This window comes from Rhineura floridana, chromosome 10 (assembly GCF_030035675.1).
Source record: "Rhineura floridana isolate rRhiFlo1 chromosome 10, rRhiFlo1.hap2, whole genome shotgun sequence".
Classification (NCBI taxonomy): domain Eukaryota; kingdom Metazoa; phylum Chordata; class Lepidosauria; order Squamata; family Rhineuridae; genus Rhineura; species Rhineura floridana.
The window spans coordinates 15,950,055-16,094,233 of record NC_084489.1 but is presented as its reverse complement, the minus strand read 5'-3'; the positions used below and the strand labels follow the sequence as shown (position 1 = coordinate 16,094,233).

Sequence of the window (144,179 nt, the reverse complement as noted above, 5' to 3'; positions counted from 1 at the left end):
AATATGCATATGGCTCTAGCAGATAAGGTTCTGTTATATCATTTATGTAGAGACTGATTTTGTCAGTTTCATACCTTACAGATGAAAGGAACAGATAAATCTTCCCCAACAAACTTTACTGAGTTAAGAATAAGTCAAAATCTCATCTAGTTTTCCCCCTGTACTGCCACGTCTGTCAACTTGTCTCACTTCCAACTCCCAGTGTGTATATTTTCTCACTCAGTCTCTCTTTGTGTAAAATTGCTCTTTGATACCAAGCTAATGACAAGCCGACATCCACCAGACAAGTGGTTAACAAAACAAAAAAACAACAAAACCAGGAAAAGTCAATATTGTGACTAATTAACTGTAGTGTAGACACATTTATCCAGCCTTAGATTATGGTCTCCTGGCCTTATCTCAATTTAAAAGCAGCGACAACAAAGAAAACATCCCACACCACAAAATTAATCTGACCAAAATCAATAGAAAGCCTGTATTACCTTTCCAGTGAAAGGGGAAAGGAATACATTTCAAGCCAATAAAGGAGGCTGTAGTGCTTTTACAGAGATGCCAATTTTAATTTAGGGAGTTCATTGCTCTAAGAAGTCACCAAGGTCAAGGCCTCCTACAGGAGAGGTTCCCAGTATGGCAACTGCAGGCACCAGTGTGCACACCAGTGCCTCCTATGGTGAACACAGGTCTAAATAAATATCCCTTCAAAAATTCACAATTTCATATTATTTTATTTATTAAATGTATTAGTCGCCTTTCTTCATAAAAATGAATCTAAAGCAACATACAATAAAAAGGTCAAAACCAACACAACTAACACAAATAACAAGTTAAAAAAAGAAAACCACAATACATGAATAAGATGGTGGGACCACCCAACCCCTAAAAGAGGTTACAATATCAAAAGCCCTCCAAAAACCCTCCCCCCAAAAATTAACAGCTGAATGCCTGGGAGAAGAGGAATGTTTTTGCCTGGAGCTAAAGATAGATAATGAAGGCCTCGGGCATGCCTCTGGGGAGGGCATTCCATAAGTGGGGGGCCACAACTGAGAAGGCCCATTCCTGTTTTGCCATCTAAATGCTGAATGCAGGGTCTGCGCTGGTCCACATGGGGAGAGACAGTCCTTGAGGTATTCGGGTCCTGGGCTGTATAAGGCTTTATAGGTCAAAATCAGCATTTTGAATTGAGCCCAGAAACTAATTGGTAGCCAGTCAGTTGTGCCAGAGTCGGTGTTATGTGCTCAGACAGCCTTGCCGCAGTGAGTAATGTGGCTACTGAATTCTGCACTAGCTGCAGTTTCTGAACTGTCTTCAAAGGCAGTCCCAAGTATAATGCTTTGCAGTAATCTAACCCAGAGGTTACCAGAGCATAGACAACAGAAGTCAAACTATCCCTGTCCAGACTGGGTCATAACTGGGCCACTAGCTAAAGCTGATGGAAGGCCTGATCCTTGGCTGGGGTTTCACAGACCAGAAGGGAGGGTAAGGTAATGACCAAGGCTGAAGGGGAACTGTAACAAATGGTGGCAGCGGTGAAGAGAATAACAATACCAGTATTCAGAGTCTCTGGGAATACTAGTATTGGGACGTTACTGGTGGTTGCCTAGCAGGGGGATCTGTTGAGATCTGTGCTAGAGCGGGGAGAGAAATCATAAGAGAGAGCGGTCACTTCGCTCAGCGTCTAAGGCCCTCCTCCGGGTACCAACCCATCGGGAAGCCCGGAGGACAGTTACTCAATCTAGGGCCTTTTCTGTAGTGGCCCCCGAATTGTGGAATAGCCTCCCCGAAGAAATACGCCTGGCGCCGACGCTTCTATATTTTCGGCGCCAGGTTAAGACCTGGCTATGCTCCCAGGCATTTTAATGCGTTTAATGTTACAATTTTAAATCTCTTTGTTTCAGTTTATTTATTGTGATATTTTGTATTTCTGTACTTTTAATCTTTTGTACACCGCCCAGAGAGCTATTCGCTATGGGCGGTTTAAAAATGAAATAAAATAAATAAATAAATAAATAAATAAGGCACTCCTCGCCACTGAGGTCACTTGAACATCAAGTGACAATAATTGAGACTGCATGAGAGACTGTTTGCTCTTCCTGATCACTTTGTGTTTCCACTGGCTGAAGCCCCTCCTACACTGAGCACAACCACATTTCATTGGATGCCAGAACTGGACACCCACCCTCCCTTCTGTTGTATAAAAAGGTGCAAAAAGCTACCGTTTTGTGACCAGCTAGCTGTTCAGAGATAATTTCTTGAGATAGCAAAATTACCCTAGTCCAACCCCAAGTTAAGAACCAAGGGTTCAAGGCATATATGCTAACCACAGAGGAGGCATGACAGGTAGTCATGTGCTCAACAACACAGAATTCTTCCAGCTGATATTATAATCAGCAAAAAAATCTCAAGGGACTCAAGATCATAACTAATGGTTAAAAGGTCACTATCCAGGTTTCCCTACCAAGATCTGGTAAGTCAATTTACCAGCAGATTTAACCTCTGAATATTGCTATTAATGCTGGAACACATGATATATATACTGATGAGCCACAGATATAATAGGGATACTTACGACATGAGCCTGCCAAAGTTAGTTAAGTTCCATTGACTTCAGCAAAAGATGTATCCTTTGGGAAATCGCATTACCTATTTCGCAGTTCCCACCTCCCATTCCTAGTAGAAAATATAGTGATTCCAAGCACACTAATCCCTAGCAGCAAGTTATGGTGATACTCAACCCCATCCAGAGTACCTGAACCTATCCACTGTTAGCATCTCTATCATTAACAGTTGTGTAGAGCAACAAATTTTGACAGCACCAGCTACTCTCATCTCACGCAGCACTATGACACAGAAAGCTGTCCCTGCAGACATTTCTCTTTTCTGCATAACTGCTGAAGGTGCATGATCTATTATTCAGTTCTCCTGGACCTCAACCAACTGTAACTTCTTAATGTAATGATTTAAATGACTTGATTTTGTTGATAGAAATTAGAACAAACTAAAATTTGTAAGGACAAGAATAGGGAAACTGTCACCCTCCAGATGTTGGTGAACTACCATAGGCCGTGCTGACCGGGGCTGATGGGAACTGGAATCCAATAACTTCCCCTCCCTGTTCTATAGCATAGCACACTCCCCAGCCATCTCAGCTGACCTTTGAACTATAACATACCACTTTGGATATTTCCTCTTGCTTGCTTGTTTCAGACACTTAAAAGAGAAAATGCTATTCCTGTCTTTCTTCTAATTAGGTTCTATCACTTGTATGTTTTATTAAAACTGACTCTCCAAGGGAAGGACTGGATTTATATTCTTACACTAATTGCCCTTAACACTCATTTTAATTGGAGACAGCAGGGGGTTATATTACTAGCCTTTTATTTCTTGCACATTTGGAAATCAGAATATCATCTAAACCTCCACACGGAAGCACAGATGGAAACGGATGTGTTGATGACAAATTTGCATTTGCTATACTGTGTGGAATATACAGTATCAGTTTTAGAAATAAACAGAGGGAGGCAAGTTTCCAGGGAATTCCCATTTTCTTCACAAAGGGAGAAAATGTTTCTGTTCCAATGGGAAAGATTTGATTGCATTCATTCAGATTTTCTCTAAAGGTGACAGTAAGTGCCTCTTCTCTTAATTTTTTCCCAGAAGCTTTAGCTTTATAAATCTTACTTTCCCCATCACCAGATCAAGAACATTTTGTAAGATATCTAGGTGATAAAATTCTTAATTCACGGCAATGTAATTCTATACATGTCTACTCAGAAGAAAGCCCCACTAACTTCAATGGAACTTACTCTTGTAGAATAGATGAGGGATAATAAACTGAGCTTGAACCCTGGGAAGACAGAGGCACTGTGGGTGTGTGGTTCTGTAAGACTGGCCATCTGCCTGTTCTGGACGGGGTTACTTTCCCTCTGAAAAGACAGGTGCATAGCTTGGGATGCTCCTGGATCCATCTCTGTCACTTGAGGCTCGGGTAGCATCAGTGGCTAGAAGTGCTTTTTACCATTTATGGCTGGTGCACCAACTACAACCATTCTTGATCAGGAACAGCCTGGATGTGGTGATTCTTGCATTAGTAACCTCAAGATTTGGTTACTATAATGCACTCTATGTGGGGCTACCCTTATGCCTCGTCTGGAAGCCCCAGCTGGTGCAAAATGCTGTGGTTAGATAGTTGATGGGAACAAACTACTGCCAGCACTTAACTCCAGTGCTTAAAAGCTTGGACTGTTAACCGTATTGTTACCGGGCCAGGTTCAAGGTTCTTGTATTAATTTACAAGGCCTTTAACAACTTGGGTCCAGGATATCTTAAGGACCGCCTGATCCATTATATCCCAGCCCAATCACTGAGATCTTTTGGGGAGTCTCTGTTGGTGGTCCCCCATGGCTCAGATGCACAGCTCGTAACAAATGGAAGCTGTGCATTCAGTGTAGTGGACTCAAGCCTGTGGAACTCCCTCCATTTTAAGGTAGTGTTGGTTTTATGATTTTATTGTTTATTTCATGTACAGCTTGTTTTCATATACACCACTCAGAAATTCAATTTTTTTAAAAAAATAAAATAAATAAAAATTCCCTTTTTAAAATTCTATTTGGTCCTATTCTGGCTTTCCAAATTCCTCAGGTGATGAGGAAAAGTGTGGACAAGTATAATAGTCCTGGCACCAGTCACCATTTTCCTCTGTGAGTTGTGAGGGTTACCTTTTGGAGTGGGGAATCTGATCTACACATGGAGGTTCCCCATGCGGTTTAGAACAGTGGAAAATCAGGGCAAGGACGGGGGAGAACTCCAGTTAAGTTCACATGTAAAGAACTTACCTAAGCCACACTTTCTAAAACAATACATGAACTGAAACCCAGCCACCTTTTGAAATTTGCACTTCTGCTAATTTTGCAGTGCAGTTCTCCAGCCAAGCTATATGTACAAAAATACATATACTAAGGTAAAATGTGCATTAAAAATGCATACATTGATGAAATAGCATGTAAAAATTATTTATATTCTGGGAAAATTGGTTTGCAAATATGTACATTAAGGAAAACTGCATAGAAAAATGTGCATACTATAAGAAACACTAAAACACTGATTAATTTTTTTGAGGACTTTTTAAAAAAAATATCACAAACTGATGTGGAAATGTGGAGAACTGAACTTAATAGTGGACAAATAAGAAACTGAAACTGACAGATTCTCCCAGCTGTATCTAAATCATACAGGGAGCCTACAGGAGTAGAAAAGTCTTCCTGGTGCAGATGTTAGCACACCAACTCGTGGAGGGCACCTGAGATGTGCTAGCACACATATCCTCACTCTCCATCATCATCACCTGAGGGATTTAGAATGCCTGAATAGGGCTTTTGAATTGTTTTGATTGTCTTTGTAAACTGCTTTGGAGACTAGCAGAGAGGCAGGGGCTACATTTCTTAAATACATAATAGTGTTGCGTGCCAGTCTCCAAGCACAGCAAGATTTCCAGGGGTTCTTGCACTTACCCATGGTTTGGTTTCCTTGGAAAGGTCAGCGGAGACTATGGTGTCTTACAAGATATATGGTTTTTATTTACACACGTTCTAACCTGAGTTTAAGGTGAAGGGGTTCACAGCATTAACAGTCCATCTGATTTTGCTCCCCATTGCCTAAAGCTTTGGGGGTACAGAGAGCAAGCAAGCCTCTCCCCTGTCGGTCTCCCATTCCCAGCCTTTTCTCAGACTAGACTAAATACACACAAGCCTCTCCTTGGCTTCAGGATGGGGGAGAGGGCTCTAGCCCGGTGATGGGGGAGGAGACCCTCTCTCCTGAAAGTATTCTAAAAAGCCTGCATTGCCTTTCTGGCAGATTCTTACACTTGTTAATGGGGGCACTTGACAGACCCATTAGCCACTCTATTAGATTAACAAAAGAAACTAGTCTGACCAGTGGAGTAGGTTTCTGGCTTGCATATCCCCACTTCAGATATAAGATCACAGGCTTGAAGGGGACACAAAGAAATCATCTATCTAGCTCTCAATCCCATAACAATAATATAAAGCTTCACCATGCAATTCTGGCAATTGTGCGGCATTGTTCTTCGGTTGCAGTCCTATCCCACTAACCTGGAAGTAAGCCTCAGTGAAATCAGTGGGACTTACTTCTAAGTAGACAAGAATATGATTGTCCTGCGAGTGTTTCAGTTCTGCAGTAAACTCTGGATCTGGGCAATATTTTAATGAGAGATGAGCAGGAATTTTGATATTTCAAAACTTACCTGTGTAAAGTACATAGAATGTCTGCCCCAGTTTCCAGATCCATAGGCGAGCTCTACAATGTTGTCTATTGAAATGGAGGGGGGAAATGGATATGATTTGAATTAAACCAACCATCTTCTGAACGTGGAAGCTGTACAGTAGCTTCTCAGTTAATTTAAGAGAGCCTCAAGTAATTTTCTACTTTCAGTACAACAATTGATTTTCCAGCAAGACTTATATGAGGATTAAAAAAAAAAAATAGCGCCCAGATTTGTTCTAATCATATGTTCAAAACGTGATGTGTAGCTAAATGTTATTGTTGTCTAGGAGTGCTTTAATAGTGGGAAGAACATTAAATCAATGCTCCTAACAAAAAGGATTACAGGCTGGAAAAGATAAGACTGCTGTCATTACATACAAAACAGTTCAAATCAATGACCAGCAACCTTTAAGAGAACTGACAGTGTCATTCTAAATAATGCAGTATTTCTTTTTGAAATGTAACTTTTATTTTAAAAATTAAAAAATCCTTTTGTATGTGCAGGTGTTTGGGAGATTCCTTTTTAAGTTGCTACATTTATTGACATTTTGCATTTACAGTCTAATAAGAAAAACTCAAGCAGCACCAGTTTCAGCTCTACCAGCATATGTTCTAAGAACAATCCTGACCCACTTAGACACCATTCAGCAAAAGTTCCATCCAAATACTGGGACTGGGAGCTCCTGAGTGGAGCAGATTCCAGTGGGAGGAATCGACAGGATCAAGGAAATCCCAGGTGTTGCAGAAGTACAATAAATATATAGGGGCAAAACCTGAGAGTGGGACCCCCCCTCCAAAAAAGACAGCCCAATGAAGACCATTCAGTGGGCATGGAATGCTGACTTACTTTTAGGAAATGGGGAGGGACATGGAATGAAGTGGCTGGAATCCTGAATGGAGTGTTCCAGATTGGAACATTTTACTGCAGTTCTTATTTGTTCCTTACTAGTTACCCAAACAACCATCATTTAATTATCCAGGGAAGCTGCCACCCTTTCACCAGCTTGATCCTGTTTCACAGTGCAATCCTAACCATGTCTACTAAGAAGTAAGTGACTGATTTCAGTGGGGTTTTCTCCCAGGTAAATGTGGTGAGGATCGGAGTCTCAGTCCATTAGGAAAAACTTCACATTTCCAATTGTCTCCAAACGTGTAAAAATGGAAATGCATTGCAGCAATCCGTGAAGCTACTGTACTTAGAGAATAAATCTCATTTAAATGCAGTGCAACTAGTGCTTATTCTTCACCTAATAGAAAAACCATTGCTCATGAGGAATGATCTAGGGGGGGAAAGTTGAATTCGACTTGGAGCCACTGGAAAGCAGAACTATCATTTGCCCCTATTGATTGATCAAGCCTAAATGCTTCCTGGGACCGAGAGACTCCAACGCATTATAAATAATAGACACTACAGAGATTTATTCAAAGATTATTTTTAAAAAGAAAATATTCACCCTGCTGGGGGTGTTGGTAGTGGGAAGCCTTCTAAAGGCAGCCCCAGAAGAAAAGAAGCAGTTCCCAATGGTTTGAAAATAAAATTAATTAAGGAGAATTAGTTTTCATTGTTCAAATGAATAGGCAACAATTATCTGATTTAACATATTCACCTATGTGTTCTATTTCTGTACCAGAAAAAAAGGCAGCTAACTTAAACACAAAACTAAGCAGCTGCTTTCAAAAATGACTTTACTGTACATTAATTAAGAATTACTCCCCTTCCACACCTGCAAAGGCTTTAGTGGCAAAGGCAGAAGCATAGAAATCAGATCTGTCCTTAGCCATTCATGCCCTAGACATCTCCAGGTTGGATGACTGCAGTGCACTTTATGTAGGATTATTCCTAGAATACAGTTCAGAAACTCCACCTGGCTCAAAATGATGCTACTTGAGTACTCTCTGGAGTCAGCAGGATGGACAGACCACATTATGCCAATTTTATACCAACTTTGTTGGCTACCAATCTATTTCTGGTTTGAATTCAAGATGCTAACTATATCCTTTAAAGTCCTAAAGTCTGATGTCAGGGTATCTCGGGAACTTCCTCCTCCCGTATGAACCTGATAGAGAACTTTGCTCATCATCTGCAGATATAGCAAAAACACTACCATGAACAAAAAGTTGCCTTAGCCAGCTGTCTAGAGTTGCCTAAAGTAAAATCATACCCCAAAACATGCAGCTGAGGGGGCTTGCTACGGGAGAATCTACTCACAAGAAGGAAACACTAATTTCATCCTGTGCCCTGTCTGGAAGCCTATTAGAGCACAGTTATAAAGCCAATAGCTTTATGGGTCAGCCAGTGAAGGTTCTTGCTTTTAGTTTAAGAGGTCACTAGTTCAATCTCATGTACCGGTCATAGGATTTACACAAGGACATGAACACATTGATTTGTCCTTATCATAGTCAAAATGAGTCAGTTGAAATTTATGAGAAATGACCTCAAAAATCACTTACAGGCCTAATTCTGAGGGAAGCATGTTTGTGGGAACAGACCCACATTGAGAATGCTAGTAGGATATTAAAAAGAATATCGAGTGGTAAATCACCAAGGTGAGTAATTAGCTTTAAAGCACTCAAGCTGATTTCCTGTTCTAGGGATGGCACAGTTTCAAGGATATTAATAAGGTAGTATAGTATGCTGTATATTGCTATTCTATAATTTTATGTATGCCAGACAGGCTTTGTAATTTGTATTTTCTGTTCTGTTCGGGTCTATGACCATAATAAACAAATTGAATTGAATTGAATAAGGTGGTGAAAGAGGGACATGGGCTTTAAACTCACCAAAATTGCCCTAGATTGGGAGCGGAACGTTTTATATAGTACGGTTTTGTTTTGTTTTAAATGACAAAGTGTTTGCTAAAAACAGGAATTGTCCCCACTGAATAGGGATAGCTGACATCTCTTTGTGAAATTGCCTGAGCAATGACATTTTAAAATAGTAACAGGTTTTTGTGTCAGGCTTCTCCCTAATGCATAGACATCCATGCAAATGAAAACCGCTGCGCTTAGTGTCATCTTCATAATGTCTCTTGACTGCATTTGCTGATACAGTTAGAATCATAGATCAGAAGCAGGCAATGTAAGTCACCCAGGCCATATCCACACCATAAATTTAAAGCACTCTTATATCACTTCAACAGTCATGGTTTTCCCCAAAGAATCCTTAGAATTGTAGTTTGCTAAAGGTGCTGAGAGATGGTAGACCCTTAACAAACTACAGTTTCCAGGATTTGGGGGGAAGCCATGACAGTTAAAGTGGAAGCATACAATGCATTTCAATGTATAGTGTGGATATAACCCTAGTCCAACTCCCTGCTCAATGCAGGGAATCCAGGGTTACAGCATGGTTGTCCAGCCTCTACTTGAAGACCTCCAGCAAAGGAGAACTCACCTCCACACTAGATCAGGAGTGGAGAACCATTTTTGTGTTGAGGGCTGCATTCTCTTGGTTTTTTAAACTGTTGTTAGGCACCCTGAATAGTGCATAGACGCCAGAAGAAAAAGATAATGATGCCCCTTGATATTAGGCAGGTGCCTTTCCTGAATTGCAAAAAATGTTCTTGTTTAAGCAAGTCTACCCAGACATGTAAATTTGACATGTATCTTAATGTGTCATTTTATTTGATCATATATATATTTAAAATATATGATGATTTTATTTTGAAATGTTTAGCATCTGATTTTATTGATAATTTTAACTATTTTATTATTCTTTATTTTACTATTTAGAATATTTGTAAACCACACTTTAATACAGAATATCACAGGGCAGTATACAGACTAAAAACACCTTAATGTATATCTTACGTAAACCACTTAGAGATTTTGATGATTAAGTGGTCTGTAAATCCTTTTAATTTTTTTAAAGCAAATACACATTTTTTGTTGTTATGTGCCTTCAAGTCGATTTTGACTTATGGTGACCCTATAGATCAGTGACTTCCAATAGCATCTGCCCTGAACCACCCTGTTCAGATCTTGTAAGTTCAGGTCTGTGGCTTCCTTTATGGAATCAATCCATCTCTTGCTTGGCCTTCCTCTTTTTCTTTTCCAGTGAATCATGTCTGCTCATGATGTGTCCAAAGTATGATAACCTCAGTTTCATCATTTTAGCTTCTAGTGATAGCTCTGGTTTAATTTGTTCTAACACCCAATTTGTCTTTTTGTGGTCCATGGTATCTGCACACAATTCAAATGAGTTGATTTTTCTCTTATCTACTTTTTTCATTGTCCAGCTTTCACATCCATACATAGAGATTGGGAATACCATGGTCTGAATGATCCTGACTTTAGTGTTCAGTGATACATCTTTGCATTTGAGGACCTTTTCTAGTTCTCTCATAGCTGCCCTCCCCAGTCCTAGCCTTCTTCTGATTTCTTGACTATTGTCTCCATTTTGGTTAATGACTGTGCCAAGGTATTGATAATCCTTGACAAGTTCAATGTCCTCATTGTCAACTTTAAAGTTACATAAATCTTCTGTTGTCATTACTTTACCCTTTTTGACGTTCAGCTGTAGTCCTGCTTTTGTGCTTTCCTCTTTAACTTTCATCAGCATTTGTTTAAAATCATTACTGGTTTCTGCTAGTAGTATGGTATTGTCTGCATATCTTAAATTATTGATATTTCTCCCTCCAATTTCCACACCACCTTCATCTTGGTCCAATCCTGCACACCTTAACATGGTGAGGGGGTTGGAGAGTGTCAAAGAAGCTGAGATCAATGCCATCACTAGCCTAGACTAAGAAGCTATCCTAGCAGGGACACCCAAGGCAGAATGGTCAAAGCAGAGACATCAGACTAAGATGCATCCAGACTCAGAGGAAGGCAATGGTAAACCACCTCTGAATACCTCCTACCATGAAAACCCTATGAACAGAGTATCCAAAATGCAACATGAGACACATTTTTAAACAAATAGAATAGACAAAGGAAGGTGGGTGCAGGAGTCCTGCTGTTTTTTGCATCTGGCCATCCTAGTCCTGTCCTGCCCCTCTTATGTTCTGCTGAGCCCAACCCTGGCTACACTATGCTCCAGAAGAGAATTGATCGACTTGTTTCAGATGTTGCCACTCTGATCTACCCTCTCTTTGGCCTGATGGGCTGGGAGTAAACCTGTCATCAACCTTGGAAGCAAGCAAGCCGGTGGGCTGCCCAGTCAACAAGCAGATGGTTCAAAATCCCCTCAGTCCATTCCTGAACCATAAGCTTCTAGGACAGAGCAAGCTACTTTATAGACTAGGCGTGGCCCTGGTGGCCCCCTGTGTTTGTATTCAGGTACCTACCCTGAATAGGTAGCTGCAGTCTTACCTCTGACCATCTGCACTGTTGGCTGGTCAGCAACTCTGGAAAGCTTTCCTTTAGCTCATTGGCAGAGTTTGTTTTGCAGTGCAGGAGTTCCCAGGTTCAATCCCTGGAATCACCAGGTAGGGCTAGAAACAAAACCATGGAGAGATGCTCCAAATCAGTGTAGCCAATATGGAGCCAGAAAGACCAATGGTCTGGCTATATGTTCCTATGCTTCCTGTGTTGGTACCACAGTGGTCAAAGAGCTTCTGGTTTTACATCTGTGGCAACTTAACATTGCTGCACAGATGCAACATTCTGAGCTGGCTCTTGATGCCACCACAATGCCATCAGCTAGGACATACGATGCTGCTGCCCTATGCTTTGTCAGAACATTGGTCCATGTAACCTGATATCGCCTACTCTGACAAAAATTCTCCAGGATCTCAATCAGGAGTCTTTTCCAACACTTGCTACCTGAACCTTTAACAGATATGCAATGCATGGGTTCTGTCAATGAGCTAAGGATCCTTCCCTGCTGAAAAAGAGGCCACAGAACATATGAAACTGCCCTATACCAAGTGCAGGCCATTGCTCCATTTCAGCCTGTACTGTCTACTTTGACTGGGAGCAGAAGCCGCTCGTGGAGTAGGGCATAGACACCATGCTAGCTTCCCAGAAGGTGGGTCACTGTTGTTTACTTGGAGAGGTGAGGTGCGAGGAGGTAGGCGCAATGCAAACACACTACCAGGAGTGACTGGTTCTGCTGGTGCATTTACACCACACTGTCTTCCCTGCCAGATCTTCCTTCCCATTCTCCCTCCAGGTAAGCAACAGTGACCCACCTAGCATTGAGCTAAAAAGTGGGCAGGGCTCCTGCACATTTAATAATTGTGAAGAATAGGGCATTTGAGCAGGATTTGCTTTATTCAAAGAGCAGGGACCCTGTCTTCCTTTGCATCTGGCCACCCTAGCTATGGCCCTTCCACTCCTCTCACTGGCAGTGCAGTGGTGCAGTCACCATCACACTTCAACCTAGTAATTTGTATGCAGGTATCGCAAAAACCAAGATTTGGGCCTCAAATATTATTTTGAAACAGGTAACTTTGAGACAGCAAGGGAGGGAGAGGAGGGAGTAAATATTGGACTCCCCGCGATTAACTATAATCAGGAGTTCAGTTTATCACATTAAATATTCAAGAGTTACTTTGAGGAAGAAGAATAGTTGTTTATTTAAGAGTCGAAATTAATATTTCAGTATTATTTCTTTTAAAACTCTCCACTGAATGACTTGTTTAGTGTTAACTCTAAGGTATGGCAGGGAAAATTTGGAGGGTACTCCATTCAGACATATTTTAGAAATACATGTACCCTTTTTTTTTCTTGTCCAAGTTGCACTTCAACACTGTGATTGAGGGCCAGTTTGAATATCATGGCCACTAACTACCAAAACTTTCACATTTAAAAGACTCTTAGGCTGCAACCTTATATCCCAGGGACAGCCCATGTAGTGCCTTCCAAATGTTGTTGAAGTCCATCTCCCATTATCCCTGCCTATTGCTCATGCTGCTGGGGCTGCTGAGGTTGGAGTCCAATGACATCTGCAAGGCATCACGTTGGCAGTCTCTGCTATACCCACTTGCCTGGAGTCCCATTATACTCAGTGGAACTTACTTCTGTGTAGATATAGTAGTATTCAGTAGTCAATTTATCGATATGCCGCATGTTCCACAAATAGTCTATGCTCATAGTGGTTTACATAGACATATAGTCCAAATGCTACAGCAAAACAATTCATAATAAAAAGAATAATCTCTACAACACTAAAACAATTCAGATAATGTACATCAAAATGTAAACAAGCATAATGCTCAACAACAAAGCTCAAGAAAAAATATCCAAAAGCAACTCCCAAAGCTGATATAACAGTCTCTTCTATCCCCCTGTGCCTTCTGCCTCAACCCAAAAGGCAAGAAGTCTTCTGGAAGCAGCCCCCTTATGAAAGCTCCAAGGGCTGGAGGTGGGGCAAGGCAGGTGGAAACAGCCATCCCCTGATGGCAAACACGGAGTCTCTCTCTCCTCACAGACAATATTGTATCGTCAGTGTGCATGCACCGTCCCCTACATGTGTAACATTTTGCACACCCATGACATATGGCCCACATGGCAGCAATGCAACTGCATATGAATTGGTCGATGAGTGGGCCATGTGCCTTTTAGACAATCCACCAACTCCATGGAACGCTTACACAAGTGGGTGGTGCATATCATGTTGCATTTATCAATGCAGTTAGATGAGGATGATTTCAATGCATCAATTAGAGCAGCAGCTGTTAAGATTCTGATCCATAACTGTGAGGAGCACGTTCTTGTCCATTGTTCCCACTGCAATGGCAGTGGGGAATTCAGAACAGAAGAACTCCACATGTCCACTCCAAGATAAGTCTTGCTGTGCTCAATGGGACTTCCTTCCAAGAAAGTGTGCACAGAGGAATACCCTTAAAGCTCACAACAAAACTGGTCCCTAGCTCATGTTTTTTTCAGAATTCATACAGGTTGAGCAGGTTGAACTTGGAAGCATGCAATGCAAATGGCGAAGACAGGGCAGCCAGATGAAAAAGAGGGCAGAGCTCCCGCACATTTAATAGGTGTGCAAAAGAGGGTAGCTTGTCATGTATGCTATACCTGCTGAAATTCCTCCCTTCTATACAGCTATTAAAGTTGTAAGAGCACTGTCCTCTTTTGCATCCAACTACCCTAGGTGAGATGGACATATAGTCTGACCTGCATAAAGCATCTTTCTATGTTCAGAAAAGTGATGCTCGGATGCTGGCCTATGAGGACTGGTGATGTGTGGTTAGGAGGGCAGGGCAAGGCTGGCTGGAGTGAAGGTAGGCAAGAGGGCAAGTATTAAGCCTGGAAGAGAATTAAGCCCAGAAATGTGGGGTGGTGGGAAGGAGAAGAATTCAGCCTGGGGAAACAAGTCTCGACTGGGGAAATGAGTCTCGACTGATGACAGAATTCAGGATTCCAGCCTATTTAGAGTTCCTATATTTTTCCACATAAATGGCAGAGCATACTCAGTACATGAGATGACCTTCCAACTTGCCTGCCCTAAAGCCAAGAAGCATGAACCAAGATAAGTTCTAGAACAACTTTCCCCAATGTGGTGTTTTCCTGATGTTTTGGCCTACAACTCCCATCAGTGCCAGCCAGGCAGCATGGTCAATGGTCAGGGATTATAGCAACTGGAATCCAAAATATCTGGTGGGTACCAGTTTGATGAAGGCTGTTATAGAACCTTTATCCAGGAATGGCACACACATACATACAGGAACTGTGCAGCTTGGACTATACACACTGTGATAACACACTGTAACGGTTATAACTGGATTAAGGGGAAATTTACCCAGGGAGAAAAGAGAACTGCTGTTACAATTCTGACCTGCTGTTAAAAAGAGAGGGGTCATACATACTCTTTGCAGGGATATAGACCATTATCTTGCTTCCAAACTGGAATCTGAGGTTTGGAGTCACAGGTTTGGAGATGCTCAAGGGGCATCTGAAGTATGGAGGCACATGTTCAAGGACCTGCTTCCCCACTGAGGACAATTCTTTACCACTTCCCCAAAACAATTTAGGACAATGGTGGATAACTCAACCGCTGGTTTGAGAGGCTGTCTCTTGAGGGTCTTCAGTCTCCTCAAGAGGCTCAGGTGGCCATGTCTAGTTCTGAGGCACTGAATCTCTATCCTATCCAGGACCTGGTCATTGGAGACAACTCATGGTATATCTGAGGATGCAGGGGTCAAAGATGCATGGTTCTTTCTCATGTTCCTTGCATTTCTTCTGTACATTCTGTTGGATATTTCCATTACATGTGCGTACACAGTTGCTGCAGGTGCCACTGGCAGTGGCAGCAACAACAACAAAAACGTGGGCAAAAGAAAAGAAGCTGTACTGCTGACATTGTTAATTGTGAGACCCTCCCCTGAGAAATGGTTGGAGAATTTCTCCTGCCGCTGGAGAAATTCACTGAAATTGAATCTGCCCTCAAATAGAGTGGAGAATTTTGAGAGGTCATTTGCATATAGCTCCCGTGTATTACCAACAGACACTTTTTTAAAACCCAGGAGAGTATTCAAAAACATGGCATCCAATGAGCAGTAGTACACCTCAGTCTAACACCACCTCATTCAATGTAATGTGTAGAACATGAAATGGGAAATATATTTGCCCTTTAAGATGAATTTTTGCTGCAATAACAACAAAAATCATGTAGATGTCAAGTTTTAAATGCAGTTGTAGCCAAAACTATAGAGAAAACAGGGTACTTAAAGTAATGTTGTCATGTTAGCCCGAAAGAGTGCTTCAAGATAAGCATCGTTTCAGCAGCAGAGATTTATCCAATTAAATGTTTTACCTTAGCCAATGTTTCACCTGAGCATAGCTGCAGAATATCCTTTCAGTGCCATGGTTCATCCCTGGAACGTATGAGCAGTAGTGAAGGAGGGAGCCTCTGAGCATGCACAAAGTGCCTTCCTCTCACTATTCCCTTTCATAAATGAGATTAGGTGCTTGGGCTTCTGACATCAGAAAATGTGAGTTGAAAGCAGGCTTCGAACTTTGTTTTGTTTCTTCCTCTTTTTTTAAAAAAATTAAGCTCTGACCTTGCTTACTTTGTATCTGTATATGGATAAAAAAATTAAAAGTAAACACAAAGTCATAAGATATCTGTGAAACTAATAAGGCATTATGTGTTCCACTCACTGCCCAGTGCATTATGAATGTGCTCAAAATCGTATTTCAGGTTCTAATTTTAGTCACTACCAAATATCTCTTGAGCTTAATTTGCTTTGCCTTTTACTAAGAAATGTTCCATTTCACTTTAGGCCTCAAAATCTTGTTTGGTGGGTTACCACAAAACATTAACAAATTCCTGGATTTTCACTCTTTCCCCACATAATGCTCAAAGCAGTTCCTGCTCATAAGGCCTATGTGATTTGCTGTGCCCCTTCCCCTCCTTCACTTTCATTTGAGATGTTCCCCTATCAGAAATGCCCTTCCACTTCTCTCGCAGTGACTTAGTGCTCACCTTCATCAGTTAGAATGTTCATGAAAACTCTAGGACAACTAATGACCAGAGAGGGGGGACTTGCTAGTGACAGGCGGTTTTTAGTTTGCCCACTTTTAAAATACGGCAGGGGCTATCTTTCATGCCCTACAGGCAACAGGGTCCTCATAGAGAGGTAGGAAAACCCTGCATTCCGCAACAGGGGCACCACAATCAATCAAGTAGTGGTGTAGCCCATCTTTCCACTGCACCTCAGATAGCCGTGACTCCCAAAGAAGATCCCAGAGTATGGGCAGGCACAGGTGGAGACAAGCAGTCCTTTGGGTATCCTAGTTCCAAGCAATGAAGGGCTTTAAAGTTCAAAAGCAGCAGTTTGGAACTAATGCCAAAAGCCAACTGCCAGCTAGTGTAGTTAGCAAAGCATGTGTGTAATGTGATTATAACAATGAATAGCCTCACATCTGCATTTGGACTCAGTGTAGTTTCCAAATCATCTTCAAGGCAGCCCTATGTGAAATCTATCTCAGTAGTCTAACCTGGAGTTACCAGGGCATGAACTCCTGAGACTAGGCTATCTTTGTTGAGGTAGTGGTTAAAGCAGGACTAGGACAGATCCATAGAATCATAGAATAGTAAAGTTGAAAGGACCCTTTAAGGACATTAAGTCCAACCCCTGCTCAATGCAGAAACCCAAGTTAAAGTATACCCGACAGGTACACTTCAAATTGCTGCTGAGTTATGAAGCTTATTGGATGGTTTAAGGCCAGCCACCAGCTTTCATCCTTATCTTATCCTAATCATGAGGATAAAATGTGCACTGTCATGAATTCCTTAGGAGGAAGGACGGGATATAGATATAACAAGAATACAGGAAGCTGCCTTTACCATGTTGGACTATCTAGCTCAAAATTGCCTACACTGACCGGTGGTGGCTCTCCAGAATTTCCAACAGGGGTCTTCCCCAGCCCCACCTGGAGATGCCAGGGATTGAACCTGAGACTTTCTGCATGCAAAGTATGTGCTCTACCACTTAGCTAATAAATAAATAAGATCTCACTTCAAACAAATAAGATCTCACTCATCAGAGTTGGGGCCTCGAAACCCAATTCCTCTTCCCCAGATCCTTTAAAGCAAGAGTGGCTAATCAGTGGCTCTCCAGATATTGTTGGATTTCAACTCTCATCATCCCACACTGTTACCCATGCTGGCTGGGACTGATGGAGATGTGGTCCAACAACATTTGGAAGGATGAAGGTTCTTAACTTTTGCTTTAAACCAAGGGGGGGTTGTCCCTTCACAGTTTAAACCATGTCACCTGGATAAGAGCGGAAGGCCTTGCAACTAAAGGATTGTGAAGTGTGAGTCACTGGCTCTGACGAAGGACTACGTTCCATAAGACCCACTTCCCTCCTCACTGCAAGGCCTCTTGAAATGACACAAAAAATGTCCTTTGCAGTTTAAAGGACTGTGGTCTAAATCAGACGCACATCTGCATGCTGTTGCAGTCTATCTGCATGTCTTTCAGTTAAATGCATATGTTGGCATTTGTGTGCACATCCCTAGCCACATGTTTGCACTGCCACTCTTCATTACACACACACACACACACCACACACTTCTGCTATAGGCTTCTGCTATAAGATGACAAGGCAAAGTTGTGTAAGAATGAAAGCATGAGTAGTACATTGCATTTATCCAATTGAGTATGCTATCTTATTATGCTCCCCCTCTTCCTTATTACATTACTATCAAATAATGAGGGAGATGAAAGACATTTTAAGGCTGGACCTTTTGAGTCATCTTTTCCGGGATAACTGTCAAGCAACTGACAATTCAGTCAAAGCTGACAGATGAGTAATTGGAAGAAAAGAGAGAGCGAAGCAGGTGTCAGTACTAATTTGGTAATTTATTTATTTTCTATAAAGCCCAGAGAATGGTATGACACAGTCCCTAAGACATCCAAGTCGTGCTTCATTTTTAATATAAAAAAATTAGCTTGATTTCACAACACTAAAGCATTAACTATTGAGCAGCCTCTGCAACTGCAACCAGGAATATTTCATAACGAAGCACCACATTTCTTTTCGATAAGGAATGTGTCAGCTCAGCTTTCAAGTCACTGTATTTATTTATTTATTGTTTATATTTGTAGGTCTCCTCATAAAATAAATTCTCCAGGAATAAATTTCTACAAGAAAATATAACAATAACACAATTGTAGGATATAAATCCATGATAAGCTTAAGAATCCAACCAACGTAAATCTCAAGTAAGCCCGGGGTGGGGAATCTATTGCGTTCCCAGTGTTGTTGGACTCAAACTCCCACCATCCCCAGCTGGCACAGTCAATGGACAGGGATGATGTCAGTCGTAGTCCAACAATATCTGGAAGGCACCACATTGGCTGCCACTGAGCCTCCGTCCTGATTGGTCGGAGGCTAGAGAGGAATAATTTGGCAGTTGGAATGTAGCCAGAAAGGAGACACATCGGAGTTGTTATTGCTGGTCACCAAGAAGTAGTCTTGGAGGTGGGGACAATTCCAGAGGCATGTTGCTTGCTTGTGGGGAAACTGCTGCTACGTTGAAGTTGCTCTCTGTTTGGGTACATAATACACATATGTGCTGCCTGCCACCTACTCCCCCATGCTCAGCTTCTATACTGATATATAGCAATCATAAGGCATCGTAAGAGAATCTAATACACTATCTTCACAAGGAAGGTGACCCTGTAGCACAGCTTTCGCCATCTTGGTGCCCTTCAGATGTTTTGGACGAGAACTCCCATCTGCCCCAGCCAACACAGTCAGTTAAGATAGCGAGGCTGGTGCGGACCAGAGAGCGGACATTTTCGATTGTGGCCCCCACCCTCTGGAATTCCCTTCCTTTTGACCTTCGCCATGCCCCTTCCCTGATAGGTTTCCGCCGGGCCTTGAAGACCTGGATGTTCAGGCAGGCCTATGGGATCTCTGGGGTGGGTTGCTTTTAATATTGGTATATTAATTATTGTTGGTGGTTTTTATTGGTTTTTATTGTATTTTATCATGTACATGTACGTCGCCTAGAGTGGCCGTTAATTTGGCCAGATAGGCGACTCACAAATAAAATTTTATTATTTATTATTATTATTATTATTATTATTATGAAGGGCACCCGGTTAGCAAAGACTGCCATATTGTAATGTCCACTCTGGTATTGGGAACTTCAGGGCTGCAGCCGGTGTGGCAATGTGAACAGGTTTGCTATGATAGCATTGACTGCAAAGTGTGCTGTTCTGCAGCTCTGCCCTACATTTACTGACTGTTAACAGATCAGCTGTATTTGTCCACTTATGATTCTTTCTGCTCTTCTCTGCTTAACAATCAAAAGCTTTTTATCTGATTGCCAGTTCTGACCATCCAAACAAGAGTTTCAATGCCATGCTGATGTTTTTCTTGTCTTCTGCCACATTATAAATCATGAGCATTCTGTAGTCTAGTTTGTGGAACTTTTTAACAATGTTCATGTCTAAACAAGCTCCATTAATAATGAAGTTGTGGTAGATTTTAAAAAATGACCAGGATTGGAACAAAATCCCAGCCTCTCTTGGGGAACCTGTGACCTTGCATATGTGGTGGGAAACCTGTGACCTTGCATATGTGGTTGGTCTCCAACTCTCATCAGCTCCAGCCAGCATGGCCAGTACTGAGGGATGATGGGAGTTGGAGTCCTACAATAACGGGAGGACCACAGGTTCCCCACCCCTATTTTATAGATACAAAGTTCTAATTTTAATGTAATTGTACTGATCTTTGTGATTGGACAGATGCCTATTCATACCTTCTTTAATAAACACACAATAGGAAAAGAAGCAAATTGGACCTTCAAAAGTATTTTATATATATGTATGGCCCATTGGCCCTTATGTTCCCTTCCAGTTAACATACTTGATTGTACAATATGCTAAGGATCACTGCCCTGTTTTATTAATCAATGCCTTGATTTTCTTCAAAGGACAAAGGCTTCAGTACTTGTAGAATATCTGGGAGGTGTTCTACAAAAACAGAAAGGATGTCTTGCATAAAGTTCAAAAAATTATGCTTAGAGGGAATATCTGTGCTCCTCCCATCACAGTGAGAAGTTTCATCTGTACAGTTTCACTCAGAGCAGCAGAGTAGTAACTGGAGAAGTTAGACCTTCTGGCTTCCTTCCAGTTGCCTTCTAGCTATTAGAAAGTGCAAGAATTTTTTTAAAGCAAAACCCTTAGTTTTGCATTGGGTAGAGCAGTGGTTCTCAGCCTTTTTGGTATGGTGAAACACAAGTCCAAATTTACGTGGTACAGTGACCCATGGATTTATTGTCACATGAATTTTAGACCTTAGGTCTTCTTAGCCAGCAGCCACCAGAGAGTGGTTCCAAGGGTGAAAAGGTAAGACTCAAGCCTTTCCAACTGTTAATTGCAAGTGTCAACACAGCATTATAATGCACCCACAAAATAAAAAGTTGTTAGAGGTATTGATCATTATTGATTACAAGCAATAACTACTTCAGGTTCACTTATAAAGCCCACGACCCATTTACACAGGCTTTGCAGCCCACTTGCAACCCACAGGTTGGGAAATGCTGGGTAGAGTAAAACCCTTGAGACCCCAGGTCCAAGCAACCCTGGAAAACACCCCAGAGAGACTCCTCCTGCAGGAACAGATATTGCTGGGAACTTAAATTCCACGTTGCTATACAGTTCCATATCAGTATCGTAAGTATACATGTATTACATTTTAAATCTATACCATAAATGCAATGAAAGCTTTTCTAAGTTCAAAATTCAGCTGCGCATAAAATTAGCTGAGCTGGCTCTGCACTGTTTACTGCAAGGAGGAAACACTGTGTCCAGGCTAGGGATGGATGAGAAATTCAACTCAGTTCACATTTCAAGCCAAATCTATCAAATTTGCACTTTCTGAAACAATATGAGAACCAAACCACAGAGATCCTTCAGAATTCACACTTATTCAAATTTTGCAATGCAGTTCGCCAACCAAACAATGCTTACAAAAATGCATATGTTAGGGGAAAGTGGGCCTAAAATGAATATGAATGCAAATAACATACAAAAATGCATTATATGAGAAAATGCTTGCAAAAAATGTGTACATTAGTCAAAACTGCCTACAAAAATGTGTTTAATAGGAGAAATTCACACTAAAATGCTGGAAAATATTTGTGAGGATTTTTTTTAAAAAACAAATTGCAAAAAATTGCAGATTGCTGCAGAAATGTGGAGAACTGAACTGAAGATTGGGAAAATGAGGGAACTGACATTGACAGATCTTTCCGTCCTTAGTGAAAAGACAGGTCTATAACTGATATCAGTTGGGTCAGTTCAGCTGAGTCAATTCACATATGTATGTGAATGAACCTTCACAGGTCACAGAAGAAAGTCTTTCATATCACATCAAACACAATTAGCATGTTCTAGTCAAAGATGAAATGGGACTTACAAGAGTTTCACTTCTGTGAAATTGTGCCCAGTGCTTTTCAGTGAAGTCACAGTCAACCATGAGTCACAGAGGTCTGGTTCATATATTCCTGGGTGGGTGTTAGGTTTTAACAGCAGCCCTCCCCTCTACCACAAAGAAGACATTTAGGACTTTGGGTGGTTCATCAGAATGCTGATCGCCCCAGAACAGGAATCCTGCAAATGAATTTATTCACAATCAGGTCTTTATACTGTGCCTCCAGTTCACAAGTGACATCTGGTTAATGAAGGGGAAGGACATTCACACTGCTTCTAAAGTACACACATATCAGTTCAGGTACATATGAACTGGGGCTGAACTCTGATTGAGGAATCAAGTGACGTTCATACATGTGTGAACTAGCCCTTTGAATCTGGCCTACAAAATAAAAATGATTTTTTATCGTGTTCAGTGCATGACAGTATTTCCCACACATTCAGCTTCCACTACTTTAATTTAGTGTGCGAGGAATGCAGGCTGAGTGTATCACAACCAAAAATCATATTGAAAGATTGTGTGACAGATTCACTACAAGCGTAACTCACAAGTTGTATTTACTATGCCGTTACTCGACTCACATCCAGGAGCTTTTGAATAGTGCAATAAATGTGCCGGTTTATTTAGTTGTTAGTTGTGCTTATAAGGAATTGGTTGCACAAACACTTACTGTATATGCTCATGTGTCTGGTTGCATAGGCTGCCCCTCAGCTGAGTGTTGTCTGGACTCTGTCAGAGAACCACACGTTCCTTTTCTTAGTACATAATGATGCATCAACCCTAAGTAAAGTAAAAATAACACAACTTACAAGCAGCTAAACTACTCTGTGTGTGTGTGTGTGTGTGTGTGTCTGTGTGTGTCTGTGTGTGTGTGTGAGAGAGAGAGAGAGGTGTTAAGGCATCATGTTCTGAACCTCAAAAATGTGCCACAGACAAGTGTGCTCTCTCAGGACTAGAGTGAAATTACTGAGGTAGCTCTGGGCCCTTTACATGGACATTGCTTGGAAAGCCTGGGAGCAGTAGGGTATTTTACACTGCTAGGTTTTGCAATCCTGCACAAGCCATACAACTTGGCAGTGCTGCAAAACAGATCAGGAGGAGACCACCACTCATCAAGTGCACTATTTATCCTAGGGCCAACCCTGTGCTCCCTCTTCTCCTCTTATGTGCCAATTCCTCCATTCATTTCTGGGTTCTTCTAACAATAGTTTGTCATAATATTCAAATTAGGCAATTATGGTTAATGCTACCTTGCAAACCATTATTTGAAGCCATGGGTAGTATTCTGCCTAGTCCTACTCTGAGTAAACCCATTGAAATTAATGAACCTAAGTTAGTCATGTCTATTAACTTCAATGGGTCTACTCTGAGTAGGACTAGCACTGAATACCACCCCATGGTTTGATGTGAGTTCGCAAACCATGGTTTGGTAGTTTGCGTTAACTAGTTACCTGTTTTTGAAGTTACAGGAATCGATGAACTGATGTGCAAGAAGGGAGGAAGAAGGAGAATGAGGGTGAGCACTAGCCTTCAGTCATCCAAATCATAGCCTGAAATATCATCTGAACCACTGAGGGAGGGAGAGCAAAAGCAGAAGACAGAATGTGTACTAATGCCAGAGGCCCTCATAACAGAGGCCAGATGATTTAGTAAGTCACTTGGCTGCCAGCATTATCACCGTGGCAACCTGCAGACTCTGTTGTATGAAGCTCAGGGATGCATTCTTTGACCTTTGAATGGCCCCAGTACTTTCTTAATCCCCAACTGGGGAGAGCAGTAACTGAGGACACCTTTTGGCATGCAATTACTGTAGCCTGCTTCCTGTGAAAAGATGTTCCCGAGTATTCATGCACCATGACGTGAGGAAATGAGTGTCATCCTTGGAGCAGGCTTTGTCTCATCAGTGTTCATTTGCCCCTATTTTGTGCAGATACACAATATACAGTTCAGGTGGTGAAAGAACATATGAGCATGTTCAATGAACACACATTAGGAGGTTGGGACTGTGGTCAGGTTCCTGCAGAAACAAAGCTTCCAACTGTGCAAAGAGAACCTAGTTTTGTACAATTGTATGCACGTGAGAATTATACAGACAATAACAGTGAATGTGTGCAGGTTGAGCTCCAAATGGAGCTTCCTGCTGCAATCCCACCCCCACGAGCATTCATTTGTGTGGACAACGCTATTCATTTTCTCCTTTTTTGTTCCTATTTTATCAGAGTAAATACCACTGCAAAACAAGCAGCTGTGCATGTTATGCGCAATGTTCCAGCACGCGCCACGCATGTCACTAATCCTAACCCTAACCTGGAGGAAACCATAACTTGTCCTTAGCAGAGTGGTGAGCCAGCCAGCCAGCGGGCGAGGAGGAGTATTACCAGCCCTTCACCATAAGGTCCCAGGGCAGGTCACAGCAATTTAAAATACAACATTAAAAAATGGTTTAAAACAAATTATAGAGAGGGCCACAAAAGTTGTTTCATGAAATGAAAGGCAGAATATTAGGAGTCAGGCCCCCCCCAGCAACTTCTCTCTTCCCCCCTCAAAAAAAGCCAATCAATTTTTGAAGTGGTGGTGGGGAAAACAAAGGGCTGGGATGGGTGGAGAAGTTTGTGTGTCCTGTGTGTGATTGCGATGTGTCCATGCATGTACGCAAGAGTGTGGGTGGCCGAGGCTGAATGTGGCCCTCAGACCAAAAAAGTTTAGCCACCCCTGGATTTAAATTAGTGCATAAGAATGCAGAGGTGCTCGTATTGAAGGATTGTTTGTTTGTTTGTTTGTTTATTAAATGTATATAGCCAAAGGCTGTTACAAAAGCAAAACATAGAACATAACTATACACAAGACTAAAATAAAAACAAGCAATAATTTGCTAATAAAATCAATTACAGCTATTAGCACACTTGACTCTAAGTTTCTTTGCTGCCAAGGCAAACTTAGCTGTAGATAACACAATGTGGGGTTGTACAGAAGATAATAAAAGGATCACTTTCTCGGAACTATTGAGGTCTTTCCTCGTGGCAATCAATGGATTTAAAAAATTTTCACGTGGGAGAGAGAACATTGGGCATACAAGCATATAGTGTACCAAATCCTCAGGTACCTTGCATCCAGCTATGCATAGACGGTCACCAATAGGAATTCCAAAGTATCTGCCCTGTAAATATGCTGAAGGCATTACCTGGAATCTCAGCTCAGTGTATGCTTTGTGCAGGGGGGTCAATGTTAATATATCAAAATAATTAAGGGCTGTACCATTTGGCATAATATTCGGAAATCAATGGGAAAAGGATGAGGTGGCGATCGCTGCTCTATCCACTTGTAGGCCATGTTCGAACATGAAATTACGTAGCGCGTCTGGGTTAAAATTTGCGAGAAGCGTGGGCATCAAAAGATATTGGAAACCAAGGGCAAAAATGTTAGAGGCCCAGCCCCCATTTTCCATTGTTGAAGGATTGTATAATGGCTTCATTATGAGCCTAACTTGCAGATGCATCCACATTTACTGTGCCATTACTCAATTCATTTTCAGCTTAAACGTGAGGGGAACAGATTCAGCTTAGCACTCCACTGTCTTACTCCTGTCAAGCTGTCATCAGAGCTTGGAAGTAACTACTTTTTTGAGTAATTAGTGGGTAATTCCTTTACATTTTGATTGTAATAGAACTAGGAGTAATTTTACTACTTTTGTGGAGTAATTGTAACGTTTCCAGAATTACTTTTGGGCATTACTTGGGGGGGAGCAGGGGAAGTCTTCTGCTCCTCTGATTTGTGGATGAAAATCATGTGCCTCAAACTGGGCTTCTGTGCAGTGTCGCTCTTTCCTCGTGCTCTGTGGGTAGGTAGGACGAGGGAAGAGGTGGAGAGTGAGATGGGGTGGAGTGGAGAAAACAATTATTTAAAAAAACAGACAGTGGTGGTGAAGAATGGAGTGGAGGGAAAAAGGATCCGGAGGTTAAGAACATGGATAAAGGAGGAGAAGGAGGCAGCAGCAGAATGGAGATAAAGAACTGTGGAGGTGAAAGATGACAACGTGTGTGTGTGTGTGTGTGTGTGTGTGTGTGTGTGTGTGTGAGAGAGAGAGAGAGAGAGAGAGAGAGAGAGAGAGAGAGAGAGAGAGAATACTGTGTTTGCACTTGGCACACAAAGTGGCCTCCACCACCCTGTCTGGCTACTGTGCTGCATTTGCAGTATTTTAACTTTTTTGCATCTGAGGGGAAAATGTTTGCTTGGGTGAGTGTCCTTAAGTTGGTGGCAGGGTAGGGTCTGGGAAGTGGTTAAGTGAGAGAGATTATGCTTGCTGGCTGAGTGGAGGGGGTTGCACTTGGTTTGGCATGCAAAGATCTGAGTAGTGGCTTCAGCCTCCCTCCCCACCACCCTTACCAGCGGAGAGACCACCATTGCTATCTTATGAATAAAAATATTTATTCTACTACCTCTGTATGTGTGTGTTTATTTTTAATGTTGTTTTAGGCTACTTAGATGTGCAGCAGCCAAGGCCAGCACCTTGTAGGTGTTTTTTTTAAAAGTAACTGAAATGTAATTGTAGCGATTACTTTGGAGGAAAAGTAAAGTAATCAGCTACTTTCAGAGCAATTGTAATTGTAACGGCAATTACTACTTTTTTGGGCCATGTAACGGTAACTGTAATTTATTACTTTTAAAAAGTAATCTTCCAAGCTCTGGCTGTCATTTATTAATAAAATTATTTTTCCCCTTTGCTGGAGGGGACGCTTAGAGAAGGGTTCCTTCCCCAACATAGGGTGGACATGTGTTAAAATTGTGAGATTTTGGGATATGGTGCTTACAGAAACAGAAAAAAATTACAAAGCAGCTAATTAGCCCTGCTAAATTATTTTTTTAATGAAAACCAGGCTCTTAAGGAAAAAGCTTATTAGCTTTTTATTGGCTACAGCCTGGGCATTAATTGCACGATTTTGGAAAGATTTGAAAGGCATCTCTATTTTGTTGTGGTACAGTAAAGTTTGGCAATTAGCATTAACAGAGAAGCTGACACAGAAATTGAGGATTGCAAAAGCAAAAAAGCCCTGCAAAAATACATGGTTGCAGAATGGTGGACCTTTGTGACATAAACCAATGCAGTAGACAATAAAAAAAAATTCCCAAAGCTTTTCAAAACCTATAGATTTTGTAAAGGTGACCAAATAATAAGAGATTATTTATATGTTTAAGTGCAGGAAAATCTGTTTTATGTATGATGCATCCCGTCACTCTCAGTTAATGCATGATTTGCATTGTCCCTAACTTTATCAATAAAAAAAATTAAAAACCACTCCACTATAAAGCTTGGGTGTCCATCACCAAGCCTCTCTCTTTCAGCCTACCCTACCTCTCAAGAATGTTGTGAGGATAATAGAGTTGAGGCTGGATTCAGAGAAATACACACACACACACTTTCTGAGCACACAGTGTATTTTTTAAAAACAGATTTTTCCTTTCAGAAAATGCTCTCAGCACACACCCAACAGTTTAGAAATTGGGACTAAAGAGCTGTGCTAAAGGGAAGTGCTATGAGTTTGTAGGTACTAAGAACAATGGAAGGTGCCTTATGCCAGGTTTGACTAGAACTGCCCATGCTGACTGGTCAGTGCTGGATTTATGTACAACCTAGGTAAGCTACAGCTTAGGATCTCCAACTTAGGGTCCTCCAAATAAAAAAAAATACTAAATTTCAAGACTTTGCTCTAAAAAAAGTCATGAAAGAAAGTATTTTAAATGTTATGTCATGGGCAAAATACATTAAGTGTATTGCCTCTTCCATTGCTCTTCCAAGTGCTCTTGTGTACATTAAATGGTTTCAAATATGCTAAGAAAGAAATCATAAGGTATTTTCATTTAAAGTTATTTCAAAAGCAAATAGGCTTTGCAAGATACGTGTTTGAATTAGTTTTTAGTTGCAACCTCACCTATATACTGATATATATGCAAGTACACAACTCTATTATTATTGTGTTCATTGTCATTTCTGTTAGAATAATACATTCTTTTCCTTTTCCTTTGTCTTTTGTTTTGTTCGTTTGGTAATGCTCTGGGTTTCTAAAATTTGCCATAGCTTGGAGCTTCAGCATGTCTTAATCTGGCCATGACTGAAAAGGGATTTCAACTCTGGCCTCCTCAGTCCTAGTCCAGTGCTTCCCAACTTTTATGAGTACGGGATCCCCTTTGTAAGCTCAAAAAAATTCATGACACCCCCCCCCCATGGTGGTTGTAATTTTAGTCTCTGGTAATTGAAAAAAAATGATGTATGGCAAAATCACATCTGCAAATATCCCTTTCCATTAAAAGCTCCCTGCAGACAGAAAGTTGTTGCTTTCTTTTCTTAACGCAAAGGTCCAATCAAATTGGTTATACATCCCTCCCCAGTCTGAAGATGTACAGTCCTGTCTCCCAACATCAGTGGGTTACACTGTTGAACTAAGATCAAGGTTCAAATCCCCACCCAGCCATGAAGCCCACTGGGTGACCTTGGGCCAAACACAGTTTCTCAGCTTGATCCATCTCACAGAATTGGTGTTAGGATAAAATGGAGGCGGTGGGAAATATGCACCACCTTCAGCAACTTGGAGGAAAGGTGGGATATAAATGCAATAATAATTAAATAAATACAATTCAGCTGGTGTGTGTGGACCAACCTGCTGAGCTTTTTAATAATAATAATAATAATAATAATAATAATAATAATAATGAAGCAGCAATGTGATAGTGGTGGGGACGCTACATTGTGAAGACAAAAAGGTGGATAGATTGAGGAGGGAAGGCTAGTGCTTTTAGGCCTTGGGATGATCATCAGAACTGATGACTTGGTTAGTATGCACTTGGGGAACAAGAGTGGAGCAGAAGACAGATCAGCGTGCACACACGGACACAAACACACCTGTCCCTCCTGCAAGCATCTGCAAGTGTGCATGCATTCAGGCACATGGGAGGGGGGAAGCCCTCAACTGCTGCAGCGTCTTGGAGAGAGAGATTGGGGGACAGAGGTAGGTGGAAGAAAGTGAAACACACACTTAGCCTCAGAGATGGGGGGCAAGCAAGTCCTGAGCTTCCTCACTGCTCCTTGGCTCCTCTGGGCCAAAGGTGAGATCTGGATGGCTTCGCAAATAAGGATAATTTTTAAAAGGAGATGGCATTGAATCAGGAGTCAAGAAAGGCAGGCAGGCTAGCTACCAGGAAAGAAGGGGGGGAAGCAGCCTTTCCTTGCAGCCTTGCTTCATGGAAAGCCCTCTCCGGTGTAGTGGTTAAGGTGTTTCACTACGACCTGGGAGACCAGGGTTCGAATCTCCACATCATGAAGCTCACTAGGTGACCCTGGGCCAGTCACTGCCTCTGAGCCTCATGAAAACGCTATTCATAGGGTTGCCATAAGTCGGAATCGACTTAAAGGCAGTACATTAACATTAACTAATTCTGAGCAAGGGCGTCAGCAGCAGTGGCACTGAGAGGAGACAGGAGTCAGCGATAGTAACCCTCTGTTCTTCCTGTTAGCTCCGCCCTCAGTCTCTTTCGGCATCTGCCACATTTTATAGGCAGACGCCTGCCCTCGGCATGCCTGAACGAGGGTCTGTCACTACAGCAAAAGTCCTCCCCTCTTGTTTGGAGCAAGGGGGAGGTGTCATCTGCTGTGTTTGTTAAGGGTACTGTAGTTTGTTAAGGGTACTGAGAAGCTACTGGGAACTGTAGCTCTGTGCAGGGTAAGCTATAGTTCCCACGATTTGTGTGTGTGTGCTTTTTTAATGTGCTTTAATGGTGTGTAAGCATCCTATCTGACAATGAGCATTTGCCCCGATTTCATCCTGATTTATTTGCCTAGTAGTTATTTTATTTATGTATTAAATTTATGTCTCACTCTTTCTTCCAGAAGGAACCCAGGGCAGCAAACAAAAGCACTTTAAAACATCCTAAAAACAAAAGACTTTAAAACTTATTAAAACATCTTTAAAAGCAATTCCAATGCAATCACAGACGCAGACTTAAAAGGCTTGTTGAAAGCCTTATACGTCTTCCAGTTTATCCTCCACTTTCTAGTTCGTTTCCCTGTCACTTTCCTAACCTCAACAGGTTTGTGGGTTTCCTAAAGCGGTTCTATTAAATCAGAACACTGTAATCCGCTTTAATTGCACAAACCTAAATTTCCAGAATGAGACTGCATCCCTCCCACAAAATACTGACAGTCCGGCGACGACCTCTGTAAAGCAGGGGCGGGGAGCCTGCGGCCCTCCGGTTGCGGTCAGACTCCAACTCCCATCATCCCCAGCTAGCATGGCCAACGGTCAGGGCTGACAGCAATTGCAGTCCAGCCACATCTGGAGGGCCACGGGTCTCCCCACCCGTGTTATAAAGATAGGTTGTCGAGAGCACAAAGCCGTAGTATGCGAGCGTATCAGTTTTGTGTAAAGCAGGATCCAGAATATACAGAAAGAGCTGGCTTTGGGAAGCGGCGGCCGGCCTGCTCTCTCTTCAGCTTTTACGACAGCTCTGGCCAGCCTCACGGAGTGGCGTGTGGATGGATGCACATCGCTCCCTTCCACTACTGTAAGCGCACATGCTTCCGCACAAGGCGCCGAGCAGCCAACCTCCGACTCCTCCTTCCACCACCACCACCCTCCGCCGTTCCGTGGCTCCATGTGTTACGCTCAGGCTTTCGGCTTCAGCTCGCTCCCCATGCGGATCCCACGGTGGCCTGGCGGTCACGACTCTCCCGCTCCACACCTTCCCCGCTGATGAGGCAGGGAGGGAGGAGCCAAGCGAACCCACAAGCGGCAGCAGGCAGGCAGGCACGCCGCCCCTGGTTGCCGGCGCACCGAGCCATCCGTAACTTGCAGCAGGGTCACTCGTGCGGGGCGGCGGGAGGCGGGTGTGGGAAGGAGGAGGAAGAGGAGGGCGGCCGAGGGAGGCGGCCAGGTTTTGTTTTTTTAAAAAAGGGGTAAGGGGGAAAAAAGGAGATTCCACACTTGCAAATAAGAACCCAGCTGAGCCCGAGGAGAGCTCATCGGCTTCTGGGGAATGGAGAAGCAAGAGCACGTGAAATAAACAGATTCTCTCGAAGCTCTTCCTTGACAGCCAGAGGATTTTCTGACTGTCAGAGGCAAAAATGATTCCGCCAAGCGACTCTACTGAAGTCAGCCTGGAGAACGTGGAGAAGGAAAATGACCCGGAGTGTCCCGATCAGCCCCCTTCGCCGGCATCCACCACCAGCCAAGAGTCAAAGGTACTAAGAATATATCATATATACATAACATTATCTCTCTCTCTCTCTCTCTCTCTCTCTCTCTCTCTCTCTCCCCAAGCATGAGACGTGCCCATCCTCGTTTATCCTTTTTGTGGCTCCTGATGGTTACTGCAAATGTTTGTAAGACGGGATCTCTCCAGTCACCCAAGGGGCCCAAAAGAGTTTGGGGAGAATGGGGGTCGATTTGGGGCAAGGGGCACCTGAGTGTGTTTTTCTGTGTTGTTCTTTTCTGGGAAAGTTTATTTTCATTTTTATTTTCTGGAGGAAGGGGGATAAATTTCAATAAATATTTAAAATCATTACTATATTTGGCACTCAGATTCCTTCAGGCTCATATGTTGATCCCTATTAACTAGACTGTGGCAGATTTATTATAGGAAAGTTTTTTTAAAAAAGCCTTTCCAGGAACTTCACCATTTAACTGATAACTAGGTCAGTAGCTGAAGTCTAACTATGGAGATATTATGGGGGAGGGTGTGCCATCCTTTAATCAACAGTATTCCCTCCCCAATTCCTTTTATAATTGGTCCAGTTTGGCTTACCTGATGGCATAATGATGGCTCTGTTTTTTATCCTACCCCTCAAAATTAAGCAGTTTAACAGGTGAAAAGTTTCCTAGTGGGTTACCTTAATTAGGAACAGAGATCTGTAAGTGGAACAAAGCAGATCAACAGAAGAATGGTGGTGTTCTATTTAATCGGGGCATGACGTAAAGGCAGGAGTTACCTGCAACAACTTGTTAACTGTTAGTGTTGCTAATAAACTTGTCCCTGAACCACAAATTCTTATAGTCCTCGTGTACAAATTCCACCTCAATGGGTAACAGAAGCCTGACCTGCACTGTTGTCATAGTAGATTTTAGCAATGTGAGCCAGTGCCATAATTGTATGGCACCTGTTTGGAAAGGATTGCAGCATCCTCTGAGATGAGAACCTTGACTGTACTGGTCAAGGTACTGTATTGTACCTTTTACAATAATCCACTGCTTTTGTTCATGAAATAGATTTGAAATGCTCCTCTAGAATCGTGTTAGTAAGGTAAAAGTGGTCATCATTACAGCCACCTTAACAGGCCTTGAGCATCCTCTCGGAAGTTGATATGATTCCAACAAGCACTTCAAGAGAGATACTCAGCATGATGGAAGATCCTGCTTTGAATAGGAGGTCATGTGAACAAATGGACCTGCCACCATGCTGTCACAGGATAGGTAGTTACGTGAAAGAGGGTCAGTGTATTGTTGTGGCTTTATAATTATTGATGTGTTAGTTCTCTTAGAGTCTATGGAAGATACAAATGGGTCAGTAATTTATAATTGAACTGCAGACTAAACTCGGAAAATATAAGTAGTGTTACGTTTTATCTTTGACTTCAGTATTAACTAAAGTGTATCTTTTCGTGTGGACAGATATAAATACTTTGTGCACACAGTAAAGTATTCTAGATGAAATATGTTTTGTGTTTTTTCATACTGTGGAATTCTGTGGGAAAATATCTTGCCCACATTCTCCACGTATATATATATATGGCGATATCCACCCCTCGTGGAATGTTAAAACTTAAAATGTAAGTGTCAACATGTAATAGCTGAGTTTGAAGTCCTATTTGAACATTTTGTCTGGGGGATGGGTTTCAGGCAATGGTACAGTATCTCAGCTTTTGGTGCAGTGGCAGCTGGTGGCTGCAAGTCAGTGGGGCAGTGGAAGCCACTCTGGATTTTAGTCCAAACTTTCAAGCAATCATCCAAGTGCTGAAGCACCTTGGACAGCTGCTTGAAAGTTCAGCACCTTGGACAGCTCCTTGAAAGTTCAGACTAAAACCCTGAGCAGATTCCATTGCCCCACTGTCATGGAGCCACCGGCCCTCGCTATTTGGGTTTTTTTACTTCCACAGCTCAAATATGCTTCTCAACATCAAACGTTGCTTGGTAGCATATTTGTGGGATCCTTTTAGTGTTTTGTCCTGATGGAGAACATAGAAGTGCTCATAGTTTTGTTGTGATAACTCTGCTCAAACTAAGTTTGCAAATATTCATACAATAGCTGAAAACAAAATTGGGAGGAGTAATAATCTCAGATTTCAAATTTGCGTTTGGAAAATTTGCATATTTTAAAAATCTGTTTTTAGTTAGTCCAATTTTTCGTTTTGGTAAAATTAAAATGTTGACTCCATTAATAAGTAATAGTTTCAGGTGCGCTTTATCATGATTGAAACCAACTTCAGTATAGGTAGTGTGTCCCAGCCAGTGGGGAAAAAACACTACATGGGGCATTACTAATTTCTATCTGTACACTGGTAGATGTTTCCTATCAGGTGGGAAACCATGACTCTTCTGAAAGATTCATAGCTGGACAACATTCAGTAGTTTTGTTTGTTGTAGCTGACTGAAACAAACACATATTGGGATATTACTATTAGTACACATTTGTTGTCATTGATGACAACGTTTATATATTCTCATTGCCTTAAAAATATTCAAGAGTAGCAGCCAGCTCTAAACTGATGCCCTTTGATGCTATGTAGCACAGTGGAGAGAAGTTTTCAGAAGCAGAGGAAAGCGAAAAGGTGTTCTTTTTCTTTTTCCATCCTGAAACTTCACCCCTCCTTCTCTGAGCCCCAAGCTGCACTCTAAGGCTCCTGTTCCAATCTGGCCAGAGGCTTGAACAAGGACATCCATTAGGGGTTTGGAGGAAAGAAGCACTGCAAAAAATAATGTTGCAGGTCCCCACTGGTTACTGCTTAATCCGAAATAACTTTATGGTCCAGCTTTGCCAATAAATAATTAGAGGAGGGAGGCACAGTTACTCACCACCTACACTGCTCCCTTTTCCCTACCCACTAGTGTAATGGGCAGCTATCATAAGTGAATCTGTTTCCATGGGTGCAACAGTAGTGTAGCAGCTTTTGTGTATCTCTGCATCTCTGGAGCACAGGTCTTGGATTTAAGGCCAAAAGGCAAAAATGGGCAGTTGTTTTGGTGGTGCACTTTGTAACTGCAGCACTAAGGTGGCTGCTTTGCAATTGTGTGTCTGCCTTTTGATCTTAAATCCGAGATTTATGCTTTTGCAGTTCCATGTCTGTCTTTTGGCTTTAAATCTGAGACCTGTGCTTCAGAAACTAAGACAGACACAGAAACCAAGAAGGCAAAGGTGGGCAGTTTTTATGGTGGCGCACATTGTAAATGCAGCACTAAGATGGCTGCTTTTGCAATTCGTTGTCTGTCTTCTGGCTTTAACTCTGAGACCTGTGCATCAGAAACACAGATCACCACCAGTAGGATGGCTGCTCCTATAGGTCCTTTTCTCTTCCTGCCAGTCTTAAAGCCACAGAAGGAGTCCAGATATGCAGTCATCACAGTACTGTTTCACTGAAACATCTAAAGTAGCTGCTCTACAGCTTTTATGCCTACCTTCTGGCCTTAAAAACAAGGAAGGGAGAGAGCCAAGAACATAATGGGCACTTTTTATCTTTCTGAGAAAGGTCCTTTGAAATAAATGGGGCTTATTTCCAAGTAACTGTCATTTGAGAAGGGATTGAAGCGATCTTTGGTGCAATTATTTTCAAATTACTGTTTAATGGATAGTTATAACTGGACATGTTTTCATAACTCTTCCCTCTTGCTGCTGCCCATTCAGCCTACATAATTTTTAACTAGTTTTGCCCAATGTCTGTCGATGATCTAATCCGTCACCAAGTCTGTGGACTTTCATTGTTGAGGAGAAAGCAACACCAGGACAAATGTGCATTCTCCAGGTCAAGCCAGAACATTTGACAAGTTTATGAAGCCACAGACAAGTCATCACACAACTCCTTTGATGATGGCAATAATCCTAGGCACACAGATTTGAAAAGGAGTTCACTGGAAACTAGGCACATTCTTCCAAGTATAGAGGATAGCAGGGAAGTAAGCTTGATTACTGCAAGGGTGAGGAGCTTTTTTCAGAGGCAAAAATGGGCAGAGCAATTAATGCCAATTTTACCTTTGTACAGCAGGCTGGCTTCTACATACACTCACATGCCATGGTCTATCCTTCATTCAGGCAAGCACGAGGCATTATCAGTGTTCAAGGACACATTCAAATTGGCAAAGAGGGTGCAAAGCAGGGCTGGGGAGGAGTGTGGGCTGAGGAGAGTCCCAAGGGCCAGATAAAGAAGCCCAGAGGGCCACATTCAGCTCCTGTGCCTGAGATTCCTCACCCCTGGTTTACAGAGAGCTCCATTTTCCCCTGAAGCAGCTAACCACACGATCTGCAATCCGCTGCAATAAATGTACTCTCCAGTCCTAGATACTCTTATTTGGTACACACACACCCAATTTATTATTCCCAATGTGTAACATTAACATTACTGTCAGTAAAATGTATATTATGACCTTTATAGCCCGTGGCAGACATGTACTCTCCTTTTCCATTTTATTCTCGCAACAACCCTGTAAGAGTGACTCGTCCAGTGAGTTTCATGGCTGAGTAGGGATTTGAACCTAGCTCTACCCTGTCCTAGTCAGGCATCCTAACCACTATACCAGAAATGGGGAATGGGTGTCCCTCCAGATGTTGTAGGACTACTACTTCTGTCAAGCCTGACCATTGGCCATGCTAGCTGGGGCTGATGGGAATTGGAGTCCAACAACTTCTGGAAGGCTGCAGGTTCCCCATCCCTGCAATATACCATAATGGAATACCAATCAGCAGAGACATGTGATAAAGTTTTTCATGGACTGAAGCACTTCCGTCTGCATGTAGAAGAAGATATGTTGAAGCATTCAGACTCAATAAGCTTGTTAGCAAGAAACCTAAATAAATCTCTCCCTGGCATTCCAATTTTCCATGTACACTAAGAGATTCCCCCCCCATGGGGGCCTATATGTGACCCCCTAAACCTGTAGGCTGAAGTAGTACAGTCAAGAAAAGGTGTTATCATGTGATTCTGCTGGTTGTGAAAAATGGCTGTGAGTTATGGATGAGAGTGAGCCATGTGGGAGACAGGGACAGAATTGCACTAAAGAGAATAGGAATCTTCCCACTGGCTTTATAGGATTTCAAACTTGCATTGACCAGCAGGTTTGTCACCCAGTCCTAGATGAAGATGGAATGTAAACCTAAAATATCAGAGTCAACTGACACCTTTTTTCAAGATCAGGAAATCTTGTCCCACACAAACAGGCATGACGTAACCAGGCACAAAGAGCACGGCCCATTTTCACAAGGGATGGTTTTTGAAACTGAATGAAAAAAGCCACACAAGCCTGGCTGTACATTTTGGTTTTAAAGCAACTCACTTCTGCTTTCCATCTGACAACATTCCCTGATGAAGCACTCCAGACAAAGTAAGGCAACGGTAGGGAACCATTTTTTTTAGTCCAACGGTCACATTCCCTCATGGGCATCCTTCCAGGGGCATAATACCAGTAGAGAGTGGTGCCAGGGCAAAAAAGAGTAGAGCAGTGGATGTGACTGTTACCAAAACATTCAGACATGCAGAAGTTTCTACACATACACACTTCTCTATCCAGGCAAGCAAGAACCGTCATCACAGTTCAAGGACACATTCATTCCAAGCAAAAACACTCAAGGAGAGTCTGGAGCAGGGCCAATGAGGGACGTGGCCTAGGGAGAGGGGGTGGCATGGCAGTCTGCATATGGCCCCGGACTTGAGATTTCCCACCCCTGGAGTACAGTCTTGTATGCACATAATGCTAAGCCATGCTTTGTTTAGCCAAAGTATTATTTTAACATCTGAACCAGACTCAGGTGATTAACTATAGTTTGATTCCTGGCAGCAAACCATTATGTGAGGTCATAGTTTGTTGTTGGCTTACAAACTGTTGCCTTTTAAAATTATAGTTTGGTACTATATTTGAACCCAACAGCCTTCTTTAACCATGGTTTACTTGTACTCCAGATGCTTGCCAGGTTATAGAGGCACAACACAAGAACTGCTGAAAAACAAGTCAAGCTTTGGAGAAACAACATGGCTTGTCTGCTTGTCTGTGAGATGACTCATGGTTTGTTGAACAAGCCATAGTTAAAGCAAACTGTGGCTTAGCGTTATGTGCAAATGGAACCTATTAATGTTCATTGTGAAAACATATGCAATATGCTTAGTTAAGCCTTGTGCTTTAAGAAAGCAACACTATGCACATGTACTTGGTCATGAATTCTGTTTTTCCAAGCAAATGTGTCTTGGATTAGTATATGTCTCTCAAAAGTTACAAGCCAAATTTTAATATCCTTATTCAAATTACTGGCACTTTGCCGACATCTCATTAGCATTTCACACCACATACAGCCTGCTTCAGCCTGAGCACATTTATTAGCGTCAACTCTGGCCCATAAAGCTGCCAAGGGTCACATACCTGGTCTGCTTTAATTGGTTACATAAAGCCAAACTTGCACTTCAGCGGAACAAGTCATGATAGGCACTATTGTGGTTTGGTGGCTCTACTCTGTTTACTATCAAACCCATGTGCCCTACCTTACCTTGGGAAATATGACTGCCACACAAACCCTGGTATGCAGAAGCTAGGGAGGTGTTTGCCATAGGCAGTCACTACATTAGGACAGGCAAGCTGGAGCCAGCAGCCATCACCACATCACCTTGTTGTAGCATTGGCAGGGGGACCCTAAAACCTGATCTTATGAAAACCTGATCTTACGAACCTGATCTTATGCCATTATAGTGGGCCATTAATATATTTGATCCCATTGCTAGGACTAATCCTGGATTATTTCTTTCAACAAGCCTTTTGAGACCTATCCCAGTCTGCATCTGTGTCAGAATTGTTTAATATGTTTTTTAATAATGTTTTTAACCCTTTTAAGGTTGTTTTTTAAATGTTTTTAATGCTGTTTTGTTTTAATGTATTTTAAGATCTGTTTTTATGATGTTTTAAAGTGTTTTATTGCTTTGTTTGCCGCCCTGGGCTCCTGCTGGAAGGGCGGGATACAAATAAAATAAATAAATAAATTTCTTTGGATTATGTTTACCTATCTGTTTGTTTGTTTCATCGTATATACGTGATGGACTGCTCTTATCTATATTTTGTTATGCACATTTTACAGTATGTAGATATTGTCACTATATCACACTAATTCTTAACCTTTATAATATACTTGGGAGATTTTTGTTATTATTTGAAGTGCAGTGTTGATCTTGGATAATATTTGCTTGTGGTTAATTGCTATATTCCCTTTTTTAGTTTTGTTGCAATAGATTGTTAGTATTGTCATTCAAGATTTTATGGCTTGCTTTTGGGATTCTTCTTCTTTGTAATATAAAATTGTACAATATGTATAAAATTCATACAATATCAACAAGAACATACCACTGTGGCCAGATGAAGGGATGAGATAATTATATACAATCCATGCTTTGGTAGATATTGATGCAACTCGGCTCCCTTAAAACAAACCTTTCAAATGGGAGGTAAACCTCATGAGTTCAATCTGTTTGTTGACCAATATTCTTAGGAAGGAGCAAATTCTGATCTGTGGAAGAGTTTTCTGCTTTTCTGTGAAGTGAAACCATAGTAGACTGCCTGTTTGTTCTAAGTTTTCTTATTCATATTGATTCATATTCATATTCTTATTCATACTGATATTTAAATATTGGTATTTCTCTTCAGTGGCAATTTATTAGACATCTTTAGAAAAACTGAATCTGCATCTGCAATCCAAACTGCTAAGCAGGTCTTCTGTTCCTAACTGGGGAAGCTGTGGCCCTCCAGATGTTGCTGGACTCCAACTCACATGAACCCTGGCCAGAATGGACAATGGCCAGCAACAGTAGGAGTTGGAGTCCAGCAATATTTGGAAGGCCACAGGTTACCCAGGTTTGTTTTAATGCATCTCATATCACACATGTGGGGAACCTTTGGCTCTCCAGATGTTGATGAACTACCGCTTCTGTCATCCCTGTCCATTGAACATGCTTGCTGGGGCTGATGGGAATTGTAATTCAGCAACATCTGTCAAGCCAAAGATTCTCACGCCTGTTATAATATATCAAATCAGGCCCTCCTTTCACAGCATGTGCCTCTTCCTATCCTCTTGTGCAAAATCATAAAGCTGACTGCTAAATGTTCATGTGCTCTGATCACTTTGTTATTTGCAAAACAATAAAAAGGCCTAACTGAATTCCACATTTGAATCTGGGTCCCTTTTACTTGAAGGAGCTAGCTTTTCAAATTTCTCTGTAGACATGTACATATTATTCAAACATATTCTTGTGATTTACAGAGCAATCCTATCATCAATATGCCAGCACTGGAGATACGCAGTGCTGCACTGGCCAAACGCCTTTATCCAATGTGTTGTTGCGCACCTCCCCCAATCTCCGAGCGGTGAGATTTCTGGGGTCCCTGTGCTTCTCCAGGGTTTGGTTTCCTTTGGGAAGAAGGTCAGCGGAGACTGCGGTGTCTTTATGAAATATGGTTTATTTATTTACACACATTCCAGCCTGAGCTTCAGAATGGAGGGGTTCAATGCATCAGCAGTGTTCAATGCATCCAGCTCTTCCATCTGGGTTGCAGGAGGCACCCCAAATGCTACTCTCTCTGCCTGCCTCCAGTCCCCAGCAATTCTCTAGACACACACTAAAACCACAAGCACAACCTCTGCTAGCTGCCAGGAGTGGGGGGGAGGCTCTCCTGCAGAATTTAAATGATAAAAGGGGTCTTCCTGGCCCATTCACCGTTGCTAGGCAACTGATCGGCCCATTATCTTACCTGGCCAATCTATTTGGTTAACAAAAGACTCATTTGACCAGCAGAGAGTTCCTCATTCCAAGGCACAGGATTCCAAATAAGAGGCTGGAAAGGTGACCCACAGGAATCATCCATCCCAACCCCCATGCTCATAACAGTATGCTCAGGCCAGGAGGCAGGAGGAAAACACTCAAGCAGAAAATACAAATGTGGCATAAAAATGACAGACCCCCCCCCAATGCTCCTGGAAACACCACCTCTACCTACTCAGGGACTGCATTGGCTACATGCTGCCCACTCACAGAGGCAGCCAATGAAGTTGCCAGAATGGGGACACGCCCCAGGCACACACACACCATGGAAGATGATGCCAGAGTGCCCCCACTACATTTATTTTATATATATATTCCATATATACCACCAACATTAAGAACAAACTAATTATGCATTGAACAGCATGAAATCAACAAAAAATGTTAAATTCATAAAACAAGTACAGAGAGACAGTGTAGTGTAATGGTTAGCATATCAGACTGGGACCTGAGAGACCAGGGTTTCAATCCCCCCTCAGCCTTGGAGCTCACTGGGTGACTTTGGGCCAGTCACTCTCAGCCTAAGCTACCTCACAGCATTGTTGTGAGAGAGAGGGTGAGCCACGTGCACCACTTTGAGCTCCTTGGAGGAAAGGTGGGATACAAATATAATAGATAATACTTCACAAAGCAGTGATCAGAGTCATAATAGTTAGATCACGCTGCAGGGAAAGCCTGGGTGAACAGATGAGTTTTATGCAGGCACCTAAATAGCAATATTCTGTCAGCCCCCATGGCACAAACGGTAGTGATCCTGCTATTGCAAATATCCAGGTATCCCTCCAGTCAGGGGTTCAGATCCCCATATGCACCTTACAACCACTTTTTATGAATACAACACACGCAAATGGGAGGAACGAGAAAATTTTCCTCTGCTTTATTTTTCCATGGAAATTTTTCTGTTTCATAAATTCATTAGTAACAATGGATGCCAGTAGCAAATAAATATTAGGCAAATGTGGCTGTTTCAAAGTTTTTAACTTTGTTTACTAAATACAAGTAAAATAAACATACTAAAACAGATTATTGTCTAGGGTATCTATTTTCCAATGCAAACTGAGAATTGTCTGATGCAAATTGCCATATGTTGCATGGGAAATTTTTGAAGAAAATGTTCCAGTTCAACATTTTTCAGAAAACCCACATCACCGCATGCTACATAGCACCCATGCAGCTCGCTTGGTAGGACACCTTCAGAGAGCACTCACAGACAAGGGACAAGAGTTCAAGATCCACTCACCCAGGGATCTCTTGCCAAAGAGCCATGGGAAGGGGTCAGGACTTGACGCAAGGGCAGCCACAGACATGCACTGACAACAGCAACCTCCTGCAGTTCACTGCATGTGGTCCTTTGAAAGGACCACAGCTCAGTGGCGGAGCATCAATTTTGCATGCAAAAGGCCCCAAGTTCAATCCCTGGGATCTCCAGGTAGGACTAGAGAGCCCCCTGCCTGAAACCCTGGAGAGCCACTGCTGGTCAGCATTGGACAGTACTGAGCTGGATGAATCAAATATCTGATTTGACATAAGGCAGGTTCCTCTGTTCCATAGGGCATGGGAAGCAGGAGATGGGAGCCCAAGCTTCACCAGGGGACGTGGGGAACATGCCCCCACTCACTTTTTGCATGCCTGATCAGGGCAAAAGAGAGGGAGCTCCCAGGAATTTGACTCTGCAAGCTGTGAAGAGCACTTCTCAACTCATTCAGCCACACAGGAATCAGACACATTACAGGGCACTGTTGACAGGGCATGCTGATGGACTGAAGAGGTGTAGGATATGGCATAAATATGCTTCCCTCCCTGCCCTGGCATCAGGCCCCATCCACAACTCCACCCCATTTCAGCTGTTTCACTGGCAGTGTGTTCCACCAGCATATCTGAGATGTTGTGCCAGCGTCTGTGCTATATTTGAGATGTGTTTCTACTGTAGCAGGACTTCTACTGGATCCTATAACCCTCTTCTGTATAAGATTGAGCCCTTATGCATGCCAAAACCATCTATCTGTAAAAAAAAAAAAGTCAAATTATTAAAATCCAAATAGATATTCCAAACTCTGGAATAACAGTGCAGGCCATAATTGTGGTATGTGTCTTGGCTGATTTCATACTAACACTGTGTTCTCTGTGGAAACAGCTATGGCTTAGTGGTAGACTATCTGCTTTGCGTGCAGTCCTCAGCATCTCCTGGTAGGTTTTAGAATGTTCCCTGTCTGAAACCCTGGAGAGCTGCTGCCAGCCAGTGTAGACAACACTGAGCTAGATGGACCAATGGGCTGACTCAGTATATGGCAACCTCCTATATTCCTATATCTAATCAAGTATATTTACATGGGAGGAGAGGATAAACATGATGCACTCTAAATCATTGGGAAGAAATAGTGGTAGCAGACTCTACTGTATATGCCAAGAGTGTTAGATATATTAAGTATAAAGAGTTGCAGTGAATAAGGGGGATGTCTCTAAATTACCAGAACAGTTTACAGGTCCTCCCTCTGATCCATTACAGGAGGGTCAACCATTTTCTGTTCCGTTTCCTTAAACCTTGGAGGAGTGCCGGGTTAACACCCCCCTGTCCCTCTAAACTGGATGGGCTATTCCTGAGCCAAGGGGTTTCAGTGAGAAAGCCCCTATAGCTTAGCAGTTCAGCAAAGAGCTAATGAAAGTCTGACAAAAAGCCAGTTACAGCACATTGTCTTCAAAATGGAAACGGAAATGGACTGTCTTCAACTCTTATGGCTACCCTATGGATAGGGTTTTCATGGGATTTCTCTAAACTGCTATGCATCCCGCAGATCCACCCACACACTTACTTAATGGATAGTAAATACATCCTAATAAAATTAAGTTTCTAATATAGATATGAAGAGCAGGACCTAATCTTGAGCTAGGTTATCCAGCTTGCAATCCCATTGAAGCTAATTGGTTTTAAATCATATTGTGTTTGACCGATAGAGTTGCATGGAGATTTCCCCTGCATAATAGAATTAATACTTTGTGAGCCTCTATTGGTGACGGATAGGTTACTAGCTACTGAATATTTTAAAAGGGCAAGGAAATGGCATGCAGACAATGTTTGTCATCCTCCAGTCTGCTGAATAAACATTCAACATAAAAACTTCAGTTTTGAGGAGAGCAACTAAAAAATAAAATTAATCCCTGAAGAGGATTTGAAAACAGTCAGCTCTTCCAAAGCTATTTTCCATACTTCTACTTAAAATGGTGAGTACATGTTGTGAATAAATGGGACTTCTTATACTGAGAATGGGGTGAATTGGCTAGTAAACCAGACATACATACTATAAACTTTTCAAATTATATCTGTTCACTGAGCAAGGAAGAAGCGCTCTGTTCCTATGAATAGCCTGATTTTAAGCTTTGATCTTGTGTGAAGTATTAGTAGAAAGACACTTCATGTATCCTGCTTTCCCCCTCTCTTCTTGTACATATTGGCTAGATTAGAATATTGTCTCACTAGCTAAACTTTCCATTTTATTGTAGGAACAAATCAGTAAATTCAAGTGAATTCTTGTCGTTACTTTCCTTAAAACTAATTTTGTTGCTCTTTAAATAGGATGAAGTATCAACTCTTTGTCTAGGGATAAATGCTTTCATGATGGTAGTAATAATGAGGCAGTTTTGTGTAGTGGGTACAGGGCTGGAATTGGATTGGGGAAACTAGGATTCACATCCCTGCCTGGTCAGTCATGAAGTGAGTGACCTGAAGCCGGTCACTGTCTCTGTCTAACCTATTACACCAGGTTGTTGTGAGAAAAGTGTGGGGTCATTCCATTCCCTGAGCTACTTTGAGGAAGGATGGGATACAAATATAATTAAATACATAAAATAAAATAATCCTTGTAACCTTGCTGGATTTACCAGCAGTCAAAATACAGTGAACTGAATAAGGATGTTGGGTTTTGGGGGGGAGAGGGGGTTGCAGTTCAGTTCCCCCCAACTTTAGGTAGTAATGTGTTTTGCCTCAAAATGTGATAGTCATCATACTGCTGAGCGGGGCCCTGGATTTCTACCCTAAAGTCTGCCCTGATTGCACCACTGATGCCCCCAATGTTCTCAATTTAGCCAATAAAGCAGCAAGTAAAATCTAGCTTGCATGTAGTGGCACTGGATTTCTACTGATATATATTGGCAAAGTAATGAATGTTGATAGAAACCTTTATCTAGATTTTGCTGTGTTTTTCTTGCTTTAAAATGGCAAAACAAATAACTAGCATTGTATTTTGGGTGACAAAATGGAACTGCATCAATTGTTTCAGCATCATCTGCTTGTTAAATCTTAACACAGTTGGTGGAGAGGATATTGCAGGCAAATTATGGGTAGTGAATTCTAGGTTAGGCACTTTTGCCAAGTGCCTACGGGCTAAATGCCACTGCTGGGTCACATCTGCTGAAAGCTTTATTGTGGTGACTTGTGCCAGGCCAGTCCAGGAGAGATGGAACAGATTGCAACTCTTTGCAGTAGATCACTGGCTTGGAGTGCCTAGGACAGCTATGCGGTGACTAAGGAGATTAATCTACACCTTTTTTTACATATACACAAAACCCTGGCATGGCTAGCTATGGTCAGGAAAGAGGCACACGAGAGCTTCTTGGAATCTTCTATCTCTGACCTGTTTTCACTTTTCCATGATTAGGAAGCAAAACACAGCAGCCACAATGGCCACAGCAGCCCATTGACTTCATGTAATTATTTGCTAGATTACAGCCAATGTTTGGGGGGGAACTCTGAAGAGGGAGTTGTAATGCTGGTGATTCCTTTAGCATATAAGAGCAGGGCAGGAACAACAGGTGTCTGCAAGGAAACTCCGCAGCCTGGACTTGTAAATTGATTCAAAGGGGCTCCCATCCTAGTCTATGACAGACATAAAATAAACTGCCAAGGCCATTGGCATCTCTAGCTTAAACCAGCGGTGGCTAACATTCTTCAGGCTGAGGGCCACATCGCCCCCTGGGACCTCTCTGAGGGCTGCATGCTAGCAGCCTAAGTGGCGACCCACACTTTTGTACATGCATACACACACACATCAGAGCCCACACACACAGTGTGCTGGGGGGTGGGATTTGAACTCATGATCTGAAATTACAATCTCAGGACAGTTTTCCATTACTGAACACAATTTTCCCCACATCTTCTTTTGTTTTCCTCTGGAACTCCACCATACAACAGCAGAACCCCAATGCACTTGGTGACTTTTTTTTTTTTGCATCACCACTGCTGCCAAATTCTCAGCAGTCTTGAGGACCATATAGAATTCCCTGGGTTGAATCAGGCCCCTAAGCCAGGGCTCAGCTACACCTAATGCTGTATAAAACTGTTTCTAAGTACAAAGCATTAGGTGCAGATGCAGTTGGCTCACTTGCCATCTTCAAACAGAGCTGGGGCAAACATTTTCAGAACAAAATGATTTTTTGGGGAGGGGATTTGTTTCTTCTGACTGTTGAATTCCATTTTTGCTCAGCCCTAGGAAAGATTATGAATTTTAGCCTGACGGGCTAAATTAGGGATATGGGCAGGGGTGCGCATGCAAGCATCCCTGGTCATGACTACAGATGTTCTGAAGATCTGTGCACTCTGTTGATTGTGCTTAGAAATTGTCCCCATGTTAGGAAACCCTGAAAAACAAGGCTCTTGCTTGAGATCTCAAGGGCGACTTCCAAACTGGAAGTATTTTGTGGGTGAGATTCAGTGACATACCAGGAAATCCATGTTATGCAAATGAAGTGGGTTTGGTGCTCTTGTGCAACAAAGCCGCTCCCCCCCTTTTTAAAGGAAAATGATGGGAAATGCACTTGTAGATGAAGGATAACAGTTGCTTGATGTGATGTCACATAACCTTCCTGCAAGCAAATCAGAATGAATTTTCAATACACTGTGGCCACTGGAATACCTCACTCCACATCTTTGTGCAAACAAATCAGGATGAATGCTCAATAAATAGGTTGTCTCAAAGTGAACCTAAATACGTTCAGTTGGATGCCCTTTAAGATCCCCTTGTAGTTACTGTTGTTATGTTACTTGCACAAAGATTTGAAGAGCAGTTGATGCATTCAGGGATATTGGGGGCAGGAAGTCTGTGTGCGCAGATTCCGGTAAGCACATGAACACAGCTATTGCCTTGAAGAATCACATCATACACTTGTTTTCTCTTCACAAGGCTGCTCCTACTCTGAGTATGTTATATGTGCAACAAATAAACTTGATATTAAAGGTGCTTGGTCCTCCTAGATAATTAGGGGTTCTTTACCTCACTTCTCTTGCTACAGATGTCGTCAGTATATCTAATAAAATGAACTTGGATGAAATTCACAATTCACCATAAATGAGTGATTTGAAAAAGACATCAGATAGTTGGAGGAGGGTGTGTTATTCCTGCAGTCTGGAATTCTCTGGGCATCTAAATAAACCCAAGGCAGGGTTCTTGATGCAGGATAATGATTTCAAATTAACAATCTTTCAAGCAACCTTGTTATCCCTCGGCATATCAACAAGCTCCGAAGTAGTGATTTTACTAACTATTGGCATCAGGTTGTTCCACCATCCTCAGGAGCTTTTGAGACACAGTATGAATTCCTGAATCAGTTCTTAAAAAAAAAAAAGTGTTAGCAACAGCTCAGGAGACATCTTTTGCTTGATGTAGATAAGCTTTTAAATGGCACTGGGAAATGGAGCATTATTCAAACACAACACGCACACTGCTTAATTAATTAATTAATGAGACTCGTTTTCAGGAAAGTCACCTGTTCTGAATGGAAACTAAAATACTGCTGGCCTGGTATACATGCCAATTAAGCACAGACTTCATGGGAGTAGAATGCTCAACGCTGGCTGAAGTACTCTTCAAGCCATTTTTAAAAAATAGAATAATCTTTTTCTTTTCTTTTGGTCAGGTTAGAGCAAGCCATAACTAGGGTCACAACAAAAAGACAGGCATGCTGCTTAAAATAATTTTTAATCCTATATTTTTAAGCTATAGATGTGTTTAGCCTGTGTGCCCTCATAACACTTCTCTGTGAGAGCACTATTGTAAGAGCAACATTGGTGTTTCCTTAGGGTAGGTGCAGACAAATACACATGTACTCACAAACCTTCAGGCATATGCATCTGGAAATGCAGGTCCTACGGTCAATTCCTGGCATCTCCAGGTAGGACCAGGTATGTCCCCCATCTGAAACGCTGGAGAGATGCTGCTAGTCAGTGCAAATAATTCTGAGCTAGATAACTCGGTATAAGACCCCTTACTATGTCCTTATTAAACCCCACCTGGACCAAGATCCTCAGATCTGTTCATTCTCATCAGTCTGTCATCCATAGTTTACAGGACTGGCCCCAGGCATTTTGCTGCCTGAGGCAAAGGACAGGTTGTCTGCCCCCTTTATTCCATGTGCCAATGCCAACAGGACTGGTAGCTGAATATTAATTCTGCACGGGTGATGGGACAGCATCCTCCGCCACACCTGAGGGCAGCAGACTAACTTAGGGGGTACAGGATATGCTGTGTAACAACCCAGCTCTGTTCTCCAACACTTTTCTGCTACAGTCTGCCCTCCAGTGCCTGTCACCTGAAACAGCTGCTTCAGTCTACCTAACAGTAAGGTTGGGCCTGATATTCCTATTGGAGGCCCCTCACTAAGGGCAGGTGGGGCACTGCCTACCCTAAAGCCCCAAACCTATAGCCCAGTCCCTTATCTGTTCCTTACATTCATATTCAATACATTACCTATAGCAGCCTTTCCCAACCAGTGTGCCTCCAGATGTTGTTGTACCACAACTCCCATCAGCCTCAGCCAGCATTGCCAATGGTCAAGAAAGATGGGAATTGTGGTCCAACAATATCTGGAGGCACACTGGTTGGGAAAGGCTCACCTATAGCCCAGTGTCCTTTCTCAGTTCATTATATACAGTACCTCACATTTAGAGACATCATCATAATAAAAAATTCTAGGAGGAGCAGCTTAGGGAGGGCAGGGATCCCCTCAGCTCCTCCATTGTGATTTTATTTCCTGTAGAATAAGCTCTAGCCAATCAGGAGTCCCTCAGAAATGCAATTGAAGTTCCATCGCATTAGGCAGGACTATGAAGCGCCTCCCCAATGCTCAGCTCAGCATACCTCCTCTCAATTCTCTTTGATTCTCTCTCAGCTACTCCAGTGTAATTTTACCCTTTCCCACAGAACTTGTTTAATTCTAGAACAGGATTTTTTAAAATACACATGAGGAAACACAAAGTGGCATTCAAAATTCTTACACCCCTCCCTGCTCTTTTTGAGGCTGACCTTACAGCCTTTGCTGTCTTATCTCAGAGTGTCTGAAAGAGTTTACCACAATATTTGATGCCATCCTGTCAGTGCATTTGTCTTTGCAAATGGTATATAAAACTATGGTATGAAGGAAATGAATAGAAAGTTTTCTCTCTGTCTCATAATACTAGAACCCAGGGCCATCCAATGAAGCTGAATGGTGGAAGATTCAGGACAGACAAAAGAAAGTACTTCTTCATGCAACAATTAGTTGAACTATGGAATTTGCTCCCAGGAGATGTAGTAACTTACAAGATCTGAACAGGGTGGTTCATGATAGATGCTCTTGGAGGTCGCTGATTCATAGGGTCGCCATAAGTCGTAATCGACTTGAAGGCACATAACAACAACAACAGATGTAGTAATGGCCACCAACGTGGATAGCTTTAAAAGAGGATTAGACAAATTTAAAAGAGGATTAGACAAATGCATGGAGAATAAGGCTATCAGTGGCTACTAACTATGATAGCTATGCTAGTATTCCTTTGAATGCCAGTTGCTGGAAATCACAAATGTGAAGAGTGCTATTGCTATTGTGAATAGTGCTATTGGACTTCCCATAGGCATCTGGATGGTCACAGTGATGATATTATGCTGTACTAAATGGGCCTTTGATGTGATCCAGCAGAGTTCTTATGTTCTTAAATAAAAGAGATCAAAAGAATGAAAATTTGAATATGGTTTCAAACATCGTCATATAGCTGAGATCTAATTCATGCACTACCAAAATGGCTTTCCTTTGTCTGGATCCTACACCACTTAGGTAGCACTGGAAAAACAAAAGAGATGACTAAAAGTATAGTTTAATCTTATGCATGTCATTAAGATCAATTGGACTTATACCCGAGTAAGGGTGTATAGGATTGCAGCCTATGGCTGCAATCCAATACACACTTACCAGGGAGATAGTTCCATTGAACCCAGTGGAGCTTACTTCTGTGTAGACAGGTATTAGATTGTAACCTAAATCAGTTTAGAACAATCCATTCCCATGTCAGTGTCCACTGGGTTCAAATTCAGTGTTTTGCTTTCTAGGTCTATGGTACAATTTAATAGAATTGAGCCGTTGCCTTTCTTTCTTCAACTAATGTTTAAAAGGGCTGGGGCAAGTCATGCAGAAATCCTTTCCTTGATGAAGAAGAAAAAGAAACAATATTGCATTATTTGGAAAACACTGCCTCAACATGCCTGCTTTCCGAGCAAAAAAAAAGTTACCTAAGAAGAAACTGTCTTATACAGTCAGACGATTGGTCCACCTAGCTCAGTATTTGTCTACACAGACTAGCAGTGGCTCTCCAGAATTTCAGACAAGAGTCTCTTGCCTTACGTAGAGATGCCAAGAATTCAATGTGTGGCCTTCTACATTTATTTATCTATGAATTATTTACTTACTTTTATATCCTGCCCTTCCTCCCAAAGGGAGCCCAGGGCAGTAAAGAGAGAATAAAGCAGAAAAAACATCTCAAAAGCAAAGCATGTGCTCTACCACTGAGTAACAGCCTCTCTCTAATCACGAATGGATACATATGTTGCTGGGAATAAAACACTTGGGGCTGGTTCACATATGCCATGTACACCACTTGATCTCTCCTTACTTGATGACCTCCAGCTGAATGTGAATTGCCTCCTTTGAAAAGTATTGTTTTTTGAATTGACATAAGGTAGTATTAAAGTTCTGGTTCTGATTAAGCAATGATGGCTTGTTCACACATTAATCACCACTTAAAGCTGATACTTACAGCTGATAAAGTCAACAAGTGATGAACAGCCCTTGCACGCATGCAACAGCTCCACCAAACACAATGCATCTTTATTTTCAGCTAGGTTAGCATTACATGGTTCTCAAAGACAAAATAGTAATTCTAAAGTTATAGTTAGGTTGACATAGTACTTCCTTTTATATTACCCCATTTATCAGTTGCCATGTATCTCATTAAACTTCAGTTGCTTGGTCTGTGGTGGTCTCAGGTTTTTCTAGAGAGCTTTATAGAAAATGGGGGTGAGGTTTGCTTGTACATTTTCCTGGTGTCTTGTTGAAAAATTTGAAAAAGTGGGCAGCAGGAGAGCTTTGAAACTAGTCAGACTGCAAAATATAGCAAGCTGCTCTTGTGATGTTTGCGATGAATCACAAATAATTTCACAATACTTGCCTGTAGTGCACATTTTCACCAGCTCACAGCAATTAAGTTCTCTTTCCAGTGACTTTTTCCTAACAACAAGTATACTGTATTCCGAGACCCATGTTGTCAAGTTCTAATGACATTCTCCCATGCTTTCTCTTTTTGCTTTTATCCTGTTCATTTTTCACCCAGCAGCTTGAGAACAGGACATGGATGGATTCCTTGTGAAAGCAAAAATCCAAGTTTATGTCTAGTCAAGTGTCATTGTGCCTATAAAGAAGATGGATGGCCCTTTTTTAATAGAAGAGGGATTATAAGTAGTTCTAGGCTTGCTGAGAACTGCTGGGCATAGCAGACTCCAAAGGCTTGGCCTGTCCTACTTTCTTTTTTTAAACTGAGTCACATATTCGAGAATACTGTCCAGTATATATTGTCTGTCATAAAGAGATAGTTTTTTTTCTTAAGTTGCAACCTTTCTTGATTTCTTAGACATGTATACCAGCAAAGCCATACCCTGAAGCAATTGTTTCTATTGTCTTTGTAGGTTGCTGCTTAGATGGTACCAGATAATGAACAGAAACTAAGAGATCACCCATTCTCCACTGAGGGCTGATTTTTCTTTGATTTGGTATACAATAACAAGACCACATGTTTCTGCTTGTACCTCATCCCTACCAAGGGCCCTTCATTTTGCTTTGGATGATGATGATATGACCAACATTACAAAGTGCCAGTGCCAGCTACTTCCAAATCCCACAAAAAGTGAAATTTGTAAACCAACAAAATTATTGATAATGGCCACCCTGAGAATTAAAAGTTTCTTTCCTGACTTTTTGACACAAACAACAGGAAACAGCAAGAGGCGAGCATCCTCTTGTGCTCAGATCCTGCTTGCAGGCTTCCCATGGGCCACTCTGAGAACAGGATGCTGGGCTGAATGGGCCACTGGCCTGATCCAGCAGGCTCTTATTTTGCTCTTAACAGAATACAACCCCAAAAGGAGACTGTGCATGTGGGCAAGAGGTGTAATAATAGCACCGGACGGATATTCAAGTTCAAACCAAAATGTGAAACGCTGCAACTGATACAAAAAAGGGGAAGGTTAAACCAGGTTATGAAAATTCCTCTAAATTGCCTCCTCTCACCCCGCCTTACCTGGTTTTAGTTTTTTGGCTGTAAAAGATCCTTGATGTAAAATTCTAGACTTTTTGCCTTTAGGTTTTGAGGTAGTAAATCTGGATGAGTAAATAGGGAAAAATTACAGACTGGCATTGTTTATGACAACAGTGTTGCGTGGATGCTACGAAAATTTGTATGCATGAGGAACACCCATCCTACAACAGATACCTATCTGGAAGCACCCTGTATTGCTAGAGAGATGCCCCCCTCTTTCTCTTTCTTCCTGTTTTAATGTAATTGCTATTACATTTTCTGCACTTGCCCCTTTTCCTTGTGTTGGGTGGCTCTCATCCAAATCTTTGAGGGGTGCCTGCAAAGATGCCAGCAAAGATGGAATTGATGACACTGCCACAGTCTACATAACTGAAGGGTTTTCCAGAATGGCCGAGGAAATGGAATTAAATATCTGAGCCAGTTCCAGTCTTTCTCAACGTCTAACTCAGGTTTCTGATAACCAGGCCACAAGAGTGAAACAGCCTTGCACATGGTAGTAGGGGCATAAGATTTAAGCATTACAATAAAAAACCACTATTCTTCATCCCAGTGCTGTAAACACTTTCTCCTCACCTGAAATCCTTACACCAGCACAATTTCCATCGATCTCAAGTTTTTAGACCTTACAGTATTTTATAAGTTTCTCTTTCTGTGTCTCTGATTGGACAGCAACGCCCAGTCACCACAGGAATGCCACCAGAAAGCAGCCTTCCTTTTGTAACTGACCCTTTTATAGAATAACCCCTCTACTGCTCAGTATTTTCAAACCATAGCTCCTTTTGGAAATATCTCCACATATTCACTGAATGTGTGGGGGGGTGCATTTTCATCCCCTGACCTCCATGTGTTTGGTAGAAGATCTGAGTAAGCAGCCTTAGTCTGCACAACTACATGAGCATGAGGTCGTCCATGCAGTTAGACCAGCCTTTCCCAACTAGTGGGCCACCAGATGTTGTTGGACCACAACTCCCATCAGCCTCAGCCAGCATTGCCAATGGTCAGGAAAGATGGGAATTGTGGTCCAACAACATCTGGTGGCCCATTAGTTGGGAAAGGATGAGTTAGGGGAATGCGTACATAAAATACATATATTTGTGAAAATCATACAAAAATGCATTATATTAGGGGAAATTGTTTTGCAAAACAGTATATCAAGCAAAATCGCATACAAAAATGTGTATATTGAGAGAAATTTGCACTAAAATATTGATGAATTTTCATGAGGACTTTTTTAAAAAAAAGTTCACAAACTAATGTGGAAAGTGGAAAAATGAGAAAAAGAAACAAAAAATGACAGATTCACCCATTCCTAGTTATCACTTTCAGATCTAACTGCAGTACTCAGCCTGACTGTATTAGATTACAGCCTTGGTTTCACACTTTGTTGTAGTGCTAATGTTAGGATTTTCCCCCGTTTAGAATATTGTAAACATGAACATATTGATAGTTAAAAACAACACACAGCCCATTGATCACCTCAGTTTGTTTTCATTATTGTAGTTTTGTGAGCTACACCAGTGTACGCTGAATGCTTGAGGGTTATGCATGCAATGCCAATGGCTGCCTATTCACATTATTCATATATGTTCACTACTCCAGTGAATTGCTCCAGTGAGTTAGATGGATTGAGTTTGTTTTGTTTTTAGAAAGCCTAGACCAGGCCTTACCTAAAGCCTTACCTAACCTGGTGCCCTCCAAATGTTTTGGACTACAATTCCCACCAGCCCATGCTCAGTCTTACCTAACCGATCTTTCAAGTTGACCCATGAGCAAGACCTTTGATGCAGATACAGAGGTCTTTCAGATAACTTGGTCTGAAACCATTTTGAGCTTTATAAACGCAAAACTTCATGACGCACAAAATGTGGGGCTTAGCAGCAGAAGCATCCATGCGGCCAGGTGGTGAAATAGGGGCAATTGCCCAAGACCCCAAACTTGAGGGGGGCAGCACCCACAGCCAGCAGCTCTTCTCCCTGGTCAGCGCTGCCACCTGCCACTTGCCTGCTAAGGCTTTCCACCTACACTCTTTCTAGAGCAAGTCAGGAAGGGACAATGAATTACCAGTGGAGTGTCTTGCTGGCTCTTCCACACTAATGCAGCTGCAAAACAAAATGCAAGCCGGGTATGTGCAAGAGAGATTCTGCAGCTAAAACAACAGCAACAAGTGAACATAAGAACATAAGAAGAGCCTGCTGGATCAGGCCACTGGCCCATCTAGTCCAGCATCCTGTTCTCACAGTGCCCAAACAGGTGCCTGGGGGAAGCCCGCAAGCAGGACCCGAGTGCAAGAACACTCTCCCCTCCTGAGGCTTCCGGCAACTGGTTTTCAGAAGCATGCTGCCTCTGACTAGGGTGGCAAAGCACAGCCATCATGGCTAGTAGCCATTGATAGCCCTGTCCTCCATGAATTTGTCTAATCTTCTTTTAAAGCCATCCAAGCTGATGGCCATTACTGCATCTTGTGGGAGCAAATTCCATAGTTTAACTATGCGCTGAGTAAAGAAGTACTTCCTTTTGTCTGTCCTGAATCTTCCAACATTCAGCTTCTTTGAATGTCCACGAGTTCTAGTATTATGAGAGAGGGAGAAGAACTTTTCTCTATCCACTTTCTCAATGCCATGCGTAATTTTATACACTTCTATCATGTCTCCTCTGACCTGCCTTTTCTCTAAACTAAAAAGCCCCAAATGCTGCAACCTTTCCTCATAAGGGAGTCGCTCCATCCCCTTGATCATTCTGAACCAGGAGGGGGGGCCACCACTGCCACCATCACCATGAAGAGGAGAGGGGGGAGATTAAGGCAATAGAAGGCCCACACAGTGTGATTAGATCTGAGCCCCACATCCCGTTAGGGAGAGCCTAAGGTTGCCGTATTTCAGTTCCACAAATCTGAGCAGGCTAATTATTATTTGCTAATTATACAAATTAACATATTAATGGTTTCATTGTCCAGTTGTTTTGTTTTTGTGCCTAGTAATTATCACCAAAACCTGGGGGAGGATGTGAGGATTTTTTTTTTTTTAAAGGTAAATTTTCAGCCTTAAATGCCTAGACTCTAGTTTCCAATACTATGGAATATTTATGTATTAAGAGGATTTATATCCTGTCCTTCCACTGTTAAAAACAGAGCTCAGAGCAGCTTACAAACATAATGAAAACAACAAAAATACAAACTCAATATAAAGACACAATAAAACACAAAATAGAAATAAACATAAAACAAGTCAATGCAGCCCTATAAGAATTCAACAAAAAGCCAGCAAAACATCAATTAAAAGCAATATTGATCTAGAAGTTGTCTGTACCAACAATTGGGGAATGTGAAATGAAGAAACGACTACAACTTGTAACGCAGATAGAAATAAAGATTTAAATATCAGTTCAGTCAATCATCTTATCTGAAGAGAGTAGTGTCTGAAAATGTGAGAAGTATCTTTAGTACACTGATTTTCAAATACCAGATCAGGGAGAGGGGAAATGCAGCCTTCTGTGATAAAGGCTGGAACTTGATGGAGACTTGAGTGCTGACACCTCTTTTTAAAAAAATAAGATAAAAAATGCAGTGAATTCTACAGACCTGGCAAGCTGTGCTAGCATTAGTCAGGGCAGCTGTTCCATTCTTATTGGTCTTAAGGGGGGAAAACCATTCCTATTGGTCTTAAGGGGGGAAGGTTACACCCCTATGTACAGTAGGGCCCTGCTTACCGGCGCTTCGCATTCTGGCATTCCGCTAATGCGGCGGCGGGAAATTCCCCTTTTTAAAGCCGATTTTGTGACATTTTCCCATCATTTTTGCGCGACAGCCCCATTATAGTCTATGGGTTCCGCTTTATGGCGATTTCCACTTTACGGCGGGGGCCAGGTCCCTAACCCACCGTATAAGCAGGGCCCTACTGTATGTATGTATGTATACACACAAACATGCACACAAACACACATCCATCCCTTGGGAGGAAATGAAGTAGGATAATCTTTGGTGGGGAGATGCCTGCCAATCATTTTGAAGGATATGTATCAAAAAATACTTTTTAGTCTTTTCTGAATTGCTGAACAGAGGCTCTACCGGGCAACAGAATGAGCAAGGCTCCATTCCAATGCAACTTTACTTGGGAGTAAGCACCATTTAATGGGGGGGGCAGGGCTGAAAATTGCAAATACTAATACCACCGCCATTTCTACAGACAGGTTTGGTTTTATTTTTTGTATTTGTTCAGGGGTGAGCAATTGGTGGATTCAAGCGGACACCAGGTAGCATGGCTAGAACCTGGGTAAAATATGGGAACCCTAGGAGAGCCCTACTTGGAAATCCTATTGATTTCATTGTGAGGATAGAACACATGTCTTTCCATCTGCCATTTAAATGAATGGGGCTTAAAAGTTTAGCTGCATCATGTCCTATATTACAAGTAAGCATCAGTGGGGGCGGGCATTATTATTTCTAATAAAACAGCAACAAAATAGGCATCTTATCATTCTCTCTCGTCATGCATCTGCTCGCATTTCATATATCCCTGAAAAAACAGAGAGTGAGAACTGACCTAGGACAGTAGTAAAAATGACTCATAAAGGGGCTTGTGTACCAAGTATCTTTTATGCAAACAGCTAGAAAGGAATCACTGCAAGTGCCATCATCTTCATTAAAAACAGACGTTCTGCAGCATGCTTCCCTAATCTGGAGGTAGCAGCTCTTCTCCTACAAAGTGCATGAAAAAGGCAAATGGGATGATACACTCATAAGCCCTGCCGTAAATAACAATCCACAAGCTTTGGGGTTGTGTACGTTTTAGTTATTTGCCTTAGACTGCAATACTTGCACATAAGGTTATAAGGGGAGAAGAGCCAGCGGTCACAGAGCTATTTACTGTCAGATTTGTAAATTTGGATTGGATGCCAGAGATTTTTTTTAAATGTATGTTAACTATTTGGTTGAAATAGCATGCATCTTTCAGAAGGATCTTTCATTTTGACACTACGCAAAACTGGAGAGTTTAACTTGGGTATGTTTTCCAATTGAGTAAGATTTTCGATCCCTTCATGCGTGAATTGCATGAAGTGGCATTACACATAGAAAGGGGCTGCAGGGCTATGCTGCTGGACCCATCCCTGAAATCATGTGGTCCTTGGCCCACCCTGTATAGCCTTGTACTATGGTTTGGATGCTGGGGCAGGGCCAAGGAGCCATAGGACCTTGGACAGGGCCAGTGATGTGGCCCTGCAGCCTTGTTGTACACATGGTGCCCTTTCACGTGGTTCACACAGGTCTCTGAGGGGCACACCAAGCCACACTACCTTCTGCCTCACCCCAACACATGGCATCCTTAGGCAAATGTCAGGGATCCAGGAAAGCCCAGCATTGTTGAAGTTGGACCTGATCTGGGTCCCTCTTTTATTTACATTTATTGGTTGTCTGGTACTCCTGTCAGTACCACTGCTGGGTTACCCATCACCACCCACCCCATAAACCCACTGGGGGAAGGAGGGTTGGCCTGCCAGGAGAGGCCCTTTACTTAAGATCTTTCAAACCTGGCGCTGGCCCTGTCTTTCCCTCCTGTGGTCCCAACCCCTTACTGTCAGAATGAGGAACCTATGGCCCTCCAGATGTTATTGAACTGTTACTCTCATAATCCCTAAGTGGCTGAGGCTGATGGGATTTGCAGTCCAATGCTACTTGTAGGGCCATAGGGTACCCGTCCCTGGCTTGCAGGTGGGTAAGGTATTTTGTCATGCAACCCGGAAGGCCTTTTCCCTCCCTTAGGCTCGCTTGCCTCCTTTCACGTGACGTGACTCAGCAGAAGAATTGGTTGCAGCTTCAGTGGCTAGCCAGAGTACCAGCCGGTGAAGTACTCATCACAAAAGGAGCAGGCCTGGCGCTGGAGAACCACCTGCTGTGCCCCTCAGCTCTCCAGCTACAGACATATGTGACCAGCAGGAGTTCTGACTGACCACACGGAAGCTGCTAGTGCAGGCAGTGGTGGGAATGGGAGGGAGCCCATCCATCAAACCCTTTTTGCAATCTTGGCAGAAGAAAATAGACAACAAATCACTGTGCTACCTTTCAGGCAAGGCTAGTGGTAACAGTAATACATGTCAGTTCTGGAATGGTATTGCATTTCTTTCCCCTGTATAAAGAAGATTGAGATCTTGGTGGTGATAACCTGGGATCTTCAATGAGTCCCAATAGCTTGAAATGCTTCATTTGTATGTATTTCCACCAGAGCTTGGAAAAGTTACTTTTTTGAACTACAACTCCCATCAGCCCCAGCCAGCATGGCCACTGGATTGGGCTGATGGGAGTTGTAGTTCAAAAAAGTAACTTTTCCAAGCTCTGATTTCCACTCCTTGATTCCCTTTCAGGTTCCCTTTGGGACTAAAGTTTCCAAATTTTAAAAAGTGCCTGTTTTTGGAAATTTCCAGCAAGTGAGATTTCTAATCTGGTTATGTTGTATAACCTAAATACGAACTTTTGAGGAGTAAATACACTGAATACACGTTCTCTTATTCTTTTCTCAAGAGCTCCTTTCAGGTGTACAAAATCCACGGATAACAAACATTTGTGATGGAGGACAGCAGGCTCTGCCCCTGACCTTTGTACATTGAGTGCAGCACTGCACGTTGATCAGGATGGAACCTCACTACATCCCCCCATCCTCTCCCCCCCCCATTCATTATCTACAGATATTGAACATCTGAAAAGAGCTAAGATGGACTCAGTTAGATGACTGGTTTCTGGGAAGAACTTGAGATATATAGCTTCTACGCTTTTTTTGGAAATCATTGCAGATTTTCAGGGTGTGTCAGCACACCACATGCTTGCCCAAAAAAAGCCAAAAGAGACAATGCAATGTTGTGTGTGCAAGCTGACCGGTACATTTCTGAACCTTAATTAGCAACACACAACAAATTTTATTTGCAGTCAACTGAGCATAAATACATAAAATAAAATAAGTAGCAATACAAATGCATATTAATACTAACTGGTATACAGTATGGACTGCCTTCAAGTCAATCCTGACTTATGGCGACCCTATGAATAGGGTTTTCATGGTAAGTGGTATTCAGAGAGGGTTTACCATTGCCTCCCTCTGAGGCTGAGAGGCAGTGACTGGCCCAAGGTCACCCAGTGAGCTTCATGGCTGTGTGGGGATTCGAACCCTGGTTGTAGTACAATACAAACTGGAAGAAGTACAGAAATTATAAATGCAAGTCATTTAATATAAAATGGTCAAACAATCATAAGTGGTCTTGTCAGAATAGCCAGATTTAGAAATTTTGTCACTTGCATGGTGATTGACTTATTAGAACCCTGGAGTAAAATAATCATAAGAGACTCAAGAGAATGGCCTGCAAAGGACTGTATAATGGGATGTATTAGCCCTTTTCTAGTCCCTTGATAATAGCTGCAATTGAAGAGAACATGCAAGATGGACTCCGCCTCAACGTTATTGCAGAGACAGCATCTGCTGTTCACAGGAATTTTATTATATCTGCCATCTAAGAGTTTGGAAGATAAAACATTAAACCATGCCAAAGAAAATGCCTTCCTATATTTAGAAATGGATAACCAACTTATATAGGGCATTCCATCTTTACAGGGAAGGCCTAACAGACCCAGTGACCGGTGGGAACATGGTCCTTGTGCAGCTCCTCAGAGCTCTTGGTAGTCTATGTCCAGTAACCTCTGTTTAACAACCAATGTGGCACTTTCTAGGTACAAAGATAGCAGAGAAGAGGGTGAAAGAACTCCTAAAGTGACTTTTTGCACCACAGCCTTCATCCAGGGAGGTACAAAGAATAGGACATTGTCTGAGAAATAAGGGATGTGGGAGTAAGCGCAAGACAACAGTGGAGCCAGAAGTGGAGATAATAAATCCCTGCCAGACATTTTAAAGAATTCAAGCCAACCTTCAAATTAAGGATGGCTCCAGCAACACAACTGGGCACACCAAATGTTAACTTAAGAGAATAGGTCTGAATTCTTTCGAGAGCTTTTGGAGTAAAGAAACCAAATCGGTGCCCTTAATTATCATTTGGTCTATGAATAGCAAAAGGCACCTGGCCAACCATTACTGCTGCATAAACTGTGTACTATTAATTCCCCATTGACTCAATTTATACATCAGAGCAAACACTTTTATGACTACTTGTTATAAAGATTAAATTTGTTTGTTCTACTCATGTTCCATAATCCTTATTTGTTCTGAAATAACAAATATGGTCTGCAGTAAACTCTTAAAGATCACCACCATCCCTTTTTTTCTTTTGTTTTGGGAGGGGACAATTCAAATCAGCAGCTTTCCATATGCGAGCTGTAAATTGTTTCAGGGTGCCCACCAGGTGAGGGCATCTAATAGTGTCATGCTAATGACTGCAAAGACGTGACGTTGAATTACATAAAACAAAGATCTGACTTTCTAAGTTGTATTGACACAGTGCAGCTAATCAGAGCACAGTGGAACACCAGCTCTCTTGAGGTTTTCTGAGCCTAATCTTTTTTAAAAAATAAACTCTTCAACTTCAAGCCAAATAAACCAACTTTTTGTTATGTTACTGTTTGGGGGTGTTTCTGAATGGAACTCACTGACATTTACATGCATTTTGGTGAGCACAGCCAGACTCTGGAATACACCTAGCCCATAATGGCCCAGTTCACGTGTAGCACTATGCCAAACTATAGCTTAGTGCAAATGAGCAAATACGCAGGTTCCCAGAGAGAAGATAATGACTGCTTTGCTCCTCCTCCAGTTCTGCTGATGCCGCGCTGCTTTGAGCTAAACCATGGTTTGGCTTACCATTACATCCAAACCTGGGTTTGTGGTTTATCTCCTCCAAATAAACCATGAGTGGTAAGCTACAGAACAAACATTGGGTACAGCTCATGGTTTGTCTGAAGGAAGCTAAACATAATGTCAAGCCAAACCTGGCTTAGCTTACAAAGCGCAGCAGCAGAAGCACCGGAGGGAGAGCAAAGCTGCTGCAGTCTCCTCTCCAGGGTCCCACGTTTGCTCATTCATGCTAAGCCGTGGTTTATACAATGGTGTATAAACTGGGCCACAGTGGTGTTTCCTCTTCCTTCTAGTTTTGCCTCCTTCCTCTCACCTGTTAAAGCCAAGGCTCTGATTCCATATATTATCTGGCAGGTAGGCTACTGCAGCACTACCTCTCTGGCAGAGAGGCGAACTATTGGTAACAGCAGGAAGGGTTTCCTCTTGTTGAACTCCCAACTAAAATCAGCCCAGCCAGCATGGCTGATGGTTTAAGATGTTGGAAGTTGTAGTCACACACACACTACATGCACAAAACTAGATGTCAGGGGAAAAGGCCCTAGTGTAGCCTTCTCCCTGACATGCTAATTTCCTGCCTGCAAGGATTTTCAAATTTTGGTATGGAGGCTGGCTCAAGACATTTTACTCCTCTCCTCCATGTATAAAAGCAACTGGTCTGGCAGTTGAATTTTACTTTAGCAGTGGTGACAGAACAGCATCCTTCCCTGCACCTGAAGACAACAGACTAGCTTAGGGGGCATAGGGCAGGTTGGGTTGCACACTCATTTCTCTCCTCTAATACCTCACCATTAATCCAACTCTCCAGCATCTGCTACATGAGGCAGCCACCTCACTCTGCCTAATGGCAGAGCCAGCTGTCAAAAGATGTACAGCCCAGTCACAGATTTACCATCTCACTGAGAACTAGACCTTAATGTTTTAGATAGTACTGAATTTCTCATTAAACAAGCATAAGGTTATCATAACTCTAAAATGATAGGCATTGGAGAGTACAGATAGCTAGAAATGTGGTCTGACTGCATAGAACTTTAGTTCTCTGCCTTTTCTAATACGAACCAGGGGAGTTTGGTGTTCCAAGTTTAAGACATCAATTGTTTTTGCATCTCTAAACTGCATAAACATTTTAAGGTTGCACATAAATGTTAGTATAGATTTCTTTTCTTGTAGTGCAAGATTCAAATTTTTGAATCTGTCTCAGAAAAGTTTAAGGAAAATAATGTCCTATCAGGCAGAGGAGAGTAGACTAGAAGTGGCTATAGAAATTTGTCAATGCAGTATTTTAACACTCTAAAAATCTGATAAGCAAAGCACGCTCATGTCTGTGGGGAAAGCAGGAAAAGAAATGAATGGGTGATTGAATCCAATTTCCTTAAAACATTTCATTTTTTATAATGCATGAAATGTTATATCAATTTCATATGAACAAATGAAATGAATAAAATGTGGAGATTTGACTTTAAATGTATTTGTTTTGAGGATGCAACGGGAGAAAAAATTAGACAGAGTTAGTTTTCCTCTTAGTTTTGATATTTGAGATGCAATGGATGTTTTGAAATCATAACAAGAAGGAGTTTCAGTGAAGATTTATGTTAATATTATTCTGATTATTTGATTCCAAGTGACAGCTTCCAGCTGTAGTGGTTGCTTAAACTCTGTGCATGCACGCATAAATTGGCAACTGAGCTCCCCCCCCAAAAAAGCTAATTTCTTATTCTCATTGTTACTATTATTATTATTTGATTGCTAGCCTGATTTGAGGGGTTCATAGTGATACACACAATAACAATGCAAAACAATGCATAATTTTAAATGTTAACCATTCAGAATAAAAACACATTACAACTTAACAAAACAAAGTTCTGTGTAAGTTTGACACCCAGGCCTCTAGCCCATTCCTCAAAAGCTTTCATTAATATTCTAAAACAAGGGGTGAGGAACCTCCAGGCCCCACTGCTGAATGTGAACCTTCAGGCCTGTCTATCTGGCCCTCGGGATTCTCCTCATGCCACTCTCCCCTCTCCTCAGGCCCTTACTGGCCTTGCTCCGTGCCCTAGCACCCTCCTCGAGAGCCTTTGATTATCTGGAATGTTTTCTGGAGCTGCAGTAATGCTGTAAAATCCAGTGGTTAGAGCATCTGCTTTCCATGCAGAAGGTCCCAGATTCAATCCCCGGAGTCTCCAGGTAAGGCTAGGAGGGATTCTCTGCCTGAAATCATGGAAAGCGACTGCCAGTTAGTGCAGACAATACTGAGCTAGATGGACCAATGGTCTCTCAGTATAAGGCAGCTGCCTATGTTCCTATGTTTTCTTGCCTCGATGGAGATGAAGAATAGAGACTCCAGCATGGCTGGAATGTAGCGTACTATACAAAAATAAGAGTCATGTCTGTTGCTGCACCTAGTTTTCCCTCTGGCCCCACCCACCACTAGCAAGTGGCCCTCAGAAGGTTGCCCATGACAGAATGTAGCCCTCAGGCTAAAAAAAGTTCCCCAGCACTGTTCTGAAGGATCTGTCACAGGTCAAGGGGAATCTCTGGCCCTCCAGATATTGCTGAACTACACCTCCCATCAACTCTGGCCATTGGTGCTGCTTGCTAGGAATGATGGGAGTTGTACTTCAGCAACATCTGGAGAGCCAAAGATTCTCCAATCCTGCTCTAACACATTGTACCTGGCAAATTTCCACAGCACATCCATGCCATCCAATGTACCACTCCCATGTGACACTTCCACCTCTTATACCTCTTTAATGTGTAAAAGGTTAGCCCTCTTCATAAGAACAGTGTCTTCCCCAACCCCTTGCTCTCCAGATATTTTGGCCTACAACTCCCATCATCCCTAGCCATTGGTCATGCTGGAAAGAATTTGAGGGTGAGGTTTATTGGGTTGGACTGTGCACAACCCAGGGAGTACCCTGCCCCAGAGTCAGCTTCAAATGAATGTGGGGCAGGTTTAGTTCAAGAGTGGCACAGAGAGCAGGAAAATTCAGTCCTGTGGTGCAAGGTGCTTCTTCCCTGCAGGGAAAGCGCTCGCAAAGGAGGGTCTCGCAGGAGTGAATCCAAACGTCCGTTCCCCAAATACCTCCCCACCAGGCCTCGCAGCCTATTCCCAAGGCCCCGTTGTTACAGTACATTCCCAGCCCTACCTCTGTTGCTGTGACTCCCTGACCAGGGACTGCTGCTCCGGTGCCACCAGCCAACTACACTGCAGCTGTGGCTGGTGCTAGTAGACCTGGGTAGTTGCTGTGGCAAAGGGGCCTTAGAAACGGGCTTTGAGGAGGTACAGAGGGAAGACTTGAAATTCTGCAGGGTGCTCCTCACAAGCTCCTTCCCTGCAAGGAAGGAGTTTATAAAGGAGTGCCTGCACCCAGCAGGTTTGAATCTTTCACACAGCAGCTGATGAGAGAAGGATTTGATCCTGTAGGGTGTTCCTTCACAGCCCACTTTAAAGGAGCATCTGCTTCCTGTGAGCTTATGCATCTCTGCCTTCAGGTACACTAACCCCTCCTATTCCCCTGACAGAGCTCCAGTGGCCAGGGTGGTTTAACAGTCAGCCCCTCTTCTGGGGATTGAAGCTCTGCGAAGGGAACAAGGCGTCTCCTAGCAACTCTCAGTACCCTTCACATACTACACTTCCAAGGATTCTTTGGGGAAAGCCATGACTGTATAAAGTAGGGTTGCCAAGTCAGAAGCATCCTAAAGCCTGAGATTTCAGGGGCAGGCCCTAGTGATGTCACAGAGGCAGGACATAGTGATGTCATGGGGATGGGCCATAGTGATGTCACAGGGGCAAGCCCAAGTGATGTCATTAAGCATGATACATTATGCATCAACCACAGTTGCTTGGAGCATACAGTTCAAACAAAAACATTTCTCTGATTGGAAATTAAGATAGAAATCTTGGCTAAAAGATAGAGCCTGGGTAGGGAACATTTAATCTAGCCTACTTGATTCAGGCAAGAAGGATTTAAGTACCCTCAGGCCAGCCCAGTCACTAGAAGGCCATTGTAAGAAGAAAGGAGCCTAGTGTTGTTGTGATGTTAGATAGGAGCACTCAGGAGTAAAGATGGATGCACCTGAAGGCTGCAATTCTAAGCACCCTTACTAAGCCCCATAGAACTCAACAGGACTTACTTCTGAGTAGATATGGTTTGGATTGTGCTATTGCTAAACCTTGACCAGGAATCCTCTGCAAAGATATCCATATTCAATCACGGTTGCCAACCCCCTGCCTGGAATGCCCTGCCCATACCTATCAACATGGCTGCTCCAAACGTCTTTCTAGATTTGACCCTTCACTTCTGAAAGAGGTCTGAGAAATGAATAAGAGTAAGAAGATCCTCTACGTCTACCTTGTGGGCTGCTATAAACTCACTTTGACAGCCAACCCAGTTCCAGTGAATAATAATTGACAGAGAGAAAACACAAATGGTTTGATCTACCTTCACAGACAGCAGCTTGGGAAAAATGGCAGCCACACTTCCCAGTATGCAAATTCTCTTTTACCACTATTGGGCAAGAAACAAATTGTCATGCTATCAACAAGGTGCATCATCAGTGGGTTTAAGGGGATTGAGCAGAGCTCATGGAACCACTGTTGTTGCTTCTGTGGATGTAAGGGAATGAGGTTAAAGGCAAATGAAATGCAAACAGAAAAAGAAAAACAAAAGACAATGATGAATTCCTAACTGCAATACCATACCAACAACAAAATTCCTATGAAGATGGCAGAAAACTCACCATCCCACAACCAGTCAGGATTCCTAACCAAAAGCCAAAACTAAAAAAATCCTTGCAGTCAGTCAGCCAAGGTCACAGAAATCCCCATGCAGCACAACCTGACTAGGGGCTGCAGTTAGTGCAGAATGCTGTGGCATGATTGCTGATAAGAGTGAGACCCTATCAGCACATAACAACTCTGCTCTGAAATCTGCATTGGTTGCCGATTTGCTACCAGGCCAAGTTCAAGGTGCGCTTTCCATGTTTCGGCTGCCACTTAGTACTTGTTCTGTTCTTGTAAGAAATCAGTCCTTTAGTGTGGCACCGCCTATGCTTTGGAACTCCCTGCCTCTTGACATTAGGCAGACACCTTCATTGTACTGTTTTCAGCACCAGCTAAAAACTTTATTGTTTAGGCAAGTCTATCCAGGCATGTAGAAGCTATTGTGTTTTTTATCTATTTTTAACTCATTGTTGGTTTTATTATTTTGAATGTTTTTAAATACCTGTCTTTAACTGTTTTTGCCAATAATTTTATTGTTTTAATTCCTGTAAACCACTTTGAGATTTTTTACAATAAAGCAGTATACAAAAGTTGTAAATAAAATACATAAATACATAACTCATTTTTGGAGTCACTGTGGCCCTTGGATCTCTTTCAACTTTTAGGAACAAAGGAATCTACCTTATACCGACTCAGGCCATTTGATACTATCTAGTTCAGTACTGATGACATGGACTAACATTGGGTCTCCAGAAATCCAGGCAACAGTCTTTTCCAGAAATTGAATTTTGGACCTTTGCATGCAAAGCATATATATGCCCTGCCACTGAGCTACAGCCCTTCCTCTGTTTAAAAAAGTATCTTTTAAAATTATTTTTCAATTCGCTAATGAATGCATAGCATACATAGGGTGGAGACACAACATTCATTTAAAGCACATTCAACACTCATTTGAAGCACAAGAATCCCACCACAGAATCATGGGAACAGTAGTTTGTTAAGGGTGGTGGGAACAATAACTTTGAGGGGGAAACTACACTTCCCAGGATTCTTTAGCGGAAGTCATGCACTTTAAATGCGAGTTGGATGTGCTTTAAATGTATTGTGTGGATCTACTTAATAAACTTGCCTGCATGTAAGTCATTTTAATCATTTTTTTAAAAAATGGAAATGAGCTATAAAGTTTACTGGGTGACCATGGGCTATTTACCATCTATCAGCCTAATCTGCCCCTCAGGATGAAAACAACACAGGGGAACCATGACAACCCCAAGAAAGAAGGGCACAGTTAAAATGTAGTGGAAGTAATAATGTACAAACATAGTGTGAAATCAAATACTTATTGGGACCTGGTATGAAGAAATATTTATATAAGCATGACTGTCAAAGATGTTTATTATTTACACAACCTGTAAAGATATTTGTAGTGCAATCCTATGCATGTTTACTCAGAAGCAAGTCCCAATGTATTCAGTGGGGTTACTCAATCAGGGAAGCATGCACAGAACTGCAGCCTCAAGTGATAAGGAACTTTCACCCAACCCAAAATTCAGAATCATGCCACTTTAAGCTGTTTTGCAATTGTTTATACTTTTTATGGTTATTGGATTTTAAAGGGATTTATTTATTTTTGTGAGCTGCCTTGGGTTCCAATCAGCAATCCTATCTCAAAGAGTTGTTGAGAAGACTCCTACTGGGAGGAAGGGCGGGATATAAATCAAATGATAAATAAATAAATATACCCACACACACATCGAAGATGTAAAAATACATAAACCTCATATAATAGCTTATTGTCAAAATGAGTTGGCCATTGCAGAACATTTTTAAAAATAAAATCAGTATTAGTTTCCTACATAATAAAACCAGTAGTATCTATGTAAGCCCTGCCTACTTGCTTTAAAAAATAGGATTGGACAGGAGAGAAAAATTTACAACACAAACACAATCCTTTGCTATGTTCACTCAAAAGTCCCATTAATTTACAGCACAATCCTAACCATGTCTATTAAAAAATAAGTCCTATTGAATTCGATGGGGTTTACTCCGGGTATGTGGGATTAGCACTGCAGTTTTACTCCCAGAAAAGTATTGGATTAAAGCTTCATATTGAGAAGGTTGTCAAAATACTGCCTTCTTCAACAGCCCAGGAAAATTTAAACTTGTTTGGCTCCTGAACACAAGAGAAAAAAAGACTTTTGGTTCTGCTGAAAGCGATATACTTTCTCAGTTTATGAGATTTTCAGATAAACAGGAAAAAAACAATAGTTTTCTACCTTTGCAATGGAGTCTAGGTACTGCCTGGAGGCCTAGAAATCCCTTGTCAATCACAACCCTGACTTCACTTATTGGCTACAAACCTGAAAGGGCAGGGTTAGAGCAGCCAGCTAAGAGATCATTTCACAAAAGTTGGGGTGGTGGCGGCTGATGTTTTGGTCTATATCTTCTGAACCAGACCACCTAGAAACTTAATGAAAGCTGAGAGTCTGGAGATTAACCTGACTCATCCAGAGACTTGGAGAGGGCCCCAGAAATCCAGTCTCTGGGTGAAACCGGACACCTGGCAACCCTAGTATAAAGTGAAATAAAGATTTGGTGTGGATGTGGCCAGTGACAGCTTTGGTTTACATTTGGGTGGGAGACTACATGTGCCTGCAGTAAAATAACAAGGTAGGGAAACCCCTGAGAAACAATTATTCTGTTCACAGTGTTTTCCTTTTGGAAAGGAAAGGGGCTTCCCCTCTGCCACCCACCCCCACCCAACCTCCTCCCCTCACTCCCTTTCCCTTCCACCTTCCTTCCATCCCTCCCCTTCCCCCTACCCCTCCTCCAGGTCATTTTCACCTCTGGTAAGCATGATTGTGCAGGAGTACATCCCATTGAACTCAATAAGCATGCAAATGATCAAACGTGCCCTCCCCTCCCAGACCTCCCCTTCCAGACCCTTCCTCCTCCTCCCCTCCCCTCCCTTTGTCCTCCCCTTCCCTCTCTCCCCCTTCTCCTCCCTCTTCTCCTCCTTCCCCATGGTCAATTTTACCTTTCCTAAGAATGATTACATGGAAGTAATAATAATAATAATAAAATTTTATTTTTAGGCTGCCTATCTGGCCGAATGAACGGCCATTCTAGGCGGCGTACATAATTAAAAATACAACATATAATACAGTTTTAACATATAAAACAGTTATAATCCACCAACCTACATCTATACACTGTAAACTAAAATTATCTAGGAGACTTGTATGCCCGCTGAAACAACCAAGTTTTCAATCCTTGGCGGAAACCTACCAGGGAGGGGGCATGGCGAAGGTCGTATGGCAGAGAGTTCCAGAGGGTGGGGGCCACAACTGAGAAGGTCCTCTCTCTGGTCCGCACCAGCCTAGCTGTCTTAACTGGTGGGACCGAGAGAAGGTCTTGTGAGGCAGATCTCGTCAGGCAGCATATTTGGTGATGCTGGAGGCCTTCCTTTAGATAAACTGGACCGACACCATATAGGGCTTTAAAGGTTAACACCAACACCTTGAATTGGGCTCGGTACACAACTGGTAGCCAGTGCAGATCTTCCAGCACTGGGGTGATATGATCCCGGCGGCAGCTGTTTTTAATCAACCGTGCCACCACATTCTGTACCAGTTGTAATTTCCAGACCGTCTTCAAGGGTAGCCCCACGTAGAGCGCATTACAGTAGTCTAAGCGAGAGGAGACCAGGGCATACACCACCCGTGGGAGCAGATGGACCGGAAGGTAGGGTCGCAGCCTCTGTATCAGACGTAATTGATACCAAGCTGCCCGGCTCACCGCTGACACCTGAGCCTCCATGGACAGCTGGGAGTCAAGAATGACCCCGAGGCTGTGAACCTGGTCCTTCAGGGGCAATCTAACCCCGTTCAGCGTCAGGTCAATATCTCCTATCCTTCTCTTATCTCCCACAAGCAGTACCTCGGTCTTGTCAGGGTTCAGTTTCAGCCTGTTTCCTCCCATCCATTCACTTACAGACTCCAGGCACTTGGAAATAGTCTCCACAGCCAACTCCGGTGAGAACTTAAATGAGAGATAGAGCTGAGTGTCATCCGCATATTGGTGACACTGCAACCCAAATCTCCTGATGATAGCTCCCAGCGGCTTTACATAGATGTTAAACAGCATGGGAGAGAGGATAGAACCCTGTGGCACACCACAATTGAGAGGCCAAGGGTCTGAAACCTCCTCTCCCAATGCCACCCTCTGGTGCCTGTCAGAGAGATAGGAACGGAACCACCGTAAAACAGTGCCCCCAATTCCCATTCCCTCCAGGCGATCCAGGAGGATACCGTGGTCAACGGTATCAAAAGCCGCTGAGAGATCCAGGACAATGAGGAAGGAGTGTTCTCCCCTATCCAACGCCCTCCTTAAATCATCCACCAGAGCGACCAAGGCTGTTTCAGTTCCATATCCAGTCCTGAAGCCCGATTAGAATGGATCTAAGTAATCTGTTTCCTCCAAGTGTGTCTGTAGCTGTTTGGCCACCACACGTTCGATCACCTTGCCCAAGAATGGTAAATTGGAGACTGGGCAAAAGTTCTTTAAATCTTGGGGATCCAAGGAGGGTTTTTTCAAGATGGGCTTTATTACTGCCTCCTTGAGGGCGGATGGCAATGCACCCTCTTCCAAGGAAGCATTTACCACCGCCATGATCCCTTCGCTCAGTCTCTCTTTGCGGCCCACAATGAGCCACGTGGGGCAAGGGTCAAACAAATAAGTGGTCGGTCTCACAGTAGAGAGCACCTTAAGAACATAAGAACATAAGAAGAGCCTGCTGGATCAGGCCAGTGGCCCATCTAGTCCAGCATCCTGTTCTCACAGTGGCCAACCAGGTGCCTGGGGGAAGCCCGCAAGTAGGACCCGAGTGCAAGAACACTCTCCCCTCCTGAGAGTGTCCACCTTGTCCACTTCCTCAGAGGGAAGAGGCTGAAACCGATCCCACCAAACCAGATCGCAACTGATCGCCTCTGGCCCGCTTCCTGTGTCCACGGCGTGCGGAATTACGCTCTTCAGGCGATCGATTTTATCAGCAAAATGTTTTGCAAATGCGTCACAGGAGGCTTTAGAGTGCTCCATGGGTTCCTGGGCAGCTGGACCGACCAGGCTTCGGACCACTTGGAACAACCTCCTGGGACAACATTCTGCAGATGCAATAGAGGCAGCAAAGAAGCCCTTCTTTGCTGCCTTTGTTGCCACTTGATAGGCTGCTATTGCTGCTCTAACCAGTGTCTGATCGTCCTCGGAGCGAGACTTCCGCCACCGGCGTTCTAGCCATCTCACCTCCTGCCTCAAACCCCGCAACCATGGTGTATACCATGGTGCGGTCTGAGTTCTATTCAGGGGGAGAGGACGTTTCGGAGCCACCCGGTCTATTGCCCCGGTGAGCTCCCTATTCCACTCTGTCACCAAGGTTTCGACCAGGCAGCCTTCAGACAGCTCCAAATCTCCCAGCACATTCAGGAATCCAATTGGCTCCATCAGGCGCCTGGGGCGGACCATCCGTATCGGTCCCTGTCCCCTGCGGAGGGTGTGTGGCAATAAGAGGTCCATTTTCACCAGATAGTGATCTGACCATGACACGGGGTTCGAAGAAATAGCCCCCATTTTCAGAGCACTACCACCACCTCCATAATAATAATAATAATAAATAAATTTAATTTCTGTGTCGCCTATCTGGCCAAAGGCCACTCTAGGCGACATACAAAACAGTTAAAACACAATGAGATAAAATACAATAATACAATAAAAAACAGTATGAGAATAATACAGCAGCAACAATATTAAAACAGGGTAGGAGGCATTTCAGTCACAGTAATTAACCCTCCCCGGAGATCCCAAAGGCCTGTTGAAAGAGCCAGGTCTTTAAGGCTTTATGGAATACATTTAGGGAAGAGGCGTGCCGGAGATCTTGTGGGAGGGAGTTCCAGAGAGTGGGGGCCGCCACTGAGAATGCCCTCTCTCTTGTACCCGCCAATCTAGCTGTTTTTGTCGGCGGGATTGAGAGAAGGCCTTGAGTGGCTGATCTTGTCGGGCAAATACAAGGTCGAGAGACAAATACAAGGTCGAGAGCATGACCAGCTACATGGGTGGGCCCACAATTACTAAGGTGCAGTTCCCAGGAAGTCATGGTTTCCATGAAATCCCAAGGGGCTCCTATGAGATCCGTCTCAGCATGCAGGTTAAAATCCCCCAGAACCAAAAGGTTGGGGGAGAGAACCCGCACAGCCGAGATAACCTCCAGCACCTCGGTCAGGGAGTCAGCTGTGCAGCGGGGTGGGCAGTACACAAGAAGAATCCCTAAACTGCCCTTAGGGCCCAACCTCCAGTACATGTAATCAACAAACTTGGTCTCGTGGAGAGGGGGTCTGGCAAAAATCAAGGACCCTCGATAGATAACTGCCACTCCCCCTCCCCGCCTACCAATCCTCGGCTGCTGCGCATACTGGAAACCGGCTGGACACATGGCCCCAAGCACAGGAGCTGAGGCCTCGTCCAGCCATGTCTCCGTAATGCATATCAGGTCTGCGTTCTCATCCATGATCATGTCATGGATGAGAGATGTTTTCCGTACCACAGACCTGGCATTACACAACAGCAGTCGAAGATTGGTTGGAGCTGTACATCCCCCAGTAAATTCCATTGAACTCAATAAGCATGCAAATTATCAAACCTGCCTTTCTCCTCTTTCCCCTCTCCTCCCTTCTTCCACCCCAGCCTTTCTTCCCGCCCTCTTCCTCCTTCCCAATCCCTGCCCCATAGTCAGTTTCACTTATCCTAAATATGATTGCAGGGGAGTAAATCCTGCTGAACTCAATAACCATGCAAATGCTGAATTCATTATCACCAAACTTGCACAGCAACCCATTTCTTATCTCCCAGACTGAAAAGCAGAGAAATTCCCTAATAGGCAAAAAAAAAACCTTGCAGTTTAAGAACGTACCTATAGCCAACACATATATTTCTATCAAATGTTAAAAATCAGGGAAATTGGGCAGCTATAGTGAATGCACCAGAGGAGCAGGAGACCTGACCTCCTCTCTGAGATATTATACTGCCCTACAAAATCTTCCAAGCTACACAGGAAGTGGATTGGACTGTGAAAGACCAACCCAAATTGTGTTTGCATTTTTACACATTTTACACATTTTTTGGAGGGCAGATAGATATATCTGTTGGTTATAGGTATGTTCTTAAACTGCAAAGGTTTTTTTGCCTATTAATGAATATAACATATATCTTCAAAATATAATAATTCACAAAGTTCCCTGCATCCAGCAAGGCACCAGTACAGAAGTTGCTTGCAGAAAATTTCTGAATAGGAAGATCAATACACAAAAACCTTCCCATACACAAAACCTTAAAGCCCTAAATAAAATACAAGACAAATGCAAATACATAAATCCACTAAAAGGAATTTCTTCTATTCCCTCCTACACGAATAAATTAAAATCCCATTACCTAATTCAAGGTGACAAGGGCCTAATTCTTGCTTCCTAGCAATAACAGCTCCTTTCCTCTCCAGCACTCTCTCTTATCTAAACCCAAAAGCCCCTTATGGTTTCCCCTCCCACTGGGTCAAACCAATAATCCATAGGGTTCACACCAGCCTTTCCCAACCCGTGTGCCTCCAGATGTTGTTGGACCACAACTCCCATCAGCCTCAGCCAGCATTGCCAATGGCTGAGGCTGATGGGAGTTGTAGTCCTACAACATCTGGAGGCACACCGGTTGGGAAAGGCTGGTTTACACCCACATACATTATATGTCATCTTTCATGCCTGTACCAGTATGTACTAGTATGTTGTTTTTTGAAGCATGCAAACTCCCTTCTATATGAGATCTGCACTTTGACACAAATGTGAATCAAAGCTGAGATGGAGAAAATCATTGGCAAGGTAGTGTGATTGCTGGTGCTATCATGGTGCACTGCTATCTGAATTTAATCCTGAGCATGCAGTGTTGGAAGTAGAGTCCTTCTTTGTCCTTGTTTTCTGAAGTACAGGGTGCCTTGTTTCTTTAGGCATTGTTGAAGCAGCAACAGCAGGAGAAACTTCAACCGCATCTTTATTCATTGCCTGCCAATAATTCTACTTGATCGTGGGAAGTACTGATGGGTTCTTAAGCTTAACCTTCCAAAATTTGTGAGTGGATCATTAGAACCCCGTTTTGTTTTATTACTAATGAAAAAAGGAAAAGGTGACCCTGAGGAGAATAACTTCAAAGTATGACTTATATGTGCCACAGAAGAAAGCAAATCAGAAGAAAAACAAACTGGAAATCTCCTGAGCTTTAAAATCTTGATGATTTTCTAGGATGATAATTCACAGGGTTTTTAAAAATTAAATAGCAACCTCTGCAATAACATTTATTTATTTATCTAAAATATTTCTGTCCCATCTCATTCCTTGCTAGAGACAGCTTAACAACCAAAACTGGAATCAAAACATTTCCTATTAAGGAAACCAAGTTAGAAAAGGGGGGGGGGAGAGAGAGGGAACCAAAAGCAAATGTAATTCCTGTCCTTGCTGATTTCAGATTCCAGCTGGCCAAATATCTTGCAACCCATCCTGAAAGCTTTCAGAAGTGTGTTTAGGAAGATTTCCTCCACAAAGCCATTCCACAACTCCAGAGCCACCAACAACAAAGCCCTGCTCCTTGCTGAAGCTCAGCTCACACAGCTCACCTCACTTCACACAGTGATGTAACATGGATCCAAGATACCCAGTGCAGAATCTTAATTAGTGGGGGAGGATATACGAGGAGAGGCTATCCTGAAGGGATGCCGCTCCTAGAGTGTGGAGGCTTAAAGATTGTAAGCAGGACCTTGAATTGAGCCTAGCCAGTACATCTTTTGCAGAATTGGTAATATATTCTCCTTCCTCATCACATCTTCCAGGAGGTGGGCAACAGTGTTTTGCACCAGTTGGGTTTGTCTTCAAGGGGCATCCCATCAAGGAGCATATTGCAGTAGTCAATCTCAAGTTTAAAAGGCATGGATTGGGGTGGCAAGATCCTTCTACAAGAATGGACATAGTCTGTTCCAGTCTTCCCCTAGGTTAGAGTCCTCCTCATGGTTTGGATTACTCTCCCATCAACCACAGTCAGTATAGCCAATAGTAAGAGATGATGGAGCTGAAGTCCAAAGCACCTGGAGGATACCAGGTTGGGGAAGACTGGGCTCTGCAATATAGGCAGTAGTGGCCAGTGTAGTGGAATAGAGCTATCGAGCTGCCATCCCAACATTGGCATCATTGCAGCTTACGTATGTGGCTGGGCAAGGCAGAAGGAAGGCCAAGGCTGTATGGACACCAGTGGAGCCAATCTAACACTTCTGTGGATGTGTCTATGCAGCCCTGACCTCACCACCACACTGTTCTGCCCCATCCAGGTAATCTGCAGTGATGCTGGTGTCAGGAGGAGGGCTCCATGGTTCTGTCTCATCACACCTGAATATAGGTGGCTGATACAAGGCGCCTCTGGTTTCTACACCTCTGGTATACTGCTGAAAGATTTGAAGTACTAAGAGTAATTCCCCCTTAATAACCTCTGCATGCTGATCAACTGCCAGGGCTATCATAACAGGTCAGAAGATCAACTGAAAATTATCAAGGGAATATGCTTCATCCAGATATGCCTGAAGTTACTCTGCCATTGTATTCTTTGGACCATCGGTATGTTCTGATATAGTTATCAGGATTAAAGGTTAACCATTTCTTAAAATTGGCAAGTGCACTTAGCATCATACCCTGGGGGATAGATCTGTGCAACCAACTTGCTTTTAACTAGGATGCGTATTTTCAGTTCCTTCTTCCATGATTACTTGTTTCAAATCAGACTACGAAGCTGAGTGCTCCAAATGTTCATGCTGTGTATAACTCTGCTGCTGTCACTGCCAACAGCACAGCACTACGAACAGAATCGTTTCTTATACATGATCCAAGAAACTTCCTGTGCCTCAAATCAGATTATGATTGGCTTGAAACAGCATACAGTATGACATTTCATAGCAAGTGCATCTTGTTTTAAAATCTTCCTCACAATATAAAAAGCCTATTGTACTTCAATAAACTTTTACAGCAGATTTGATTTGGATTCCATTTACATCACTTAAATATTATGCTAACTAAACTGTAGCAAGAGCAACATCCAGCTGATGTTCTAGGAATTTTGGGAAACTTAAGTTTTCAGTTTGTGAGAAAAGAAGCTAATTCATTAAGCCACTGCACTCTCTGATTAGATTATTAAAGAAATGACACTTAAAGGTGTCATAAAATACTTAAGCCCCAGGATTTTACTGTGGAGATACTGGGAGTCGTCACTGAAATATAGGAATCTGCTTTATACTCAATCCCACCATTGGTCCATCTTGTTGATGTTATGTGCCTTCATGTCGATTTCGACTTATGGCAACCCTACAAATCAGCAACCTCCAATAGCATCTGTTATAAATCACCCTGCTCAGATCTTGTAAGTTCAGGTCTATGGCTTCCTTTATGGAATCAATCCATCTCTTGTTTGGCCTTCCTCTTTTTCTACTCCCTTCTGTTTTTCCCAGCATTATGGACTTTTCTAGTGAATCATGTCTTCTCATTATGTGTCCAAAGTATGATAACCTCAGTTTCATCATTTTAGCTTCTAGTGATAGTTCTGGTTTAATTTATTCTAACACCCAATTATTTGTCCTTTTCGCGGTCCATGGTATGCACAAAGCTCTCCTCCAACACCACATTCCAAATGAGTTGATTTTTCTCTTACCCACTTTTTTCACTGTCCAACTTTCACATCCATACACAGAGATCAGGAATAGCATGGTCAGAATGATCCTTACTTTAGTGTTCAATTATACATCTTTGCATTTGAGGACCCTTTCTAGTTCTCTAGCCCAGTATTATTGGCACTGAATGCGAGCAGCCCTCCATGTATAAAGCTCTGTGGTAGAGTCCATGCTTTGCATGCAAAAGGTCCCAGGTTAACTATCTCTGGCATGCCCAGTTCAAAGGGATCCCAGGTTGAAAGTGATGTGAAAGACCCAGGGCCAGCCCTACCATTAGGCAGAGGGAGGCAGCTGCCTAGAAAGTTAATTTAGAGGAGAAGGTAGTGATGGCAGTGTTGGGAAAGGAGAATATTGAGGAAAACAGCAGCACTTTCTGTCTCTTTCTCATACTTTTGGGGTGTGAGGGTACCAGTGTGCTGTAGTGGTTAGGATGTTGAACCAGGAAGATCAGGGTACAAAAGCCCACTCAGCCATGAGGCGCACTGATGGACCTTGGGCAAGTCATAGCCTCTCAGCCTAACCTACCTCACAGGGTTCTCTGCAACACTGGTGCATCTGAAGCGATGACTGACATGATTGCCTAAAGCACCCTTCACCAACTGGATACCCTGCAGCTGCTTTGATCTACAACTCCAGTCAGCCCCAGCCAAGATGGCCATGCTCGGTGAGGCTGATGGGAGCTGTAGGCCAAAACAGCTGGAGGGCACCAGGTTGGCAAAGGCAGGCCTAAAGTAATGGGAAGGAATTGTTTCTAATGGAAGCAATTGGCGATATTAATCCATGGTCAATTTATCCTGATCTCCTTTAATGCCCAGACAAAACCTATCCTTTCTGTATAATCGGGCAAATGGCTTCTCTGGAATTCATTAGCAAATCATGTTATGTCTGAAACTCAGTTTACAGTATTAAATTAGTTTCTCAGGGCCTATTGCTGAGACAGCAAGAGGGCTGTTGTTTAGAAAAACAAGCACTTAGTTGTACTGTTTAGTTTCGTTCCCTGGTAGCAGAAGAAGGTTTACCATTTAATTAACCTCATGGGGCATGGTGGGAATGGATGGCAAATCAATAATGAATGTCATTACAGTCACCTTGTGCAACTGCAGTTCTGTTTTTTGAGGGGTGGGGAGATAATGAGTCGTGATTTCTGCAAGAACCCATTCAGTGGTAGGCAGGTGATTAGTTACTCAGCTCAGTGCTCGTGCTGCCACTGGAGGTATGAAGCAACCTGGCTGCAAATGTCTGTGAGCAGAAGAGCCAGGGGACTGGAGATGCAAGATGGAGGACGCTCTTTATTACTTTATCATGCTATTTATTTTCATCTCAAAATCCTGGGATTCCGTTTCAACGACAATAAATCAGTACATCAGCAGCTATTTCTGCTTAACCATTGGATTTCCAGTTTCTCCCACTTTCACGAGTGACATTAAGAACTCCTTTGTGACACGTTTGTGTTTAGGAAGGGAGCAAATGAGGTGTGCAACACAATAAACAGCCAGTTTTGCATGTGAACAAAAGTTCCTAGAAACGCGGCTCTTCCTGTACTTGCGAACACGTGACATCGGAGCATAGGAAACTGCCTTATGCCGAATCAGACCATTGGCCCATCTCTATCTCAGTATTGTCTACGTTGACTGGCAGCCACTTGCCAGGGTTTCAGGCAAGAGTCTCCGCCAGCCCTACATGGAGACACCGGGGATTGAATCTGGGACCTTCCACGTGTAAAGCAGATGCTCTGACCACCAAGCTGCCCTATGACTTCCAAGGTGGTCTTTATTACCTGCTTGATGCCATTTTGCCATAGAAAAGTATAGGTGCAGTTTATCTTTCTGGGTACGTGTAGCTCCTCCTACTCTAAAAAAAACCCCAAACACTATAAAGGGCACAATTCAACAGGAACATCAGCCTATTGAAAAGAAGGGTAACTGCAGAAAAGCTGACGACTCCCACTGAATTCATTGGAACTTGCATAGGGAACTTCCCATTGCGTCATGCCCTTTTGTATTCTTAGAAACATGTCCATCATTTTGTAGGCCGCTGGTTCTCTTGCTCTATGTTAGTGCTCTTGTGCAGTGACCTTCATATAAATGGTGCTCGCGAAGAGAAGCACCCAGCTGGATTATGCTCCAAAACATTAGCACAAAAACTACAAAATCCAGGTTTGTGTGACAGCATTGCACAGATATGGGAACACATAAAAACCAAACTCTTGCAAAAGAGGGCTGAGTGCATCTTGGAAGATTTAAGGTGTCATGGAAGTTCTCTAGAAGGGAATTTTGAGGGTTTTAATGCTGACTTGAAGCATATGAGCAGCCTGAGACATTATAATTAATTTGTCAACCCTACTGTTTCCTGCTGTTGTCATCACCATGCCAACAGAAGGACTGTAATTTTTTCAGGTGTTCTTGTTATTTTATTTTTTAAAAAATAGTGTTAATCCAAGGGCTGCAGATTTTGTGTAACCCCTGTTCCAGCCCAGCTACATGGCAAATAAAGGCATCACCCAGATTGTAAACATTGCTTTAATCTTTGGCCATAACTGTTTCAATCCCCACACCTCGGTAGCATTCCGCATCTACTGAGTTAGATTAATGGCCATCTAGCCCAGTGCAATGATGGGATGAAGTTCTCCAGGCATTCAAGTTGCAATCTCCCAGCCCTGTTACTTAAGATCCTTCAACTGAAGATGCCAGTGAATGGCCTTTTATTTATGTACAGCACGTACCATTGAGATACCATTTCTGCTACTTCCCATTCAAAAGGACTCTAAATACCTTTCCTCAATGCCTATGGCTTTGGCCCAGTTCAGATATCATTATAGTTTAGAACTATGCAAATTAGACTGGGCAAGCCTTAGGCTTATGCGCTCACTCCTTTCTTATCTCTCCTCCAGCGCAGCTATGAGGAGATCAGTAGCACTTCTAGATTTAAGATAACCGCAGTTTGTTGTTCCACCCAACTAAGGCAAACTAGGCAAACTGTGGTTTGTTTAACCTAGGGATGGGAAAACTGTCACCCTCCAGATATTATTGGATTCACATCAGACCTAGCCAGCATGTACAATAATCAGGGATGATGGGAGCTGAAGTCTAACAACATCTGAAGGGTCATATGTTCCTCCTCAAACTGTTTTTCTGATCCTGGCTTGTTTTGATAAACCATCATTTGAACTAACCACAGTTCCTGGTTTGGACATAACAAACTATGATTAGCTTAAACCCAGAATCAGATGCTTCCAATTTCCTCCTCATGCTATTATGAAGGGCACAGTAGTGGCTACCTTCCAGCCAATCCCTGTGCTCTGTTGTACGGTGGCAGCAAGAATTACAAGTGGGCAGGCCTGGCTGCAGGTTTTGGGGGGTCCTGGGCTAACTGCCCTCACTGCCCCCCAGTTTACTTTATCATGGGTAGACAGGCTGCCTGGGGGGCAGCAGCAGCAACCGTGCTCAACAAAGCCCTCGCTTCTGCTCGCAGCTGGCTTGCCCAGGGTTGCCTATGTAGTGCTAATCTGTGGTTAAGCACCATGTCTGAACTGCGCCTTGCCTTATTACACATTAAAAACCAATATGAGAAACAAAACAAAAAAAGGGAGATAGGAGAAACTCAAGATGGCTACCTTAAATCTCTAATTACGTGCCTGGTCGCAGTACTCAGCATACTGGGGCAAGTGCCAGGGCCTAGAGGCCCTGTCAGGGCTGGCCATCAGGCCTTCAACACCACCAGCCAGCTGCTTGCTTACACTGGCAGCCAGCAGGGAGTAGGGGGAGGTACCCAAGCAGTGATACTGAGCCATCTCTGTAGGCAGGGCCTGGGCTGTGTGGAACTGCCATTGGAAGGAACAGGATGCCCTCACACGTTTCATCAAAGTACAGCATGATGTAGATGACCTGGTTGTGGTTTTTGCACACCCACTCTCACTTTGAGGCAGGTCACGAGAGCAGCATCCCCTCGGGTGCTGTCCTCAGCAGGCATAGGTATGGAGGTGCCTGGAAAGGATGGCCAGCCACCATTTCCAGTTTCCACTAGTTTGCCCTGAGCAAGTGAGGAGGGTGCCCTCTCCCACACCTTCCACTCCATCATTATGCTCTGCTGCCAGCCCATCCAGCCTCTCCAGGCACCTCTGCCCATATACCTGCCTGCTTTAGGACCGGGGGGCTGAGAAAGCAATTGCATCAATGTCAGGCAGCAGCGAGCAGAAGCGAGGGCTTTGTTGAGCACGGTTGCTGCTGCTGCCGCCCCCCCCAGGCAGCCTGTCTACCCATGATAAAGTAAACTGGGGGGCAGTGAGGGCAGTTAGCCCAGGACCCCCCAAAACCTGCAGCCAGGCCTGCTCACTTGTAATTCTTGCTGCCACCATACAACAGAGCACAGGGATTGGCTGGAAGGTAGCCGCTACTGTGCCCTTCATAATAGCATAGTTAGCTTATGGGCAGAAGCATGAAGAGTAAGCCTATAGGTCTCATCTGCCCCATCTTTCTCCCAGCAGACACTGTAACAGCTCCCCTGCAAGTCCATCTTTCTGGCGGAAAAGCCTCCATAAACAATATTAGGACAGGCATCCTCTATTTGAAGGGCTGGCCAGTCCAAGACCAGAAGCCTAAGAAGGGAAAGTAGGGACCTTGAAGGTGTGCATCAACAGTTAAGCACTTGGACAACAGGTCACTGGGACACAGTATTCTCTACTGCGTATTGCATTTCTATATAAACTTATAATTTAAAACAGTAATCATTTCTAAATTTGAATATATACATAAAATCAACATATGGAACATATGCATCTCTTTTTTTTATGATGCATTTCCTCTATTTCAGCAATGTGTAAGTGGGCACTCTAAGGTAGATATTGGCCATGCATTGGCTGGTGCTGATCTACAATGCAAAATTGCTAATGAGTCTGAATTGAAAGTAATATCTGAAATTACATTCATTGTACACAACTCAGGTCAGCAGGAATTGCTTATAATTAGGAATCTGATTATAGGCCATGTACTATGAGCTTGCCAATTGCAACAATTTTTTGTTGTATTGCAGCTCCAGAAATTGAAACGATCACTCTCTTTCAAGACCAAGAGCTTACGGAGTAAAAGCGCAGACAACTTTTTCCAGCGGACCAACAGTGACATGAAGTTGCAAGTAGATTTGCTATCGGAAATCAGCCCCAGAACTGACCAGCTTCCAACCTCTGAAAGTCAAACTTCCACTCCAACCAAAGTCCATTCCCAACAGGAAAGCAACAAGACTCACATTTTCCAGGAGCACATCTTCAAAAAACCTACCTTCTGTGACATCTGCAACCACATGATTGTTGGTAAGAATGGTGGTGCTTCTTCCTAAGCACCTTTTATGGCCTTTTCCAGGGATGTGATGAAATTCTAGTCCATACTCTAGGCAAAACAATCCATTTCCTTCCATGTATTTAACACAATATTTATTTTGGAATGAATTCCTACTAAAAAGTTTGTTATCCCTTGAGAACTGCAGAGCTCTGAATCTGCCCCTGAAAATACCTCTCTCCCCATGCCTCTTCCCATGTGAACCAGCCTGGACTCTGCATTCTTCATCTGAGGTCCTTCTCTGTGCTACCCGTCTCAGGAAGGTGTGGAGGGTGGCAACATGAGAACGGACCTTCTCAGTTGTGGCTCTCTGCTTGTGGAATGTTCTCTCCAAAGAGGCATGCCTAGCACGATCGTTATCTATTATTACTCAGGTGTTTGGCCCTTAATTTGAAGGGCTTCAGCTACTGGTTGCCTCTTTTAGTGTGGCAAGCTTTGCAAGACCTGCCTTTTCTTTGTACGGATGTGTTTTAGGTGTATTGATTTGGTTTGTTATCATTCGTTTTATTGTTTTATTGTCGTTGTAGGTTGCTTTGGGTTGCTTTTGTGAGGAAAGCAACAAATACGAATAATGATCTTAAAAGCATGCTGGATAATAGGAAGAAATCCAGTAGCTATACTGACAGATTGTCTTTACAATTTCACATACCAGTCATAAGCAGCAAGTGTCAGTCTGAAATTATGGCTGATTGCAAGCCCTTGGACCCAGTCTACAAGTTTGCACCTAATTAAGATTTCACTTGAAAACTCAGGCTTGTAGACAATACTTGTGCAGCTTAATTTTCGTACATGTTCATGAAATTTAGAAATGAAATTCTAAAATTCATCATAACAGTCAGCTGCCTGGCTATCCTGCTCCTTCTGTGACATCAGAGCAGCTAGACTAATGAGAGCTGTATTATTTATTTATTTATTATTTATGTGTTTCTTTTACTTCTTAGACATTTCATAAACACGTTCTTGGGCTGTAGGCTGGGTGGATGTGATAAGTTTGGTTGCTAGACTTCACAGTTACATCTGTGTAGACCAGCTATTTTCCATTGGATGATATTAACATCTCTATGCCCTGTGATCATATGAGTGCTTAAGATTTTGCTACAGGATGCAATAAAAGATATTGTCTTAGATCCAGTGAAAGGAAATTAATTTCCCCTTAACTCTCATGGGTTTCCATTGGACTAGTTATGCATTTGGTCACTTGTAATCATCTGCTGACTAGATCAATTGGCCAGTTGTGACAAATTGTGGTTTTGTAACGTGAGTGAGGAGCTGTATGAGATGTTGAAAAGGGCTCACAATTGAATAAAGAACCATGGTGGGTTTCTGCATGTTAGCCAGAGCTAAACAAACATTGCTTCTTATAAAAATAATGATCTGCAAATTTTAAGAATACATCTCTAAGGTCAGGCCTGGCACCAGTGGGTGGCCAGATTGGGCCCTGGCCAAGGGCCCTTGCAGCCCAGAGAGACCCCTGAGGGACCCCTCCTTAGTGTGCTCTGCAGCATTGTCCAGGCTGCAGGACTCAGTGACCTGACGCTGCCACGGATCACAAACCCCCAGGCACCTCTCCCCAGTACAGGCCTCACAGGGCTTAACTCAGCTTGCCCGTTCCACCTACCTGTTGTGTTAGCACAGCATACATGCCACCACATGCTGCACTTGTATGCCTGCCATCACCCAAGATGGCAGCGGGGATATCCCTAAGGGGTTGATGCACCTGCCACCTTATTAAGTGATGGCAGGCGTGCACATGCTGATGCAACAGGTAGGTTGGGCAGGCGGGCTGATTTAAGCCCCACACCGCCTGTATCAAGCAGGGGTGTTCGGCCTTATGGCACTGCAGGCCCAGAGGAGGCTGGTGCCCAAGGGCTGCCCAGGGCTAGCCATGTCTAAGGTTCTAGAACCTAACATCATTAACAATGTGCTTCAATAGGAAGATAAAAGTATACCAGATTGGAATGATCCATAGAGTTATAATGGTGTTGAAAGAGAGATGAAGTAAATGGCATCTGGCAGGAAGCTAGAAGAGGAACAATGAGTATACTCTTGAAGATTAACTAATGCAAAGATTTGTAAGCAGATCCTTTCTTCAGTGTATGTGATTCAAGATGTTGGAACATCTCACAATGATAAGACTGATGTAAGCAAAGAAGTTAAAAACCATTTGGCAAGGTTCTTCTGTGGTGTGGTCTAACTCAACCATTTTTTACCCAAACTGGGGAGGTAAAACTTCACTTACTTATAATTTGTCTGCCAGTTGTTGTTGTTATGTGCCTTCAAGTTGACTACAACTTATGGCAACCCTATGAATCAGCAACCTCCAAAAGCATTGTCTGCCAGTAGTAATGAGGAAATCCCAAAGCCCTAGATTTTATATGGGGCCCAGGTAACAACTCTACCCAAATTTAGGAATATTCTTCTTCTTCATTGGATTTCCACCAAACTGCTTATCAAGGCCTTTTCAAAATCAGCAATTCATATCAAGTAAATTCAAATCTTGGAGAACACTGAAAATTTCCTAGAAATAAGAAATACGTCTCCTCTATACTCTTCTCAAATATATATTGGGAAATTGTTACTTTTAACATATTTTCACTATATTGAGCAAATTTTGATAACAGTGAATGTAGATTTGAGAGGAGAGTTTGAAATTTGCATAGACTGGGGCATACTCCCCCATTTGAAAATAAAGTGTATAACATATATTCAGAATTGTGTAATTTAAAAATGTACTATGTTTACTTGACTATTCAAATTTCAGTTAAAAACACTTATGAGAGCTTTACAAGATGGTCAACTATTTTTTTATTGGTGTTCTTTTCAACCAAGATTCAATGAATGTCCATTGTAACCTTCTTACTCCTAAAAATGTACATATTTAGCCATTGTCCTTTCAGTTGTCTTTGAATCATTACATCACTCATTGGATCAATTAAAGGACAACCATGAGGTCTGAGGACAGAAAAATACAGGCAACAAAATGCATTCCTTTGCTCAGTGCACTCTAAAAACCATCACCTCCTCGACCCTTACATACATGTGCCCTGATGCATGTGCAGCCCTTTGAAAGTCAAGCACATGCCCAAGTACTTGTGGAAATGGGAGAAGATGCAGAGGAAGAACAGTGTTCTTTCAGAACCACCACAAGTAAGCACACAAGTTGCACCAATAAAAGCAAAGGCTGGATCCGGAACAAGAGAGCAGTTAAAATACTGCAGGTTAGTATAGGGCTGGATCTTAGGGCTGCATATAGAGGCGTACTGCACACATATGCAGCCATGACATTTGTGTGATTACATTTGTGCACGCCAACAAAACATTTCAGATCCTGTTCCATAAGTGTTTGCCATTCAAAGTGAGTAGGCAGCGGCGTCACTAGGAGTGCGGAGGGCAGTGCGGACCTCCGGTGCGCGCCTCCCAGGTGCATGGATGGGGGTGGCTGGCCTTGTGTGCACGCACACTCACCACGCGCTCCAGGCTTCACCGCCAGTGAGCGGGTGCCTGCTTTCGGTCTCGCCCGCCCGCCTCCGAGGAGGAGTTGGCTGCTCTGACGCTGACCCGGAGCGCTTATCGGCTCCTTTGCCAAGCAACAGCACGGGGCGGCGCTGCTCTGGGTGTCACCCCCTCATGGTGTCACCCGGGTGCAGTCTGCACCCCAGTAGTGATGCCCCTGTGAGTAGGGGCTTTACACTTTAGGTCCTGAACAAGCTGTGCTTGTTTTCAAAGAAATTCTGGGTCTTTGTGTTACTAAGTTCTCTGTGCAAAGGATTGTAGCCACGTCATTTTCTCTACCACCTGGTTCACACTAATCTTTTCTGGCCCTCTGGATGTTGCTGGACTCCCAACTTCTGTCAGTCCTAGACAGCATGGCCAATGATCAGAGATTATGGGAGTTGTAGTCCATCAAGGTCTGGAGGACCACGGGTTCCCCATACCTGCTTTACATGGTCAGGTACTGACATATACAATTACATTAAAATGCAGTACTGTAAATCTACTCTTCATTTCAAATGAAAGTAAGGGTTTTCTTGGGTTTTCACCAGAGATTTCTACTGTCTAGCCCAGCCTTTCCCAACTAGTGGGCCACCAGATGTTGTTGGACCACATTTTCCATCTTTCCTGACCATTGGCAATGCTGGCTGAGGCTGATGGGAGTTGTGGTCCAATTAGGGTTACCATCATTTTGTCATTTCAAAAAGAGTACATTTGGCTTCGATAAGTGAAAAGAGTACGCTGTTGCACCATCTCAAAAAGAGTACATGTACTCTTAAAAAAGTACGGTTGGTAACCCTAGGTCCAACAACATCTGGTGGCCCACTAGTTGGGAAAGGCTGGTCTAGCCTGACCTAATAATAGGCAAATACAGTGAGAATGCTGTATTTAATTTTCCCCATACTAGGAGCTGAGATTCTTGTTATGATCACTTGAACAGATTCAAGGTATCCACAAGGCCTACAAATTGCTTGATAGAAAAATTCCATGAAGCAGTGAAAAATGCCGATTTCTCAGGTAACTCATTAGAATAGCATTCAGTTTTGCAAAGGAAAAACGCAAAAAGCAGGGTATTTGGAGATGCAAGACAAGTTTGAAAGCCCAGAATCTCTATGACCACTGGAGTCTTTCCTCTTTTTTTTTCTTTAGCTGAAACTACCTCTGATTTATTATGTGAATTATTTATGGGCTACTAATATGCAGCTTCAAAAGAATGTAAAAGAGCTATGCTAGTGATTATTCCCAGCCAGCCTGCCTGCCTGCCCTGTCCAATATTCTTTCTAGCTTGGTTTAGTCATATTTTTCCATTCATCCTTGAGATAACATGTTAACTTTTTTAGGGTTTGTGAGGTAGGCAGGAGGCAAGATGCTATTTAAAAACCAATCTGGAGCAAAACTGCAAAACTAGCACTACATCAAAGCTTGAGGCTATTACTTTGATGAGCTCCAGCCCTGTCCTTTTTCCCTCTTTCTCTGAAGTGTCTTCAGTCATGTGTGTACAGCATTGCACTGAAGAAAATAACATGCCAGTACTTTGCACTGAAAAGAAATACATTATCTGTTGTTGTTTTCAAATCCTGCTACTCCTGAACTCCATTTCCTGTAGTGACTCAAATGGAAAAAATCTTAGCTTTCCACACATTTTTTGCATGCTGTGCCTCATAATCTATTTCAAATGCAAAAATCCCTAAAAAATATTCCCTCCAATTAATTGTTAAGTTCTGTGTGAGCATCAATCTATCCAGAATCAGTTAGACCAGTGGAATTAGGAGGAAAATCAAAAGAGAGATTACATAATAGATCTGGTTTCTTCAGTGGATGTTCTCTTAGCTTAGCTGGGAGAGCAATCATTCACTGGATATTTTGCAATGTAATCAACTGCAGTGTCATCTGACTTTACAAAATACAAATTGGTTTTCTTCCTCAAAATGTAAATTGGAAAGCAATAACAGATGCATATCCGTTTTTCTCATCAAGACTGCAGGAGCCCCTGAGTATCAATATTTCTCAAGGTTTAGAACTTGAACTCTATTCCTAATCCTTCTTTCCTACCTCACCCTGCCCCACGCCAGCATGCATAAACATTTCATTTCATAGGTATCCACATAGGCATTCTTGCATACATTCACATATGCACATCCTGTTGCTTCATGCAAGGATCTGTGGATTGGGACACTATCACGGGCATTCAAGGAGGTATAACAGGACACTTCTAAACCAGTGTGGTCAAATGCAGAAAAGGACAAGATTCCTGAACCTGACTGAGAACATTACAGCCAGAACAGCTTTGCCTATCCCTACCTGACAAACTGTAAGTTCCACATTTCCTTCTTCTATGCAATGATTAAACATGCAGGAATCATGTGTCCTATTTACCCTAACTCCGTACCCTTCCTAAAACCTACACAAGCAAAGAAACATAACTAAAACAAAGCAGCAGTTCTTCCTGAGCTAGACTAGAACAGAACAGAATAGCATGCCATCTGAAATGACCTTTTTCCTTTCAGAATGATCTTCTATTCATATACAAATGTATGGAGATTTAATTTATTAATGTACAGATTAATCACTTAAAATTTATATGAAACTGAACCACAGATTCAGATTCCATTTTCAGTGGCTGAACTCACTTGTGGTAGTAAGTCCCCACCCCAGTTAATTTGGGGGACCTTTGTAATCAGTGAAAGGTGTGTTAATCAATTAACTCAAATTCACCATCGCATACCTCGACATGAAACATAACATAACTCTAGCCCGATGCAGGTGTTCTACTTCTGCTTAAATGCTACACACCAGAAAAGAGAGCAGAGACAGGCTGACTAAGCTCTGCCCCTCCCATTGTCATCCCTGTTGCCCCCCCCAACTCATGGACAAGCGAATCTGAAACAGGGAGTCTCCAGTACTTATGAACGTTCCCAATGCGATTTAGAATCCTGTGTAACTGGGTTTTTTAATTACATGGGGAGCCTCCATGAGTACAGGAGGTCAGAGGTTGTAAGCTACGTGATGGCTCAACTCTGCTCTCCTTCCATCGGCAGGTGAAGGCAAACCTCTTCATCCAGGGCCTCTGTGCAAAGGTAAAATTCACATTTAATGCTCTGCCTGTTTGTGCCTCTGGCCCTGCTAACGTTCCCTGGTCAGAAGCATTCCAAACCCTGAGATTTCAAAGGTGGCCCCTACTGATGTCATGGGGGGGTGCCCTAGTGATATCATGGAGTGTGCCCAGGGCCTGTGCCAAAGGGTGGCCAGGTCGGGCCCTGGCTGAGGGCCCTTGTGGCCCAGAGGGGCCCCTGAAGAGCCCCTCGATAGGGTGGGGCCCCTGACGGGCCCTTCGATCAGGTGGGAAAGTAGCATTCCCCTTCCGCGATCCGAGGCAGGGTCCCTACCACTGATCGCAGGAATGGAGTTTCCAGGCTACCCACCTGCTCGCCTCACCTACCTCTCTCCCGTGTTCTGCTGCTGCGTGTGCTGTGTGCACAGGGCTGCCATCAACCAATATGGTGGTGGTTAAGGGGCTGATGTCCCTACTGCCATCTTGGTTGATGGTAGGCATGTGTGCACACATAGCGTACTGTGCATGCATGAACCTAAGCTTTGGAACTTCCTGCCTATTTACATTAGGCAGGCGCTGCATTGTACTCATTTTGGCACCTGCTGAAAACATTTTTTGTTTAGGGAAGCCTACCCAGGCATGCAGAAGCTATTGTGTTTTTTATCTGTTTTTAACACATTGTTCGTTTTATTATTATGAATGTTTTTAAATATCTGTCTTTAACTGTTTTTGCCAATAATTGTATTGTTTTAATTCCTTCTATAAACCGCTTTGAGGCTTTTTACAATAAAGTGGTATATAAATAAGTGAATTTCGGAGTCACTGTGGCCTTTGGGTCTCTGTCCCCTTTTAGGCACAAAGGAATATGCCTTATGCCAAGTACTGATGACATGGATTAGCATTAACTCTCCAGGATTGCAGGCAATAGTCTTTTCCAGAGATCGAATTTTGGACCTTTGCATGCAAAGCATGAGGTCTACCTACCACTGAGCTACAGCCCTGTTTTAAAAAGTATCTTTTAAAATTGTTCTTTTCAGTTCACTAATGAATGCACAGCATACTAGGGCAGATCCACACCATGCATTTAAAGCACATTCACCATACATTGAATCCCACATGAATCCCATCATGGGAACTGTAGTTTGTTAAGGGTGGTGGGAACTATAACTGTGAGGGGGAAACTACACTTACCAGGATTCTTTGGGGGAAGTCATGAGCTTTAAATGCAAGTTGGGTGTGCTTTAAATGTAGTATGTGGATCTGCATTACTTCATAAATTTGCCTGCATATAAATCATTTTAATTAAATTTTAAAATGGAAATAAGCTACAAAGTTTACTAAGTGACCATGGGCTATGCACCATCTCTCAGCCTTATTTGACCCTTAGGGTGAAAACAACAAGGAGAGATCATGACCACCCTCAGGAAGAAGGGCACACTTAAAATGTAGAGCAAATAATCATTTGTAAATAATCATTTATGACCATAGTGTGAAATCAGATACATATCAAGACATAGTATGAAGAAATATTTATATAAAAATGAAAGTTGTTTATTATTTACACAATCTGTAAAGATATTTATGGTGCAAGCCTATGCATGTTTACTCAGAAGCAAGTCCCAATGTATTCAATTGGGCTTAAACAAGGAAGCATGCACAGGACTGCAATTGATAAGGAACTTCACTCACCCAATCCAAAATTCAGAATCATGCCACTTCAAGCTGTTTTGCAACTGTTTTATACTTGTTTTATGGTTACTGGATTTTAAAAGGATGTCTTTCTTGTTGAGAGCTGCCTTGGTTTCCAACTCTACCTCACAGGGTTGTTGGAAGTATTCCATATACACACACACTAGGGTTGCCAGGTTCAGGGCCTGAGACTGATCCTGTATCTTTAGAAGAAAAAGTCAGCCAACTGCAGGTGTTCTTGCAACGTTGTAATGGGAAAAACCACCAAGTGGAATTCTCCCTTCTCCCTGCACAACTTTTAAAGATACAGAAGGCCTCTTCGTTGCCAGGCCCGGCCTCCAAGAGGTCTTCTGTATCTTTAAAAGTTGTGCAGGGGGAAGGGAGAATTCCACCTTGTGGTTTTTGCCATTACAGTGTTGCAAGAACACCTGCACTTGGCAGACTTTCTCTTCTCCTAAAGATACAGCATTAATCTCAAGCCCTGAGCCTGGCAACCCTAACACACACTGGAGATGTAAAAATACATACACCCCATATAACAGTTTATTGTCACAACCAGTTGGCCATTGCATAACATTTTTGTTTGAAAAAAGTATTAGTTTCCTGCCAAATAAAAGTAGTGACACCTAAGTAAACCCTGCCTAATTGCTTGGGGGGGGAGAAGATTTACAACACAACCCTTTTCTATGGACTCAAAAGTCCCATTGATTTTCAGCACAGTGCTGACCATGTCTATTCAAAAGTAAGTCTTAGTGAATTCACTGAGATTAACTCTCGGGTATGTGGAATTAGCATTACAGCTTTACTCCCAGAAAAGCTTTATGTTGGGAAGGTTTTCAAAATAAGTTAAGAATAAGACAAATAAACTGCCCTGTTCTAAAATTTAAACTTGTTTGACTCCTTAATTAGAAAAGTATAACACTGCAGCATGTACACTTTTAAAAATTTATGTTCAAAAATTATTTGAAAGATAAAATATATAATATGCCTTTTTGGAAGTAATTTAAAAACCTCTGCATGCACACTTTTATTATAACTAAAATTGTTTACTGTGTATGCCCACCAAGATCCTGCTGTGATCTTCTGTTGTAGTGCAATCCTATGCATGTTTACTCAGAAGCAAGTCCCAATCCTGTACAAAGTATTCATGCTGCTGAAAGCTATATATTCACTGAATTCCTGATGTGAGACAAGCAGGAAAAGGAAACTGTTCTCAGAACTTGAAATGGGGTTTAGGTATTGCCACGGGTCAACATATCTTGTCAATCACAACCCTGACTTCACTTATTGACTAATAACCTGAAAGGGCAGGGATTAGAGCAGCTGGTGCTAACAAAAGTTGTGGGGGGGGGGCTGACATTTTGGTTTATATCTTTTGAACCAGACCATCTAGAAACTTATTTTTTTAAAAAAATGAAAGCTAAGAGTCCAGAGATTAAGGTGACTTACCCAGAGAGGATCCCCAAAAACTGGAGTCTCTGGGTGAAAATTGGACACCTGGCAACCCTAGGCCCTGCCCCCCACTGGTATGTGACCCCCAGAAGGTTGCCAAGAAGGGAATGCAACCCTTAGCTGAAAAAGATTTCCCTCCCCTGATCAAGACCTTGAGGGTTTTGGTAGTCATAGAAAGGGGCAAGGAGGTACACAGGGAACTAAAGCCCTGAGTTAATCTTTTAGCAGGTGTTGTGCACAGACTTTCAAACATTTATTTCTCACCATAAGGGCTAGAAACCTAGCTTTTTAAACAAACAAAAACTGAAATTTTCAGGAAGCTGAATTCTGAACCTTATCCCACTTTCTGTGTTTTTTCTCATTGAAAAAGATCCCTATCCCACTCTCATTGTGCATAGGAGTGTGTATGTGGGCACATGCATACACACACAGAAGCCATCGCTTTGCCTTTCTTTGGTTATGTGCAAGATAACTGTGCGCTATAATTCCAAAGGTGGAGCAACGATTGCAGGTATGCTAAAACGCTGACTACAGCTCAGATGGCTGTCCTTAGCCATGCTGAAACTGAAGGAGAAAAGTATAGATTAATTGTGGGAAACTATTCACGTTTTTCTTGCTGTTGCTTTTCATTTTTTGTCTCCAGAGAAGAAAGCTCACTACTAATATTCATTTTTAATGTTGTTTCCAAAGAAAGATATGTCCCTAGGAAATAAGTTCTAATTTTAAGTTTGTTTTAGCATGCCTACATGCAAGAACACATTCAGCTGTTTCCACCAGGGATTTAAACGGGGGGGGGGCAAGAATCCATCAGGGCCTAAATAAAGCATTCCAGATAGTAACTGATGATCATAGAATTGGGGGGGTAGAACATTTTTATCTAAAATATTACCTGTCCTTTTCTAGCTGCTATGCTGCAAATGTGTTCATTTTTAGCAACTTGATATTATATTACACAGAGCCTGCTCCGGGGTGAAAGGGCCTGTGACAAGGTAGTGTCCAATACGCCTGCAGATGCAATCAAATTCTTAATTTTCAATAATGCCACACCCCAGAAATTCCAACATTTTGAGGGATTATGGGTTGAAAAGACATGGCAACCATCATTGTTTTTTTTACCCAGAGTGCCACTGTCCAGAGGCCCTGGCAGGCATCACCATTGCCAGCAGACCCTGGCAACTATAACATTAGCAAGAGACCCAAGCATCTGCCTGAAAATACCAGGTGGTGATGCCAGGCCTGGGCACATTTCAAATTTTGTAAAAGTGCTGGGGACACCAGTCATAAAATGGCTCCTATGGGGGTGTGGCATAACACAAATTAGAGAATAGTCATGGTGAATTTTTTTCCATAATTATATTTCCATACTAGAAAAGGCTTAACCTGCTGAATTTCTGCCTGCTATACATCTCTTGAAGGCATAAAAACCCTATTTCCCCAATGCCAACCATAAACCCAAAGCCTCGGTTGCCATCCTGTACCCACTTACCTAGAAGTAAGCCCCATTAAACAGAGTCTTACTTCTTCGTTGAGATGTTGAGGTGAGATACCATTGTACTGTAAGTTAACTATCCAGTGAATTCTTAACAAGTCCCCGGTCTTTAACTCCTGCGAAGCACAAAACATGCCTAAGCCTTATTGCAAAGTTTTCACATTTTCCTTTTGTGGGGAGGAGGATTCTTCAACATTCACCCACACTGATTGTGTAGTAGTATTTGCAGAAAATAATTTCTAGGTACTCCCATATCTCAGGTGAACCCATCACAGGAAAGATGCATCCTAGTTGCTAGGGAAAAGGGAAGGACAAACTATGGAGATTCCAAGGACTAGGAAAAAAGACAGAAGCAGGAAAAGTGTACCAGAAGGGAGGGCAAAAGAGCACCTCTTTAGGACCCCAGGAATTCCTATTGCCTGGTGTCCAAACAACTCACTTATCAAGTACAGTTCTAACTTCGCTTATTGGCTAATAACACTGATGGGCAGGAGCAGCCAGGCTGGTTCGTTTCACATCAATCATTTCACATCAATCATTTAGAAGCATAAATCATTTCGCTACATAACTTTCTTTCTAAAGCAGGCTTACTTTTTCTTTTTAATGAGCACCCAGATTCTGGGCTACCCACTAGTGATGTCACTGAAGGCATTTGTGGGCACCATGGTGCCTGTGAGCAATGGGTTAGTCTTGTAGTCTAGGTTAGTCTGTGGACAATGGGCTAGACCCCTGAATTAGTCAGTCTTTTAATGTCCCACAGATCTGTTATTTTTGCTACAGCAGACTAACACACAGCTACTCTTATGAGATGTTAAGACTTCCTCTGCTAATACATTTGTATGCTTTGTTATTGCTGCAAACAAAAGAATCCAGTTCCACATTTAAAATGAGTTCAAATTATATTGTATTTGAAAGAGCATGAGCTTTATTGATTTTTTCCATACAATCACCTTGGGCGATTTCTGTATAGTTGTCTTAGTGGCACAACAGACCTTCCACTCCTTGTAAATGTTTGCAGCTTACTAGAAAATCTCTTGCTGCAGCTGCATGGATGGGATGTGTTAGAATTCTTCCAGTTTTTCTTCCATACTAGATTAACGAAACGACAGAACAATTTTTAATTTTTTTTATTTATTGTTTGATTTATATCCCGCCCTTCCTCCCAGTAGCAATTTTTTTGCTTCCTGCAGCATCTCCAGCTACAGCAATTTATCTGCAGCCCACTGTCTGAATTATGCTATCATTTTCCCTTCTCCCTGGGAATCCCAAAAGATTCGCTGTCATCTGTTGTGTCCACTGTAATGATGATGGAACTCCACCTGAAATTCTGGCCCTGAAAATGTCTGCTAATATTCTCACAAAACAATGCAAGCAAATGCGCTCCCTTTTCTTTCTCTCTCTCTTTATTTCAAGTGAAATAGCCACAACCAGGTGAAGCTCAAAGATCGATGGAAGTGGTCCATATGTAGTCTCATACAAATGACTGATTATTCATTAATTAATAACAAATTACTACTACTACTGTTACTATTACTATTAGTTTCACCCAAAGAACTGGAAACACAAGAAAATAGCCAGCAGTGATGTTCCATAAGTTAAACTCACAGCACATAACATAACTTAGTTAATTTATGGAATTGACTGCCACAAGATGATCATAAGCTCAGGTAGCTTTAAAAGGCGATTAGATAGATTCATGGAGACCATCAGGTTGTCAGTGACTACTAGTCATAATAGCTATTTGGTCTATCCTGGTGTTGAGGAACAACAGGAGAAGGCTGATGCCCTCAGGTCCTGCTTGGAGGCTTGCTAGAGAAATCTGGTTGGCCACTGTGGAAAACAAGTTGCTAGACAAGATAGGTCTTTGATCTGATCCAGCAGAGGCTTTTCTTACATCCTTTTATATACAAAAACGTGTGCAAGAGTTCAGTCTGTGCTAATCAAAGTTGGTTCTATAGCAGTTCTCAGGCTTCCCTAAGAAGAGATGACAGCAAGGGAGCAACAACTTTGGATTTAGTTTCATTTTTCATGTGCAGTGTTCTAGCAATCTCACATGAGGTGTAAAACAGCCCTTCTGGGAGTGGAAGGGGGCCTTTTTAATCCAATCATCATAATATGCTTTATTGGAATTTGTACCCTTCCATGTGGCATATAGAGCCCTCAGAAATATAGCACAGAAACAAGTATGTTTTGGTGTGCCTTTTTTACTGTTATTAGTCCAATTGCAGTCATAAAAGCTGAGGGCAGCACCTCTGATATAACAACTGCAGAAAAAAGAATCCCATAATTTAGTGTACAGTAGGGCCCCGCTTATATGGCGGGTTCCGTTCCAGATCCCCGCCATAAAGTGGAAATTGCCGTAAGGCGGAACCCCATTGACTTTAATGGGGCGCGTCACGCGAAAATGATGTGAAAATGCCGCAAAAGCGGCTTTTAAAGAGGGGAGGAAAGCCGCCGCATTAGCAGAATGCTGGGAAGCGGAGCGCCAGGAAGCAGGGCCCTACTGTATAAGAAAAAGCCCTGCTAGGTCAGGGCAAAGGGCCCTCCAGTCTAGCATTTAGTTCTCACTGTGGTCAACCAGATGCCTATGTGAAGCCCACGAGCAAGATTTAAGCACAACAGCACTCGCCCCACCGACAAGTTGTATTCAAAGGCATGCTGCCTCCAAGAGTGGAGGTAGAACATAGCCATCATGGCTAGTAGCTGTTGACTCATAGCAGCCAGTCTAATATAGGGCGTTCCAAGTGTTCGATGCATGCCATTTCTCAAGAGCATCATGCCACCAATCCTTATAACATCTCTGTACGGTAAGTCACTTTCCTTGTTATTCCCATGTGGCAGTTGAGGGAGACAGATGCTGACTGGATAGTGCCTTGCCTAAGGTCACTGAGCTAGTTTAAGTTAGGGCCTTGCACTCCCAGCCCCTGTGTGACACTATACTAGCAACAACATATTAAAACGTATTCAGAAGGCACTTACTAAATGTCAGAATTTGTCTTGAATCAGAACGCTGGTGAGGAATGAAACTATATACAGTGGTTCCCTTTGGTGATCTGCTTTTGCTCAGGGAAACAGCATTAAAATATGGGTGTGCTTTGAATAACTGCCTCTTGTTAATAAGGGTAAAAAAAATGACCAGTCTCTATTTATGTGTGCAATGTGCATAGTATTTAAAATACATGAATACTAAATGATCATGATTACCCAAATTTAACGTCTGGATATGGCTCGGGCCAAAAAGAAAAGCAATAGTTTGCTACAGCTCTCAAGAGAAGAAGGCAGATTAGCAACTGAGCTGCTGAATGATCTCCATACTGTGAGATTTTTCCTTTAAGTCTAATGCCACTGTCTTGTGTTTGCAGACTGTTGAATTGATACAACTTCTACTTTTGGCTGGTAAGGGCATCGTTTCCTTGAGTTGCTGCCCTTCCAGCTGTGCTTTTATATTTGGCTTAGAGGAAATTCGACTGACAGGGCTACCTAACAGGCTGCAAAGTCTGATTTTTTTATCTAGAAGCTAGAGAAGAAGATAGGTGGGGGAAAAGGCCCTTGCTAGCTGGGGCTGATGGGAGTTGTAATCCAAAACACCTGCAGGGCATCAGGTTGAGAAAGGCTGTCATGCGTCATTACAAATAAAAGGTTTGTCTCACAAAAGGAAGGCTGAGTAAAGCCCTTTTTTTTTAGTAAGGAGACGGTATTATGAATATTGCAGCTGAATTCGTGCATTGTGTTTTGGACTTCTTGTTATATACATTTTGTCTTTATAAAACTTCCTCCCTTATGGAAATTCATGGACAATCATAGAGCAGACATAGATATCAACTTCTCAATCAGATTTTTAAAGTTTATACCCTCAGGATCAGAATATAAAATTGCTCCAACAAGGCTGTTAAACAGACTCAAGTACAGCTGCACGACTGCACAGATGTGCAGAAGCAAGCGCAACCCACCAATTTTAAGCTTAAAACACGAACTCAAAATCAGATGGGACTAGGGTTGCCAGGTGTCCAGTTTTCGCCCAGAGACTCCAGATTTTTGGAGTCCTCTCTGGGTGTCTAGGTGAGTTACCCTACTCTCCGGATTCTCAGCTTTCACTAAAAAAATAGTTTCTAAGTGGTGTAGTTCAAGAGATATACACCAAAACATCAGCCCCTCCCACCCCCACAACTTCTGTTAAATGAGCTCCTAGCTGGCTGCTCTCACCCTGCCTTTTCAGGTTTGCAGCCAATAAGTGAAGTCAGGGTTGAGATTGGCAAGGGATTTGTTAACCTCCAGGCAATGGCTAGACCCCATTGAAAGGCAAGAAAATGGTTGTCTTTTCCTGCTTGTCTGAAAATCTCATAAATTGTATAAGTTTATAGCTTTCAGCTGGAGTAAAAGTCCCTTGCTCTCTGTGTGCAGGAGATGTAGCAAGATCTTGGTAGGCAATTGTTTACTGTAAAAACTTTTAGTTATGATTATAATAAAAGTGTACATACAGGGTTTTTTAATTACTTACAAAAATAGCATATTATACATTTTATCTTTCAAATAATTTTTGAACAGAAATTTGAAAGAAGTGTAAAGGCAGTTTATGATGCCACACAAAGTGTTATACTCAAAACCTGGAATATTACTTTTAAAAAGTAATAACAGTTACAATTACATGGCCCCAAAAGTAGTAATTACCGTTATAATTACAATTGCTCTGAAAGTAACTGATAACTTTACTTTTTCTCAAAAGTTATCACTACAATTACATTTCAGTTACTTTTTTAAAGAATGCCTACAAGGTGCTGGCCTTGGCTGCTGCACATCTAAGTAGTCTAAAACAACATTAAAAATAAACACACACATGCAGAGGTAGTAGAATAATTCTTTTTATCCATAAGATAGCAATGGTGGTCTCTCTGCTGGTAAAGGAGGTGGGGAAGGAGGCAGAGGCCATTGCTCAGATCTTTGCACGTCAAACCAAGTGCAACCCCCGCCCCCACTCAGCCAGCAAGCATAATCTCACTTAACCACTTCCCAGACCCTGCCCTGCCACCAACTAAGGGACACTCACCCAAGCAAACATTTTCCCGAGATGCAAAAAAGTTAAAATACTGTAAATGCAGCACAGTAGCCAGAGAGGGTGGTGGAGGCCACTTTGTGTGCCACGTGCAAACACAGTATTCACGCACACACACATATATTTCACCTCCACAGTTCTTTATCTCCATTCTGCTGCTGCTGCTTCCTTCACCTCTATCCATGTTGTTGCCCTCCGGCTTCTGTTTCCCTCCACTGCATTCTTCACCACCACCATCCATTTTTTAAAAACAATTGTTTTCTCCACTCCACCCCGTCTCGCTCTCTACCTCCTCCCTCGTCGCCTCCTACCCGCCCACAGAGCATGAGGGAAGAGCGACGCTGCACAGAAGTCCAGTTTGAGGCACATTATTTTCATCCACGAATCAGAGGAGCAGAAGACTTCCCCTGCCCCCCCAAGTAATGCCCCAAGGTAATGCTGGAAAGTTTACAGTTACTCCACAAAAGTAATAAAATTACTCCTAGTTCTATTACAATCAAAATGTAAAGGAATTATCCACTCGTTCCTCAAAAAAAGTAAAGAATTACAAGTAATTCGTTACTTGTAATGAATTACTTCCAAGCTCTGGTTATACTTTTCTAATTATGAGGAGCCAAACAAGTTTACATTTTCCTAGGCTGTTGAAGAGGGCAGTTCATCTGTCTAATTCATAGCCTGTTTTGAAAACCTTCCCAGTATGAAGCTTTAATCCTATACTTGCTTTTCTGTGGGTAAAGCTGCAATGCTAATCCCATATTCTGGGAGAAAACCCCATTGAATTTAATAGGACTTACTTCTGAGTAGACATGATTAGAATTCTGCTGTAAATCAATAGGACTTTTGAGTGAACATAGCAAAGGATTTTGTCTGTGTTGTAAATCTTTCTCTCCCCCTCCAATCTTATTTTTAAAGCAATTAGGCAGGTCTTTCCTAGGTGTCACTGCTGTTATTTGGTAGGAAACTAATACTGATTTATTTATTTTTTTAAAGTTCTGCAGTGACCAACTGGTTTTGACAATAAACTATTATATGGGGTGTATGTATTTTTACATCTCCAGTGTGTGTGTGTATGGATTCTTTCCAACAATCCTGTGAGGTAGGGTTGCCGGTTGGAAACCAAGGCAGCTCACAAAAAGAAATAAATCCATTTGAAATCCAATAACCATAAAACAAGTATGAAACAGTTGCAAAACAGTTTAAAGTGGCATGGTTCTGAATTCTGGGTTGAATGAGTGTAGTTTCTTGTCACTTGAGGTTGAATGTCCTGTGCATGCTTCCCTGTTTGAGTAAGCCCCATTGAATACATTGGGACTTGTTTATGAGTAAACAAACATAGGATTGCACTATAACTATCTTTACAGGTTGTGTAAATAATAAACATCTTTGACAGTCATGCTTATATAAATATTTCAGCATACTATGTCTCGGTAAGTATCTGATTTCACACTTATTATTATTTCATCTACATTTTAAATGTGCCCTTCTTCATTGGGGTGGTTAAGGTCCCTCTCTGTTGTTTTCACCCTGAGGGGAAGATTAGAGAGATGGAGAGTAGCCCATGGTCATTCAGGAAACTATGTAGCTGTTTTCTATTTTTTAAAAATAATTAAAATGGTTTACATGCAGGCAAAGTTTGTGAAGTAGATCCACACAATACATTTAAAGCACATTCAACTTGCATTTAAAGCACATGACTTCCCCCAAATAATCATGGGAAGTATAGTTTCCCCTTCACAGTTATAGTTCCTACCACTCTTAACAAACTACAGTTCCCATGATTCTGTGGTGGGATTCATGTGCTTCAAATGAATGTGCTTTAAATGAATGGTGTGGATCTGCCCTAGGTATGCTGCACATTTATTAGTGAACTAAAAAGAACAATATTAAAAGATACTTATTTAAACACGGGAAGGGCTGTAGCTCAGTGATAGGGCACGTGGTTGCATACAAAGGTCCAAAACCTAATCTCTGGAAAAGACTATTGCCTGTGATCCTGGAGAGCCAATGCTAGCCCATGTCATCGGTACTGAGCTAGATGCTACCAAATGGTCTGTGTCGGTATAAGGCAGATTCCTTTGTTACTAAAAGAGGAAAGAGACCCAAGGGCCACAGTGTCTCCAAAATTTACTTATTTATTTTAGTATTTATTTATGATTTACCACATTTATATACCGCTTTATTGTAAAATATTTCAAAGCAGTTTACAGAAGGAATTAAAACAATAAAATTACTGGCAAAAACAGTTAAAGACAGGTATTTAAAAACATTCAAATTAATAAAACCAACAATAAGTTAAAAACAGATAAAAATATAATAGCTTCTACATGCCTGCCTAATGTAAATAGGTAGGGAGTTTCAAAGCATAGGTGCTGCCACACTTAAGGATCCATTTCTCACAAGAACAGAACAAGTACTATGTGGCACCCGTAACATGGAAAGCACAACTTGAACTTGGCCTGGTAGCAAATCAGCAACCAGTGCAGATTTCAGAGCAGAGTTGTTATGTGCTGATAGGGTCTCACATCAGCAATTGTGCCACAGTATTCTGCGCTAAACTGCAGCCCCTGGGTCAGCTTGTGCTGCATGGGGATTTCTGTGACCTTGATTGACTGGCTGCCAGGATTTTTTTAGTTTTGGTTAGGAACCCTGACTGGTTATGGGATGCTGCGTTTTCTGCCTTACTCATAGAAATTTTGTGCTTGGTATGGTATTGCATTTAGGAAATCATCACTGTCTTTTGTTTTTCTTTTTCTGTTTGCATTTCATTTACCTCTGACCTCACTTCTTTACATCCATAGAAGCAACAAAAGTAGTTCCATGCACTCAGCCCAGCCCCCTTAAACTCACTGATGATGCACCTTGTTTGCATGATGGTATGTTTCTTGCCCAATAGTGGTAAAAGAGAATTCACATACTGGGAAGTGTGGCTTCAATTGCTGTTGTTCCCAAGATACTGCCTGTGAAAGTAGACCACACCATGTGTGTTTTCTCTCTGTCAATTATTACTCACTGGAATTGGGTTGGCTGTCAAAATGAGTTTATAGCAGCCTACAGGGTAGGCAGGAAAGGGTACAGAATCTTTTTAACTCTTACCGATTTCCCAAACATCTCTCTGCAGTGAAGGGTCAAGTCTGTAAAGAAGTTTGGAGCAGCCACGTTAAAAGGCAGGCAGGGCAATCCAGGCAGGGAGTTGCCAACCCTGCCTTGATATTGATATCTTTGCAGAGTATCCCTAGTCAAGCCTCACCAACAGCACAATCCTAACCATATCTATTCAGAAGTAAGTCCTGTTGACTTCTATGGGGCTTAATCCCTTAGTAAGTGTGCTTAGAATTGCAGCCTTCGGAGGCTCTTGAGTGCTCCCATCTAACTGTTGGCGTGTGTGCGTTGTTGTGTGAAACAGCATACATTACGTTGGAGTTAAGTTGAGCAAGAAACTTCTTCAGAGCATGTTAAGAGTCTTTATTGAAAGACATTAAGGCCAGAGGCTTAAGAGTAAATACATGTAGAGATTCTTCAGTCACCCCCCCTTCTGGTACATCACTCTCCATAGATAAACACAAAAGACAGCCTCTCAGCTCAGAGGCATAATTCAGAAGACGACAACACACAGACTCTGTTAGAACTTTCCCAGTCGCTATCAGATGGCTACCATAGCAACGGCCCTGGCAGTCCGTTCCCAGACAGGGCATAGACATAACTCCCCCTTAACCACAGTTACGTCTTCAAACTTGCAGGCTTCATGGAAAACAACTAGAGACAGTAATGCCTACTGGTCACCAGCCCAACAGCCTCCCTTTTTTCCATTAAGACTGCAAAATACACATGAAATACATCTCCATAATACATAGTCATACAGTCATACATTTCTACAATACCTCTTGCAATACATTTCAGTACATTGCATCATACATTTTCAGTTCAGTTCAGTACAGTTCAGAATTACATCTCAGTACAGTTCAGAAACTTTATTCACTCACACTTTGGTTCATTCCAAGCCTTGTCACCAGTTTGCCAAATTTCTCCTCACACAAAGGCTTGGTCATTATGTCAGCCACCATATTGTTAGTGTCACAAAATGTTAGGTTAACAAACCCCTGCTGCACACAATCCCTTACGTGAAAGTATCTGACACTAATATGTTTTGTTCTCTTGGTATGAGCTTCTGATGTGGCTATCTTAATGCAGGTCTGATTGTCTTCATATACAGTAATCGGAAATTGCATATCAATGCCTATCTCCTGCATGAGCATTGCGAACCATTGTAGCTCATTACAGGCCTGTGATAGGGCCACATACTCGGCTTCTGCACTTGATGTTGCAACCACATTTTGTTTCTTGCTGCTCCAGTCAATACATGACCCGTGCCACATCACAACTATGCCAGAGGTTGACTTACGACTGCTCAGCTCCCCTGCATGATCTGCATCCACAAAACATTCAAGACCTCCTGTCTTTGCTCCTGACAAAACCAGACCCTTTGTCTTCGTGCCTTTCAGATAACGCACTATCCTTTTAATCCCTTGCCAGTCAGCCTCTGAAGGATGCTCTACCTTCTGGCTTAAAATACTGACTGCATTACATATGTCTGGGCGAGACACCTTCACCAAATATTGCAATTTCCCTATTATGCGCCTGTACTTCTCAGGATCTGTACAAGGCGTCTCCTGCACATTCTGTTGGAAAGCCACAACCATTGGAGTCTTCACAACATTGCATTCTGTCATGTTGCATTCTTCTATGATCTGATTTATTTTACTTTCCTGACTCAATGTTATGCTTCCGTCTTCTGCACGCACAATATCTGTGCCTAAATAGTGTGTGACAGGCCCCAAATTCTTTGTGTCTACCTGCCTGCCTAGTTGCTCATTAAATTCTTGTTCCTCTTGCTGCTCATGATAAAAATACATGATGTCATCAACGTAAACTGCACAGAATGTGGTTTTCATCCCCTGTCTCTTTATATACACACATGGATCTGCCTTGCATCTTTGCAATCCCATTCCATGCAACACACTGTCCAATTTCTCATTCCAGCAGCGTGCACTTTGCCGCAGTCCATATATTGATTTATGCAGTTTACACACGAACCCTTCCTTTGACACAGAACCTGGAGGCAGTTCCATATATATCTCCTCTCTTAAATCACCATGTAGGAATGCCGTCCCTATATCGTAGTGATTTACACTCATGTTCTGCATCGCTGCCAGCTTCAGCAGCACACGAATGGACTCATGTTTCACAACCGGGGCGAAAACAGCATCATAATCTGTCCCATGCTGCTGGGTGAATCCCTTGGCAACCAAACATGCCCTGTACCTCTGTACTTCCCCAGAACTTGCTTTCTTCTTCTTAAACACCCATCTGCAACCTATGGCCTTTTTACCCATGGGTAACTTTACTAATGTCCATGTGCCATTCTTTTGCATGGCTTGTAATTCTTCCTGCATGGCCTGCTGCCATTTGTGCTGCTCTGCCTCAGGCATCAGCCTGATTGCTTGAAATGATGCTGGCTCTTCTAGTTCTCTGTGAACTTCCTCCATCTGGGCAGTGAATACCGACGGCATGCCTTTTACGGCTGTCTGTTTACAGCCCTGACCGTCATTCCCTTTCCGCCCCATTGAACTCAAGGCATCAGCACACTTCACACCCATGGACATTTTAAACTGTGAATCATTAAGGCTTCCCTGCATGCACACTTCATCTCCCCTCATTACAAAACATTGGTATTTGTGAAACAAAAGTGAATAATTACAACTCACCAGTTTGCCCACTGATAAAATATTATGAGCCAATTCCGGAACAAACAAACAGTCTGACATTAGTCCAAGTTTGTCAAATTTCACCAGACCTTTAGCTTTTACGGATTTCCGTGATCCATCAGCAAGTAAAACAAAGTCTTTCACTTCTTCTGAAACGTAAAACAAACGTCTGTCTTTAATTAATATATGGCTTGCTCCGCTGTCGACAATAAAGTTAATTTGTTCCAAGTCTTTAGACTTCTGTTTACAAACAAAGTTCACACTTCCCTGCTTCAAGCCTCCGTCCCTGGAGTTTCGCTTGATTGCACAATCTTTACGGAGATGCCCACAAGCCCCACAGGCAAAACAAGACTTCAGCCGCTGCTGCTCCTGCTTGTTTTCCTGTCTGCTTTCGACAGCCTGCTCCGGTTCGGCACATTTCTCCTCCTTGCTTCTGACAGCCTCTACCAGCTGGGCTCTCTGCGCCTTCTGCCTCCGCTGCCATTCCTGGGACAAATCCTGCAACGCGTCCCACGTCTGTTTAGCCGATGGCTCATCTCTCACACACATCAGTTGAGAATCCGATAGAGCCAAGATTATAAACACCCGCGCCCTCTGGTCTCGATGCTTCCAGGCCGCGGTTGGTACCGCCGGGGGTTTTTCCTTAATCACGTCCCATAAATCCTCTGTTATCAGCAAAGCCCGCATCCTCGGCTTCCAGCTGCCATAATTCTTGTCATTAAGTCGTTCCATCGGCAAGCCTCCCCCAGACAGGTTTACAGCCATGTTGCTCACCTCTGTCTGGTACAATCAATCAAGCTGCCCTCTCTGGAACTCCGTCTGCAGTTCAGACCAGCAACTTACTCCGGTGTAATGCGCTGTGGAGTGCAACCATCCTCTGCTACCACTGTTGGCGTGTGTGCGTTGTTGTGTGAAACAGCATACATTACGTTGGAGTTAAGTTGAGCAAGAAACTTCTTCAGAGCATGTTAAGAGTCTTTATTGAAAGACATTAAGACCAGAGGCTTAAGAGTAATTACATGTAGAGATTCTTCAGTCACCCCCCCTTCTGGTACATCACTCTCCATAGATAAACACAAAAGACAGCCTCTCAGCTCAGAGGCATAATTCAGAAGACGACAACACACAGACTCTGTTAGAACTTTCCCAGTCGCTATCAGATGGCTACCATAGCAACGGCCCTGGCAGTCCGTTCCCAGACAGGGCATAGACATAACTCCCCCTTAACCACAGTTATGTCTTCAAACTTGCAGGCTTCATGGAAAACAACTAGAGACAGTAATGCCTACTGGTCACCAGCCCAACACTAACATCTCCACAACACTAGGCTCCCTTCTTCTTACAGTGGCCATCTGGTGACTGGCCTGGCCTGAGCACTTAAACCCTTCTTGCCAGAAGCAAGTAGGCTAGATTAAATGTTTCCTACCCAGGCAACCTAAGCAGGTGTGAAGGAGTGATCTCGTCACTTCAGCTTGGCCTGAGAACACCTTCATTTAGCTAAGATTTCTATCTTAATTTCCAATCAGAGAATGCTTTTTGTTTGAGTGGTATGCTCCAAGCAAGTGTGGTTGAGGCTTAACGTATCATGCTTAATGACATCACTAGGACCCTCCCTGTGACATCACTAGGGCCCACCCCTGAAATCTCAGGGTTTGGGGTGCTTCTGACCTGGCAGCTCTAGATGGGACATGTGATAGATGCGCTGGAAGAATTCAGTGATTCACCTCAATCTACTTCCTGATAAGTAAAGGGCTTTTACTGCCTTTAACATTGGGGTAGTGGTGGTAGCAGAAAGAGAGTATATATAATTAAATCAAATGAATAAAATGTACTCCCTGATATATTCAGTAAAACCTTCATTACCCAAATTTCAGTTAACCAAAATGTTATGCTAATTTTCTGCTAATACTTAGCATTCCAGAAAGTCTCGGATCTGTGAGCTAAAGCTTGAGGCACATTGAGATTCATGCTTTGCCTGCTCTCCTCTGACATCATACAGAATATCTTGCCAAGACCAGAATGTCAGTGTGAAAAAAATCATCTCCAGGACCAAAACAAGTTGTCACACTTATTAATGAGTCACTTGTTTGCTGTGGCCTGTCAAATAATTTTAGGAACACCTCCAAAATATCCAGCCTCCAGTTGGATTTGTAAGCTTTGCATAACACTAAATTGGAAAGCATATTTTAAAAAGAAACTCTGTGTACAGCAGACACAAAAAATACTCCCTGCAATCTAACCAGGGGCATTGAACGTGCATATCACATCTGGATGAGGAACCATGTGTGCAAACAGGTCCTGTGTGCATGGTTCCCCCTCCAACAGCTGGGGCTGTATGCACAAAGCCCTTTTAGTAAGTGCTATGTGTCCACCAATGAGCTGTTCAAAAGGAGCAGTGGAGGTTCTGAGTCAACTCCATCCCCCTTTCCATACTGATTTGTGAGATGGAACGGGACATAGTTTTGAAAGGATTCCATATGTGCAGTCACAACTACTTCATGCATGGTCATTGGACAGAGGCAAATATGTAGCATAGGTGTAAAACTGCACACATACATTCCTTTTGCTCTTATCCAGGAGTGGGTAATCTGTAGCCCTCAGCTTAAAATCAGAAGACCTTTTGCAAGCAATCATTTCGAACCTCTAGCAAGAGCAATCAGTCCCTTCCGAGGGAGAAATTCAATTCAGTTTGCATTTAAAGGCAAATCTGCCTAATACGCACTTCCCAAAATTTATTTTATTTCTTTCTTTAAAATATTTCTATCCCACCCTTCTACCCTAATAGGGTACTCAGGGTGGCTTACAAAAATAAAATCAAACACGTGCATAACACAATTGTAAACAATAAAATCACAAAAACATTAAAATAAATTAAAATACATAAAATACAATTAAAATACATAAAATACATATATAGAGAGAGTGGTACAAGGGTAAAATTTAACGTAGAAGGCAAAACAGTACACAAACCAAAACATAGCCATCCTTCAACATTTGTACTTGTCTGAATTTCGCCATGCAGTTCTCCAGCCAAGTAATTGGTACAAATATGCATATACTGGGATTCAACTGTGTATAAAAATGGTGAAAATTACAAAAATGCATTATATTAAGGGGACTTGCTTGCACAAATATGTACATTAGGCAAAATTGCATAAAAATGTGTGTATTATGAGGAATCCCCACTAAAATGCTGATGAATATTCATGAGGACTTTTTAAAAAAGGAATTTGCAAACTGATGTGGAAATGTGGAGAACTGAACCTAAGATTCAAAAAAATGAGAAACTGAGAGCAACTGAAATTGATAGATTCACCCATCCCTAACAGCATGTCAGGAGACATGTTAGGATGTAATCAGGAGGTACTTATAAGCCCTGCCATATGTTTAGAGCTCCCCACATATCTCTTTGGATCCAATAACTCACTGATAGACTGGTCTTATGGATCACTGTATTGAAGAAAGTGACTCATAAGAACAGAAACCTGGAAACAAGCTTCAGGCCTGGTCTGACCATAAGCAACCTAGGTAGAGACGGCAATATCTTTAGGGTCACTGTGGCAATGTGAAGCAATGTGCAATCTGATAGATGTGGCTGTCTGATCTTTTGCAACTCCACAGAGAATGCTGGAGTGCACCTTCTAGATCATGCAGGATGATTCACCCAGTGGAAGCTCAGTTAAGTGTTTAAGATGATGTGGAGAGGAGATACAAAAGTTCTTTGAGGGGTGTTAGATTTGTCAAAGATCAATTGCACATGGATGTCTGAAGCAGCTCATAGTGTAACTTAGAGGTTAATTTGGCTCGTCATTCCCTCTGTTTCCAATGTTCAGGCTGTGCTTATATAGCCAGAGAAGCACCATCCGTGCATAAGATAGAGGTATCAAAAGGCTCGGAGGAACACTGAGGTTTGCAGAAGTGTAAAAAAATCGTTGGGGGTGGGCTAAAGGAAAGAAACCCCCCCCAAAAAAAACCCATTGAGCATGACCAGTGGCCACAGAAAGCTGACTGACTGGAGGGGAAAGGAAGACAAGGGGAGGAGAATGAAATTAAGCAGCTGAAATCCTTAACACCAGAACTCCACAGCAACATTTTGTTGCAGGTCCCACTTGTAACCTTATATATTATATTATATCATCATCAGGATATCTTATACACTTCACTTGTCATGGGGATGTGTACTTTCATTTATGGCCAGCCTATCATGAGGTCTTAGGATAAGTAATGATAATTTCACATATATTCTAGGAATGGGCAAATCTGTCAATTTCAGTTTCAGTTTCTCATTTTTCCAATCTCACATTAAGTTTTCCACATTTCCACATCTATCTGTGATTTTTTTAAAGTCCTCATGAAAACTATCAGCATTTTAGTGTGAATTTCTTCTACTTTTTTGTCTGCAATTTTGCCTATTACTGCAGTTTTGCAGAACAATTTCCCCAAATCAAGAGCATTTTGTATGTTCTTTTCACTAATATTTATAATTTTATGCACCATTTAGTATATGCATTTTTACACATGACTTGGCTTGAGACTGCATTGCAAAATTCAGGTAAGTGTGAATTTTGAAGAAAACCTGTGTTTTGATTTATGTATTATTTTAGAAAGTGCAAATTAGGTAGGTTCACAAAGGTGAACTGAATTGAATTTCTCCCCCATCCCTAATTGTGATCCTCCGGTGCATTTTTATTCAGAAGTGTCTCACTGAGTTGTATCTAAGATCCTAGAGTAAACAAACAAACAAAAGATGTCATCATTCAATACCTTGTAAAATTTGGTTACTTCTCTGGACTGCCTAATGTAGATTCAGAGACTGTCTTCAGGCATGCATTGCCCTATGATTCCAGGACAACCTGTAGCTGAATACTCAAGATCAGAAGATGGAACATAAACTGTAATCTTTTCTAAAATACAGATAGAAATTACTTTTTAGACACCAAGAAATGACAGTAATATGTAAATTATAGTATTCAGGAGAAAATAATTTGCTCCGCCTTTGGGAAAGCCAGTCAGGCACACGACACAAGCTGTTCACTGCCTCCAAGGTTCACGCTTCAGCCTGCACAGTTAGAAAAGGGGGAGAAATCAGTGGTTAGAGGAAACTCCACTTTAATTTACAAAGGATGCCTTTACATCCCACTGTGCATCTGTGATGACAAGCCTCTCTCTGAAGCTGTTACTAACATACCCACAGGTAACAAATGGCATTCAATAACAGAAATAAAGGCATATGTGTATTTAGAATTCAGTCCACAGCTTGCTTCTTACATGGATGTTTCTGGTTTTGAAAGAAAGAAGCATATGCACACGTCTGTAGTGTGTATATGTATCTGTTGGTGCTACAGACACAGAGTGTGTATGAGTGTTCCTTCCTGAAATTGGGAGACACCATTTTTCTGCTTTGTAAAACACGTCATTTTTTGTTCCAAGATAAACTTCTTTGTTTTATGAAGAATGAAAAAGGATGTGGAGGACACTTATTAGGTTGTACTTATGACATCATAAACCTGTCTTCTTCCCCCAGTCCCCAAAGCAGTTTGCATTTTTTTTCCCACACAAGAGTATAAACACACATATAAACATGGATGTACCACTTGTACAAAGAAACAAAAATGAAGTACAGGAATACCCCGCATTAACGTATGCAATGGGTCCGGACCGAGTATGTAAACTGAAAATGTACTTAAAGTGAAGCACTAAGATGACGCTGCTGCCGCAAGGCACAAACCACGTGGAACGCAAGTTTGGGCGGTACTTAAGTGTCCATCAGTGCAAAGCGAGCGTACGTAAACAGGGGAATGGTGGAGAATGGAGTATGCCTGTACTCGCAAGTGTCTGTAAAGTGAAGGTACGTATAGCAGGATATTCCTGTAATGGATAGGCTGCATGACTCACAAGGTGAAGATTGGTGGCTGATCCAGCATTTGTTCACCTGTTGTGTATGTTAGTCATGCAAGTTGAAACTATGGCAGGGCAAGGGGGAAGCACATACTGCAGGCAAAGAACCCTCTGAAGCCTTTTTCTGACCTTCAGTCTATAAGCATGGTATGGATGTGGAAGGAAGAGAACTGGTTTGCAGCAGAAGGCCCTGGCTCGACATATGCATTCTTTTGCATGTACAACTGTGTGCATACCCTGCTCTCTCCATAAGGGATGTGATTCATTATTGTGTCCCTTTTCGTTCAATGTTGGTCTGAATTTCAGTCAATCCTGGTCTTTAGCTGTTTGCGTTTTCTAATTTTATGGCTTTTCTATTCCGATTTGCTGTGACTTGTGAAGATTTTGTAATTGTTTTCATTTCGCCTTGTGGAGGACACGGATGCCACCTACATAACCAATAAGTTTGTAAACTGTATTAGAATCTTGTCTGCACAATCTTCGCTTCTTTTTTGTCCTCCAAACTACCTACAGTTTGTGTGTGTGTGTCTGTGTGAGGCTGAGCAGGGCCAGGGGACATGCATGTGTGTAAATAAACTCCAAGTAGAAGTGCTGTTTTCCTCTCCTCATCTTACATATTACACCCATGGAAACCAAACCAACCTAAACTTTATGTTGCTTGATCCACCCACACAGCAATGAACTCTTTTGGTAATAATTTTGCTTTCATTCCCCTTCCTCTTCCTCTCTCCAAGTAATCTCTGTCCTCAGTGTGCTGGTGCCTGCAGCATTGTGGTAAATGTGAGGTGACTGAGACTATTTGCTTGAGGCAACAGACTTGTAGATAACAACTGATTATTTGTTAAGCAAATGGTTACCATCAGTACCCCTCACTGAGAAGTTCAAGTGAAAGGTATACATATTTCAGTACTTCAGGTCAGATGCAACACAAAAAGTGCCTATGAAAAGTAGGAGTTTCCATTTCCTGTGATTTAAAACAACAACTCGTGAGCACTCACATAAAGAATGATTGGTTCATTTTGGCATCACAGAAGTGAAATATAGATGAATTCAATACCGAGCTTGAAGATAAGAAATTTCTCTGACATCCCTACTCTCCATTCATTCAGGAACCTGAAAAAGCAGGGCTCCCTATCATGCAGAAAAGAACCCGATGTACATTCAGGTGGACATCTGAAGGGCCTTCAAATGAATGACAGAGGTCAAGAAGGGAGACAGCAGGTCCCATCCTGCTTCCACCTATCACTTCACTGAAGGTCTGAAAGGGGCTAGACAGAGTTCTTTAAATGATACATCTGACATCATCCAGATTTTCTTTCATGATTTCTCCCTCCATTTCACTCACACACTCACAGCTCCGGTGACCAATTCACTCTTCGTTACCCATTAAGTACACACGTGCTGTACTCAGGCATTACAGTAGGGCTTCGCTTTTCGGCGGCCTGCTTTTCGGCGTTCCGCTAATACGGCAGTTTTCAATTAGAGTAAGGCCTCACTCATACAGCGTTTGTTCCACTTTAACAGCGTTTTTCAGGCTTCGGGCGCCATTTTATTGACAGAGTTCCACTTTTCGGCGGGTTTCGCTTTTCGGCGGGAGTCTGGAACGTAACCCGCCATATGAGTGGGGCCCTACTGTACTAAACACCATGCAGCGTGACTGGGCCATGCATGTTTGGGCCACCCAACAAACCTAGCAAACGCACTTCCCATGTGTGCATCAGTGTTAATGGCACTGAACTCCATAAAGTATGGAAGGGAGCCTTGGCTTTCCACCTGTTAGGGGGCCGAAAGTGGAAATACACAAACAAGGGAGTCATGACTGGCCAGCAGTTCCCTCACATGAGTCCATGGTGGTTTGGGTCATGCATTCTCCGCTGGCTGTGGATTGCCATCCCTCCTCTTTGTCCATCTTCAAGGAGGTAGGGGGATTGTGGGAGCCCCAGTTGGGCTGCATCAATCACTCCCAACGTGTGCAGGCCTGCTCTCTAGAGTTTGGGCACTACACACATTAGTACATAAAACCAAGTGCATGCTTGTCTCATGAAGTTTAAATTGCCCCCAAGACAAAACGCTGCTCTTCTCATATACAGCGGGTGAGGTTATAAACCTGATTCTGGATTATACTACTGCAAATTACATGTGAAACCTCCAGACTGGGGAATTCTGCACACTGAAAACTAACAGGAAGAAGGCTAAACTAGGACCTTTCCTGCTAAATTCCTAACATGCTTGTTTTCTATGCAAGGATTTTGATTTTGACTGCTGTATGAAGAAGCAGTTAATAACAGGCTTCATCCACCTGTAGTCTGATATGGGACATGTTGATACAGGTTTACTGTTTTATCTAAAGTTTGAGAAAAATAAGCCTCAGAGCATAGATGAATCTAATCGAAGCCACAGAACCATTTAGAATCCCTTTAGTTACTAATTAAGCTCCCATTCTTCCCTAAGTAATCTCTCCTTGTGTTGTATAACATGACTCTATCACATGATGAAATCAACAGCTGGTTACTCTGAGCTATAATGATCTCTTTGAACGCTCAGACATTTGGAGTGTGGGAAGAAGGATATTTTAAAAGGGTGGCTTTGTTAAGAGCACAACACAGATTTGGAAGCAGGTGATAAAAGAGAAGAAATAGTGTTCTTTCCTTTGTGGAAAGGGGGTTAAGATGAGATCTTTCCATTACAGAATTCTGTTTCATGATGGAAAGATGCAACTATACAACTATGTGCAACTATAAAGCCAAATTACAAAGGAAATCATAGTTACAACAATGCATAACTGTTTCCATAAGGCACAGGATTGTACTTTAAGAGGAATTTGTAATTTGTAAATAAAGCAGGTCTTTTTTCAACTGAGGTGTGGTGCGTTCTTTTAGAAAATAAAGAAAAAGAAAATCACGCAGTTGGGAGAAACCTGGAAAAAAAAACCTTGTGGATTCTGCACGGTTGTAGTAAGTCTGGAAGTTTGTGCAGTACTGTAAACTTGAGCCCTATTTGAGCTTTGAGGCAGATCACTTGATGGGCACATGGAAACTCTTAATGTTGTGTAATTAAATTATTTCTCTACCTCTGACAGGGACAAATGCTAAACATGGACTGCGTTGTAAGGCGTGTAAGTTGAGCATTCACCACAAATGTGCAGAGAGTATTGGACAGCAGCGGTGCATGGGCAAACTGGTAAGCAATCATTGGACCAGACAGAACATCAGACCAGACTGGGCAATAGATATGTCCCAGCAGGTCCCTCCTATTGACCCTCTTTGTTTTGGCTGAATTGAAGAAACACACAATGCTTTTTTTAAAAAGGTAGTTTAGAAACAAACTGGCCCTAGGCGCAGATACAAAATCATACCCAGAATGTGCCAGCTCAAAGGGTGCTTGCTTTTTATACAATGCTAGAACAGGGTTGGCTTCAGAGGCTGGCATTGTTGGGCATATGCCAAGGCCCATATTTTTGCTGGGGGTTTGCTGCTGATCCTTGGAACATGCAAGCAATGACAAGGAGTGGCAAGGAGGAAGGGTAGAGCATCTACTTTGCACGCAGAAGGTCTCAGGTTCAGTCCCCAGCATCCCCAGGTAGGGCTGGGAGAGTCTCCTGTCTGAAGCCTCAGAGAGCCATTGCCAGCCAGTGTGGACAGTATTGAGCCAGACAGACCATTGGTTTGATTTGGTACAAGGCAGTTTCCCATGTTCCTATTTTCTTAAGAATGAAGAGATGGTGCAGCATCCTCTGCTTGCTTTGCCAGGAATAGCCAACATGATGTCTTCCAAATGTTGTTGGACTACACCTCCCATCAGCCTCAGCAAGCATGGCCAATGATCAAGGGTGATGGGAATTGTAGTCCACCACATCTGGAGGTCACCACATCAGCTGTCCTTGTGCTTTGCACTCTCCATTTGGGCAGTTGTGCAGATTCACCTTAAAGGAAAAGGTAAGGGAATGGGCAGCAGTGACAGTGGCTAGGAAGAGGGGGGCCGCTCAGAGAATGGTGCCCTCTGAGCATATCTTGCCAAGAATCCCCCAAAACCAGGAGGTGGCACTGTGCTTGAGGTTCAAAGCTAAAAAGAAGAAGGCTTCCTATCCTGCTTTTGAATCAGGATAGAAGAGCAGGATCAACAGTGATCAAACATCTTTCCCAGAATTCTCTTTTTTTGCATAGTCCCATTTAGGTTTTTCTTAATGAGCTGGTTAAAATGTTCATCTTGCAGTGCAGGTTTTGTAATAACCCTTTCTTCTATATAGTTATAGCCTAGAAAGAACAATTGTTGAGAATTGGGGGGGGAGTCCTTCCCTTTCTCACTTTCCTATTTAACTGAGAAAGGACGATAGAAGGTCTTGAACTGCAGAAACATATTGAGAAACCAGGAGAGTGGCAAATTGCAGACCATCAGATCTTTCGCATGCTTTTTTCCTGTGCTCTCAGAGACTGGCCTGGTAAAAGATTTGCCATTGCGAAGTCCTATTTCTTGCTGATGCCCATCTCTTGAGTCAGGAGCAGAAATGAAGCACCTCCTGCTAATACAAAGGATCTTCTGTGCATAATTAGTGTCTAGTTAGTCAGGTCTCATTTATTTTCTTTATAGCTGTAGGCACCAAGTGAAGCATTTCTATTCCACCAGGCTTTTAAATCTTCTAGTTCTGGCTGGTCTTGTTTTATTAGCTAATTTGTGTTTATGTGCCATAAATAATGTTTTATTGGCATGAGTAGGCATAAAAGCTTCCCCACCCACCCAAAAAAGAGCCCTACCAGAAAGGGAAAAACTCCAAAGTATTTTCAGTTAAAATGAAACTGCTTCTCCTCAGTATGAATGCTAAAGTACAAAAATTAAGTTACATATCCTTACGATCTAGATTGCATGCAGATCCAGCAACAAGGAGGAACTTACTCTGTTCAGTCCCAGCTTTGCAGCAAAAGGTAAAGTTGTTTCACTGCAGCCACGATGGGGAACCTGTGGCTCTCCAGATGCTGCTGAACTACAACTCCCATCATCCCTATTGCCATGTTATCTGGGGCTAATGGGAATTGGAGTCCAACAACATCTGGAAGGCCACAGGTTCCCCATTTCTGCGCTAAAGAATGAGCTGAGAATAGAAGAGATATTCCAAATTACTGCAGCTACTATCTATACCCACTTACTTAGGAACAAGGCCCAATGAACTGAATGGGTCATACTTCTGAGTAGACGTATATAGAGTTGTACTGTATATCGGTGATCATGGTGTGAATGCCACATATTCATTATCTTTCTCTCTCATTCACTCACTCTCTAGCCCAAAGGTTTTCGCCGTTACTATAGCTCTCCACTACTCATTCATGAGCAGTTTGGGTGCATCAAAGAAGTGATGCCTATTGGTAAGTTCACACAGAGTCCTCTTTTGCTTTTGCTTTTGCTTTTTCCATTCTGCAAGCTGCAGCATTCATCAATATGACAAAGAGTTTTGTGCCCTTTTCCAAGTGAGGCTTGCTCACAGCAAGACTATGACTGATTTCCGTTTCAGGGACCAAGGTGTTCCCCTACTTTTTGGAGAAAGAGAACTTCACAAATAAAAAAATAAAAATCCAAGAGTAGCACTCGTGAACTGTTACATAATTCAATTCAGTTCCATGACACAGAAGCAAGGGTGGGAAATCTTTTTCAGCCCAAGAGACACATTTCCCTCTGGGCAACCTTCTGAAGGCTGTGTGCTAGTAGTGGGCGGGGCCAGAGCAGAGCCTGGAAAAGTTACTTTTTTGAACTACAACTCCCATCAGCCCCAGCCAGCATGGCCACTGGATTGGGCTGATGGGAGTCGTAGTTCAAAAAAGTAACTTTTCCAAGCTCTGGGCCAGAGGCAAAAGTAGGCAGAGAAACAAATATAAATGTTACCTTTGTACAGGAAGCTGGTTTCTACAGACACCCCTCTCCATCCTCCATCCAGAAGCATTATCAGAGTTCAAGACCGCATTCCAGCCAAGCAAAAATGCTTGGGTTGCAAAGCAAGGCCAGTGAGAAGAGTGGCCAGGGGAGAGGAGGTGTGACCTGAGGAGAGTTCTGAGGGCCAGGTACAGTGGCCTAGAGGGCTACATTTGGCCCACAGGCTCAAGGTTCTCCATCCCTGATGTAGAGGTTACAAGACCGAGAATTCCATAACGAAAGTTACTGGCAAATCAACTTAATCAAGATCTTGCGTAAGAAGCACTAAGATGAGAATGGCAAATGAATGAAGAAGTCACAGGCCAAGGTGAGGTGACTAACTCAGGTGACAAGTTTGGGATGCTATTACATGTGAGAGACAGAACTGACCCATGGGGCACAATCAATTAATAGGATTTTGTTTTCGTTCTTTGCAAGTCACGTTGCAATTAATAAAAGTTTCACAAGAAAGTTTCACACTGCCCCCATTCATTCAGTGAGACATCCGCATAAGAACTTCCCAGAGGATTGTGGCCCATATTGATGGGGAAGTTAGCATTTAGATTTTTCCATCCCTGAATGAACTAAAAGCCAAAGATGAGTAGCAAGATATGGGCTGCCTAAATCTTGGCAAAGGTAAAGGTACGGCACAAGTCTGGGACATCCACGTCATTTGTGGCTGAATGCCCATTTGAACCTGAGTGGCTCTAGACCATTGCATCACGTTATGGTTTTTGAATTGTTTTGTTTATTGTTGTTCATTTGATAAGTTGTGTGGTATTTTGAGCACAATTTTGTAGTAAAGTGGAATTCAGGTAGATGATGGTGGTGGTGATCTCATTGACTCTCTTTTGAGATGTTCAGCAGAGACCTGGCTCCCACACTAGACCCTCTCTGAGCATATACTTTGGTCCACAGCACAAGTATGTAAATGTAAATTTAATTTTTAGGTCGCCTATCTGGCCGAAGCCACTCTAGGCGACGTACATATCAAATTTCAATAAAATACAATAAAATACAGTAAATACAATAAAATACAATATAATCAGCAGTAATAAAAATAACAGCATATGCAGTACACAACAACGGGCATTCAGTATGTAATTAGCCCATCCCGGCGGTCCTAAAGGCCTGTCCAAACAGCCAAGTTTTTAAGGCTCGGCGGAAGGTATCCAGGGAAGGGGCATGCCGAAGATCAGAAGATCAGGTGAAGTTATTTTCCATCTTGAAAGGCTTGGTGATGTTTCTCAATGAGGAAGGAGAACTCTTGCCGTGCCTTATCTTTTCTTTCTGCGTATTTGTGTTTCATTTGTTTTGCAGCTTGTGGCAATAAGGTTGACCCTGTGTATGAAACACTTCGCTTTGGAACTTCCTTGGCTCAGAAAACTAAGAAAGGCAGTTCTGGGAGTAGCTCAGATTCACCAAAGAGGAATTCAGTAAGTACGCTGTTTTGTTTCTTGGCTTATAAGATGATCATAATTACCCTGCCTGATGTGATGGTAGTTGTTTTTCATACAGTGCCATCAATATACATGGTGCTAACAGAAAAACATAAGCAAAAGAAAATGAAAAACAAAAATACAGACCCCTGCCCCATGGAGCTTACTTTTCCATTTAAAAACATTGGAAAAGATGGACAACAGAAAAAAGGGAGAGGCAAAGATAGTACATAACAGAAAGTCAGCAAGAATGGCAAGGGTTGCTGTGGGTGGTAGAGTTGGTGGGACAGTTTTTCCATCAGGAAGCCCATATTTGAGGCAAATTCAATGGAATCAAAATCCATCCTAAACAGAATCTGTCTGACATAGCCAGCAAAACAAAACAAAAAGACAATCTTTTAAATGACTGTAGGAGATAGAGAAACAGAAACTGAACAGATGGGGAATCCTATTTTATGGGTTTGATTTAGAACACTGATAGAAAAACAGGGCCAGAAATACTTTTTTTATAATTATGGGGAAACCAGCAGTTTCAAAACACTTAAATTGCTTGATTCTGCAAGTTGGATTCACTGTGTGCCACTCAGGCAGCATTGTGAATGATAATCAACATTTCTTTAAAAAAAAAACAGGCCTACTAGGTAGCACTGGGTCATGCAAAGAGGATGATTGCTAAAAACTTTATTTTGGCATGCCTAGCCAGACATGAGATTGTAATTCATATACTTGTTTTTAAATTGCATTGAATATTTGATCTTATTAATATGTATACTTATTTTTGCATTCTTTACAACTCCAGCATGGCAGGAAGAGGAACACTGGATTAACCATCAAACTAAACATGCTATAGAGCAGGGTCTTTATTAAACTGAAAGCTCTATTCAGTGATTACCTGAAATTGACTCTGTGTATTAAAAGTGTGTCTATCCTGCTCCCTAAACTTGTCTATTTTATAATTCCTAAAAGTGCTCTGTAGAAAGGTAGATTTCAAGTATGGGCTATGTAGGACAAATACAAGATGGTTCTTTTTGGTTCTGTATTCCAAAGAACTCATCCTTTTTTATCTGCTTTGACCATAAAGTTGAAGAATATAAAATACAAGAGATAAGCAGAAGAATAACATGTCTATGACTGTGAAAGACAGACAGGGAATTCCTGACTTGCATGTTCCTCTAAGTGCAACCCAGAATGAACCCTTAGGTTCATTCTTCAGCATGGCCTCTGGCTGCTATCACTGCTGTTAAAGCTGTGGGCTGGGAATGAACCTCTCTAGTGACCAGCAAAGTGTTGGACTATAAGTCCAGATGGTCTCTCTGGGCAGGCTCCATGCTCACCAGCCGCTCAGCTGTCAGTTTACAGTTTCCTCAGGAATAAGGGTGTACTTGCTCCCATCTGGCAGCTGCTGCTCTTCAAGAGCTGCCATCATGGCTGCTGCTCCATTGACCTTATCTACATGGAGAAGAGCTATGTGCTGCTTATGTGCAGGTGTCTCTGCGATGATCTGCAAATATTTAAAGACAGGTGGAGCCAACAGATTCCTGTTTTGCTCCCATCCTCCTCCCTGCTGAGTTCTACTGAGTTCTTTTTGTAAGCCGCCTTGAGGGCCTTTGGCCAAAAGGCGGGGTAGAAATAAATTTAATTATAATAAATAATAATAATAGAAGCTTGCATATCTCAACAGAAATGTCCCTATTATAAACCCTCACGCCTTATTTTCTGGCTGGCTTTATTCAAATGTGATCCTTCCACTTGGTTTCTTTAACCCATCCATGGGCCAGAATTTCCACAAATGTTCATTGTTTCTTGTCAAATCAGTAACACATTCTGTTAAGCAATAAATGATTAGTAAAGCATGCAAAACATGAACATATTGCCAGCTTGCCTTGAAATTTTGATCAGATGGGGAGTGGGTGTAAGTACAGAATGCCAATACATTGTGGGATTTACTCCTTGGCAAGTCAGGCTGTCAAGTAGTGGATTACACATAAGTGCGTAGTACTTAAACCCCAGGCTTATTAGGAAGAATACACATGAACTTCAGTTGACTGGAGCTTAGGATTTCAGGATTCATGAGGCTCCAGAGTGCACCTTTTAGATCCCAGAGTTCGCCCATTTACTTTATTTATTTATTTATTTGTTTGTTTGTTTGTTTATTTATTTATTTATTTATTTACTTATTTATTTATTTATCCTGCCCTTCCTTCCACCAAGAGCCAATATATGTGAACAGGACAGACATAAGGGACATGGCTGCAGTGAGTGTCATGAGCCCTGCAGAGAATTCCTGGCAAGACTTGAGGAGGAAGTCTGAGATCCTGGGTAATAAGGATAATGGGATGGGGCCCAATGATCGGCCATTGACAGCCTCTCTCCCAGAGGTGCCGGCTGATGCAGACAAGTGTAGTGCCATCAGCCCTCCTGAGTGAACTGCCTTTCCATCTAGGTCTGTAACTCTTCTCAAATGCCCTGCTGCTGTCCCATCAAATATTTGAACTCTATCATCAGCATTGACACTTCCTGATTCCTTCCACACCCACCACCACCACCAAGCTGTCGCCATTTGCTCCAATCTCTGATGTGTCTATTTTGCATTCTTGCTCACTGTCACTCTTTCACCCCCTTCTCTGCCTTTCTTACAGACATCAGATTTGGCAGAAGTTCCTGAGGAAGGTGATAGTCCAGGAAGCATGCTTGACGTAAACAGGAAACGCAGCAATAGTGGTGAGTGCATGGCTCAGATGTTCAGTAGCCACAAAACAGTCTTCATACCAAGGGCAAATCATTATTATCCGCATTAAATGTTTTCAGATCCCTGTTTATAATTCTCCTGTTCCATCTTTAAAAGGAACTGCCGTCTATGGAATCTGCATGACTTGGCATTGTACAAAAGGTTTGTTGACAGAGATGTCTGTATGTGTCCCAACATCCATCAGCAGGACATTAATAATTCCTTTGAACCGCATCAGATGTCTTTACTATTGTCATGTCAGAGGCTTAGCAAATAAATTATACAGTAGCTACTCCAAATTGTTCCCCTTGTAAGATTTACCAAATTGCCCATGCTGCCTGCACCAGTCATGGTAAAGGCAAAGCCTTTGTCATGTTCCCAAAGTTACCATGTCCTCAAGGCTTCTGGCATGTAGACATCAGGGCCAGTGTTCTGATTCGGTACAAGGTCATATATCTTGGCTCTGTGTTGAAGTCTGGATCTGGATGACATCAGCCAATCAATTTCACTGCATGGTGCACCTTATCTTTACCCATTGGGATTCATATTTCTATAGATTGAACAGATGGTGCAGGTGCCTATGCAAACATGAAACCCAGTCCAGAAATGACAGGCGGGGCTAGGGGTGAAATAGGCATGCTGGGGTAGGTGGGAGGGCCCTGCACAGTCCTGAGAGCCTACTACATATACATTCCAAACGTCAGCATAGGTCTTTGGAGAAAATTGGTCCATTTAGCTCAGCATTGCGTACTCTGACTGGCAGTGGCTCTCCAGGGTTTCAGGCAAGAGCTCTTCCCAGCCCTGCCTGGATACCCAAGGAATTGGACCAGGGACCTTCTGCAAGCTAGGTGGATGCTCTGCCACTGAGCTACGGTCCTTCTCGTTTCTTACATTAACCTTTTTGCAGCACACTTCACGTGGGCCAACAGTTTTTCCTACGTGGAGACTAACATGCAATGCAGGAAAAAATAGCCTACAAACACTGATTCCTGGTCTTTTCAGCAATGTGGGAAAACACCATCTCATTCACTTAAAGCTGGAGCAATGTTGTCGTGAATCAGAGACTGTAATAAAATCAGTTCATATAACTTTCAAGAGCCTCTTGAACGTGAGCATCATTTCCTTAAAAAAAATCGCCCACTGAGGTTTCCTCTCCAAATATTACCAGAGGTAACATCAAAACTTAATGGCCAAAAAGAAGCTGTGTCTCCACAGACATCTGGCTCAGTATTGCCTGCTCTGGCTGATAGCATAAATACAGAGTCTCAGAAGAGTCCTTTTCCCAGCTTTGTTACTTAGAACCCTTCAAATGGGGATACTGAAAATTGAATGTGGGAGCTTATATATGTAAACACATGTGCTTAAATACTGAGCAATAAGCTTGTGTGTATTGTGTTTTTCATCTCAAGAACACAAATTGGCTTTCCATGTCCTCAGAGTGCTGCTTATTTCCCTCTTCCAGAGAATCCAAATAACTTTTTTTAATTTACACACATTCTATTTATTTTATAAATCAAACATGAGAACGATGGTGTTTAAAAAAACAGTGCACTGAAGGCTTCATATAAAAGTCTTAGGTCACACCCACACCATACATGTAAAGCACATTTAAAGCACATGACCTCCCCCCAATAATCCTGGATGCTGGCAATTGTAACTCTATGTAGGGTGATCTACATTTCCCATGATTCTTTGGGCGAAGCCATGTGCTTTAAATATATGGTGTGGCCTATTCCTCAATTACATTGATGGGAACTATCTCTGCTAAAATAGGCCTAGTTCAAAAAGTAAGCTACTCCTATAGGATCACCCACAGGAAAATCCAGGGCTGCCAATAGTCTTGTGACCTGAAAGCGATGCATAGAGGTGCCAATTATTCGAACGAACACCTCCCCTTGGGTATTATTATACATGTGACTGCCACAGCTTGTTCAAAAGGACCAGTCCCTTTCCAAGCAGGCAATGACAAAGGAGACACCAACTGTCTAAATCAGGCCATACAAATGCACACCTCTAAATGTGTTCCGTTTACACATACAGCATGCGGATCAGATGATCATATCTCAGATTAATAAGCTGAGATGTAAATTAGCCATTGGCCATTTGAGGAGCCTCTTTGCTCATCCTTTCATGCAAGCAAAGTCTTCCATAAGCTATCATCATTCATTTTGTCTGAACTGGGAAACTGGTTAACACTTTGGAATGAGCCCAGGATATTAAACAATTACTTGAACCTGGTGTTTGCCAAAGCTGTTAACATCTATGGTACTGGTGAAGCTTAGCAGCCTGTCTTTGGGCCTCTTAGAGTCAGATTCCTCAGGGACTCGGTAGAATGTCTTGGGGATAACTGGCTTCACTCAAGGCTGTCTGGGTTCCAGTACGGAGCTATGTCTTAGAGACACAAAAGACATAGAGGGGGCTACTGTGCCAACATGCTTTGTTTCAGCCATCAGCAGTAATAGTTCAAGTTGTTGCATGACGAAATGACTGGGGGTCTTCATTAATGAGACTACTCAGTCAGGTATACATGACCACAGAACAGCTACATTTGTCGCCACAGGTGGTGAGAACAGAGCTTGGAAGATTACTTTTAAAAAGTAATAAATTACAGTTAAAATTATATGGCCCAAAATGTAGTAATTACCATTACCACTGCTCTGAAAGTGACTGTAATCACTACAATTACATTTCAGTTACTTTTAACAAAAAACGCCTACAAGGTGCTGGCCTTGGCTGCTGCACATCTAAGTAGCCTAAAACAACACTAAAAATAAACACACACACACAGGGGTAGTAGAATGATTCTTTTTATCCATAAGATAGCAGTGGTGATCTCTCTGCTGGTAAGGGAGGTGAGAAGGGAGGCAGAAGCCACTACTCAGATCTTTGCACGTCAGACCAAGTGCAACCCCTCCCCCCTCAGCCAGCAAGCATAATCTCTCTCACTTAACCACCACCCAGACCCTACCCTGCCACCAACTAAAGGACACTCACACAAGCAAACATTTTCCTCTGAGATGCAAAAAAGTTAAAATACTGCAAATGCAGCACAGTAGCCAGAGAGGGTGGTGGAGGCCACTTTGTGTGCCAAGTGCAAACACAGTATTCATACACATATACGTTGTCATCTTTCACCTCCACAGTTCTTTATCTCCATTCTGCTGCTGCCTCCTCCTCCTTTATCCATGTTCTTGCCCTCCGGCTCCTGTTTCCCTCCACTCAATTCTTCACCACCACCATCCATTTTTTTCAACAATTGTTTTCTCCACTCCACCCCGTCTCACTCTCTGCCTCCTCCCTCGTTGCCTCCTACCTACCCACAGAGCACGAGGGAAGAGCGATGCTGCACAGAGGCCCAGTTTGAGGCACATGATTTTCATTCACAAATCAGAGGAGCAGAAGACTCCCCCCCAAGTAATGCCCAAAGGTAATGCTGGAAACATTACAATTACTCCACAAAAGTAATAAAATTACTCCGAGTTCTACTACAATCAAAATGTAAAGGAATTAACCACTCGTTCCTCAAAAAAGTAATGAATTACTTCCAAGCTCTGGGTGAGAAGTAATTTAGAGTTAAAAAGAGCTAATGGAAATACTTCCCACCAGAGGCCTGGTATGCAAGTGCCTTTGATTATGGAACTATTCCTTAGGAAGACAAGTTGATGCTATTAATAATGTGGATGCTATTCATTGATGCTATTCATAGCTGCTGCAGTGCTTTGCATATAAACACCCCATGTAGCATTTAGTAATACCAGTGCTACACCAATGGTTGAGATGTACAGTAGAGATGGATACAGAGAAATGTGGTGTCAGTCAACATTCATGTGTGAATGTGGATAATTCTAGCAATGGGGGGGGAGGGCAGAAGCAAGTATATAAGTGTTGGTTGTTTAGCTATTTCACCCACAGAAGATATGAGTGAATGGCTGCACATTTAAAGCACACACCACACATTTAAAGCACATTTCAAAATCTCTGCAAAGAGTGACAAAATAAAAGTCGGATAACAGTAGAATTAGAATAAAATAAATACACAAACCGCATGGCTGATGTGTTTTGGCAGTTGGCCCTAATCTTTCTTGTCCCTTTCATTACAGTGTTTACATTCTCAGTAAACGGTACTGCAGACTTTGGAGATGAACCGAAGAAAATAAACTCCCAGCTGCAGGTGATTTTTTTAATGTGGCAGTAGGGCTGGAATCCTATACTCACTTTTCTGGGAATAAGCCCCATGGAACACAATGGTATTTATATTTAAGTAGATAGGTATTACAGGATTGTGCTGTAACAAAGTTAAAATTAAATGTCACATTATTATGAAGAAGGCTGTTTTTACATATAAGCAAGGGCTTCTTCTCCTAAGACATTTTGTACTCTGCCTCTGCAAACACCAAACACATACATGCCCTCTTAATTTATATGAGTGCATGAGTACTCCATAGGCAGCTTTTTCCAGAAGTGGAGGCCCAATCCTATATAAATGCTGCTTCTGTGCAGGTGCCATTCATATTTGGTGTCTTTTGCAATGCTTCCATGTAATTCATTCTAGAATTACTTCAACTGCAAAGCATACTTGATTCTGATCTGTGTGGTTCCTTCATTCATCCAAATTGTTGGGCAGCTTCAGATCACACAATGGGAAAGTGACTCCCATGCAACTGTGGATGTCTATGAATGAGGCCTTATTTCTCTCCATGGCAAGGTGGTCCAATGGATTCTAAAGCTTGGAGCCCACTGCCATAGTGCAAAAAGCTGGCAGGTCATTAATTATGTTTCCGAATCAGTCTAAAGACTGCCAAATAATAGATTTCACCAATTGCGTTCTACAGCTATGTGCTGAGTTAAGATATAGTAATAAGCTGAGATGTAAATGAGCTGTTGGCCATGTTGGCACGTTGGGCTCCTACTGGGAGGAACGGTAGATATAAATTGTATTATTGTTGTTATTCAGCCCAGACTTGGCTGTTGGCTCCAGTTGCTCTACAAATAAAACATCCTATTTCAAATCCATATCTCATTTTCAAAGTGCATGTGTTTGAATTTGTCTGCAGCCATGTTCTGTTCAAGACCCTTCTTTTATTAAACAGATGCTAATTATCTCCTCTCCTTTTTCCATACTGAAGGGATCTCTTACTAAAGACACAATACAGATGAATACCTACGTTGCCTTGTACAAATTTGTACCACAAGAGAATGAAGATTTGGAAATGAGGTGACGTTATTATATTCATGTGCATTTTATTCATAGGAATCAGGAATAACACAGAACTGACCTGCCATGTATGTGTGTTCATAGAACAGCAGGGCTAGACCAAGGATACAGAACCTTTTCCAGTCCAAGGGCCTCATTCCCTTGGAGAGAACCTCCAGGGGCCACATGCCAGTGGCAGGGAAACCCAGGGGCAAAAGTGGGTAGGGCCAGAAGCAAAAGTGGAACAGTGGAGCATGGATTCCAGACATGCATTCTACACACATGCACATCTCCGTCTCCAGTCAAGGGCATTCTCTCAGCTCAAGGACACATTCCAGCCAGGAGAAGCACTTGGAGAGCTGGGGAGGGCTGCAGTCTGGGGAAAGGGTGTCGTCTTGGGGAAGTCTGGATAGAGATGCCTGAAGGGTCCTCACCCCTGAGCTAGATGGCATCCCTTCCACCCTCTCTGCAGGTATGCAGGCTCTAGCACATCATCACTAGACAATTAATTCACAGCATGTAAAAATAGTACCTGCAGGATGACTATGTGCCATGAATGGATCGGTTAGATAAAAAGTAAAGCTTATTTTTCTTTTTTTTTAAAAAACAACCCCGTTCTATGAGAGTCCTGAGTAAACTTATTACCCACTCCCAGGCATCACCTTGCTCCTTCCTCCCTGAAGATAACAAGACAGACAAGTCCAAGAGAGACACCTTTTGTGACATGGCCAGCGGCGTCACTAGCGGGAGTGCGGGGGGGTGCGGACCTCCAGTGCGCGCCCTCCCAGGGGCATGGTCGAGGTGGCTGGGCTTGCATGCGCGTGCACTCGAGGCCAGCCACCCCATCCATGCCCCTGGGAGGGCACGCACCGGAGGGGCACCCAGCTGGAGAAGGCCTGGGAACGCCAGCGCGCCTCCCTTGCCCCACCGATGCTGCTCCCGGTCTCGCCCGCCTGCCCGCCTCCAAGGAGTTGGAGCAGCTTTGCCGGGCAATGGCGCGGGGTGGCTCTGGGTGTCACCCCCTCATGGTGACACCCGGGTGCGGGCCGCACCCTCTGCACCCCGGTAGTGACGCCCCTGGACATGGCTTCCTACACGAACAGCCAAACTACAGTTGTCATGCAGAAGTAGATAAACAGTCCCTTTTAAAACACCAGAAGGCTTTTAGGAGAAAACACTTGGGATCCGAAAAGCAGTAGTGGACAAGGATGCTTTTCTCTTTCTCCAGATTCCCCCAGCAACTTTTTGTCTTGAGGGTTTCATACTTGCAATTGGCCTCTTGCTCGCACAGTCTGCCACTCTTGCAGTCCCCATTCTCTGCTCCTAAAGAGCCATTATAGCTATCATCACAGATATTTGGATGTAATGTACACTCTGGTCCAAAATTGGATAAAATCTTCCTTTTCAGAGCTAGAATCATCAAGTGACTCACTCTGGCAACCCTCAGCATTAAACTGCGGAGCCACAGTTGCCATCACCTACCTTGTCCTGCCACTTCATCACCCCTACTATTGCAGCTGCCACCTCCTGACCAGCTGGAGAAGGAAAGTCAGGACTGACGTACAGCCTTTTGGTTGCCTAGTAACTACCTACATGCTTCTACTTCCCTTCCTAAGCGCTGTCCCGTGAAACAGGCCCTGTGTCAGACCTGGGGCCTTTACTTAGCCATGAGGGGTGGGTGGTGGGAAATAATCTAAAAGTGGTTTCCTATATTGGGGTGAGGGAGCACGTGCTGTTTGAGCTTCAAAAATCCTGATGTTGAGCCCACTGATGAAGGACTCCTCCAGATAGTAGTCTATCTGGGCAATAATTTAAGAAAAAACAATTCACCTCTCTCTTTTCAGTCAGCATGATGATGATGATGATGATGAGTGATCTTAGCATGAACACTCCCTACCATCACATTTCAACATATTTTTCCTTTAATTCCCAAGTTTCCATCTGGTCCTGACTATAATGAGATTATGTGGAACAAAAATCATAAGATTTTTCTCACCATTTGTGTAGGTGACATTTAATGGTGATTACTTCGTATCAGGAACAAGGCACTAGCCACAAAACTGTACATGAAGAATGACATTTTAAAAGGGACACAAGGTCATCTTGTATACGTCACTGCCATTCCAAATTCATTTAGCCAGACAGACACATTGGGACTGCTTTGACTTTGTAAACTCTTTCTTATATGAGATGTTATATAAAGTCCTGTTTTAAAAAACCTATTAATAGTGGTGTATATAGTTGCATAGACACCATCTGAAATGACAGGAAAAAATAGAGATAATTTATTTACTCAATCCAAAGAGGACATCTGAGGAAGCAATGACTCCAATCCTGCTGAAGTTACCATGTTAAATAAGTCCCACTGAAAGCTATAGGGAAAGGCCGGGAAACCTTTTTCAGTGATCCCAGTGGTACACAGGGCCAAAGGCCAGAGTGGGCAGAGCAACAAATGTAAATTTTACCTTTGTACATTAGAGAAGTTTCTACACACACTCGCACAACCCTCTCTATCCTCCATCCCAACAAGCAAGAGGCATTATCAGTGTCCAGGGTCACATTCCAGCCAGACAAAAACACTCAGGTTACGAAGCAGGGAGAGTGTGCGGTGTGGCCTGGGGACAGTTCTGAGGGCCAAATAGAGCAGCATTGAGGGCCGCATTTGGCCCCCAGGCCTGAGGTTCCCCACCCTTGCTATAGGGCTTAAGTTAATAATGACTAGCTTATTTCATTGGCTTCACTGGAAACATCAGCTGTCTCATTAAGGCCAGTAGGTTTCAATCCCAACAACACTGATTCTGATTCTGGATAAAAATGACAAGTAACCTTAAACCACTAAGGGCACTTTGGTGAACTGAAGAAATTGTGGGGTTCACAGATAGCATTATACTAAAAAAGGCAAATTTATCTTTTATTTTAAGATGATTTTTAAACCGCTTGCGTAAGTTTCACAAAGCAGTTAACAACTTATCACCTCAAGTAAATCACAATACCATTTAAAACCCAACAAAGCCATCCTATATTAACGTAAAGTAAAACACAAGGTAAACAAACTGTACACTTTGTGTATTCGTGTGTCTAACGTCAAACACTCCCAATGTGTCTGTTTTCTAATTATAGGCCAGGAGATAGGATCACACTTCTGGAGGACTCAAATGAAGACTGGTGGAAGGTACAGTTATCCAAGTAGTGTGGAAAGAGAGAAAGGAATATTATTGTAAGTGTGGGTGTGTTAGTCATTAAGTGTGGATGCACTGGCAGTCTGATCCTTTGCTTCAGTGCGCTGGAACAGCCATTTGTAGGTTTGAGAGCTCTGCTCTTAGCTCTGGTCTAATGGGACACTTTTGTTCCTTGGATAGCTGCTCTGGAGCTGCTGAAAAGTGGCACTTCACTAACATTCTAAGGAAGCCCTTGCAAGGCACAGCAGCACCAAGGAAGGGAAATGGGTTGATGGGAGAGTGGAGGGGCAAGCAGAATTGGCAGGATTGACCCCAGCAGCACCTTGCCCCACATCCTGAAGACCTTGGAGCAGCCCCACCTCCCTAGCATTGACGTAGCCCAGACAGCAAATTACTGCAGCAAATTACGGGCTCTTCTTTCTCAGTCTGGGATGCTCTTTCAATACGGAGACTCAACTGGGGAGAGATAAAATCAGTCCATCAAGTTAGCTGGCGGGAGCATTATAATAAAGTGAGGGACAGTGTGGTATAGCGGTTAAAGTGCCTGATTAAATTTGGAGAGAATTGAGTTCATCACCCCATTTAGCCACAAAGCACACTGGGTGATCAGTCACTGTCTCTCAGCTGTAGCTATACCACAGGATGATTGTGAGGGTAAAAGGAGGGGAGGAAGAATTACATACACCACCTTGAGCACCTTAAGGCTAAAAACTTATTTATTTATTTTATTATACTTGTATACCGCCCCATAGCCGAAGCTCTCTGGGCAGTTTATAGTAACTATACAAAACAAAATGCAATGCTGTGTAATTTATTTCTGGCCACAGATCAGCCTTTACTATGCAGTCCCAGTGTAGTTACATACTGCTCAATACAATTCACCCATACACAAACATTAAATGGGAGGGATATTCTGAACTCATCCTCCACCCCCAAAGGCTTTTGCAAGGCCAGTGTGTCTTGACTTGACATTGAAATGTATACAAAGACAAGGCCAGGCACACCTTGGAGAGGAGGTCAATCCACAGCCTAGGGGCCACCACAGAAAAGTTCCCCTCATGCGTTATCGCCCCACAAAATTTCACTGAGTGGCGGGACTGCTGGCACAGCCTCCCATCCAAGTCTATATGGGAGGACGAGCTCTTTCAGGTACTTAGGGTCTAGACCTTGAAATATCTTGAATTTGGCTCAGAAGCACACCGATAACCAATGCATGTCTTTACAAACTGATGAAATATGTGCCCAGCCAAGTAGAGCTCACCAGCACCTGGCCACTGCATTCTGCACCAGTTGCAGCTTTGAAAGTATCTTCAAGGGCAGCCCCACATCAAGTGCATTACAATAGTCCATAATGTTAAGATCATACTGCTCTTCTGTCATTTTATCCTTCCACAGGGAAAAATAGAAGACCGAGTTGGCTTTTTTCCTGCAAATTTTGTTCAAAGAGTACAGAAAGATGAACAAGTTTTCAAGTGTATCAGAACATTTATTGGATGCAAGGAGCAGGGACAGATAGCCCTGAAAGAGAACCAAGTGAGTAAACTTGGAATTCCTTCCTGTACATTAAAATGTTGCCATCATATTTCTACATAGCTACAAGAAAATATATTAAGATTTGAGGTTCAAGATCATGATCCTAAGCCTACATACTTGCAATGAAAATAAATGGGTAAGTATACACATGCATGTTCCTCCCTTGATGTCTGCAGCATACACTGATAATTTGTGAAAGAGCTGTCACAGATTAAGCACCTAGCACTACAGAGTTTTGCTAGCATCTTGAACACAATACTTTCCATCTTAGTCAGCTGTATCATCGGTGATGATCAATGATTTACTTGCATGTGCAAATCAGCCATTAAATACGTGGAAATGGGCTGAAATTGAGACATAATTGATATGAAAAGGATTACCATGACAAATTATATGGACCTGCAGGGGGGGGTATTATTGTCTGTTTCTTACCAGCCCGTGGCAATCCAGCTGATGCCAGACAGTTAATTTGATTAATACAAAGTTAGTCTGTAATAGGGCAAGAGTCATTTACAGCCTTAGTTAATTAAAAGTGATGATTAAGAAAGCCAGAGTCCATGCTGCTAACGCCTTCATTGCCTCTCAGTCAGAGCTTGTGAGAATAATCTCCCCTTTTGAATATCCATACGAAAACACAGTTAAGTCAAAAGACCGCTATTGAATGATGCTATTATTGGGTCTATTAAGCACAAAGGAGTGAAATGACAAGCACTCTGCCACTACTGTGGTATGAAGAACACACAGGAAACCAGGCCAGACCATTGGCCCATCTAGTTCCAACCCTTTTGTGCAGTCAGGTGTGGATACCAATGTGCAGTGATTGCTGAACATCATGGCACATTGGGGTCAATTCAGACAGATAAAAGAAAAATAAAGAAAGCTGCTGTACACCAAATCAAACCACTGGTCCTTTTAGTTCAGCATCTACACTGACTGGCGATGGCTTTCCAGTGTTTCAAACAGAAATATTTTGCAGCCCTGCCTTGAGATGCTAGAGACTGGACCTGAGATGTTCTGTGTGCAAAGAAGGTGCTGTACCCCTGAAATCCATTCATGTGGCATGCTCCGAATTGCAAACATACTGCATAGCAGTGAAAGGGTTGCACAGTGAGACATTATGCATGATGGGCCATAGGGGAAGGGCCATCGCTCAGTGGTAGAACATCTGCTTAGCATGCAGAAGGTCCCAGGTTCAACCCACAGCATCTCCAGGTAGGGCTTGGAGAGAATCCTGCCTGAAATCCTGGAGAGCCACTGCCAGTCAGTGTGGACAATACTGAGCTAGATGGGCCAATGGTCTGACTCAGTAGAAGGCAGCTTCCTCAGTTCCTATGAATGGATCATTGTCTGTGACAGCCAACACTTGGATGCAGTCTCAAGGAGCCTCCACATGCTAGATCCCAGCTAGCTCACGTATTTATGTGACAAGTCAATTTTACCACATTGTGCACATGTAAATTTACAATATGGAGCTGCGTTCTCTTTCTTTGATATGTACATTAAACAAGCAAAAGAATTAGTAGGCCCAAGTTGCTGCTGGAAGCACTCGTTTGAAGGTATCCTTCACTAAGCTTAAGGTGGATTTCCTTGATGTTTTGAAATGGTGCAGGATGACACAAACTTAAAGATATCCTGCTGATTCTTACACAGACTCGCCAGCACATTAATGAGGGTTACATATGTACAGCAAGATGTGAATATACAAACCGTAAAGTGCTCATTGCAGGAAATGAGGAAGTTTTTATGCACAATATTATATCAACAGCAGCAATACAAAACATTATTCAGATGGGCAGAGATATTTTTAGTGTCTTGATGCATGCTGGGTTGCTTTATCCAGACATTGAAGCCCTTTATGTTTATATAGCTTTGTACCCTTTTACTTTCAAGTTTATTATAAACCCTTGTAACAAAGCTGGGGACTGAGAGAGATGGAAAAGAGCACGGTTTCCTTGTCTGTTTTAGGAGGGCCTTGAGAAGAAATTGCACAAAGAACTCCTTTAATACATTGCTACAAACTAATTATACTCTAGTCTGTCCAAACACTGCAGCCACAAATAGGGTCCAATTCTAGATTGAATCCCCCTGATGTAATACTGAGTATGAAATGCATGGGGGATAATAGAAGAAAAAAACTGCTGGACGGAAGGCACGGGAAGATCCAGGAAGTTGTGCTGAGAAAACCTGATTGGCTAGGGCAGAAGCGGGGAACCTTTTTCAACCCGAGCGCCCTATTCCTTCATGGGCAACCTTCCGGGGGCCATATATCAGGTGTGGGCAGGGCCAGAGAGAAAACTGGGCAGAGCCACTGATGTGACTTACCATTGCAGAGTAGGCTACATTCCAGCCAGTCACAATCCAGAGGTTTCTACATATCCATGCTCACCTCTCCATCCTCCCTCCAGACAAAGAAGAGGCATTGCCACTGTTCAAAAACAGATTTCAGCCAGGCAAAAGGCCCAGAGCAGGGCCAGTGAAGGGTGCGGCCTGGGCAGAGGGGTGTGGCCTGGGAGAATTCTTAAGAGCCAGATAGAGAAGCTTAGAGGGCCACATTTGCTCCCCAGGCCTGAGGTTCCCCACCCCTAGGCCCAGCTCCACACTGGCTTTCAACAGACTTTGCTGCTGTATTCCATTTCTTTCTTTTTTTTATCATTAATTTTTATTCAAATTTTCAAACACAAAAAACAAAACAAAACAAAGATAATTAAACAATAAAATAAAATGTGACTTCCGATTTGTCGCAGATCAGTCATAAGTCTACAATATATCAGTCCTGTCTCTAAAATTATATTATAAAATCACTTTCCTCCAATAGTTATCTTAATTAATCATCAAATCTCATAAACATTACTTTATTCTTTCCACAAAAAGTCAAAGAGAGGTTTCAATTCCTTGAAAGATATATCTTTCAATTTTTCTCCAAATAAACATGTCGCTTAATCCATCTCATTCAAATCTGTTAGGTCCAGTAATTTCAATAGCCATTCTTCCATTATCAGTATTAATTCCATCTTCCATCTTCAATAATCCTGTTAAATCCAGTAATTTCAGTTGCCATTCTTCCATTATCAGTATCCCATAATAATCTTGTTGTCATAGCCATAGTCCAAATAAACATATCGATTAATCCATCTCATCAAATCTGTTAAGTCCAATAATTTCCATAACCATTCTTCCATTATCAATATTAATTCCATCTTCCATCTTCAATAGTCCTGTTAAATCCAGTAGTTTCAGTATCCATTCATCCATTATCAATATCCCATGATAATCTTGCTGTCATAGCCATAGTCATATAACAAGAGTCTGATGGGAATTTCTTTTATCACAAATATTTCCTTGCCATCAATTCTGGATATGTTGCTGAAATATTGCTGCAAAGTCATATCTCTGTTCTTCTTTTTTACAAAATGCACTGGCTCATCTCTTAAGAGTTTCTCCACTGTCACATATCTGTAGCCAACTCCATAGATTTTTTCTATGTCAAGCTCCATCACATCATTCCAGTCCAGAAAATTATCCAAAACATTAATAACTTTACCACCAAAATCTTCATTAATTTCTTCAGAGACAACACTGAGTTCCAGACAGTAAACTTTATTTCTAACATCCATAAACTCCAAATCTTTTTCCAATTTCACATTTGTTCCAATCTCCAGGGCTTGTAGCTTCCCTTTAATTTTTCTTTTCTCATCTCTAATCCCATCAAACTCCTCTCTCACAGAATCCCCTATTTCTTTAAGCTCCTGCGTCATTTTGTTAAATTCAATTTTCATCTCCTGTCTACCCTGTCTCAGGGTTTGTTTCGTTATCTCAATCTCACCCATTATTTTCTGAAACATAATTTCTTCCATGGTCTCAGTCACTTTCCTGGTTGCCATTCTTAAAACCACAAAAACAAAAATTATTTCAGCCACAATTGGGTTAATATTCCAGGCTTGCTAACATCAGTGTAGACAGTACAGCCTGTCTTATCTCTTATGTGTTCAGGAATACAAAACAAACTTAGTTCCCAACATCAAAACAATTAGTGGCATCGTGAACAAGCAGATTCGTCAAAATGAAATAGACCAAAAAAAAAATAGTCCCGGACATATAATACTCCAAAGTTCATAAATCAAATTTATTTATTTTTTTCCCCTCCTCGAAATAGAAATCCCTCTTCCGTTGGTATCTTTAGGATGCACCTCCAGGCCAGCTTTTTGCAATAAAAACAAGGATAAGCTTTTTCGATTTCTTTCCTCCTTAATTTCGTGAGTAAAAGAGAAAAGCCATAACTCACCCAGAAGTTCTTCACAGCTGATTCATTGACAAATCTCTTTTTGCTTCAACCATTTAAACCAAATGAAAAAAGAAAATAGAAAGAAGGATGCTTGCCTGTTAGAGTCCGTTTTTCTTTGAAGAAAAGATAAACGTGTCGCTGTAATCAGCTAGAGCTTGATGGAAGTCCGTCCGGCATTGCAGGTTGAACCTTCTCTCATAAATAAATGAAATCCAGTCCTCCCCACAAAAACAGGCTTTGTGGTTAATCTCTACGTTTCTCCCTGCCCGGGAGAAAATCTTTACCAGTCAAAAATAACGTTCTGACTGATTTTAATGCTGAAAAAGCTTCTTCTGAGACGAGAGCTCGACTCAGAGGCAGCACAGGCAAAGCAACCCTTCCCAGAAGCTGTATTCCATTTCTATCTGCTTGCATTTGTTTCCATTTGTAGTCCTTTTTGCAAATAAATGAATCGTGGTAGATTGAAAGAACTTGTGTCCCCTGTTTTGGTTACCAGATACCTGCCCTACAATAAAAAAGGCACATCAGGTTTGTAAATTCACCTAGTTGCCTACGCTGAGTTAAAATTAGGGATGCTAGCAAAATTCTCCTGAGCCAGGCTCAGAAACAAACTTTAAATCCTTTAAAAACTTTTAAAAGCCTAACTTACATGGAAGCAAGTTTTTAAATCCTGAAAATTATTCTCCAGGTCAGGTTAAAATCTGAGCCACAGTATGGCCACCCGTCTCCAGCAGCTCTCATGAGCCCCAATGCCATCCCAGCCAAACAATCCCCCCCCCCACCAGACAGACTCCATCCTTTCTTTTTCTTACCTTTCGAGCAATGGAAGCAGGAGCAATTCACAAAGTGAAGATCGAATAGAGGTGTTTACCTTGTCTCACTCCATTTCTGGTGCACTGATTAGCAGCAGGAAGGGCTGCAAAAGCTGTGGGGACCATGGGAAATGCGGTTTGCCCAAGGGCTGCACCCATGCTTGCTATTACTCAGTGATTCAGGGTGATGGAGAAGGAAGGAGCAAAGAGGAAACTTCCCTCTGATCCTCTCTTCTCCACTCCTTCTACCACCTCCACTGCTGGAACGGTAGAAAATGGGGAGGTGGGGGGGGGATTGGGGAATATTGTGATTGAATTAGCCAGGCATAACTCTTGTTTAACTGTTATTAGCCCCCAAAAGGAACCTTGGGAATTGTAGATTTTTTTATGGGGAGTTTAGGAATCTCTAACAAAGAACTCTATTTATATCACTGTTACCCCATGAAAGAGTTTTGATTTGTGCATAATGATGATCTTGTGCTACAAAAAAAAAATAAAAAGATAGTATGCTAAACAAATTAAAGCAAAGTTAATTCAAGAAATTGAAGCCATGATGGAGATGTAATGTTATAGAATGAGGCACAACACTTTAAATGCAGGCTGCCTCTTTATAAAGAGACATTGGATAGCCCTTATAAATTGCATGCATCTTTCATGGTGACAAAGAATAGCTTTGCAATTGAACAGGCCATCTGCTAATGACATCTCTGATCTCTATCTTAAGGCATGCCTGAATGATGCATGACCCACCAAATTGAACTTAGAACCTTCTAATCATGTATTACAGCCTTCCAGGTGCTTAATAGCAGCCTTATTTTGTAGCTCTAAGCAGGCAGAAAGAGCAGAAGGTTTATTGAGACCCTGGTAATATGCCATGCATGGTGGGAGCTGGTGGCATTTGACTTCATGGATCACAAATTGTACATCTCTGTCTTAAAGGATAAGCAACTGAAAAGGGCAATAGACCTTAAGATGCTCCCAAGTTCACAGAACAGGCAGGACCCAAAGAATTTATTTTTAACCACTCACAAAACAGGGAAAAAGAATGCCTAATATTAGATCAACAGACTGGTTCAGAAATAGCCTATGAACCTTATGGTCAACTAAACCATTTTCAGACACTTAAACTACAGTCTGTCCTTGTTGTTGATTTCTATGATGTCAAGTTGTTGAGGACAACAGAGGAGGGGTGACTTCCAGCTCCTTTTTCACAATCACAAAATGGCCAATCTTCTTTGCATGAATCTACCATGCTGAGTAGCTGCTGTTACTTTTAAGCAGATTCCAATTTGATGTAGCAAGCTGCAAACACCTGATATCAGTCACCTGTCCTTCATGCACATGGCACATGTTTTATCGATAAAACTAATACTGTCTGCCTGAACCAAAATGCACAGGCCCAGGCATCAGTTTTTCTCTCACAAAAACATCATTTTTTAAAAGATCTTAAGTGAGCATCCCAGTGATATTCTGCACAATTGTAGAATATATGGAGAATTTAGTATGTGGTGGCTGAAAATGTCATTTTGTTTCTTTTCATTTACCCCCCCCCCCAATCACGCAAAATTGGGTCATCCAGTGAAAGTCCACAAAACGTTTTGGATTCCCATAAGTACAAGACAAATACCCAAAGCATCAGAACTTGCCTTAATGACCTGAATCTGAGAGAACGTTATCAGCAGGCCCAACCCACCAACAAGTTTCCAGAGAATGCCTTGGTTAAATGAATGAAACTTCCATACGTGTTTGTCCTTCATTTCAATGGAGCTTATATAGGAGAAGCACCACAGGCATTATGCCCATAGATAAAGTTTATGTGTATATGTTGATGCATCAACAAGAAAAAGTAAACACTCTGAATTATTTTAAAAATATGAATGAAAACTTCATTTCCTTAGGGCACTTCCAGATGGTATTTTCAGGTGGGATTCAATCACATACTTGCAAATTCAGGTTGCACAACTGTAGTTAGTTAATTGGGAGGTCTTACACAACAAACCCGATTCTCCAAAATTTCACACCGTTTTGCAATTAGGAAAGTGATGGGAAAATAAAGGGGAAAGTGTGGAGTAGCATTTGCTTTAATACATTATCTAGCCTCCCCACAAACAAATCAGAGTCAATGTTAATTAAATAGTAATCATTGTCTAATCTCCTTGCAAACAAATCAGGATGGATGCTCAATAAACAGGTCATCTGGAAGCAGAGGATTTGCAACTAATATTGAGGCAAAGAATTGCCCATGAAAAAATTAGGGCATTATTGGAAGAGATTGTGGGGCATGAGCCTACCACCCCCATGAAGTCGTAATTTATTCATTGTAAACGCCACACCGACAACGATCTGCCTCTTTGCTGCTGATCTGCACCAGTTTGCTCTACTTGTGCTGTGCTATAGTGGCTACGAGCACAGAATGGAAAGATGGGGAGTTGCCAGTTGCCTAAGCAACTGGGCGATGCACGCACATCTTCTGGTACTGTGCTGTGAGCTAGAAGTTCACTGGGTTATAGCATATCTGGGTTGAATAAGCCACTGGCCAACTCCTTATCCTACCACGTTGTGATACTGGAAGATAGGGAAGCTATCTTCAAGTAAAATGGTCCATCTTGGCAGCCTGCAGAACAAGCTGTGAAGTTAGGTGGTCTGTTAGAGCTCAGCTTTTACAACCAGAAAGCCTCACGCATAGCTATCTGGGTTCTCAAATAAAAGTTTAATTCTTCTCTCCATTCTGTATTCAGATCTGTGTGGCTTCAGAAACAGAGCATGATGGCTTTATCAAAGTATGCAGCGGAAAGAAAAGGGGTTTTGTCCCCATAGATGTCTTAGAAAACATCTGATTTTTGCCTGCTCAGCCACTGCAGTAGTGAAGCTTTGCTGGCAAGACCTGCCTGCCTCATCTCGCACTGTTACCCCAACCAAGCTGTCTTGCAGATGACCAAGGAAATCATGAGACAACTACAACGATCAATTGATATCAGACTTATAAGCAACAAGAGATGGCTGGTCAACAGTAAACAGTACTATCAGAAAAGGAGCCCAACAAGAGTGGTCTGAGGTTTAGGGGGAGAACAGCTTGTTTGTTTTTTAAAATAAGTGAAAAGTTAAACTGGATGATTTTTCTGAGCAAGGCTGCTAACCATTACCCTGATGGAAACAGACAACTAATCTGAAATATTAAATTTGCACCCTGTTCACGTGTCTTAAAACTGTTTGGAACTTCTTTCTCATCTGAACTGTGTTTGAATGAGCAAGGGTTTGGACTTTTCCCACTGTACTCCACAGTTTGATGCTTGAAATATGTAGTGTGAGTCTGATCCTAAAATGTAGTCTGTGATATTAGCAAATCAGCATAATGTTTGGTTCTGACTTTTTCAGTTTTGTAACAAGGCAGTTTGGATGATTGTGTAGCCATTGGTTTGGGAAACATACTATGGTCTGGACTACTTCTCTGTGATTTTTTATATATGTTCCTGTGGCAAGCTTCTACGTCCTTTGGGTTCCTTGTATACAGGAAAGATTTCAACACATGTTGGATGTAAATGTTGTTTAAACAGTGGATGAACAAGCACTGTTTCCCCAATGCAGGCCTAGTCAGAGATATCTACCTGCTCCCCACAAAAAGAAAAGAACTACCAGAAGCTGGGTTACAACATTTTTTCTATTTTTCTGATATTGTTTGAGTATATTTTATATATATGTATATAGCATGATCTTGTTTATATAGATGACCAATTCCATTTCACAATGAAAAAAGCAGATTCCAGCTGATGAAAAATGTTGACTGGAAGAAACACATGTTGCGCTGATACATTTGTGAATGAATGCAACAGCATTCAAAAGACCAAAGGGTTTAATGATTTACCTTGAAGCACATCACAGACACAATGCAACATAAAAGTTACACACATATAAGCCTATTGACTTTAGAAAACTCTTAAGCCTGACTCATTTTAGATTATAGTTACTGATGGAAATGGCAGTTTTAAAGCCAGAATTTCACCCACTCTTCCAAATTGTGCTTTGACATGCAAGCCAAGCAACACTCTTCTGATCCCAGTCAGACTTCAGATGTTCTTGCTATATCAAGGAATCGTCCTTGAGGCTATGCAGAATTTATCTGGCCTATTAGGAACACCACAAATTCAGAGAAATAAGTAACAAGCAGTCTACTGTTGCCACGTTTTCTATTTTAAGACTTCCCAGCCCCTCTCTTTTTCTCTTTTTTATTAGTAATCATCTAATTTATTATTGTTGTTTGTTAATCAACTAATTAATTAATCCAGGAATTTCCTTTTTAAAAAACTTTACCAGCATGTTTAAAACACACACACACACGCGATACTGTAAGGAAGATATAAACATAAGGGAAGGGAAAGGAAAGGATGGGGTGACATTTGTTAGAGGGGGAGGAAAAGGTGAAGAGGTTACAGGCAATGGGGAAGGAAGAAAGCAGTGTCCTCTTTCTAATAACCAATTGACTGTTATCCTTTTATAGAATCCCATTCCGCACTCCTAGATGAAGCATCGGGGAGTGGGGTGTGTTTGTGGCCTGGGGTGTGAAGCCTTGGCTGCCATTTGGGCACAGGGCAGGCATGGCCACAGTGTACACTAGTGTATGGAGCGTGGTTGTGTGGGGGCATGGCAGCAGAGCTTATTTAAGCCCAAGTCACCCACTTTCCTTCCTCTTTTGGCCTTAGAGCACTACCGGTCTTTGACATGCCGTAGAACAGAAGTGGCTAACTTGTGTCCCTCCTGAAGTTGCTGGACTACAACTCCCGAGATCCCTGACCACCAGTCATGCTAGACAATATCTGGAGGGCCAATATCTGGAGGACCCCTGCTGAAGAAAAAAACTCAACCATTGTACAGTACCCTTTTGATAATTGTTTAGCTGGCAACCCTGCACAGAAATCACGTGACTATACTTCAGTCCTCTAAGTACCTCCTTTACCTCTTGCCTTGCATTCCTATCTGTGGCTGAATCCCAGTGCGGATTTGCTACCAGAGATGGTGCAGTTGGGAGGTTGAAGCCCATATTTTGTATTCAGCAAAGGGCTGCTATGTCTGGAATATAAACTCTGGATTTTGAATCTTCATCCCAAACCTGCAGTTCCATTTGCCGACATGGAAATGCTGAATGTGTTCATGCCTCATCAGTACCACAGGAGCTATATGTGGGCTTACAAGTCCATATATATCTGAGTAGCTTGAAGGACTTTGCCTGTTATTATGGAATAGAATTACTGACAACCATTCCATCAGTTTTCTAGCTCTTGAATATGTAAATAGTAAAGCCTCCCCTAAAGAGGGGGAAATAAAGTTTCATATATTGGATAGTAGGGATGCTAGAAATCTTTATTATACTGCCTTTTTCAATTAAAAAAAATTTTTTTTGCAATTCAATTCATTTTGCAAAGGAAAGCCAGACAATTTACAGAATAATCCAATACATGTCTGATCAGAGGTGTCATTGAGTTCAATCAAGCTTATTCCTAGGTATATGGGTATGATTTGCAACCTTAGTATTAGAAAACAAAGGTCCTTTCTGACAAAGCAGAAGAACAGCAAAGATATTATCAACCTGTTTTGTGACCTCACTTTATTTGAAATTTACTGATTTGAGCAGTGTGGGATCCTGAAATGCCTGCTGAAAAATCAAACTCAGTGCTATTGTTAGTGTCTTTTGTTCTGCCAAGATTAGATCTATAACTATACATCTGTTCATACCTGCTACTGTTTACTTGAATGCAGCATACCGTGATTCTGTCCTATTTCAATGGCTTTGTTAGTTTTAGTTTCTCCTTCAATCCTGCCTCATAGGATAAAGATGAATATTAATTTCAATTCACAATGGCCTTTAATCAATGTCTCATTTCTTTTGATACTAAGCAATACAACAATAAAGAATTTTTAAAGATTTCCTGAATTAATTATATCATACTGTTATAAACCAATTGATGTCACTGTTATAAATTAAAGCTTTCATCTTTTTTGTTGCCTTTTGATATTGAAAGCTCCCATATATATCCATTATCTGCCTTGGTTCATCAAAAGGCTTGCACTGGCGCTCTCATAGGCACTGTCTTAAGCAACTGCCTGCAGCACTAACACCAAGGGTCAGCAGGGCCAGTCATCTGCCCAAAGCCTACTGTGTAATGGGAACTACTGACAGGAGCCCTCTGGACTTGCTGCAGTGAAGAGGTAGACTCACTGTGGAAAGGGGGGCCATGGAGGCTGTCTTGCCCAATGACCCTCCAAAACCTAGATGTGACACTGCCTGAATCAGTGCCTTTATTTGTCCTGCTAAAACTCTGGTTGCTTTAGAGCTGGTTCACATAATATCACAGCAGCTCCTCTTCAGTTATCTCCAAAGCATGTGCCACCCTCTTATCCTTAGCTGGAAGAGCAGGATAGAAATGTTTAAAAATAGATCAGTCAATGTCGAACCACTGTCAGACGTCTAACCAGACACTACTTGTGTAGGCATGCCATCAGTGTGAGCCATGATCACCACATGGGTGATGAACATGTGGTCTCCACTAGGGCCCGTATGCCATTGGCATTTTTTTGGTGCCATTATGAAAACTGTGACTTGAAACACTTAGTTGGACATGTCTGTCTATACAACTAGTACCTATCTCCACATAAGCACGGTGTGGCTACAAATCAGATAACAGCCCCATAAACTCTACATAACCAACACCTCCACAAAAGCTGTGTGCACACGGTAGTTTAAAGTGGATTTGATATATCCTGTGTCATGAATACAACATTGTCCTTTTCCAAGTGCCAGACTGCACTTTCTCCCCATTTAATTTGGATTTTCCTGATCCATGGATAATGTGGTAAGGGGAAAATCCAACATAAAATTGCATGTTACCCAGCTGTAGATATACTGATGAAAGTTCAAGAGGAAAGCACAAAAGCAGGACTACAGCTGAACGTCAAGAAGACTAAAGTAATGATAACAGAAGATTTATGTAACTTTAAAGTTGACAGTGAGGCCATTGAACTTGTCAAGGATTATCAATACCTCGGCACAGTCATTAACCAAAATGGAGACAATAGTCAAGAAATCAGAAGAAGGCTAGGACTGGGGAGGGCAGCTATGAGAGAATTAGAAAAGGTCCTCAAATGCAAAGATGTATCACAGAACACCAAAGTCAGGATCATTCAGACCATGGTATTCCCGATCTCTATGTATGGATGTGAAAATTGGACAGTGAAAAAAGCAGATAAGAGAAAAATCAACTCATTTGAAATGTGGTGTTGGAGAAGAGCTTTGCGCATACCATGGACTGCAAAAAAGATGAATAATTGGGTGTTAGAACAAATTAAACCAGAACTGTCACTAGAAGCTAAAATGATGAAACTGAGGTTATCATACTTTGGACACATAATGAGAAGACATAATGCTGGGAAAAACAGAAGGGAGTAGAAAAAGAGGAAGGCCAAAGAAGAGATGGATTGATTCCATAAAGGAAGCCACACACCTGAACTTACAAGATCTGAACAGGGTGGCTCATGACAGATGCTCTTGGAGGTCACATAAGTTGTAATCGACTTGAAGGCACATAACAAGAAACAACAACAAGATATACTGAAGAACATTGTGTTGGACAGGGTTTTTTTATATTTGTGGTGATGTTTTGCTGGGTGTCATCTAGCACCCTCTATTTTTGCTGGCAAGGCACTCCTCTGTGGGCTGCTAGTGAGGCAGATGCAAAACACATTTTTTTATTTTTTAACCTACTGTTTTGTGCAAGTCTGATATATCAGAAAACTTGTACCTCGAACATGTACACCTATAGAGCTTGGGACCCCTTATATCACCCCTTATATATCCAGTCATTTCATCAGGAGGTCCATTCTGAACAACATAGGAAGCAGACCTTGATTGTTGTGGTGACGACCCTTTGAAATTCATTCCCCTTAAATATTAGTCAGGCACCATCTCTGTTGTCTTTTCGGCACCTACTGAAGGCCATCTTTCAACAACCCTTTTAAGTAGATACCTTTATCCCAGTCTGCATCTTTATTGGAATTGTTTTTTAAGATTTTTTAAAGGTGTTTTTAAATGTGCGTTTAAAATATTTTTAAAGACGTTTTAAAGATGTTTTGGCTTTAAGATTGGGGGTTTCTTTTAAGATGTTTTTAGTGTTTTGTTGCTTGTTGTTTGCCACTCTGGGCTTCTTCTGAGAGGAAGGGTGGGATATTAAATAAATAAATAAATACAATTTTTTTTTGAAAATAGGCCACGTGCACAGGGAAACAAACATCTGTGTGCATACCCATAATGGGCCTCCAGTTTCTGGAACTCGGGGAGGGTGGGAAAGCACTAATTGATGGGAGCAGACAGCCGCGCATAGTGTAAACACATCCCATCAAGCAGGGAAACACTTAGACACATCAGGGAAACACTAAGACAAAGTTCACGTGTAGACCTATGTGCACAAAATAGCAAATGGAAAAACCATTCTGCAACTCGTGCACATTAAATAACACAGTGGTGTGTACATAGCCCTCTTGTGTTCCCAAAGGAATTGCATATAGACCACCATAATGTGTCAATTGGACCTTGGTAACATTGTAAAGTAGAGGACTTCCCCCACCCCAGGCGTCTGTATGTGTACCACTCCAACAGATATAGCACTAACAAACTGATTAACTGAGGATGAACCAGCTTTTATCTCACACTTGCTGTCAGGAAAATTTAATTTTAGGAACTAGTTGTTCACATCTAATTTAATATTCTGTTTAGTAAAGACCCACAGAGATTGGAAAGAAAAGCTGAAGAACATGCATCTCATCTGCTTCATTAGATGTCTTCCTGATAGCAGAGTTGTCTGTTGAAGCACACACTGCAGCCTTCTTCCTTGAAGAACAGAGAATGTACGTTCCAACTTTAAACGCTGCTGAACTTGGCCTTACTCCCACTGGGTTTTGTCATAGTGTAGTCCACTGGCATATAGAATCTACCTGACAGGTTTCAACTCAGCTGCTCAATTTATATCAGCACATTTCTGTGAAACAGCCCTGCATGACTTCCTTTTACAATGAATTTCACAATGCACAATTAAGTTGGGGGCATGTGTTGCTGCTAAAGGTTACTAAACCTCTGTCCCACCCCACCCCTGGCACAAAAACCTGCTGTCTTACCAAAATATTTTGGCCCTATTTAGTGGTATTATCTAAGGCCCAGTTTGTGGTGTATGACCTACATCAAGCTGCATATTAGCTACCAGGCCAAGGTCTAGGTTCTGGTTTTGGTGTACAAAGCCCTATAGGACCAGGATGCCTGAAAGACTGTCTTACCCCTTATATACACAGCCAATCAATGTGGTCTGCAAGTAAGGGCCTCCTGCAGATACCATCTTATCAGGAGGTCCGTTCCGCATAGGGTTGCCAGATCTCCAGTTTTTATCTGGATACTCCAGTTTTGGGGGCCCTCTCCAGGTGAGTCACCTTAATCGCCAGACTCTTAGCTTTCATTTTTTTAAAAAAAGTTAAGTTTCTACGTGGTCGGATTCAAAAGATATAAACCAAAATGTCAGCTGCCACCCCACCCCCACCACAACTCCTGTTAGTACCAGCTGCTCTAATCCCTGCCCTTTCAGGTTTTTAGCCAGTAAGTGAAGTCAGTGTTGTAATTGACAATAGCAATAGCTAAACCCCATTTCAAGTTCTGAGAACAGTTTCCTTTTCCTGCTTGTCTCACATCAGGAATTCAGTAAATATATAGCTTTCAGCAGCATAAAGAGTACTTTCTCTGTACAGGATTGGGACTTGCTTCTGAGTAAACATGCACAGGATTGCACTA

The 144,179-nt window shown here is 42.4% G+C and overlaps 1 protein-coding gene across 1 annotated transcript; it reads left to right on the top strand.

The window, feature by feature from the left end:
- The first annotated feature begins 30,983 nt into the window (after positions 1 to 30,983).
- STAC (SH3 and cysteine rich domain) lies at positions 30,984 to 138,560 on the top strand. Its single transcript, XM_061586313.1, has 11 exons — positions 30,984 to 31,360; positions 81,109 to 81,385; positions 112,374 to 112,474; positions 114,570 to 114,651; positions 116,513 to 116,628; positions 119,271 to 119,352; positions 123,460 to 123,530; positions 124,486 to 124,574; positions 127,674 to 127,725; positions 129,128 to 129,265; positions 137,098 to 138,560. Exons 1-11 carry the CDS (start codon positions 31,244 to 31,246, stop codon positions 137,194 to 137,196), a joined length of 1,224 nt encoding a protein of 407 aa, XP_061442297.1. The 5' UTR covers positions 30,984 to 31,243; the 3' UTR covers positions 137,197 to 138,560.
- The last annotated feature ends 5,619 nt before the right edge of the window (positions 138,561 to 144,179 follow it).

Bases quoted from the DNA above. Each gene is read 5' to 3' on its own strand.
- STAC (XM_061586313.1), top strand. From the start codon at position 31,244: ATGATTCCGCCAAGCGACTCTACTGAAGTCAGCCTGGAGAACGTGGAG. The intron at 112,475-114,569 runs GTAAGCAATCAT...CTCACTCTCTAG, and splicing joins AGCGGTGCATGGGCAAACTG to CCCAAAGGTTTTCGCCGTTA. The intron at 119,353-123,459 runs GTGAGTGCATGG...CTTTCATTACAG, and splicing joins CAGGAAACGCAGCAATAGTG to TGTTTACATTCTCAGTAAAC.